We start from the raw sequence: 144,179 nt of genomic DNA, 5'->3' as shown, positions 1-144,179 counted from the left end.
ATACATACAGCCACCTAAATACACCTAAAGATCCATGCATTATTCCCAAAGAAATTAATGAAAATGTAAAAAAAAAAAACAACAAAAAAAAACTTCCTATCTAGCAATTTTGAAGTGAGGGAAAAATTCTGGAGCCATCCCTTAAAGCTATGGTCTACGATTTGAAAGATTTGTTATTATTATTAACATCATTTAGATGGTGGTTATGACCCAATAGTACCACCCACACAATGTGAAGAGTAAAAGGAACCAAAAAAACCCATTCTCTCTAGTGTCTGTAAAACTGAAAAGAAATTGACCAATAGGAACCATCCGGCCCGGATGGCTCCTATTGGATCAATTTTCCGATCCAATCCTCGCTCACTCTCCTGCTCCTGCTCACGTCTGGTCCCGACCCACTTCCGCATTTGAAACTACAAGCGGACAAGAGGTTTGTTTTGCCCTGAGCAGTTCAGCTGCCTCTGCTTGCCCCACTGACAAAGAGTCAAAGAAAGAAAGTCTGTCACTGAAAAGACACAAAGCGAGATGTGATGACTGTGAAAGCTGCCGTTAGTTTGTTTCTGTGATATTAGACGGTGTCTGTCTCCGCAGATCAATATGATGGATTATCATATAGGCGTTACGATGTGTGTATTTGTGTGTCTTATCTGTCATAAACAAGAGATTACGGTTTACGGGCACGTTTTTGTCGCGGTCTGTGTGAGTCTCGGAGCAGCTGTGTGTGTCCTAGCTGCTGTCTGGTGCTACACAGACAGCAGCTGGGACACACACAGCTGCTCCGAGACTCACACAGGTTTGTTTTTCAGCCACAATGTGGAAGCGATCGTTGTGATGAAAGCTGACGGCAGCATCTGTTAGTCTCTTGGCCCTCAATAACTTTTAGAAGTGGCTAACTTAGCTGTTGTAACTTATTACGTAGCTGTAAGGTAACGTAGCTGTAGCATGCTAATGACGTTACGCTAGCTTGGCTGTGGAGGTTAGCTTTATCTGTGAATCCGACATCGTTACTCCGCATTCAAAGCTGGGCTGTATTTGGTTTCTGCCGTCCAGCTTGTTGCTCTTGGTGCTTGTTGCGGGAGGTATAAAGTTCGTTGAAGAGAAAAAAAAAAGCTTGTAGCCGGAGGGGGTGTGTCGCGGGACTTCGAGGGGAGAGCGATACAAGCTCGGAGGGGAGGGGTTAAGGAGCACAGAGGGGAGGGGTGTGTGTGGGGGGGGGATGCTTTTTTCAAACCTTTCTCAGATCGTAGACCAGAGCTTTAATCTGGATCTGCACCAATAGTTAAAGGGGTCTATTCTGGACTGAGACACATCCTTCATCCAAGTTTGGTGGAAATCTGTCAGTAGTTTTTGTGTTTGTTGCTTGCTGTAAGCAAACCATGTCAAAAATGTCCACTTCTCTTTCCAATAAGCCGTCATTTCAATGCTCCCTTTTAATGTCCTCACCTGCAAATTTTCTCTCTTTTTGTTAAATCAATTCCCCTAAAATTGTCCTCACTCTCCTTGATCTCTTCACTGTCAAGAAATGTCCCCACTTACAACATGTGATCCTTGCTCAAACTGTCATCATATTCAAAAATCAGGTTCCAGTTTCCAAAAAAATGTCCTCATGCAAACACAGACGAACACATATGTCTGCAAACAGTGTTGTGCAAGTTGCTTCCAAAATGTAATGTATTAGATAATAATGGAGATATGACATGGGGAACTCCAATCATCAGACAATAAATGTCTTCAGCTCTGGAATAGACTTGTGAAGATGTCTGATCACAGACTCACTAAAAAGATATTTAATTGGGACATCACACAGTTAAAATCCTGATTCTATTTGAACCACTTGTCATTAATTTTTCAGAACAGCTTACTTTGCGATATTCAGGAAATGAGGAGCAAGATGTTCTCATGTATAAAGATCAACAGAACTGTTGATATATGGTCTAAGCAAAACTTACGAGCCTACTGTCTCATAAAGGGCTGTTATACTGTAGGACCTTGTGTGAAGTATAACTTAAACAGAAGGTCCCTATGTGTACAGTTACGTTCAGGAACATTACCAGATTTGATTGTTGTGTGAGCGAGGCGAAATTGACAATGAGGTTAATTTCTTGTTTCTGTTATCCTGTCTATGACGATTGTAAGGGCCATACTTTTTACTAAAATGTCCTCCATCAATGCCGATTCTTTTGGTCGGATGACTATGAAAAACTTGAACTGTGCTTCGAGAAGGGAACCAGCAGATTTTCTTTCTCAAGCATTTTGTAATAAAATGAAATGTAATGAACTGTTTGACCGCTGTGACTTGTTCTCTTGTGTCTTGTAAAACCATGAGGGTTGGGCGCTCTACAAGCACCACACGAAAAAATAAAATCATCATCATCAGCAGCAGCACTAGTTACTTTCATTTGAAAATAATTACTTTTATGACAGACAGATTCAACTCGCAGCCCGTTTAACAACCTCATTTCAGCCCTTTGATCCTTGTTAGTAGGCCAATTAGACCATTCATCAGTTATTTCTGTTGCTAGTCACAAAAATACTTCATTTAAAAGTTTTAACCCAGGCTGTTCAAGCAGAGGGAATCTACTTTTAAGACTGCAAAAGGTGCATTGTTTTTTCCTGTTCTATTATATGTTTAATGTTTCTTTTTTACTTGTGAAAACTAATAAAGTAGAGACATTTTTTTAAAAACTAAATTCTGAGCTTTACAGGTCAGACAGGGAATGTAAAAGTCTGGCCCCTTGGCACTTTGTTTGCTGACATTTGCGTTACTTACCAAAATAACCGCAGAAATACAACTAGGCATTATAGATGGAAGTGGATGTTATTGTTTCATCGAGGCTCATCAAAGTACAGTCACTCAAGTTTATTCCAGTGGGGGGCGATGTTGTGCAGCCTCAAATTGCAACTTGAGGCTCTAAAAGTGAGTCAATGCCCATAACAGTCCATGTTCAAATGCAACTTTACAGTAGAAATACTAGCTACAAGGTGATTTATTCGTCATTTACCAACACAGGGTTGTATAACGAAATAAAAGTTTGTAAACTCCTTCATGCTACACAAATTAGAAAAATTTAAATAAAGTTATTAATATACAAATATACATAAACATGTAGTGCAACTTTTGAATCTGCGTCAGGATGAATGTAAGCAGCAACAAGATGGTGATGATAATGTGGTCGCCATCTTCCTATCAACAGTTCGACATCTGGGAAACACTGTCCATCAACTTTGACTGTGTGTGAGCACCAAGCATCAATGTTATAAACACCTCTCCTCAACAGCTGTAGTCCTGCGCTCTGTCGGCTCAGAACACAGTCCGATCCGAGATGTTGTGGTGGAGTCTCCGTGGGCACAACAGTCTGATTTCACGCTGTTTTCAGGTCCCATTTTGTCCATTTCCTTTTCCTGTGACCAGACCAGGAGCAGCCTTAAACCAAGCTGGATTAGTATGGCTCTTTTTCCGACTGTCTTCCTCCCTGGGGCGGTCCAAGCAGTCAGGTTGGATGGTCAAAGGACGCCATGGGCCGTGATGGTCTCAAAGTCCAGTACTCTTAATCCAAAATACCCACTTTCTTCTCCAATAATGATGTCAGTAATTCTGTATGTGTTTCAACAATAAAGCTGTAAAAAATCACGGTTCATAAAACAGAAATGTTGCATAATTTGGAGGAGCTACCAGCCGCTAATACAAAAATAAACATGTTTGCAGCCTGAATTACTTTTTAAAGTAATATATTACTATAACGCATTACTTTTATAGTCTGTTACGCCCAACACCACTTGCAAACATTCATACAATTAATTACTTTACACACAGTAACACACACACACACACACAATTCCCATGAGGCACCTGACACATGCAGCTGCCTGTGGCCCTGACATGTTCATACATGTCATTCCAGTATGCTGCCGAGTGGCATCTCGGACAAAACATACACATACGCACACACACACACACACACGTGGAAACATCTCAGCTCAACGATATTTAACTAAAGATGAAACAAGAAATTCTCCGATATGATCTCATGTCTTTACACATTTAGTATCGTCATATCTGAGAGATGGTGACCTCTCCAACAGCAGCGCAGTGTTTGATGATGTGTCGCTGACCTTGAAGTGAATGGATTGTTTCTTTTAATTAGATCATTTAGATTTAATCCACATCATGATAAAAAGTTAACGACTGAGGACAAACTGTGCCAGTACGAGTCGAATTAACAAGAAGCAGCAGGGGGACAAATTCTGGCCGAAAACACTAATGAGCTTGTTGAACGCACTCCAGCCTAATTAAGGACTGTGTGTGTGATTGTGTGTGTGTGTGTGTGTGTGTGATCGGTATGTATTTGGTTTAATCTTTCATTCTTCATTTTAGAGGAGAAACAATGACCTTTGAGGGTCACACATGTCCAGATTCTTTATTTTAGATAATTTCTACATAAAGAAATGATATCATATGAGCAACACAGTAGCCAGGTAGCATTCACCAGAATAAAATGTTGACATTTTACATTTCGGCAAACCGCAGATACATTAATTTGTATGTGTCATACATACCTTATTAATATATTTACAGTTTCTACATCTGTCAGATCATGTCAAGAGGAGGAAGGTGGTGGCGTAACAGCAAGATGGCTGCCAAGTCAGAGACCACTGTTAAGCGTGTAACCACTTATATATATGGATATTCTTATATATTATTATTATATTCAGCCGTGTTTCTGGCAACAAAACCAGGTATTTTAAGACAAACCATAAAGTTTTCCTAAACCTAACCTAACGACGTAAAGTTGCAATATAAAAAAAATGTCAACATATCTGTGGTTTGCAGAAACATACATTGCCAAAATGTATTCTGGCAACTGTTTTATTTTGGTAGATTTATCCTCATGTGTTTGTTCTGACTTTCCACTTCCTGTCTTTGTCCTTTCCCGTCCTTTTTCTGTGTATACCTTATTTGTTAATTAGCCCTTGTGTATTTAAGTCTTCATTAAAGCTCACCTTTTATTTTCTAACTGGCCGGCCTCCACTGTGTCAGCAATTGGGTCCCCACCTTTGTTTGCCATTCAACATATTGTTGTTTTTCTGGAGACACTACTGTGTGTAAAGATGGAGGTGTGATGATGTGATGAGTAACGTCATTGTCGTTATTTATGTATGTTAATGTACTTGTGTAACATAACTTCAGAACAAAGTTTTGCACACTGGGCTATGCATACAAGTCGACTTCTAAATATACAACATCCGGTGTGACTTTCAAAATAAGACTAGATAAATGAAAGTAAAACTGACAAACATTTTACATATCATAGTTTGGTTGGATTTAGGCACAAAAACTTCTTGCTTAGGTTTGGGAAAGGATCATGGTCTAAGTAGCCTACGTAACTTAAGTTAAAAACAACTTGACTTTTGGTCCACAAACCCTGCTCTCCTGAATGAGAGTCTTGTTTTTGACCCATCCAGTCACCCTGACCTCCTCCTGACACACACTTTACTCATTCTTTACACTACTGCAGAGGGTTGGATTATGTCTACTGAATTGGCATACAATGATGTTGTCTGCCATTGTCACCCTTAGGGCAACCTCTAGCTAGTTCACCCAGGTGAAAATACATCCCTATGCTGGGTTTAAAAGGGTGTTCGTCTATGCATCACATGTCCGTAACTTAGTTATGTTCAGCAACAGAGTCTTGAAATAAAGTTAGCTGGCTAGCTATACTGAGGAAGCTAAGCTAAGTCCAGTGTCTTGGGTTCACCTAACTGAGCTGCTTTACTAAAATAAATAATTAACTGGACACAGAGATGCAACATTAGTGCATTGAGCAGCAACAGACTTCTCACGACATATTCCTGTTTTTGTGCTCTCTGGTTGGGTGCCTTTTAAATCACAATGTTTCGATACAGTCAAGGATCGGCAGCCATTAGCGATGGATGATGGTGTCGTCTATCAGCCTAACCCTACTACTGCACTCGCGGGGCGTCTCTAGACATGATGCTACATGGGTACCTACTGTGTCACAGTTTGAAGGCCACTGACCAAGCTGCTGCACTGAGAAGGAGTGAGAACAGGCCGACCATATGGGTGACTGTTGCAGTGTTACAGTGGTGGGATGTTATTGAAAGGTGCAGCAGATCACCGTCTCATTATGCAGATAATGTTATAATGAACTAAGTCGTCCCTCCATTAGCAGGTTGGACTGAAGGCGCTGCAGCAGGGGCTGCTGGGAGTTTGACAGCTCTGCGGTGGTGGTTATGGCTGAGGCAGCAGGGGCTGCTGGGAGCTGCTGGTGCCGTGGAACGATGCCTGAGCCGCCAGCAGCGCTCCTCCACTTCTTCAGCATCGGACACAAGCTGACCCCCCCCAACACACACACCCTCTGCACACACACGCTCGGCCAGCCGTGCCTTTGTCTGGCGTGTCCACATACATCTGTCATGCATGGCAGCGTTGGCACTGACAGGCTGCTATTGTTGCCTGTTCAGCCGGCCCTTCAGTAGAGACGCAGACACAGTTTGGGGTAATTGCTGGTCCTAATTAGTTCACACACACGTCCACACACACACTCATGTAAACACACACATATATGCCAAAAATACTGATTAAATGTCCAAATCCTATTAAAGGGAAGCTTCACTAAAACAATGTGTATTCTCTACAGCGTCATTGTTCATTTCTAAATCGATACAGAAGGAAGGTTTATCTCTTTATTGTGTATTTAGCAGTTGTGTTGATGAGTCACTTTACCTCATGGTATTAAGTTTGTTTACTCCGCACAGGTCAGTGGATTATAGAGGAAAACAGAGCAGCGGTTTAAAGGAATTTTACGTCCACTTTTTCTCACAGGAGGTGGAGGGAAAACATATTTATTTTAATCATAAGAGTCACAACTGTAGTGAAATTACAGCAGTTTGATTTTGGAAGTGTTAATTAGCGATATAGTTAAATAAAAATAGCAATTTAGTATTTATATTAACTATTAATTATCTTGTAAGACAACTGTTGAACCTATAAAGCTCCCTTCCTGTGAAAAACCATGTTTGGGTATTTCTGTTAAATCCTGTCTGTGAGATCTCTGTTAAAATTCAAACCAATCATACCATCACAGATTTCTGACCCCACCCCTCCCCGGTTGTCCCTGCATCACATCCTCCCCCACCATCCAGTTCAAAAACATCGAGTTCAGGAGGGAAGATTCTCTCGCATGATCATTAGACTTCAGGGATCCATAATGATATCAGCGCAGCATCTGTCGATGATAGCTTTAAATTGAAATGTCGACGTCTGCCCAGAATGAACATTTCTGCTGATATGACTTTAGCTTCAATTATGTTTAAAAGAATTGTATGGCTGCATCTGCCACTGTGCCGTCATGATAAGAGAAAGAATAATAATGCGTTAATTCTCCTGCAGGAGAGACTTGATGTTCTCTGCAACTAGGTGGATACAAAATATGGGAATTGGTCATCGGCAAGCTGCCAAAGTGAGATGGAAAATATTGGCAAAAATCCAATTACTTTGCTGATGGAGAGTGAATACATAATTTGTGATCTAAAGTCAGTTGCACTTGATCACAGCCAGCATCACTGTCAGGTCAGAGATGTGCTCAGCTGAAAGTAAATTAGTAATAAAAAAAGAAAGAAAGAAAGAAAGAAAGAAAGAAAAGCAAGCAAGTTAACAAGTGCAATGAACAATGTATTTAAAAAAGATCTGCTTTTCAAATGTTTTATGAGGAAGGAAATGCATTCAGCACGTCATGACCTTTAAGTTACTCTTGGGTCGTCCTCTTAAGTCTGTTGGAGTCAGAATAGAGTCATTGCCACCCCTTCTTATCTCTCACAACCAAGTATAAACCCATCTTAATGTCACCTATTGATCCAACGGACGTGTAATTTTATCTCATCGATATGGCAATTTAAAAAAACATTGTTCTCCCATGATCAGGACATTGTTATATAATAATAATAATAATAACACAATTTATTTATATAGCACTTTTCTTCACAAAGTTACAAAGTCCTTCCCAAAAGAAAAGAAAACATAACAAACAAATATATGACATACAGCCTGTGTATAATCAAACTGCCGAACGTGACAGGCCGCACAACTGGCAACAGCTGTGAGAGAGGTAACGTAAACTTTTCCCAGGAAAAACTGCTAGTGTGCTAAGCTAGCAGTTAAGCTCCTGCATGCCAATGGGGGCACGCATGCCAAAGGTTGCCTACCCCTGCTCTTAATCATTCCTTGCTTTATCGTCTATTTAACTATAAATGTGACCATAATTTACTAAATGAACATCATGTTGTCTAGAGGTAGACTTGAAACTACAGACTGAGACTATAAACTCTTTACTGAGGTGATAAATAAGTGAGAAGTAGGGTCATTTTCTCATAAGCTTACATAGAATCAGACTTCTTTTTGAAACCAGCGGAGTTACAGGTTGTTGTTTTTTTTTTTTTATCTTATTACAATATATAATACAAAATGCAGTTGTTTGATCAGAAAATGAACAAAATAATAAAAGTGTCTCCGCTCTCACTGCAGTTTGTCCTGATCAGTCTCCTGTCTCTGCTCGGTGAAATCCTGTTGCTTTAAGCTGCGGGCTGTCTTCCTGGACGCTGTAACCTGATAGTAATCAGGCCTTCGCAGGGGGAATACATGCGAGCGCCTCTACTCGAAATAATCGCCAGAGCGTGGCCCCGTTGGCTCCCAGGAGCCCCGACACCGCCACAACCCTGATTTAATCTGCTCATTATTACACGGAAAAATACTGACTAAATACATTAGCAGTACTGGGATTCATCTGCGTGGCTGCATGATCTGCATTCTGCCTCGTAAACCCCCCTTTGGATAATCCACGGTTCAGCTGTCAGCACATCGAACATCACAACAACTCTGGTGTTTGAATGAAATCAAGAGGCAAATAATTCAGAAGCTAAACTCTTAATAATGAAATAATTGACACTTAAAATAAAATCCTGGTAAAGATAGTTGGTTTGTACACGTTTGGATCAAACTCAGTGTTTTTTTGTTTTGTGGCATTTTTCTAATATATCCTCTCCAGAGACATATTATTACAAGCCTGCTGTGACCTCTGACCTCCTCCTCATCTGCAGTGTATTGTGGTCTGTTTTGATGAAAACTTCACCAAGGTCACAAAGTGCGAGAAACAGCCATTTAGGGCACCGACTGACTCAAACAGAGACACTATTCACCCTATTGCAAATTGATGGACCCTTAAAATGATCTTGAAACTGTTATTTTAAGGTAAAATAACAGCTAATAGCTAATATACTGTAGAAACATGGCCGACTCTGTTAAAGAGGAACTGATCCTTCTGTAGATATTAAAAAAAACACTGTAACAAGTGTAACAGAAACACAATGATTCTTAGTTTCAAGTGATTTTATGAATGAACATGAAAACATAATTATGAATATTTTATTATATTGATCCTCCTAAATCCTACACACTGGACCTTTAACAATCAAAATATCCAGACTTTAATAACTGTAATAACTGTTGTGACAGACTGTAGGATTTCAAGACTGCTGTGACCTCTGACCTCCTCATCCCCGCTGGTAGTAAGTTGCACTATTTTACTAAAATTCAACTTCTTCACCTGTTTTGTTATTGTGATGGTACTTTTTGTCTGCAGCTGGTTTTCCAACGAACAGAACTCTGAATGCTACAACATACTTACATAATATTTTAGACAGCAGTGCTGGTGGAAAAGCAGCACATGAGCCAGACCCGGCATCAGTGATGGACCTCACTCATGCTCTTGTGTCTGAATGGGAGTAAATCCCTGCAGCAGGTTCAACATGTGGTGGAAAGACTTATACCAGAAGAATGGAGGCTGATACAGTTACACCAATGGTTGTTTTTTGCTAAAAAAAAATCCATTAGATTTTAGATGAATATTTAAATAAATATTAATATGAATCTAAATTAGTAACTTGTAAGTTGTAACTCGCTGTAAGTATCTGACAAATCCAGTCTGACACACATAGAAACTTATGATTCAACATGAAGATGTTGATGATAATGAAATTTCAGGTTAAAGGCTCAATATGAAAAACTGATTTCATAAATATATTTAAAAAATATATAAATTACAGAGCAGCTCAGCTTCCAACTGAAATATCACACAGAATAACTGTAAGAAAACTAAGCCCAGTCCACTGATCAACGACTCTGATAATCCGCCCTACATGTCCTTCACTTTAACATTCATCCTAATACCACTTTAATGAAAGTACACAGGATGTACTGCTGGGTGGTTGACTCTTTTAATAAAATAACTGTGATGACATTTCAGATCTGTCAGTCAGTAACAAACAACATGTGGAGAACTTTAAAGGTGTTCAGATAACCCCGCTGTCAGTCCATTCTACAAACCACAGCGCCATCTAGGGTTAGAAACAAAGCAGCTCCTCTGAGTTTTTGGAACCATTAAAGTTAATTGCATGAAGTGTTAAAGCGACAGAGGCATGGTCGAGTCCTCTGCATCGTTTGGGGGAATGTGGAGAGTTAATTACTAGAAATTCAGCAATTACACACAAATTAAAAACAGATTTTTTTTTTGTTTTTTTTATTTGCCAATTAAAAATAATAGTTATTTGTTTTTTATATTTCTCAACCAGAATTATTTTCCTGTTTTGAAACAGATCATCGTGCACTGAAAAAACAGAAGTGAAAATAACAGTTTTATACATTTTGAGAATATCTTTATTCTCCACTCAAAATGTTTATAAATGTACGATTGTGCAGGAAGAATTTTGAGACATGTCTTGAGACATTTTTCTTTCATTGCTGTTTATTTGTTTGTTTGATGGGGTTATAAAAATCAAAGGGTTGATAAAACTATAAAACAAATACTAGTTTTCATGCCATTTCTCATGGTGGCCCTGAAGGCTCGATGCAATTCACTTACTCAATAAAGTTGGGGGACAGAAGAAGTGTGCACAAACCCCAGATCAAACAATAATATAAGGCTGCGCTGATCAAATATAAATCAATATTCTGTTACCACATAGGCTATTTCTTAAAAATGTTTTTTTCAGAAACATATTTTAATATCCAGTCACCTCTTTTGCATGTCTTTGGGTTAAAAATCACTTCATCGTTGTTTGTTTTTTTACAGTTAATATGAATAAACTTTGTTGTCTGATCCAACTGTTAGAATTAAAAGCACATCAACTTCATCAGAATCTTCTGACTACATAGGATAGTAAAAGTATCTGTAATATACTATATCCAATGAATTGCCAATAAATAACTCAATTAAATAATTGAATAAGTCACATAACTCAGTGGCCAAACTTCAATTTGAGTTCTTTCACTCTAAAAGCACCAGCAGGTGGCAGTAATAGACCAGGAATACAAGATACTGAACCCTCTGCAGGAAGCTGATAGTTTGAGCCTGTACTGTTCACTGAGCATGCTCAGTTCAACCCAAACTGTCACAGTTCAACATGTGTGACAGTAAATGTTTGACTGAAGTGTTTGTGGTCAGAGTTTAGTCCTTCAGGAGCCTCACACTCGGTCACAATGGTGAGTTCCCACTTTTTTTTTCGATCTTTAAAAAACTTTAATAACTTTTTCACTCCAGTGAATCCGAAGCAGATTAACAGAAAACACGTTAGAGTTCAGCTTGTTTAAATGCACTCTGCAGGTTTGTTTCACTGTGACTTGTGACTAAGGCTGCAAAAAGTATTCACTCCACAACTTTTCTTGTTTTTTACAACACCTTTATTTTCACAAAGAGCTCTCTCTGGTGTATGGATTGAAGCGAACCACATCAGAGGGAATAAGAAAAGATCCACTAAATATATTTTTTACTGGATGTTTTTCCTTGTTAAAGATCTTTTCAGACTCACTGAGCTGCAGATCCTCAACACTGAAAACATGAGAAAATTGTCAAAAGTAATCTGACAAAACAAAGTCAGAGTGACTCATGAGACATTTGATCCACAGAGCCTCGGTCACCTGCACTGCTCCATTAAAGAGCCATAAGAAATGAATTAAAGATTAAATCAAACGTTTTAATTGTATTTATTGTTTTCATATTTAGCCTTTATTTAACCAGGTTAGTCCCATTCAGATCACAGATGTATTTTACAGAGGATACCAGGCCAAGAATGGCAGCAACACAAGAGTAAATTAACTAAATCCACTAAAATAATCAGATAAATCATTTGCACACAGTCAAGCTGGACTCAGTGGATTTCACCAGAGTTTTGAAATTGTTTAGCAGTACAGTATTCTGACCTTTAAGTGCAGTCTGAAGATTGTTTCGTGCAGCGGGTGCCGAAAACCTTAACAATTCCTTTACCCAGTTCAGTTCTGATGTTGGGAACAACAAATCACAAAATGTCGAGAACAAAGATGTGATTTCAATATTTCAAGTTTAAAAGAGAAAAGAAGTAAAGAGATAGTGGCTTTGTAAGTAAAAAGCAGGTCATCATTAAAATACAATGATATTATACAGACTCCCTTTAGATGTTAACCACCTCTTTAAAATTGAGTTTCCTCACTCTATGTGGCTGCTCTTGTTCTTCACCTGAGAAGAATCACTCTGAATCATACTGTACATATTTTGAGTGAAGTTTTGGGAAATGTGATGTAAATTTAAATCAAGTTGATTTATGTAGAAAACGTTTTAAATGGTCAAATATGTTGATTATTAAAGTGGACTGTTAGTTCACAACCTGTTGAGTAAACACTGATGGCATGTAACTGAGTATATCTACTCAAGCACACTGTAAACTTTAAAAGTTGACTCTACTTTTAAAAAGGTCAGGAGAGCAATTACCGCAGAATTACCAAGTAAAGTAGACTATTACATTTAAGTTGATGAGCTAAAAACGTTTGAACAGCATAAAATTATTAGTCTGCTTTACTTGGAAATTCTGAGTAAAGTAACTGTCAGATTTTACAGTGTAGTGTACTTGAGTAAAATGTTAAGTTAAATGTACTTTACTTGAGTATTTCCATTTTACTTTTTACTCCACTAACTTTTATTTGATAACTGTAGTTACTAGTTACTTTGCAGATTACATGTTGCATCAGAGCCAGAGTAACTCACTTTTAAATGATAAAAAACATATATGTAAATATATAAACAGTGTTGTATAAAATACCTAAAGGCATACTTGAGTAAAACTAAAGATATTGTGTTAAAATATTAATTTGGTGAAAGTGAAAGTCATCCATATAGTACTTGAGTCAAAGTCTTGTTGTATCTGATATAAAATGTAAGTTATGTATGTTAAATATCAAAAGTAATTTTCTGATTTTTTTTTTTTAATTTAAGTATCAAAAGTACGAGTAAATGTAAAAAATACCTACAATATATTAACATGTATGGAGATACTGTATACTATGGATGATTATTGAATCCAATATTCAGCATTTTTCTGATTAACAGTTCTTTTGTTTGTTTTTCTTAATCTGATAAACAATAAAATAAATAATATTAAATGTAGCATGTAATCTGAAAAGTAACTAGTAACTAAGTTAAGGTGTCAAATAAATGTAGTGAGTAAAAAGAACAATATTTGCCTCCCAAATGTAGTGGAGAGGAAGTGTAAAGTAGTAGAAAATGGAAATATTCAAGTAAAGTACAAGTACCTCATAATTGTTCTTATATGCAGTATTGGAGTAAATTCATTATTTTGCCAAATAATAATTTAAACATTTGAATACTATTTTAACACCATATCTTTACTTTTACTCAAGTGTTACTTTTGGGTACTTTTTACAACACTGTCAGTGAATAAACATAAAGTAATGTGATGTTTTCTATCAGCTCTGTTTAACTGTGGATCAGTGTCAGCTCCTCCTCCTGCAGGGTCAGAGGTCACGCTGCTGTTTGGTTTGGCACAGTGATCCTGTTAAAGATCTGAATGGACCACACACACACACACACACACACACACACACACTGAACAAAAGATTTTTGTCTGATTTGGTACATTTGTGATTCTTTTCAGCACATTTTGAGCCTTTTTACACAGAGAAACTCTGGTTCTCCAGCTGATCACAAAGCGTCTGTTTGACATGTAAACAGAAACAAGTGTAAATCCAACTTGTGAGATGTTTTGAGACAAAAGTTAAAATAAAATAAAAATATAAAACAACAAATAAAATACAGTAAATGGTTACAGAAAATACATCTAATATAAATAAAGTGAAAGAAATTAAAATAAGTTGCACAAATCAAAGTGAAACCATCTTTTTCTCAGACTTCAGCAGGAGGAGGATCGTCGCTGCAGGTCCATGCCGTCCGGTTCAGTCCGGGTCAGGAGCTGTTTGGGTCTCTGCAGGCCTTTGTGGAGGAGAGGCGACTCAGCGCGCCGTTCATCATCACCTGTGTGGGCAGCGTCACCAAGGCCACGCTGCGGCTGGCCAACGCCACGGCGGCAAACACAAACGAGGTAATTTACAGCAGCGAGAGGCCTGAGAGCTTCCTGTGGAGGCCACGTTCATTTTGGTCCATTTTTACAGACTTTTATATTTATTTTTTTCTCTTTTGAATGTCCTACCAGCATGAGATGCTGATACTAACCCTGATTTATATTTTTTTTCAAGAATCCAAGTAACAGAGATAAAGTTGTTTAGGTACTCAGTGAAATTAAGTCAAATGGACAAAAAGATTCGTACAATGATTCAGGCTAGTCTTCATGGTTTTAAGAAGGTTGTGTGAATGTGATCAGCGTGTTCCTGGAGAAGAGAGCATTGATTTCAATGAGCCAACCCTGAATAAATAATAGGCAAGACAAGAAGAAGAAGAAGAAGAAGAAGAAGAAGAAGAAGAAGAAATTGCTCGACATCTGTAGTTTCTAAATTCAGTGATATTTTCACATCTGTCCTGTGGTTTAACTACCTGATCCCAGGCCAATAAGTCTGTGAATAAATCTGTGGAGTGTCTTTACAGTCGAGGCTTGAAAAGCAGAAATAAGGTTCCATCATTATCACATTTAAAGTAAATTGTAAACTACCAATTTTGCAAATCTTCCTTTGCACAGACACCCTTTTCTCTGAAATCAGCAAAGTCCTTGAACTGCCTGCTATCTTCACCAGAGAGAGCTCCCAAGCCCTGGTTAGTCCAGCAGCAAACCCGTACCCAATGTAAAGATGTAAATATGTGCTTTATTGCATCATGCTGTAATCAATTTAATGCCTTTTGTTTATCTCATTGTCTCATTGTTTGAATATATATCTTATTTTCAGAAAAGCCCTTCTAGTGACGGGTGTTGCTCCCTCAGATATCGTGTGAACAAATATGGAATTCTAAAAGACATCTTTAATATTTTTTTAAAGAACACTGTCATCACATTTAAATCATGAAGTCTAGTTTTTCTTTGTACATGTTTATATATATTTTCTCTTTTTCCTCGCACTAATTCTTTCTGTATTTCTATGTTTTATTGGATCATTGTCTATTGATTGTTTAGTTTTTCTGTTTATTGTGTGTTATTTGTTGTTATTTAGATTTTGTTGTATTTTCCCAAATGATGTTATATTAATTTGTATTGTGTTTCTCTGTAAGGGAGGGGAGGGCTGTCATATAAGCATGATGGCTTCTTGACCTCTCCTGGCTGTTATTCTTTAATTATCTCATTTTGTGCCCAGATGAAAATAAATAAATTTAATTAAATAATAAATTAAAGAAACATTATGATACTGCATTATACTCGGACAAAAGAAAACAGCTGTCCAATGCATCTGTCCCTATGAAGTAAACAATAAGTAAGTATAAAGAAAAATGATACATGCACCATTAAAAGATACAAATCTTTGGTGATAATCACTCAAAATATTATACTTTACTATACTTAGTGACTATAAAATGTCAGAAAATTGTGAAAAATGTTCATCACAATTTCCCAAAACCCAAAGTGATGTCTTTAAATCTCTCCTTTTGTCCAACCAACAGTCCAAAACCCCAGAACTCTTCATTTACTGTAAAGAATGACAAAGAAAAGCAGCAAATCCTCACACTTAAGAAGCTGGTTTCAATCGACTAATCAAATAATCAATTAATCGACTAATTGTTGCAGCTCTATTGACGTATCAATAAAGTTATTACTATAATTAAAAGGTGGGCAGCAGGTGTGGACCCTCGTGGTTTTACAGCGTAGTCATCATGATGTCCCCTCAGGTGATCCACCTCAGCGGCCGGTACGAGATCGTCTCCCTGGTCGGTACACTGAACCGGGACGCCCACCTCCACATCTGCCTGTCGGACGCAGAGGGCCGGACGGTTGGAGGTCACGTGTTGGGGGACCTGGAGCTGTTCACCACGGCCGAGGTGGTCGTCGGCGAGGCGGTCGACCTGCTGTTCACCAGAGAGATGGACGACAGGACGGGCTTCCCTGAGCTGGTCGTTAAACCGTGTTCACAGAGCGAGGACAAGGATCCAAAGGGTCCTTGAAATCCTGGAAAGTTTGTCTGTGATCTTTAGTAAAACCTGCTGTTCTCATGATTAAAGTTGTAACAGTAAACAACCCTGATCTGTTTCTTAAACTATGCTGTTTTGGGTCTTTGAATTTGAGGGAACTGGGCCTGGAAGAGTCCATGAATTTGATGTTTAAGAAATTGTGGTAACCCTGCAAAAATAACTGAAAAATATGGGCGTTAAATAAATTTTTAAAAAGTCTTTTGAAGGACATGATGCAATTTGAATCATCTTAAGGTATCCACTGTAACTTCAGGATACCTGTGTTATAGACTTAAAGGAAAAGTTCACCCATAAATGAAAACTCAGTCATTATCTCCTCCCCCCACTGACCGTGGCAGCTGATGTGGCTACTGGTGATATATCTGCTAGATAAACCCATCTCAGCTGCCTTTTCCTGTAATGTGTTTTTGATTTTGGTCGTCTGTTCGCAGATTGAGCAGCTCTTTGATGTGATTTACCACATGCCGACTGTAAAAACATGTATAATCAAGTGTTTTGACGTGTTTTAATATTATAAGAGTAGTAATTTATATGTTTCGCCTGAACTGAGATTGCACTGTGGCAGAAAAACTGTAAAGCTGCGTCTCTCTTTTTGTCAATTTGTCAATTACAAATGGATAAAATTGATTAGGTGTGATATGTTAATGTTCAGTGTGATCATTTTGGCTGATAAAAACATGTAGCGTGACTTTACACAACATCCTTGATTAATAACATTGTCTCTCCATCTTCAGGACATGCAGCTTCCAAACACACACACATACACACTCACACACACACACCCAGTTGTCCTGAGCATCCAATAGGATCGTCTCTGCGGGGGTCGCAGCTTTCTGCTAATAGATGTTAAACTGAGCTGCGGCCTTTCAGAGCCTCTGACCCCCCTGGTTGTGACAAGACAAAGCCAGAGCCCCCCCTGCTGAGGATTAGCAATGACCTCGGCTCGGTCATGGCCGCCGCCGCGAAGAAAGGAAGGCCTCTGTTGCCGTGTGGCGGGCGGGTCGGAGGGAGGGGAGAGGGGAGTGGTAACAGCCTTTTGATGGAATCCAGTCCATGGAGTTTAATTGGAGCTCAGACTGACTGATGCCGGCCTGCTGACATGTTCCTTCATGAACACACATACCAGAGTTTGTTTTGACTCAGTCCCACACACACCGTCCTGCTGCCGCAAATACTCCCCAGCGCAACAAATGTGGATTTATCCGCTGCTGAAAATAGTCCCAAAGAAATGCACTATTTCCTCCTGTTTTAGAAAAGTTTTCTTTTAGTTTTGTGGTTCTATTGAGATTCATGTGTGTAAGAAGTCCCTTTTTTTTCTAGGTTTGACAGAAAGAGAGCAGAAGTGTCCAGGTGAAAACTGGACTGAACTCCGCTGGAGTTTCTGCAAAAATATCAGGATGTGACTCAACATCTGTGCCCAAATATTCTCAAAAACAAAGAACAAAACAACAAATATCTTGTTCGTATGCTGATCTAACAGTCCTGTTGACTTGCTGCTTGAGAACAGTTCATCTTCTGCTCTGATCAAAATCATATTTACCACGTCAGGCAGCACTTTTGTAGTTCGATACACAAAGTTATACAAAATGAATATTTCTTCTTTTTCATGTGCCGTCTTCAAGTTCACGTTAACAAATTGTTCATTCCAGCTACAGAAAGCTGTGCATTTGGATTTAAATTAAAGGTCCTATTTGTAAGAAAAGTTTTTTTTTGAGTCTCACTCCCAACTCGCTTTGGGATTGTAGGACGGGTCGGCCGCCATAAAACAAGACAATGGAAAACAATAAAATCTAATAAGATAAGTCGATGTGAAAATAAAAAAAAGATTAAAGATTAAAATCCAAACCGACAATCATCACATTTTCATGAAAATGTTATGCACAATTTGGGCGATTTTTTATTGCAACAAAGTGATATAGTTAAAAGAACTCCAGGCAAACCTAAAATGATACAAAAACTATGGAGACGACTTTATGGAAATGTGACATTTCACAGTTTGTTTCATGTGTAACTGGGGGATAAATCTATTCAAATGTAATTTACACTCAGGTTTGGGTTTCGCTCTCACAGTTGTTTAAATGTTTACATTGATCCTTTGTTGTTTTCTTTGAGTGTAACGTTATTTGAAGTGTAAAGCAGATTTTAAGCAGGCTGTGACAATTTTGTATTCTACTGCAGACTTTGGTCGCAAGGTGAGAGTGCTGAGTCGTGTTATTGTCACCCCACCAGGTGCATTATGGTCCTTTTTTCCTGTTCAGGTGCGAGCAGCCTGGAGATTTGCCAAGTAAATGTTGCTGAGATGGTGTGTAGGTAAATACAAACATATCTTGTGAAATATTGCGGTACAGACACTTAAAAAGATGTTAGCTGTCAATATTTTTAACTTGATGGCTTGATTTAGGCACTGCAGGAACTGATGTCTTGTGCTTTTAGGCACCAGTCGTCAGCCACAGCGTTCTCAACCGCATGGTAATGTTAGCATGCACAAAGCCAGACTGTGCTAATGTCTTTTGTTACTAGAGAACAGTTTTTACATTAATTTAAACTCATGTGAAATTGTGATTTTACATGTGAAAAAAGCCAATTATATACAAACGTACAGTAAATAATTCACATGTAAAAATGGAAATGGAGCCTATCACTTCTGAAAATGTGCAGTTCACATGTGAACATAGCAGTTAATGTTTAAATATTTAATTGACATTTTGATTTCACATGTCACATTTTCTAATAAAGATAGATGCTGTGATGGATTATCCCTCTACAGGAAGTATAAAGTCTCTGCAGGTTGAATTTTATAGAAATAACTTAAAGGAGCACTATGTAGTTTTCATATCTGAAAACTGAATTAACAAACTGACCTTAAAGGACAACACAATTTCATACTGTTGGTTTATATGTGGCGGACCCTGCCAGTTATTATTATTATTCAGTTATGGAAGAAATACACATTCCTGAGTTTGTGTTATTACCTCATTAATATTGTAAATATTGAAATTCAGAATTTGAATATCTTATCCAAAACTACATAGTGCCTCTTTGAAGGACAGTTTGTAAATTATTGTAAAATACATGTGATTTGTTGTTAATTTATATAAAAAAAAACACCAGTGAGTCCTGGTCCCAGTCAGGATGTAGAGCTGAACATTTCTCACAGGTCGCAGGTCTTCAGTGTCTGTGCTGCTACAGGAGGACGAGGCTGCACGTCAGCGGGGCAGCCGGCCGGCCGCCACATTAAAGCAGAGCAACAAAGCGTCCCCGCTGCAGCTTTGTGCTTTTGTTTTGCTGTGTTGACGCAGCATGGTGGCAGAAAAGCGTTGGTGGTCTGCCCCAGTGCCCCCCAGGGGGGCAGTTTTACGCAGCCAACTAAAGCAGCTCAGTTCTTGTGGCTGATAAATTGAAAGGCGTCGCAGCAGCCTAAAGCGGATGTTCTGGATTTGAAATACAGCTTTTGATGTCGAGACCATTCTCAATCTTGTCTTTTTGTCTTTCTGCAAATGTCTTCATCATGAGGCAGAGATGATTAAATCTAAATGCTGTTTTTCCTTCGCTCACGTACACTTGTTATATTTCCACACAAAGAAATGTGAGTTATCCTCGTTTGAAATGTATGTGAATAACAAGTTAGTCATCTTGGTTGTTGTTTATTAATGTTCACAGCCATGTTTGCAGCTGGTGTCCTGCTGCGAGGCACCAATTACATTTTACTGGGAGACTCTTGCTCAACAAAGAGTCGACTTTAATCTCTGCACAGCTGTAGTTCAAGACGGCTGAGGCTGTTTTCACACTACAGAGTAATGCATCTCAGTTGGCACGTTTTTGTCACAGACAAAAATCAAAAGTTGTTGATTTTTGTTCTGTTCTGAATCATCCAAAATCTGACCTGCTATAGAAACAGGAGATGACTCGTCTGATGCAGACAATCTCCTGGTGTGTGTTTCATGTTTGAAGGGAAACTCCAGACCTGATTCTGCAGACATTGTCCAGAGTTAATATCACAGAATATGACATCACATATATTCCTGATTTTACTTTATGGACAGACACATTCGCCCACACTCATCCCCAACGGGATTAAAAGTTGAATATAAGTAAATACTGGCATGTGAGTCCAGCAGAGTCGGCCAGAGATCGCACAGAAACTGGAAATTTATGCTTGAATATTTCTGTCTAACAGGCTCCGTTTGAAGTTAATTGGGGAGGCAAAGTAGGACAAAAGTGTGATGCGACCGTACCTTAGTCCAACAGATGTTAAACAATATGGTGCCAGATGTCGCTGCATTGCTTCGCAGCAAAAGCTGAGCTAAATTTAACTTCTTTTATAGATGACACAGCCTTTTATTCATGTGTCTCTTTGTTTCTACAGTCACCCAGTTTGTCAGCGCAGTAGTATAATTAGTTGTGTTTCCATCAACGTATTTGCAGGCACAGTTTGCGGGATCATATTAGCAAGCGTTGATGCAAAAATTGAAACAACTTTCTCAATTTTGCAAAAAAGACTCTCGCTTTAGGTAGTTTTTACCCTTTCATGAAAAAACAGTTAATGCGCCTAAAGAGAGATGACATAGCGACATTTAACCAGCCCAGTCTCCAGGATATAATGTCAGCAGTTAACACTTCTGCAAACCACAGACACATCCAAGGTTGACAGTTGTACCAAACTCCTCATATCACGTTTACATTATATGATTATTAGCCACCTTTCACATCAGGAGGTGGAGGGGACAGTGGTGGTGTTATTACAGCCAACAAGGCAGCCAAATGACTGACTGCAGTTCGAGTCACACCACTGGATATTTTTAACGACACCTGGAGAGATTTCCAGCTGATTTTGGGGCAACAGAACCGGCTGTTTTTCACAGGAAGTTGGACTATCTCCATCCCTGATCATGGCGTCCAAGACAGGTAATTTAATCCAAACCATGATGTAATTAATCATAAACCTAACCACAGCACAACCATCCATCTATCCATCATCTGAAACCGCTTATCCTTTTCAGGGTCACGGGGGACATTAGTGGTTTGACACTGGATGATAAGTTGCCAGTTTATCACAGGGCTGACATATAGGGACAAACAACCATTCACGATCCTAAAGCCAATTAAGAGTAACCAATTAACTTAGCCAGAGAGAACCCATGCAGGCACAGGGAGAACATGCAAACTCTGCACAGAAAGGCCCTGGCCGATCTCGAACCCAGGGTCTTGAGCATTGACATTTTTGGGGGCATCACAACCCCCGCGAAGTGAGTCGTTTCACTGTCCAATCAAATCACGATTAAATCATTTTATCCCAATTCCAGTGAGCTGGGCGCTAAATCAGAAGTTAGCTAGCTCAGTCAGCAGAAGTCTCTAGTGTACTCTGTTGGCCCCAAAACGCCAAATATCTTTATATCGTTGCCTTGTGGCGGGCGGTTATTGTGTATTCGGGAAGTCGAGCTTTTTTCAGCCTCATGTGCTGCTGAGCAGCTTTCAAAGGTATGAACAGGACGCCTACGAAGCTGTATCCAGATTATAATTGTTAAATCCTCCACTTCTTTGACTCATTTGCAGCCATGTGTACGTGCCACAAACTTCTGATGACACTTTGCTTTGAATAGTCTAGTTTAATCACTCCAAACCAGTTGATCGATATACAACATTTCAAAAGCTCAGTTCAAATTCTCTTGATGATAAGATGGAAACACAGCTAATGAAATTAGCGTTTTTTCATGCAGTTCTGTTATTTGTCTGAAAAGTCTTACAGCACCAGTATACTCCATCAGAACTGCTTGTAGGATGGTAGAATTTCTTTGTAAACCCCTCAAACAGTTTTCCAATGATGGATTTGAAGGGGAGGGGTTGTCACCACCAACTTCTGATATTCACACTTCACTTCGCAGCTGATTGCTCAGCTGTGTGAAAATAAGAAAGGTGTCAACTTTTCTCTCGGTTTTAATGTGAAGAACCAAGTCCAACACTATCAATGTCTTTCAGGAGAGACAGACTGAAAATATGGGCTGTCATCCCCCAATTATCGACCCCCAACCACCTCTTTCTTTCAGTTTGGTGGTTCTAAAGCTTTAAACTAGTTGGTTTTGACCTCACAGGTGCAGCAGGTGTCTTCCTGCTCTGCTCAGGTGAATCTGCAGCAGCAGTAGACCGAGAGTCTCTGAGTGACAGACAAGGAGCAGAGACGCTGGTGAGGAGCCTCATAATTCCTCCATTTAGTATCTTCTCTTTTGCTCATTAGTGACTTCTCCTCCCTGTCGCCTTTTGTGCGATTGTCTGTATTATCTGTCTGAGTAATGAGCCATGTGAGCGGCGTGGGGACTCTGGCGTTGTTAAGCCGCCCCCTCTCCGCCTCACTTCAAACGAGACCAGCCCAGGTCATTTGTAAGTCGGCCGCTAAACAGCCTCCTGTTTGGGAAACAAGAGAAGCCGTGGCTGCGGTTGCAGGCCTATGCACGTCCTCCGCCGCTGGGATGCAAGCAACGGCCCCCCCGGAGAGCCGCCGCCGCTGATCTGGCAGCTTTCATGTTGCAGCCAAAGATCTCCCAGGCTAATGACACGCAGCTCTGTTTGAATGTCGCAGCATGAGGCGGAGGGCCGGGCGGATGACACACAGATCAAAACATCGAGCCGCTGCTGTCACGGCTGAGGGAAGTTGTCACAAGTTGGTTCAGCTTTTGCTCCAGCATTGTGTTCGTAACAGAAACACAAAGACACACAAACAGTTTCACAGTTCTGACAATGCCTCCAATTGAGAAAGTTTCTCTTTAGGGTTGGAAGAACGAGTTCTTTATCAAATTAGAAGTCAAGCCAGCCAATTTTATTTATATAACACAACATCGCAAGGCACAAATTTGCCTCGAGGGGCTTTACGATCTGTCGAGCACACATCACCCTCTATCCTTGAAACCTGGGACATGGAAATATATGATAGAAACTGCATTTATATCGCTGTTTCTCATCTACCAACTTCCCAACACATGTGACATTAACCCATTCACATGTTCATTCACGCACACTTGGGACGCTTCAACATGCAGACTGGAGGAGCCAGGGATCCCACCACCAACCACATTCACATTACATGTTTATTTCCAGACTTGTGTCATGGTTGTGGTTTTTGGTTAGTTATTTCCTGTTTTATTTTGTAGTTATGTCCTCTTGTGTCTTGTTTCCAGTGTTCTGTTTCCCTCCTGTGCTCCTCCTCAGCCTGATTTTCCCCACACATCTGCCTCACATCAGCCTCGTTAGCACTGCCCTGTTCCCAGTGTCTCTCCACCTGCATCTTGTCCCCTCGTTAGTTTAGTTTGTTTTATAGCCTGTGTTGTTCCCTCACTCTTTGTTGGCCTGTCTTTTTTTTTTCCTCGTGTCCTCCTGTGCCCCTGTGCCTGTTCCCCAACCCTCTTGTGTTCCCATTTGTACCTTGTGGTCTTCTGGTTTGTCCTCAGTTTTTTTATTACTTTATTTTTTATTCCTTTGCCTGTCTTTCTGTTGCCATTTTATTGTTCACATTTTTTTATCTTGGGCATCAACTCAGGAAAGCTCACTTCTTGTTTCCAGCCTGCCTCTCTGTGTCTGCATTTGGGTCCTCACTATTATGTTATTGTGACATGGAGGTGGATGTGATGGTGGTGGAGTGACAGGTGAGAAGGCTGGCAAGCCAGTTACCACCGTTCAAGTCTGAGTTTCAACATCTGTAAGCATCACACGACTGGATATTTTTGAGGAGACCTCATTTCCAGCTGTGTTTGTTGCAACCAAAACAGGTATTTTAGCCAAACATAGTGTTCTCCTAACTCTCACCAGGTGTGTTTTGTGCCTAAACCTAGGCAATAGGTACAATAACCAGTGTTGTCAAAAGATAACACTGAAAATTGAACATAAACATGTGTAAAGTTTCAACATCTAGTGATTGATTTGGTGTGATGACAGTGAACACGTAACAGTACGGACGACTGAGGTCCACGAGTGCTCAGTCCGCGAGTCCGGAGGGTTTACATTTGGATTCAGCCTGCTTCAACAGGGAAGGAAATGGAAGAAACAGGGGAGGACAGACAGACAGGGTGTACTGTGTACAGAGCTAACCATCACACAGTCTGGATAATCAGGATGAAACAGTTATTGACTCCAAACATATATGAAGAATATGTTTAAAGTCTAAGAGGAACTGAAACTGAAAGAACAAAAGAGAGAAGAAAAGAAAAAAGAAAAAAAATGCATGTTGAGACACGTTCTCAACCTCCAACAGCGATATATTATAACCAATAGATTGTGATATCAACCACCTGTGCAGTTAAACACCCTGGAGGAGCTCAGTGTGATGAGAGATTAAAGTATAGACCCTGTTTCTATCACAGCGTCACATCACTGCTGCTGAGGATCGTTGGAGAAGGCTGAGAGATCTCCTCTCAAAGGAAGAAACCACAGGAAGAGGACGTTTTCAGAAGCCCTTTCATGTGGTGTCAGTGTCGATCATTAGTGCCCGGCCCTTTGACTTTAGTCCACTCAAATGTGTCACAAATTTCACATTTCTTGTATTTGGGATCTGCAGGTCAACTTGAGATGGAAGCATTTTACTGCAGCACTATTCTTACACAAAATATTTTTCTAAAAATGGTCACAAAGTATAAAAAGTCTTCTGCGCAAACAGGTTCATTGTCCAGTCCACTGATTTCTAGTCACACTGATGAGAAAACATCAAATCCCTCTCATACAGCTCTGGGTTTGGGACTTGGGACCCATCCAGAGGGGCCTCAGAGCATGGGGGGCCCAGGTTCTGTTACAGCTGTTCACCACCAGGGGGTAGCATGAGGCAAGAAGTCCCTGACAGGAATATAACAGCAGGGGATCTCTGTGTCATAACATGTGTGTCTTTATCATTATTGGCTTAAAAATGTGAAGCTTGTCCTGATGGTGGTGCCAGACGAAAGGTCATGAAGTCACCCAAAACAAAATGGTTTCTTTCTCTGACAAATTCTTAATTATTTGGACACATGTTATGCACATATTCTTTCTTTCTTTGTGTAGAAAACATTGTGTCAGTTTGTTCCAGTGATGTACATGTTAATTTTAAAAGTGGGAAGTAACGAAGTACTTCTTAATTGTACTTAAGTATCTGTACTTTAATTGAGTATTTCAACCACTAAGATGATATCTGCCTGTGAGAAATGTTTATGTAACTGAGACTCAGTGTACAGATCTGCAGCAGATGAGTTCCCATTTGAAAAAATGTGTGCTGAACTTCCATTAGCAATAATTGAGTCCCACTCCAGTGAGATGCTAACGGAGGAGGGGGGAGAAAGGGGGAGACCGTGTTGTTATTAAAATGTCTCCTCCTCTAATGTGCAGGTAAGGACCCCTTCACTGCAGGCCCGCTGCCAGGACCGTCTCTCGCTTTTAAGTGAGTGCCTTCATTGAGACAAATTTAGCTCAATTAAACCGCTTTACCTCTGCCAAGAGTGTTTCAGAGCATCAGTGCTGCGGAGCGGTCTTTTCAATTAGCCACCGTGAGCAGATTCACCACTGATCCTATTACTGTTTGGGTTTGTGACTAAGGCATTGAAAAACCTCCTGCTGCTGTGGCTGCTGCTCTGTCAACATAACCCCCCATTTTCATAATGGAGATCAAGGATGTTTTTAACAGTTAATAACAAGAGTAAACAAACAGCCAGAGGAATAAATAAATGAGGAACAAGCCTGAATATTCAAAACAGGGAAATTAGCATTTGATTGACAGATGCTCAGGAGATGTAACTAACATGAGTTTTTAGCCATGCGCACGCCCTATGGGCTGAATATAATGAAAGGGTCATTTTACACCCAGGAAGTCGAACCTTCATTGCTGTATCCAGATTTTCCCTCATTAGATTACTGCTCCAGAGCCACAACACTGACACACTGACTGCCCTGGGGCTCTTGCTGGCCAACTGGGAGATGCGTTAGCATCTATTTCGCAACATTCAACGAGCTCATTAGCTTTTTTTAGTCTAATAAATACGGTTACACCCCGGCTTTCCGAAACCCCGCTGTTCCGAAGATAGACTTCCATTCTTCGTAATGGCTTGGTTTCCCATTTTTTCTAAAGACCCTGCTATTCCGAAAAGGCTATTGGGGAACCCCTGACCCTAACCCTAACCCTAACCCTATTGGGAAGTAATTGGAAGTTGAAAGTCGGATTCGGATCAGCGGTGTGTCGGAGTGGAGGGGTTTCGCAATGGAGGTTTTTCGGAACGTCAGGCTGTCCCCAATAAATACATACACAAACAACTCTGTTTAATGACACAATCATGTAAACACAAGCAAAATAGCTGTCACAAACTTACCTCAGTCCAAAAGTTGTGTGTTTTGTGCTAACGTTAGCCACGAACAGGCCTGTTGCTGCTGCAGTGGCTTTTTTTCTCTGGCTCAGGGGCTGCATGCTTTGTGCTAGCTTGGTTAGCGACAGGCTCAGGGGCTGTTTACTGTGAGCGCAGCAAATCATTGTCATCGCTATCCATATCTACCAAAAGAAAACACTGAACATTATCATTATCAAAGAATATAAACAACTAACATGGCTATTATTAGTACACATCGCTATAAAGCTAGCATGTTAGCACTGGGGGATTTCAGCTGCACTTTCTCTTCCATTCTTGTGCAACTAGCTCGCTAATAGCTTTAGCAACACATCCGCCACACAGCTTTGTGGAAGACTCCGGTCATGCACAGTGAGTGCACGGGCAGGCAGGCACAGAGGAGTAGGCAAGGTGGGCTTATAGGAGGCCTGTGGCAGCCACAGACACTGGTCTTCTTCTTTTCTGTTTTATTTCTTTTTTTTTTTTGTCATTGTATTTGACCTATGGATTCATTTGCAACTCTAGCTTAAATACAAACGTATTGATTGTAGCAGTTTTAAGAATTTTTATTGAACAGCATTTCTTCTTGTATTTTTCCCTTTGGTGGTTAGTTTTTCTACCTCTGATGATCCAAAAAATAACAAAAAAATAAAATGGCACCAATTACATGGCACACTAAAATTCAGCTGAAAAAGGGCCGACATGAGAAGTTTCAGTCTATTTCATTGGAGGGATGAAAAACGGAGACCCGGCGGGTCTTTATTCCTGCGACACAATGGGTAGAAACCAACTCAAAGAGGCCGCCGAGGACACATCCCAACCTTGGCGACACAGATTGCTGTACTAAACCATGTGACTTCATGCTGAGCTTTTCATGTGCAGGCTAAAGGGAGCAGCTAATCAAAGGCCCTAATGCGTTTAGTCACAGTGTTGCTGTTAGCATGAAACTACAGTACAATCTGAATTGGACTAACAAGACGGAAAAAGAGATCCTTTTTTCTGGACGAGCGCTTTCATTAAACCTCTGTTAATTCATATCTCATGTATAAAATGTTCCCTGCACAAAGCTCCGGCTGTGTGAGCATTAAAGTGAGAATTTAACTCGTAGAAACACAGATCAACTCCTGGATGAAGCCAGAGATTAAAGATTAAATGAGATTAATTGTTGTTTGAATACTTAAGCGAGAGCTGCAGCGTCCTGGTGAGAAAATTAATCCTCAGAGACTGGAGGGAAGCCATTGAGATGTGAGTGTGTGTGTGTGTGTGTGTGTGTGTGTGTGTGTGTGTGTGTAGACAGGATTATTTCCATTTCATTGTTTTAAGATCAGAGCAACTTCATATCACAAGAAGATCTTAAGCTTGTATGAACTGTTCAAGCCATGAACATGCATTTATATTTTTTAAATGATCGTATAAATTAAAGGGTAACGTGAAGCCATACTTTCACATAGTTGTTAGTCATTTTCTCCATCAATCGATTGATTGTTTGGTCAGAAATGTCAACACAATTTCCTTCACAATGTTTGTTTAGTCCAAACCTAAACATAATTACAAATACATTAAAGTTATTCAGGTTTTTCAAAGGAAAAGCAACAAATCTAATTGTTTTTAAAAAAGACTTGATCGTAGCATCAAATAGTTGACAGTTGTTTTCCTGTCAATCAATTAATCAACTAATTGTTTCAGCTGTAATTAATTTTTATTTGGCAAAACATATTTCAGCTCTTCACATGTTTTGTGTGCAAGAACATTAATTTGTCAGGTGACTAGTTAAAGCTGTCAGAGAAATGTAGTGAAGTAAAAGGTTCAATGTTTCCCTCTGAAATGTAGAAGAAAAGAAAAGAACTTGAGTAAATATACTTAGTTACACTCCTTGCAGACCTGACCCGTACATGCAGCGATGACATGCTGTAATTGATTTTCTGTTAATCGATTAATAAATTAATTGTTTCAGCTGTACTTTGTTGGATAGTTTAATTTATAGCAAAATATATTTTTTATTTATTTATTTATTTATTTATTTATTTATATCTTATTAAGTCTGTGGATCAGATGTGTGCAAAACTAAAGAACAGATTCAGGAGTCCTGGTTTATAAACCATTATATTATAACCATTTATTGCTTATTAACAGTCGAATAAGTATAAACTAAGTGTTATCCTTTTACCTAATTATTTAAATTATTTATCCATTATTTTTTTCATTCTTATTCCTTTCTTTTTTATCCATAACAACTTCACCTGCTCTGCTCTCTTGTTTACTAGTTTTCACCCACTTTCAGTTGTAATAACATCTAAGTTAAATGTACTGTATGTTATTGTCACTAGGGCAGACTTATTCAACTGGTGGCCCGTTGGCCAAACGTGAGTCAAACAGACAACCTGCTTCTTTAAAAAAAAAAGGTGTGTTGTTTTCTTTCTGCACTGTTGTATACATAACTAAGTGCATCGTTATATAGATATATAGAACGTAGATGTTCGGCCCCTTGGTACTTTCCTTTTTTTTCAAATCTGGCCCTTTTATAAAAGTGGTTGACTAGGCCTGCACATGGGGTTACTCAATCAAAATAATGAAAACAGAAGACGTAGTTTTTTGACATTGTGAAGAAGTGTGAATTGTATCTGAAAAGTAAAGCATCTGATAAAAAATGTACTTCAGCATATAACAAAAGTACTTGAGTAAATGTACATAGTCACATTCCACCACAGGCACACGTAAGGAAGGATGACAGTTGTTGCTTGTAATGCTGATGATCCACCAGGTGAGGGCGCTCTCCCTCTTTAAGTCATCTGCATGTTGGAGGAAATCAAGTCAGAGAAGTCAGAAAAATCAGCTCACATGTAAATGACTCAATCTGCATGTTTTGATTTGGTGTTTTATTCTGTTTAAAGAAAGAAAACCTTTTTCTGCCTTCAGCTGTTTGAATAAAACTCAAGTACTGACTGGCTTAAGGGTAAAAATAGTGTCCTTAGTTTGTTTAAGTAAAGTTAATTTTCCAATTTTTATTAACAAGGTCTCTGGTAATTAGCCTACATCAAACCAAAGCCCGTAATCAGCATGAATCTTTACATGAATCAGTGAATGCATCATCTGCAGCTGTCAGAGTGTATGTTCAAGTCACATTCCTGAGCTGTCTCCTCTGTCTGAGTGGGAGGTTTGTGTTGCAGCTCTCACATCTGGGATTTACATCAGATTTTTCTTCGTTTCCTCCACAAACACCAAAATGATGGCTTCATCCTATTACCTGCGACTCTAGCGTAAATGTTTATGGAAATGGCCTGTCGGAGCAGGCCAAGTGTTTTCCATCAGCAGCTCTTTGCAGTAATAATACTGCAGTGTTGATGTCAGACCCGCCCTGCCTGAAGAGGGGAGGCTAATGGCCCCTTTCCCCCTCCCTGCATCAACCAGAGAGATGAGGAGGGAAAAAAATCTAATTCACCTTAAACGTGGTGCTGCAGAGTTGTGAAGCGAGAGGGCATCTGTGCAGAGAGTCCCCATTAAAGGAGCATTATGTAACATCGGACTGTGGATGATGGAGATTCAAACACGATACCATTACAGGGAATGTGGACGGAGCTCACACATTTCACACATTTGGAAGTTGTGCAATAAAATGTTCAAAGTGCAATCTTTAATGAAATCTGCAACGATAGTTATCATTATCATTACTAAAGGTCCAGTGTGTAGGATTTAAGGGGATTTATTGGCAAATGCAATGGAAATGAAATATAATATAGGTGTATAATCACCTGAAACTAATAACTGTAGTGTTTTTGTTACCTTAAAATGAGCATTTTATGTCTACAGAGTGTTTCCACAGTCGCCCAGAACAGACAAACCAAACACTGACGATACAAAGGGACAAGGGGTATTCAGTTGGTTGCAATCTGAAACCCCAAGATGCCACTAAATCCTACACACTGGACCTTTAAGACGTTGCTATCAAGTAAAGTTAAACTGGTAATAGACAACTTTTTTTGTTTTAACTTCTGAAGTAAGTACCAATTGCACAGTGTAATGACTGTAAGTGATAAGATTGGTTCCCAATAAGTCTCACTTTTATCATGCTATTCGGTCTGTCAACAGGCTTCCCACAAAAGTGAAGCCTGCCATTGTGCAACCCAAACAAGAAGAGGCATTGTTTTCCTCGGTCACAATCCTCAGGTAACAGTGGAACAACTGGAATAACTGTGGAAACTCTACACTGCAAAAGAGAAAGAACCCCGCTGATGGAGGGGGCAAAGAAGATGAAGAGGGAGAGTGATAGAGACCGAGGTAAAACAAGAGAACACGGACAGGCATTCACTTGATGGAGCGTGCTGGTGGTGCTGGCATTTGTTCCACGAGATCAGTATGTAACAAAACCTGCCCACTTATTAATACAAGTGGCTGTCAGACAGTAGCCAGGCTGCTGGCAGGAGCCATGTTGCCAAGACAGTGGCGTCAAAAGCAATACCACATGGAAACACTGGGAGTTGTCTGTTTCCACTTTAAGTTAAGTTGCTAGTTAAACCTTATATCATCGACAGTAAACAGTTCTCAGAATGTTAGCAACATATTGGCCTCAGACAGCTAACAAGCTGTACTAGCTAGTTTTGATAGAAATAAAATGATCACAGGGAAATTTATAAATCAATGATCACAAAACAGCTGCAATAAAAGATCATTTAGATGATGAATAAAAGGTTCCTGTCAATATAAAGTAAACGTGATCTAACAATAACAGTTCAACTTGAGCTGTGTCAGTAACACATGGTTGCTACCAGCAACGTTAACGGACACCAACTGGTAGTGACAGAACAATAATATCCTTGTGGTGTGCTTGAGTTTTGCCTTTTGTTTTTTGTAGTCTTTTCTCCACTAGGTCTCTATGGAGAGGAGGTCATGTGACTCAGGTCTGTTTGAACACATCTGAACTTACTCAACATCCTCTCTGACCCATGTTCTTCACATAGGCTACATTTACAGTCTATGTAGGCTAGATTTGTCAACCCAATTGTCCACACTGTAAATTTACTACAGCCCTATTTCTTCCATTTTCTCCCGTTGAAGAAGTTTTTGGAGGATTTTTTTCCATACTTAATTGAGGTTCTGAGGGTTATGTATGCTGTACAGATTGTGGCCCTTAAGACAAATTTGAGATAATGGGTTTCATGACTTCATAAAACTGCACTTAGCCCTAGCAGAAGGGGAAAAAAATCAAATGCATGACATTTTAATCAAAACAAAAAAAACCAAAATGAGCAAAATAAGCTTAATTCTTCTCAGGAAATAATAACACCGCTCCCTGCAGTGCCGATTAAGGCCACTGATGTCGCTGTGAGCCCACATGACTCTCCGGAATGATCCGGAAATACATGATATGAACCGGAAAAAGTACACAATGTTCATGGTCAACAGCATGTAGCAGAGCTGTTGGACTCATTCTGGACAAGTTGCGTGTTTTAAATAAGCTATTTTAACTGTTTGATACGAGCTCGTATTTTTTATAAGCTGACAGAGAAGCGATTCTTCACCGGAGATGGGAGTCCCGGCGTTTTTCCGATGGCTGAGCCGAAAATATCCGTCAATCATTGTGCATTGTCTTGAGGAGAAGGTAAGTGGATAGCATGTTAGCTAGCAACCGAGTCAGTTTGCATGTCGCATTTACGGGAAGATTTAACGGTCGATAACCTCCTTTAAACTAAACATTTACCGACTGCAAGCAATTGTGAAGCTTCGCGACCATCAATGTGTCCTCGCTGTATTGTTTTGTGTTTTGAAGGTTTCGGTTCGTCAGACAGCAGTTGACAAAACACGACACACGGGGGAAGTTTGTGCGGGGATGTAAACAAAACTGCGTAGTTGTTTGTCCTTAACTTCAGACTGCCATAAAGACTATTTCAACATACAGCCTAGCACTATTTGACACCCTAATCGACCTTTATTGGTTAGTTAAGATGTAAAACCTCTATGCTGTCTGAAAATATTGACCGCCTATCTGTGATAACTTGTATTACTTCTGCACTGAGTTTGGTGGATGAAATTGTAGATTTTGAGGCTTTCCCGCCTCAGCTAACACTTTAAAAACACACTATTGAAACATTAACATACTATCATTTATGGGAAATACAGATGATTCGCCGTGTTTTTTTAACAGTTATGTGTTTAATGAGTGGGTCAGAAATAGTTGTTAGGGTTAAGTCCGGGATGTCTTCAGTCAAAGTGATTTGTTTGTTCTTGTTTTATCTTCACAGGGTAAAGAGTGTAATGGTGTCCGTGTTCCTGTTGATACAACCAAACCAAATCCCAACGAGGTAGAATTTGACAATTTGTACTTGGACATGAACGGGATCATTCACCCTTGTACACATCCAGAAGACAAGTAAGAACTAGCTTTTGTGCATTTTAAGACTTTGTTTTTGTTCTAACATGACTACATTTTATGTTTGGAAGTTATGTCACTGATGACCTCTTTTTTCTGTTGATGTCAAGGTTTGGTTTTAATTTTTTACTCCACAACCCAAGCTATTCCGTTTACTCTCACAGAGAAGGAAATAACTCAGAAAATATTAATTTTAAAAAGTAGTTTTCGAGAAGAAATTGAAACTCAGAATTTTGATATTTACAATATCAATGAGGTAATAAAAAAATTGTTTTTTTCCGTAACTGAATAAACAAGCTGTTCTCAGTGGGAAAGAGTTTGAAACTAGAAAAGTGGCAGGGTCAGCCAAATATAAACAAAATAATACAAGAGTAGTAACCTCACACTCTGATCTCTGCTGTCCACAGACCTGCTCCCAAAAATGAAGATGAGATGATGGTCGCCATTTTTGAGTACATCGACCGTCTCTTCAATATTGTGCGACCCAGGAGAGTTCTCTACATGGCTATCGATGGAGTGGTGAGTAACTCTCAGTGACGGGAACCTGCAGCCAGAGAAGCCAAGTTGCATTTCTGCCAGAGAATCAAATATTTACTGGTAGTGTAGTTACCTGTTTGGCTGGTTTGACTGGTTTGACTGCACATTAAAAATAACATTGTGTTTAACTATGACCAGGCTCCACGGGCCAAAATGAACCAGCAGCGCTCTCGGCGGTTTCGTGCCTCAAAAGAAGGAGTGGAGTTGACGGAGGAGAAGCATCGCATCAGGGAGGAGATCATCGAGAGAGGTGTTTGATACTTTTAAATCCCTACACTCCTGGATGATAAATAAATAAAGGGAATATATGATGAATGTGACATCCTGCACATTGCACGGAACATCACTAAACATTTTCCACCTGATCGTGTTTTCTCTGAACTCTGGGAAGGAAAATACTGATGACTTAAAAGAGCTGAAGTTAAGTAAGTTTGGTGCTCTTTGAGAGCTTTTATGCAAAGTTGTAGAGACAAATCCAGACAAAATACACCTGGCAAGCTACTTTTTTATACAGTAAATTACAGTTATTAAGAGGAGCATCACCACTGTCCCATTGAGTGTCTTTGTGCAGTGGTATTAACTCCTCCACAGTTGTACCTGTACCAGTTTCATGTACCTGAAGCATTGTATCCACTTATCTGAGAGAGGAAACACTCTCTCCACCCCTCAACCCTCCTAACCCAGGACAGCGACATACTAATTTTACTGCAAAATTTGCTTAAATTGGCTGAAGATATTCAGTTAACTGTCAAAGAGGAGGAAAGAAACCAGAAAATACTCAGATTTAAGAAGCTGGAATCAGATCACTTTGACTTTTTTTCTTAAAATGTACTCAAGGTTATTAACCATCCAAATAGTTTGTGAATAATTTAATAGGGGACAATTAATTGATGCACTGTTGTTGACAACTCACTCTGGATTTGTAAAAGAATTATTCATGTTTAACAGCAGTCGTGTTGTTTATTGGTAGATGTTTCACCGTCTTTTTTTTTTAAATACCCTTCATGCTCAGTGTAAACTTACATGTTATGTTATCCTCTACAGGAGGTTATCTTCCACCTGATGAGATTAAAGAGAGGTTCGACAGCAACTGTATCACACCGGTGAGTGGGATAAGTACTACATTCAGTTTTTTTTTTAAAGTGAAATCCATCAGTCTGTTTTTGCTAGATCATATTGACTTATTTGATGGCTACTTGTCACTTAATGTTAATGTTATATTGAGTTAATTTAAAGTTTTTGTTTTATGATGTAAACTCACTTGCAATAAAGGGCACCTGTTCGTCAATGTGTTTTGTTTACCGGAGTGTAAATAAAAGTTGTTTAAATATTCACTTATAACAGCAGAATTACAAATTTGATTTCTTATGTCTCCAGGGAACCGAGTTTATGGACAACTTGGCAAAGTGTCTTCGGTACTACGTCGCAGACAGACTCAGCAATGATCCAGGATGGAGCAATGTCACTGTAAGTGTAACTTTACTACTCAGGCTTTCAAATACTGCCAGAAATGTTAGCAGCTGTTTCGACAAAACAAATGATGAATAAATATAAAACATGAAGATCAAACATGAAATACGAATGTTTTCTCCTCTTGGCTGTTGATGTTGTACCCTGGTGGTGTGTTTTATGTGAACCGTGTTCACAAACCTTTAACCTTTACTGACTGTTATCCAGGTCTTCCTGTCTGATGCCAGTGTTCCCGGGGAAGGCGAACACAAGATTATGGACTTCATCAGGAGACAGAGAGGTACAGCTGCCCAACACCTGTTGCAATACAAAGGATTACATTAAAGCATATATACAGTATAGGATACATCATGAACAACAGAAGTGATAATATTCAAAAGATCATAAAACACAGCCTTACAAGCCAATAGAAATGTATCCATGTGCACAAAAACATTTGAAGTAGGCTCATATAAAGCACATAAAACAAATCAATATCGTACATAATTTCCAGGCTGAATTCAGTCACACTTGACTGATAATCATAGAAAGGTGAAAGTGTTGTTGAGTAGCATCATCAAAAATATACTGACGTGAACACAAGTCAAGTCTGAATCTCTTGCGCAGACATGTTGTTGACTCACCTTTGTTATTCGCTTTGGCAGCTCAACCCAACCACGACCCCAACACACACCACTGCCTGTGTGGAGCTGATGGTAAGCCTTAAAATCCACCTTCTGAAGAATAAGTTTCATTAAAATACACATTAAGTAACTGATAGTTATCAGCCATCTTGTTTATCTTTTTAAAATAACATTTTTTCTTTCTGCGTGGTCAGCTGACCTGATCATGCTGGGCCTGGCCACCCATGAGCCAAACTTCACCATCATCAGAGAGGAGTTCAAACCCAACAAGCCCCGCCCCTGCGCACTCTGCGGACAAGTCGGTCACGAAATCAAAGATTGTCAGGGGACGGCCAGAGAGAAACAGGGAGAGGTGAGTTCTGTTCGTGCTAGTTTTAAGTCAAAATCTTTAATTATATAATATATAAAAATATGTGACATGGATGGTGTTTTTTTTGATAGCAGAATCTTTGTCCAGATACGGAACTCAGGTTAAAAATAGCATATTTTAAACTGTAGTTGATCAATGAGAGTGTTTCGATGAGCAAAATTTAGCAGAGGAGAATTTCTGTAATCAGAGCTTGGTACCTCCTTCTCTTTCTTTTGTCTTAATCTGATGTGAATTTTATAATATTTGTTTTTATACATTTGTCTTCTCTTTCAGCATGATCAGTTTGCAGACTCGATGCCAGTGTCTGAACAGGAGTTCATATTCATCAGGCTCTGTGTGCTGCGGGAGGTATGTTTGTCATATTTTTTAGCCTATACAGCTCAAAAAATTTAGAGGTAGCCCTATTGCATCCACTTAATGACCATAGTACGGAGTATTTCAGACATGACTCATCTGATTGAATGATGCCTGTCATTACTCTATGAAGACATTTTTTATTTCTCGCAGGTTGTGTCTTTGAATGTGTTTGAACTAACAATGAAAAGAGCAAACTTTGGCCTCAAAAATAAAAGCATCTACTGTCCCTCCATTTATTTATTTATTTTTTCTTCAGTACCTCGCCAGAGAGCTGACCATGGCCAGTCTGCCGTTTCCCTTTGATTTTGAGAGAAGCATTGACGACTGGGTCTTCATGTGTTTCTTTGTTGGAAATGATTTCCTGCCACACCTGCCGTCCTTAGAAATTAGGTGAGCTCCGGGACCCCTTTTTCATTCTTAAATCTTCTTTGAATATAAGTGGAAATTGTACATGTTGGACCAAGAAACAACACTCAGTTATTTAAATGAAAGACCTTAATCAGCACTTTGGTCTTAAAAATAAATAATAGAATAGATATACAGGATTTTTTAATGTTTCCTTTCTGTCAACTAAATTATTCTGGTGTTACTCCAGAAGCTGACCCAGACGTGGGCGAGACTTCTTCTTTCTTTAAGCTTCACAAAACCAGGGTTAATTGCAGGACAGTTGCATTGTGTTGCTTTAAATTGCGCAGGTGTTGAAGACAGCCTGATTATTCACTTTCACATTGATCGTAATCCTGCATGCGCTTCACTATAACCTCCAACACTGGCGGAGAAGCTCAGACTTCTATTGTTGTGTTGTACTGTTCTTCTGTAGTGTTTCTTATTTGTATGAGGGTAAAATAGAGCTCAAAATGTTACTTGGTTACCTGCCAGCATGGCTAAAAGGCCAGCCAAGTTTCCTGATAAATCAGTGTTTGGTGTCAGCTTAATGTCCTGTCCTGATTCTCATTTAAATTTACACTGATTAACTCGTCTTTAATTATTCACTGGTGTTGTTTTGTACAGAGAGGGAGCAATAGATCGACTGGTCAACATCTACAAAGATGTTGTGCACAAAACTGGGGTGAGTATAATCACAAATTTGTACCATATAGTGTTTTCAGTTGTGGATTATTTTTTCTTTAGAGAATCTTGGACTGTGCTGTGAATAAACCGACCTGTGTTTGTCTGTAGGGCTACCTGACAGAGAATGGCTTTGTTGAGTTGGAGCGAGTCGAGATGATAATGCAGGCAGTTGGTGTGGCTGAGGACAATATCTTCAAGAAACGCAAAGAGGATGATGTGAGAATTTCACACAGCAATCATAAAAGTTTTAGTTTATAGAAAGGCCTTCAGGAGTGTTGGAAACCAAAATACCAACATTTGTCTTAAATTTCTTGTTAATTATTCTCAGATACTTCCTGTTTAGTGAAGGTCTTGTAGGGACTCTGGTGTGAACACAACAGTTAACATTTAAGTTTAACTTTCAGTTTATATTTCTCAAAATAAGGTAGTGGGGAAAAGCATCGTACTGGTTTTGGTACTCAAGGTCAAATGATACCCAGCTATCAGAGACAGAAACTGAAACACTTAGCTACAGCCAGACAACTTTACAACAGTGCCATTATTTCTGCTCTAACCTTGCTTCAATTCTTTCAGTGACTGATGAGGCTTCACATTTTCTTTCTTTTAGGAAGGTTTTAAGAGAAGAATGAAGGAGAAAAAAAAGAGGATGAAGGTGAGTAAAGAAGGTGGATGATGATGATTTTGTTGATGAGTTTTTTTTAAACACAGGCTTCTTAAGAACTGGGATGAAAAAAATGTGTGTATATAAGGGATGTTATTGTTTATACAGTATGAATAATTCTCAAAGGGGTGACAGTTGTTTTTTTCCCCTGTGTTATCGCAGATGGATCAGCAGCGGGGCCCCGCCTACATGACTACGGGCCAGTTTGCCCCTCATGCCCTTGGGAGAAGAGACCGACCTGACGCAGTCCAGAACGCTCGGCACCAGGCCTACGACATGAGGATGCAGTCCAGGGAGCAACACAACAAGGTACGACAGGTCGTTCATGTTTATTACGGTGTTTCTTTGTAGCTCTGGAACTCAAGCTCCAGGTCTGAACAACATTGGGTTTGCTCAAGAAGTCAGAGTAAAAATTTGTATTCTTTGTTGTCATAGTCACAGTTTTCTAAGAGCTACCACACAGATTGTGGCCTGTTCTTCAGTGTGTGTGTCAATAAATCACAATCTAGATGTCACAGCTAGGGATGGGACAAAAGTTTTTATGGCGGGCCGCAATAAGGAACACTCAGAATAAGATGATTGCCCTGAATTTTCATTATTGAACAATAATGAATCCAGATTGTCTTGAAAAAGCTGTCTAGCTGTCTCGCTGACAGTCTGTTGGTTTCCTGATTTATTTTGAACCGCCTAAGCCCATCACCATGGCTAAAGGCTCAGTTTACACATTGTAATCCCCACAAAAACAAGTTAAATTGGATGTGTGTAAATACTACTGATTCTAAACTAAAGAACAACAGGGAGTTGAGGCTGCCTCCATTTATTTTGTGCAGGAAGACGTTATTATTTATGATTACTTATTTAAGATTCTTTGATTAATTTCCACTACAGAAAGTGTAGTGTCTCTGTGATGCAATAAGATTGTTTATTTCCTAACAAAATGCTAGATTCCAGAGATTCCAGTTTGTTTTAGTGAAAATAAGTTTTATGTTTAGATTTTAAGAACATTTTGATGATTATTGGGATCAGTATTGTAAATAGCAATTATGTTAGAGGATAAATATGACATGAAATTTTCATATCGTGCTCAGTTACAACAGCCTTCTTGCCAGTCACATATTGTGATATTTTGAGTGATATGATTTTATTGTTACTCCTCTTCAGATCCAGTCAGGAAGTGGAGGAAATGTTTGAGTGTACCGTGGTGATGAATTATCGTTGTAGCAGTGCGGTCACAAAGTGCTGTTTTTCTCTTTATTCTGCAGGATGCTGCTCAGTCCCTGAAAGCCATGATAAGGAACGGTGGCAATGTAAGTTCATGGTGAACTGGAAAGTGTACACACGCACAAAAACATTGTTTTTTAAAACTTTTTTGAAGATTATCATTCCTGAAAACAGAATGCAGGCACCTGCAAACGAACTGTTTACAGACAACAGTTTTACGAAGTGTTACTGAACTCCTGTAGCAATATCCTTTAATACAATCATGTGTTTGACAAAATGGTGAAACTCGCCCCTATTTCCCAATGTTTTGTTGCCCCTATCCCAACTGGTTTGAAGCGTGTTGCTACCATCAAATTAACAACAATCATTTATTTACAAAAATCAACGAAGTTAATGAGGTAGACATTAAGTTGCATTGTGGGTAATGAAGGCCACCGGTTTTAAAAAGGAAGAAGAACGTGTGGAATAAAAAGGGGATACCTCTGGTTCCCCTGTATTGATTTTGATCATTTGTTTTTTGACTGTCCATAATGAGTCCAAGAGAGTTATAGAAGTTTAATGCTGTTGTGGGCTGCTTTTTAAAACCTGGCGCATATAATATCCACAATGCAAATGACCACTGAGTGACATCCTTGAAGGTAATTTAAACTACTTCTTTTCACATGTGCAGTAGTACTCCTCAAGACCTGTTTTCAATTGATCACAAATGATCACTTTTTGTTTTATTATTGTTTCACACCATGTCCCGACTTATTTGGAATTGGTTATATTTTGTTCTGCATCTAAAGTTGTGAGTTGGAGTTGGACTTAACTATGAACAAATGGTTGACTAGAGATCCACTTTTAACATTTGAAGTGCCAATTGGCTGGTGCATGGAGAATGCAGTGTAAAAAAAATGTTCTTTATGATCACCCGGTAGTAATCTAAAAATCCTTGATCAGTACAGCATGTTCAAAATCAGAAGTATTTAATTCTTCAGCAGCTAAAAGTTTATCAGCATCCTTGAAAATGTCCTTTTACTTGTTAAAATTTCATGCCGCCAGTCGTTTCAAAACGGTGGTACCTTTTCTTCTGGGAGAGTTGGATTGTCGCTGAACAGCAGTCTGTTTGAATGTGGGCGCTGTATTTTGGTTCAGCTCATGGTCGTGCTTCTATTTAACATGTCTGTTAAGCTGTTAAATTTCCTGCCCGTGTAAAGCGTTAAATGTATCGGCCAACAATAGTCAGCCATACATTTGCACATGAATGAAAAGAGCACAAAGGCTTCAGGAAGATGGGAAGGCTAAGTAGCTAAGGTAGTGTTTTTTTTTGGAGGGGGGGGTTCTTTCCAAAACCACCTTCTTTCAATTGTAAAAAAAACCCCACAAACTTACAGCTGCTGTAGCAGCCAGCAAATGACTCCTTATCAGTAAAAATATATTTCAACTGCCCTTTCTGAATGAGATTGCAACAAACACCACTGTTGAATACAATACTTTTAATTGATGCTACAATGAACATAACATCATACGTTGTCTTTATCTGTATGGCATAAATATGTATAAATACATGATATCTGAAATTAAGAATATTTTATACATATTTATACACATGTATAAAATATTCTTAATTTCAGATATCATTATTGATTATGTCTCTAGAGAATATAATGCGATCTTTATTAGTTAGGTAAAAGACAACAAATAAAAAATTATTAGGTTTGAAAATAAAACGGTCAACAACTAATATTTTAAGTCACTTTTTGAGCAAAAATGCGTAACACCTTAATTCCATCTTCTCAAATGTGATCATTTAATGCTTTTCTTTGCCTTACGTGTTGCTGATCGATCACTTGGTAATGTCAAGTCATCTTTAGCTTCCATTGAATACACTGATAGAAAATTAAAATGTACAAGTTTATGGTTCATTTTCTATGTTGAATGTCTTCTGATAGTGCTTTCTGTCTTTTATTTTTTCCCACTGGTTTTTTGTCGCCCTGGCCAGTCGTCTGCAGGGACCAGTGACAGCGCAGACAGCAGGGGGGTGAAGAGGAAAGCTGAGGACAGTGACAGCGAGCCAGAGCCTGAAGACAACGTCAGGTAAACCTGCATAAGCTGGGTGGGCTGGGTCTAAGCGGAGGGTGGGCTTAGGGCAGCAGTGTGAACACATTTTGTGTTTAGACTTACAGTGAATAATGTTGACTGTATAAAATAGTCGACAGAGCCACTGTGACGTCACCTAGGGCTAGGCAATACATGATACTCTGTTGTTTTTGTAATATGAGACATCTGACATTTCTGAAACTGTCATATCATGATAAGAGGTGTTGTCTTTACCTGGTTTTAAAGTCTGCATTACTGTAAAATGATGGAATTTTCTGAACCTACCAGAGTACTACCTGTTTTGATACTTGCATTCACCCACTTGGTGATTATATCCACATTACTCAAAATAATTGATCATAAATCTCATTGTGCTAATGTTTTGTGAAAGTACCAATATAGTCACAATATTAATATCAAGACATTTGGTCAAAAATATTGTAATTTGACGCTCAATCCTGGCATTTATTAAGTGCTTTTGAGGACATTTCAAATACAGAGATACATGTTGTTTGTCACGATACAGCCTGAAAATGCAGTAATATTATTTGAAGGTCATACTGCCTAGTCCTAATGCCACCAAAATGGTTCTGAAGAGCCCAAATAAAGCCCAATTTGGATCATACAGGTGGTCGCCATCTTGGCACTTACTGACTTCGGCAAACTCTCGGCTATTCAAAAATGGGGAAAGAGGTTGAGTTTGGGTGGAGCTGAGCAAGCTTTTGTACAAGACTTACAGTATATTGCAGTTGATTTCAGCACTTCCTTGGCATTTTATAGCATGTGAGAGCGAGGATAAATTCATTTTTCAATCCCAACAGTTTAAACTCTGTGCTGTCCTCGACTCCTGGTGTTGGTCCCTCCAGAAGCTTACGGCTCTGCCCTTAAAACTGGCCACGCCCCTAATTATGCATAACTTTATGCCTTGAAGGTGCGCTATGTATTTTTGGGGGGAAAAATTTAATCGTAAGAGAAAAATCTTGACTGACTGTTTTTTTTGGGTGGGGTTTATGCGTGAACAAACTATTTATTTACATGACTGAATAAACAGACTGACCGTAAAGGACAACACAATTTCAGTCTGTTTTACATTGTTTATATGTGGCGGACCCTGCCACCTTTCTAGCTTCAAACAGTGTTCTGGGGACTTTATTTTCCTCTGAGAACAGCTTGTTTATTCAGTTATGGAAAAGTATTATTGCCTCATTAATATTGTAAATATTAAAATTCTGAGTTTGAATTTCTGCCCCAAAACTTCATAGTGCCCCTTTTAATATAATTTAAACAATAGTTATGTGAAAATTCAAGCGTCGTACAGTTGTGATGAAGGGATAAATTGGGTATAGAGACCAAAATCGTTTCTTGTACCAGTCTGTAAACACGCTTTCTTTCCGTTGTAAAGTTGAAGTTTCAGGTGAATCATAGCGATTGCGGTATTACATGTCCTCTGACTTCTTTTTCCAAATATCACATAATCTCATTGACTAGAGGATCTGCGCTAAGTGAACAAACCTAATAGAGTGATGTAGCCAACAAGATGGCTGTGCTGATTGGATGATTGGATCGAGGCTCTTCCTTGGATGATAATGTCTTTTGTGCCAGCCTACCGGACAGTCTGCATGTAGTTAATAAAATGGCTTTCAAATACTTCTTTACAGAGCAGCTCCAGTCAGTGAAGATGGTGTTAACAAACACAACTGGAGAGATGGACTCATTAATGCCACAGAGCTGCAGCACAAGCTGTTTAACCCTCTGCCGCCTCCCTAACACATACATACACACACACAGACTCATACACACACTCATCCCTCTGCTGAACAGCTCCTACCTCCTTCTGCATGTCATTAATATGGAAAGCAGGAATATTCGAGTAAATTCCTCTGTGACGCACTCGTCAAAGCTGCTAAATCCATCGGGCTAAATTGGTATTCATGGAGGCTTTCCTCTTAGGACTCGGCGCTCCCTGTGGGCCGCTCCGAGAATCCACGGCACAGATGCTGGACAGACTTGATTATGTGTGCAGAATGGCATCGCCGCCCCAAATCTACCAAGAAGTCAAAGCCATTAAACTATTCCAGCAGCAGTGAGGAAGTTAATGCAGTTTTTCAGCCTATAGATGAGCAGAGCAGCATCCTCAAAACAGCGATTTTAATAAGCAAATGTATCGTTAAGGAACATTTACACTACAAACATCTGACCCCATTACATACACTCATGTTCAACAGCAGAATCAATTTACATTTCAAGGTCACAAACAGTGTTGGTAATGAAAAAATATTTATTTTAAAGCCACAGCGTCCAGACAGTTGATCCCCAAAAGAGTTGAACAATATGACCGTAAATACTGTATGTGCTTGGACAATTACAGAGCATTTCGGTATCAGAGAATGTTTGTGAACTTACAACTGAGGAAGCATTGGTTGAGGTTGTCACCAGCGGTGTTTTCTGTCCGGTAGGGATCCCACGGTGAGGAACTTTTCCCCCAGTTAATAAACTTGGTGTTATGATTACAGCAGACATTTTACATGAAAAGATATCTGTTAATGCTGAATGAGTGCTTATTTTGATCATTAATGTACACCTTTAGATCTTCCTCTGTCTTTAAATAAAACTAATGCTGAGAAAGTTGGTTCATTCAGTTTTTAGTCATCAGGTCTCTCAACCATTCCTCTTCAGCTGTAGCTGTACAAGCCAGTTGTAATGTCACCTGTTGTTTCCCTGCTTCGACTGTTGCATTCCAACCTGGTCGGCGGGCTGCTCATGCTTCTCCAGGCAGAGTGCCTGTCCGCTCTCTCTAGCCCAGAGACACAGCTGTGAACCAAAGGCATCGGTGTGTAAAAGGGCAAAGTACAGGTGGCAATTTGCTCACCACCGCCAGTGCACATGTATAAATGCGTAGGTTACGGCGAAGGCTCTGCGTAGAGCCTATGTGTGACCCTAAATCACCATTACCACGTACCATATAACACCAACTACTGTTGCAAGACAACTGTGTTTTTCTAAGTATAAAATAATTGTTGCTGGGTCTTGAAGCTGTAGGCATTAAAGGTCATATTTGTAAGAAATTATGATTTTGAGTCTTATTCCCAAACCGTCAAATACTGATACTTTGTGATTGTAGGTCAGGTCAGCCACCATCCTAAAGTATCAGTATTTGACACAGACAGTGTGCGCTCTAATGAGCTTTAATGACTTGCCAAGTTTTTTTATTATTCCAGTATTGTGTATTTTTGAGGGAAAGTGCTTCCATGTTAGGAATAGTTTTGATCACTTAAGGTTAACCGTGTGTGTGTGTGTGTGTTGCAGGTTGTGGGAGGAGGGCTGGAAGCAGAGATACTACAAGACCAAGTTTGACGTGGATGTGTCAGATGAGGATTTCAGGCAGAAGGTGGTTAAGTCGTACGTGGAGGGTCTCTGCTGGGTGCTGCGCTACTATTACCAGGTAACACTGAAATCACTGTCATGTCTATTACATTTACTGTAAAAAAAGTGTTGTGACATGAGCTGGACAGAGTTTAATCCCAAGTTTGCCTATTCTGCTGAGACATGTTTTCAGCCAAGTGGGGCCTAAAAGATGGTTTGACACCATTGAATATGAATGTTACGTTGGCATTGGCTTCCAATGATTTTTATAAAATGGTCTGCATTTCTATAGCGCTTTTCCAGTCCTCTCGGACAGCTCAAAGCGCTTTACAATACATGCCACATTCACCCATTCACCCACACATTCATACACTGATGCCGGAGGCTGCCATGCAAGGCGACAACTGCTCATCAGGAGCTCATCAGGATCATCAGGAGCAATTAGGGGTACAGTATCTTGCTCAAGGATACATGGACATGTAACTGGGGGGAGCAGGGATTTGAACCAGTGACCTTCCGATCACTAGACGACCCGCTCTACCTCCTGAGCTACAGCCGCCCGTCACCTTTCATGTAGCTTCACAATCAGACCATGTCTGCACAATAATAGTTCAGCTGTATTTAGCCTTCCCTAACAGAGCAAGCACCACACATTTCATGAAGTTTCTCACTCCTTTTCCTGAGTTACAGATCCAAATGCTGTGAAGGTCCCAAAATAATTCTGGGAAGATTAAGAGTCTTGATAAACTTAAAAGCTAGGGGGTTCTCCCCTCCAGCATTAGTGTCTCAAAATATCAACAGATTCTTTTTTTCTGGAAGCTAACTCTATAATTATATTTTTACAAGGGCAAGACCTAATGATTTCGATATTCATTTGATGGCTAGGTATTTTTCAATGTATGGATTCAGGTATTCACATTTTTACTTTGTTTTCATTTTTTTGCAAAATTTAGGCAATCAATAAAGGCGAACTACAGCAAAAGCTGTTATTTAACCTTGTTTAACCAAACCGCTCAGGATTACAAACATGCGAAAACCTCACCAAACCTTTCAGAAAATGTATTTTTATTCAATGAAAGGTAACAATAGAAACATCAATACAGCAGAATCCTTAAAAAATGAATGCCTTTAGTTAAACAAAGACATGCGTTGCAAAGCTATGCAGTCCATTTTGATTGAGAACAGAGGAATGTCTGGCTAAGGCCTTTTGGATTCATCCTCCTCATTCTGTCCTCTCCTTCTTCATCCGAAACTTCCAATATTCACTGTCGATTATTACTGAAGCTCAAAAAAGGGTATTCGGGACGGCCCTACTTTTTACACAGAGACTGCCCAGTATTGCCCAGCGAAGACCCTTCTTTATGCCTACTGTTTTCTTACACTGTAGAAAACAATGGCAGTATAATGCCACCCGAGTATCGGATTTTGTAAAGCATGCCAGCATTGCAAGATGCGTGACGTAACATCACAAATCGCCTCAGTATAACGAACTGATGTAAGAAGAAAAAGACTAAAAGCTGTAATGAAAAGATGACACATTTATGTACATGTATTCCAGTTGGTAGTGTAATTAGAAAAATAGAACTAACCCAGCTGCAGTGAAAAAAATACATCTTTGTCTCTTATTTTTAACCAAATACAGTTTTGACCTCAGATCAGACTTGATTCAGTCTGAATAAAAGACATCTCTGGCGACCAGAGATTTTAACAGAGCGACAGGTTTTCTGTTGAAAGTCAAGAACTCCTTACTGTGGAGTGTCTCAACAAACAAACCTCCAAGCAGCCGTCTCTGATTTCTGCACTTATTGTTTGCAGTGTGATTATGCACTAAATCATTTTATTGTTGTAAAATATTGATCTTTATCTTGAAATGAAATAATCAGCTGTGGGCCCTCTTCAGAAGAGCCGGGGCGTCTCGGGCTGAGCCGGGGGGATTTGTCCGGGCTGATTGTGACGAGTGTATATTCACACTCTGTGGTGACTCCACATGCTCGCCAATCCAAAGCCCGTCTCAGGGGGCTGTTCTGGATGAATTCATTAACGGGCCCTCGGCGGACGGGGACGTGTCTTCGCTCTGCTGCCACACATTCACGGTTCTGTCCGCTGTCGCAGAGTTATGATCAAGCACACCTCGCCAAATGATCAGGGAAGGAAGCTCTCAGTTTATACAAAACACAAAAGATTCACACTTTGTTCGGTATCACAGTTTTTCAGTTGTTGGTTTGTCACCCCCCGATGGAGACATTTTCCATGCTGACAGTCTATTTGGGATTGTTCACCCCAAAGTTTTTTTGTTTCATTTATTTTTTTCTTCCAAAAATCGAGAGTAGATGGCCCACCTTTGTCTTGAATTCATTCATGTTCACCCATGTTGGACCCAAATTAGAACAGTTTTCAACAAATACATTTATTTTCTGATTAATCTCAATTTTAATTGAAATGATCCAATATATCCAATATTGAATCCTAAATCCAAAAATCAACCTTTGTGTCTCTGAATATATGTATGTGTGGGCTGTGGTTCTTTGTTACAGTTTGGTTTGATTTGATTTTCTTGGTTCAATACTTTATTACAGTGAAATGTGTTTGAAAGTTGATTATTACAGTAGGTCAACCTATTTAAAACCATTACTGTCTAATACAAAACCCATGAAATAAACCTTTCATTGTAAAGTTTGTTTTTTTGTTGATGTTTAGGGCTGCAATTAACAATTATCATTATTGACTCAGCCGATTGACCATCACAGAAGACGAGGAAAAGCAGCAAATCTTACTTAAACGATCTTAATTATCAAAATAGTAGACAAGTGTCCCTTTAACTTAATTTTTTTCAGCTCTGTGTTTATGATATTGGAATAGATTTACTTTATGCTCATTGATTTAAATGTGGTGTACAAAACATTAGAAACACCTCGGCTGGATTTCTTTCATGACTTTTGTATCAGACTGAATCGTTTTCAGCTCCTTGTACCTAATACTAAGGTTGTAACTAACTCTTTCATTTGCGGTCAAAGCAATTTCATGAACAAAAGAAACAACAGTGTGAATATTAAAGAATTGAAACTATTTGAAACAAGTTGAATCAGAACTTCTTGGATCAAAGCTGAATAGAATCAAGAGATCAGTGCCAAACCAGAGCAGTCTTCTCTCTTCTTCTTAAATGACAACGTAGATGCTATTTAATTATAATAAATTATGTAGCTAAGGGCATTTTGTTTTTTCATTTATCAAGATTAAAGTCTGTAAGACTTTTTTTTTTTTATTTAACAAATGTCCACAAAATTGTACTGACGTACAGACAGATGTAATGAGTTTTATTTAAATTTAACTTTGGTTAGTTTTTACTGCTAAATTAATCAGTCAGAACGCTTTTTAAATCAAATTTAATGCTTTTATATCATTGATAGTGACTGATGCTGAAATTATTTGTTAATTTCACGAAGGACTTAAAATCACCAGCTATGTATGTAATAGTCCATTGTATATCAAACAATTGCTTTTTCTAGTTTCTCACAAGAATTTTCTGGGTTTTTTTGCCTTCTTTTATATTGTTGTAATTGGCATAAAGAGTTGAATATCTTTGGAGTTCTGACATTTGTTTAGCCATTACCCTCCTATTCTATGACAGTCAGATTAATTGATTATAAAATCCTAGTTAGTTGCAGGCATACATTTGGCAACAGAAGTGTATTAAAACACAATATGATTGAATCATAAAGGTAAGATTACACTGAAAGACGGGAGATTACATGAGCTGGCAGCTTTTTTCCCTCCTGTTATGAAACCGTAAATGTATTTTCTGTAGTCGTGGTCTTTGACCCGCCGGCTGCAGTCACAAATGAATTTCTCCTCGAGACAAAACATTCGGTCATATTAACATAAATGATTTGTGCGATTATTTGAATGTGGAGATTGGTGCCTCTTCTACCTTTTATTATGGTAAAGTCCCATATTATCATTTGAATGACCATCTTTAATAATAGAGTGGTGAGGTTCGCTGAGATGTGAGGATTGGTGGATTTATCAGAGGGCCTTGTTTTCTCAGAGGTGGATTGTGGGAAGTGAAGGTCGTTCTTTGGACTGAGGCGTGTTTGTTCAGGAAGGATAAGTCGTCCAAATACTGGATCCTGCAGGATTAGACAGGTTTTTTTGTATTTCTCTTCTTCTATGCTCCTGCATAAACATTCAAAAACACAGAGCTGAGGAAGGGAATTATTTGTGAGATGTAAGAGCCTCTCAGCAGGTGTTGGGGAATATTTTGTCCCCAGATGCTCCAGGGTTCACGGTACAGTCTGTCTTTACAAGGACTGGATTGGTTTTTGCTTCATTGTAGTTAAAGCAACAAAAATCCGCCCTCAGTCACCATCGACACAGAAGTTTAAAGCAACAACAGACGGAAATGTAATTTTGGAGTTGGAACCGTCAAGCAGGCAGTTTAGACTGTTTCACATATACAGAATTCAGGCTTGTGAAGGTTTTTAAATGTCAGCTCAGCCACATTAGTCTGATCAGATTGGATCTTAATCTTTATGCTGCAGTGGAACTTCAGTGGAAAAAGGGCAAAGAAAAGCTTCTCTCTTTCCATTTCCTCATCGTCTTTAAGTGTTGTTTTTTTTCTGATCCTGTTCGCATGTTAGTCAGGAGATAAATGAAAATGTAATGAGCAGATGCATTAAATCGAACAGAAAATGATGGTGTATGCCTCAATGAAAACTGAGTTGAAACACACAGGCGCTAAGCCCTTTTATTAAAGGCGTTTTATTTTTTGCAAAATGGGAGTTCTTAGTGTTTCTTCTGTTTGTCTGACCACTCTATTTTTTTGGTTTCAGAAAATGAATCAGCACATTGATAATTGATCAGTAATCACTTATAAGGTCTACAACTGCCAAACATTCGCTGCTTCTGGCTTCGTAAAATGTGTGGATTTGATATTTTTCTGTTTCATATCATTATTGATTAAATATTCTTGTATTTTTGATAAAACAAATGATTTGGAGGCGTCTTTTCAGGCGCTAGAGAATTTTAATTGACTTTTAACGTCAGTGATTGTTTCTGTGTTGATTTGCAGGGCTGTGCCTCCTGGAAGTGGTACTTCCCGTTCCACTACGCCCCGTTCGCCTCCGACTTCAAAGACATCAAAGAGATGTTCACAGAGTTCGAGATGGGGACCAAACCGGTAAGAATAACCTTCTCCTCTTCTTTTGTCATTTCCGGTCTACTGTCTCATCTCATCACCGCGATCACACTCAAACAAGCGCAAGCATGTTCAATGTGTTGCTCCATTCAAATGCCCGTAAACTTGAGGTTGTTTTGCCAGCCACACATCCGTTTCAGAATTTTTACAATAATGAGATAAACAGGTGAAGATGTAGAGCATTTTTCATGTTGATACGGACTATTCAAGATGAAGTTTTTGATAACAAACTAATTATGTGCTGGACCTCATGATCTCGTAAGCCTTTAATTTTAAGTTGTATGTAATGAAGATGAAATGAGCACTAAAGTTAAACAAGAATGAAAACATTGTCACATCACAACAAAGGTTAGCTGTTGTCTAAAATGGAATATGAATTAATAAATGTTGGTGAATTGAAGCCCCACTACCTACCCTAAATTTGAGGAATCCGCATTACAATGGAATTAATTAAAAACTGACAAGATCACTCAATTTTGGATTGAATTTCTTTCAAAGACAATGGGAAAGGAACCAATCGCCTTTATGTAGCCAGATTATTCTTTTAAAAACGTGCATATACTTGCTTTTTTGCTGTAAAAAAAAAAAAAAAAAAAAGGTATAAGGTATAATGTCCTGCTGAGTAAGTTAACTACCAGTCAATAGTATGTAATCTTACTTGTGTGTGGTTGTTGTGTGTAGTTCAAGCCACTGGAGCAGCTGATGGGCGTTTTTCCTGCTGCCAGCGGCAACTTTCTGCCCGAGACGTGGCGAAGCCTCATGAGCAGTCCGGTAAGAGTTGAGAATGAGGGACAAAGAGATCAGGAGATTGACTCATCTTTTTAGGGATCTCCTCATCTTATTTTAAATACTTCCTTCACAGGATTCTTCCATCATTGACTTCTACCCCGATGACTTTGCCATTGATCTCAACGGCAAGAAATACGCCTGGCAGGGTGAGTCACTTTCCCAAGTCAATTACCCAACAGAGGATGGAGATGTTTTTGACAGTGTTGTTCCAGCAGTTTTATATCATATCATGAATACACCCTTTGAGTTTTCAGTAAGTAATTCTCTCACAGGCTTGTTTTTCAGTGCTGGACTAGTCTTACCAAGTATTCCTGTCTGGACCGAACTTTGCTTTCCAAAGTTAGGGAATACAGTAAAGTCTTTTGGAGTCGAGGGGAAACCTTATTTACGGCTGTATTATTGCCATCTTTACAGACGAACAAAAGTAAAAAAGTACTTTTTTGTTTCGAATCCAATGAACAACATTTTTTGCATCAACTTTCCTCATGACCTTATGTACATTTATGTACTTGTGTTGTGCAGGGAACAAACATTACCTGAGGTTAAATTTCAAATCAAACTCTCAATGTTTTTTTTTTTTTTTTTTTTAAGTGAACGTAAACTACATGACGTATAAAGTCTTTTTGACTTCAGTTAATCTGTATATGTGTTTTTTTTGTTTTGAAGGAGTGGCCTTGCTGCCTTTTGTGGATGAACGTCGGCTTAGGGCGGCGCTTGCTGATGTCTACCCCGACCTCACATCTGAGGAAGGTGAGAAAATCCCCACAATATAAAACTCGAGGTTTCTTTTGTAATTATATATTATATTATGTATTTATATAGTAGACAAGTCTTTAAAGAATCAGAACATATCTGTACACTTGTGACTCATAACTAGAAGTAGAAAAGCTACATCTCAAATTCTTCTATCGTTATTATTATTATTATGGTCAAATACTGTAACAACACTTTTTTTTTACAGATCATAAAGGAAAAGATCTTTCTGTGGGTGTTTTTTTGTAAAGTTTGTACATTTTTAATGGGGCAAACTCAAGACTGCTAATGACGGCCATTAAAAAGACTTTGATTATACCAGCTGCTGTGTTCAAGAAAACAATTCTCTTATCTGGAAACTACAATTTGTTTAACATTAGACATTTTTTTTCTTTCTGTTTTTCTGATGTAATCATCATCCAAATGTCACACAGCTTAATGTTGGTACCTCATTCTTTCTTCTCTCCTCCTGACGTTAATAGTCTGTTGTGTGGCTGTTTGTTTTTCAGTCTTTTCCTTTTCATCAGCCCTCTCATCTCCTCACCTCTCTTCTCTTCCCCACTACCATCCAGTCCATAAAGTCAGAGCTCCAGTCTCTCACTCACTTGCTGGTTTTCCCCCTCTGACCACAGCTGCTGTCTGTTCTCTGTTGCAGAGAAAAGAAACAGCCTGGGGAGCGACGTGGTGTTTATTGGGAAGTCTCACCCACTCTTCGACTTCGTCCACGAACTCTACCGTGCAGAATCTCTCGAGGTAACAAGACCCAGCACTCCAGTCACATGAGATCCAGTTCAAAACAAACTGGTAGCTAAATAGCAGTAAATGTGTGTTTTTAAAATAAAACAAAAATTCTCACTGCTTAGAGTTGTTTAGCTGTCTGTGTTTGGCAAACAACCAGTGCACTTTTAGACTAGAAGCAACAAAGGGATTGATGGGAAATGCAACAATAAAGCAGTTAGTTTCTCAGTTGCGCTGTTTCATCGCTTTAAAAGTTATGTTAAATATGTCTGCTGAGGTCTAATGCATCATTCAGCTGACACCCTTCAATCTGCACACAGTCAGCTGCTCTGTCAGTTTAACACGTGCCTGTAATAATAGTCATTTTCTGTGGATCAAACTTTCACATCCAGTAAAAGATCTTGCTGCATCATTCTACTGCAGATGTGTGTGTAGCTGTGCAGGTGTCGTCTGAGTTGGATTTAGTCCTGTTGATTATGCATTTGTTTACCAAAGCAATTGTGGGTAAATACTGGGTAAATACTTTTGAATGAGCAAGTCTGAACAGCGTGAAGCAATGCATGTAAAACTGCCGACATTAAGAAGGACTGATCAGGTTTGGACACACTTGCACTCAAGTACTAGTGATGTGTCTCTTTTAGAGTCTTACTAGTAGAGCTGAACATTTAAATTTCGTCCTGATGGTGGTTACTAGAAATTGGCTCATGACAGGATGAGTTCAGGAGTCTCACAACCTCCGGAAAGAAACTGCTATGTATACAGGTGGTATGGCAGCAGATAGTTCTGTATCACTTGCCAGAAAGCAGCAGGGTGAAGAGACTGCACACAGTCCTGAGGATACTAAAAGACAACACCTACTCCATCCAGACACCTCACCAATAAAACTGATGCCCTGTAGATTGGAACCAATGGAGTTTGGACTTAACGCAAGATTATAGATATCTTCTTTGCAAAGACATGTTGTACAAGTTCATCCTTTTGGGAATCTTAATTTGAATTTCATGGCAACATACAGTATTTTTCCTTGATGCTACCAGGACATAAATGCCTTCAAGTAATTCTCTGATACAGATTATTTTTTAAGATTAAATGAATTGTCATCATACAACACAAGATTTTACAACAAAACTCCAGAAAACACAAAATACAGAACATAACTATATAGAAATAACTGATAATAATAACATACTAATGTATCTCTTGCCAGATGGAAGCAGTCTTTTAGTATGCTTTTGGGCTCCGTGCAGACATCTCACTTCACTGATGTCACTGATGCTCTGTAGATGGTACCAGTGATATTCTGGGCGGTTTTAATCACCTGCTGTAGAGCCTTCCTGTCTTGGGCTGTGCATGAACCATGCCAGTTTGTGATGTTTCCAGTCAGGATGCTTTCTATTGCTCCTCTGTAAAAGTTGACCAGAATTTGAGGAGTAGACTTTACAGCTTACTCTTTCTTGAGGAGATCAAACGGAGCAGAAAATGTGTTTAGCTCATCTGGCAACCTGAGCTCACACATGATGGGGGCGCTCCTGCCTCTTTCGCCTGTGACGTTTTGGATCTCCTGCCACATAATGTTAGTGTTGAGGTCTCTGCCGAGGTCTCTGTTTTGCTTCCTTGATACCGACTTTAGTGTGAAGCTCATCAGGAAATCTGAACTCGCAGATGATGTTAGCGCTCCTGCTTTTTTAGCCTGTGATATTTAGGATCTCCTGCCACATATCTTTAGTGTTACTGGTTTTGAGGTCTCTCCAGTCTCTGCTTTGCCACCTTGATACCAGCTTTCAGTCTTGTTCTTGCGGTCTACCTTCATCTGATCCAAAAAGTGCCTCTTATTTTATTTTTATTTTTTTATTTTTTTATTCAATCATCTAATATGGAGAGAGGATAAATAATGTAGAGCATTTTTACAAATAGGACTGGATAGTCCTCTGCTGAGCAAATGCTGTTGCTCTGTGGCAGCTGCTTGATACAGACTCTACTTTTATCTCCTTCAGGGCACTGAGATCCCTGCAGAGCTCTGCCATGGAATCCAAGGTACATTAAATCTTGATGACGACCCTATTCTACCAGATAAGTAAGGAACGCCTGCTTTATTCAAACTTTTGTGCACTTTGTCTCATGCTATGTTTTTAACAAACACTTCATCCTACTGAAGGGAGAGCCGGTCCAGTGTGACGAGTCTGACCTGCTTATTTTCTAACTGTTTTTCTTTTTTACATTTATCCTTCAGGCCAGTGATGTCACCAATCCCAATGCTGCGTGACATTTCACAGAATAATTCGATCGGGTAAGAACCATCCATCATCAACATTAACTGTCTGAAAACAGAGAATAAATACTAAGAGTAGAACATTTTGGCACATAAACATAAATTGATAACATTTTTCAAAGGTTTGGTGGTCATGTTGGTTTGTTGTAGTGATACTGAAGCAGCTCAACAGTATGGCTCCTCTTTATTTATCCATACCGTTTACTAAAAGTCCTGCTGCTTTTCTTTCAAACGCTTGTACTTGAACTCTGGCTCTGCATATCCTTGTCTGACTGGAATAAAGAGACTGATGTCAGTTATGAGAGGAGGTGGACACAATAAAAGAAACAACTGTAAATTTAACACATTCGAGCAAAGAAGTCATGTTGCAAATCCTTTCTTTGTGAAGCTTTTAATTAGGGTTGCAACAAGTCATGATCGCTTCATCTATTCATCCTTTACTTATTTATATAAGTGTTTAATCGTTGAATGTCTGCAAAGAGCTTCTTTGACACCTCTTCTTTGTTTTTCTGACCAGCCGTTTGAAACCCGCTATTCAGATTACAAATGTATATAAAAATTAGAGAAAAGCAGCAAATCCTCTAAATTGAGTAGCCTGAACCAGACGATATTTGCCATTTTTGTTTGAGAAATAACTGAAATTATGAGCAAAATTGTTGGCAATAAGTTTCCCACTATCAGCTGATCTTAATATTAATTCATTATTTGACTATGTAAAGGGACAATTCACGCTGACATCTAAAATGCATATTTTTCGCCTTACCTGTAGTGCTATTTATCAATCTACATTGATTCCTCCTTGCTCAAAACGCCCAAAAAACATTTTAAAAGAAAACTCAAAAGCAATTTTTCTTTACAGAAATCATGACCCAGTTACTCAAGTTAATCCACAGCCCTTGTTGTGAGCAGTTTCATGTAGGAACTATTTTCTTTCCACCGAACTACACCCGCCAGTTGTATCGCCGTTCTGAAGGAAGCGTGCATCTACTCACGGACGAGAGGATTGCTAACTAAGCTTGCTCACATTACAACACAGTCAAGGAGGCTGACATCCTTCACCATCACCACAACTTTGCACAGTGATACATTTGGCAGGTGTAGTTTGGTAAAAATAAAATGGTTCCTCCATGAAACTACCCACAATAAGGTCTGTGGGTTATCTTGAATAACTGGGTCATGACTTCTGGAAAGAGAGGTTGAGTTTTCAAAATGTTTTTTTTTTCTATTGGCGCTTTGAGCACTAGAAGCCATGTGCCATCTAGTTCCATTAAAAGACATCTCTATGGCTGATATCTCTTAAACAGCCAAGATAGAAAGACTTGGCACTAAAGGTTAGAGGAAAAATATTTATTTTTTGATTTCGGGGTGAACTGTCCCTTTTTAAAATGACCTGTTCTGCTGTCGTTTTTTATCCATCTCCGTTGCCCTTTCTCTGCTGTTATATTGAATTTTATTATATGGTCATATGTTCCTGTTATTTTGTCCACCTGCAGTTTCACACTTTTATCAAAACAGATTTTGATTAATGTTGTGCTTCAAAGCCTTAACACAAAGAGAAGAAAGAAAATAAATTAAATAAACATAACAAACCTTCACATGGAGTTTAAAATGATAGTGACAGACTCACATCTGACGGGTAACAATACATAGTATTCTGTGTACATGAACACATACATATACACAAACAATCTTAGACATTTCTTTTCTGTATATTTTATCTATCAGTGGATTCACACATCAATACATGTGCACCACAGCTTATTTACAGACACGTTGCAGCATTGAGTCGTTTGTATCTCTACACCCACCTGTCATTAGAATAATATGAGTGTGCAGCCATTCTCCGAGGCTGAAAAGACATTTAGCAACATGTGGCAAATGACAGGGTGAAGTAGACGAGGCAGGTTGAGAAGGAAAATGATAACACTTCATCACAGATATCCTGAGTTTGTCATGTTTCATGTCGAGGATTATTCTGAGTCGAAGGGGACATTTTCCTTTTAAAAATGTGAGCTAATGGAACCATTTGTGTCCTATTGAAATGATTTTCTTCTGCTTTCCAGAGTAAAGTTCAAGGATCCGTACTATGCAGAGGGCTTTGTGTTCAAGGCGGTCCTCCTATCTGGAGCCAAGTGAGGGTTTTTCTTTGTTAAACTGTATTTATCTTAGAAATGTTTGGCCAAACATTCTAGCCTCATTCTTTTCAGGTGTGGATAACAGTGTTTTTCATTTTGCACTTCTCATTAAAGGCTGCTGATGTTCTATATTTATGTTATTTCCAACTATCCTACTCCGTTTGTGGCTCACAGCTCAAAGCCCATATATTCTTATTGAAGACAGAAATCTTAAGTAACTCTTGTAACTCTTTAATAACTTTAAAAACTCACTGTAGTTTCTATCAAACAACAGGAGGAAATAGTGCTTTTGTCTGGGACTATTTTCAGCAGCAGATTAAATCACATCTGGTGCTCTAGTGAGTATTTGTGGCAGCAGGACAGCATGTGTCAAAATAAGACGATGTATCTTATTTTTACACACAGTACTTGTCAATAGATAGATTCATTGTTGGTTCGGGTCTTTGCAACAAGAAAAATAAAGACTATCACCAGACTTACCCTTTCAAACAAAGTCACAACAATCACAAAACTTTACTGGCAGCTCCTAACGCTCAGGAGACAAAACAGCAGACTGACATTTGAAGGGCCAAAATCAAACCCCTATTGTATTGTCAAGCTGTAAAATGGTCCAAAGTTCCCAAATTCCCTGTGTAAAGTGACCACCATTCTCCGATTATGAAACCAAGATTATGCCACACATTTGAAGGCATTTTACCTCCCAAAGTTACATTTTATCTTTTTTTAGATTTAATTTACATTTGTTTCCTCTAGCACCATCTGCCGGGCCAAATTGAAACCTATTGCGGTCCAACTGTGGCCCGTAACCCCCACTTTGGGTCAGCCCTGGTCATAAGACTTATGACCAAAAGATAAAATGGCATTAATGATCCATGTCCAGGCTCTCAAGGTGGTTTGAAAAAATGTAAAAAGCCCTTATTTTTAAGGGCTGGACACATTAAAAGTAAACTAACACGTGTCTGCTTTAGAGCCCATATTGGTAAGCCGAGTTTATTGACCAATATTGGCCTGACAGTAAAATTCATTGTTTAGCTGTAAATTATCCAGCCTCCATTACCGACATATCTTTTGTTTGTTTGACGAGGGATCATTGCAAAAAAAATGTATTTCTTGTTTATATTCTTTGTTTGTCAGTATATTAGTATTTTAACCATATCAGTATCTGCCCCAAAATTCAAGTATCAGTCTGGCTATAGTCGGTTCACACCCTCTTCAGGTTGTGATAACAAAATGTTGTCTATCAAAAGGGATGAGCCCACAGGGATGTCTTCAAAATGCTCATTTTGTTTGATCTTTCCCCAACGTACAGTCTTTAGTTTAAAATGATAGGATACACAAAAGTACAGCAACACCTGATATGTATGGGGCAGTGATTTATTAAACTAACCAAACTGCAACCCAGAATAATAAGCTACTAAGCGTAAAATGAGAAGTCAGGTTATGAATTCGCATGGACTCTGATCTCAGGGAGGAAAGTCCTGTGTTTGACCCATTTAAGGCTAATTTATGCTCAACGTTAGACGTGCAGTCTTCTGTCCGTACTCGGCACATCTTCTGAAAGCTTACAGATAGAGAATATGGGAATTAAATGGTAGTTGGATGGTGGCGAATGAAAAGTGGAAGTCCATGCAAGACTGATTTGGCTCAGAGCAGCGCCCTCTAGTGGTTGTATTTCTTATCAGCGCCGACGTGAAGGACGCGTAGACATATGTGGGCAGTGATGCCGATTATATTGTTTGAAACGGACATATCTACTTTCGTAGACAATGGGAGCGTAAATGAGCCTTCATTTAACATCTTCCTTAGTGCATCTTTGACTGTTGGGTGTTTTTTCAGGCTTCCCGATAAGGTTCTGAAACCAGAGGATTACGAGAGGGGGAACAGGGGTCCATGGAGACCCCAGCTGGGCTTCAACCCAAACAGGCAGCAGGCTCACCTGGACCAGTCGGGCTTCCGGGCTCTGGGGTAAGTTTCTCTGCTACCTTTCAAATCTGTACAGCTACAGGGTGTGATGAAGCTCTTCTGCTATGAAATTATACATTTTATAAACATTACTAACTTTTTCTCTGTGAGAAGGATAAATGAAATTAAAGAAGGAAGTGAGACAAAATGAAAATTACGCAAAATGGTATTTTTCTAACAGTCAGGTACTGAAAACACAATAGATTTGCTCAATTCAAATGCAGACAGATGGATATTTGAATTGATATTTTTGTGTCACAGAAAACATATTCACAAAAGGTTACTCCTTTGTCATCCACATTTGAAATGAGACCCATGTTATAAGTCTAATGAAATCCACCCTAATAAACACAGTGGTTTGAAGAATCCTGTCACACAGTTCATGTTTGTATGCAGCTTGATAACCAGAAAGAAACATCTAAATCTGATCACACAGCTGCTTCTAAACCATCATTCATGGTATGATGATATAATTTATAGTGAGGAGTGTTAAACAATGACTGCTGATTCTGCAGTGACTCAGTATTCAGATTTGGGAGAGGAGTACAGTATTTTAAAATAGAAAATGTGTTTAAATGTTTATGTCCCCCCTAACGGTCCCCATTAACCAGCCATCCTTGATTATGATCTAAGCTCTCTCCTCCACACATTGATATTATCATTAAGGAAATGTGAATAATTGAACATCTGGCTCGGTCTGACTGTCGCGTGTTTGAGAATTAATTATGCACGGATTTGAAGAAACACAATGTATTCCAATTTTTTTTTCTTTTTCCTCCTAAACCGAGTCGTTAATTCAGTAATTCAGGCGGTAATGTGCCTCGATGGGGCCAAACAGGCAGGTGCTCAGAGGATCGTGAGCACGAAAAAGATCTTTTTTGTTGCTTTGATTTCAAATCGTTTGCTGTTCAGTGGAGACAAAGATTTGTGCTAAGTCCAGTCAGTGTTGTTCACCCCTGATGTGATGGAGGTGATATGATTCCTTTCTGAAAAGAATAAAAACGTTTTATACTTCATTATTTATTAATTTGTCCTTAAGAGCTGCCATCAGTGGACGACTTGCTCGACCTGCTTAGTCACAACCCTTCTCATGTCAAGCTGTATTATCAACAGAAATGTGTTCATGATTCAATCATCAATACCTTTGAAACCCTTTTAGTGAAAGTAGCTGAAGAAAAGTTACATCACTTGTAAGATCTGAACCAGTGTATTAATTCCAGGCTCTCAGAATCTTTTAAAGGTCTAAAAATGTCCTAAATACAATGCCATCACTATAACGAATATCTGGGTTTAAATGTCAATCCACTGGCTCATATCACTTTCTCAGGACTTTCTCACCATTTGGGCTGGAAACCCAGAAGTTGATAGGCTGTTGCTCTAGTTTTTTAGGTGTGTGCCGTACCCTTGGCATTAGTCGGCCCTTGTTGGACGCTTTTCAGCTGACAGCTTTTTGTCAGACGTACTTTTGATTGGAAGTGGTTATATTACTAAAAGCGGTGTAAAATTAAGTTTCCATATCTGTTGTCCTGAGTCCTCCAGTTTTCCTAGAATAGATGCGTTTTTTCCATATACAACATCCAGCCTGGCTCTACTCGGTTTGACTCGGCATGGCAGGGATTTGCATTTCCAACCCAACTGGGCTACCTGCTTGAAGTGTGTGCAGCCAATGACACGCGTGTCTCGATCGCATAAACGGCTCTGCTAATTCAGTTATAAACATGTTTGATTTCCTATGATTTCTTTACAATAAAAGTACGAGCTAGGTGTCAGCTATAGTTTTTTGGTTGTGTTCAAGTGCAGCCTTTTGACTTAGATGTCGCTATTTCTAGATGGTTTGGTGCGTATGGGCTCTTCCAAAAAATGTCTCTTGAAATGCTCAAAATGACTCTGTTGGTGAACCAAGATCAACTTTTACTACACGTTATCTGGCCGTGGGTTGCGGTGACAAGTTGACATTCCTGGTAGATTTGTCTATCATGAACATATGTATATTGTTTACCTCAAAATTGTCGCTACAAAAGTTAAAATAGTTGCCACCGTGATAACTTTCCTTTTTTGTTCTTCAATGTGGCCGTGTTGCTGCTAAGCCTAAAAGAAGTCTCAGAGGGTGAATGAAGACAGATTTATAGTCTTTTCTGTCACAGTGTGTTGTTCTGATTTACATTCTAACAGTTAAACTTGTTCTCTTCTTTCAGTCACAGTCAGAACAGAAACCGTGGCCGAGGACAGTACAGCAACGCCCCACCACCAGGCAACTACCAACAAGGAAACTACCGTCCTCAACACAGCGGGGGCCAACAGTCTTATCAACGTAAGACACACACACACAAACACATCCTGAAAGGTGTTAGTTAATCTACAATAGACGGAACATTTTATCATATATGGATATAATGAATTAAATTAGCCATGTTGGTAAAGAAAGACTTATCAGTTTACAACATTTGAACAATAGCCTTTGTTCAAAGTTTTGTAAAAAGTAAATAGACCTTGTCAAACTACTGCATGAATGAACATCATGAAGTGGGTGAGGATGGATTCACAGCCGTAGCCTTGTGTTGGACAATGCAGTTTGTTCTCTATTATTACACCCCGACTTATTGTACCACTCCGCTTAAAGATCAGCTAATATTTTCTTTTGGAGCAAATTTTCTTCTCCTTCAAAACGTCATTCTACTCTTCATGAAAAGACGGGTCACTGTGAAGCAAGTGTTCATGAGTTATTCTGAGTGTTTTTGCTTGTGAAGAATGGTAAATTTTTATAAAAGGTGGTTTCTGATTTGTTGCTTTTACACTCCCTGTGGTCCTGGTCATCAAGTTCACAGGCTTTTGTTGCATAAACGGCTGATGCACATACAACAGAAAATAAAATGATTGGTGGAGATTGGTGGATAAATGGTTGCTAAAATACAATAATACAAACTGTAATATTTAGGAAAGTTTTAGACTGTTTTTTGAACGAGGCTTTTGGACATAGTTTTTTACAAGAAACAAAAAGAAATGACGTGGTTAGTGATACTTAACAAGCTAATTTAATATAAGAGTGTGAAGTAAATGAGCAAAAATAACAATTGGCAAACACTGGGGAAATATGTGTCTGTTACTGAAATATAGCCATTATTCCTTGATCAAAATAAATTACTCTTTTATACTGTTGCATAAGTTACATAATTTTTTAGATTAAACGGTGCTTCAATTAATCCTGTAGCAGAATTGAACCAATCGGTGTTAAATCTTGAATTAATATTTAGTGATAGTATTCACCATGTTCTCTTTTCTACAGAATACGTCATGTTTAGAGACAGGCCGAGACGATCCTAAGAGCTGCATCAGGGCAGATTTAAAGGATCGTTTAAAATGAAGCCAATCAAAGTCTGATCTTTCGTGAACTCTACTCGTCCTTTTGGTGTTGTAGCACAAAATAATGTACGCGTATTCACTGAAGCCCAACTCTAATGAACATTAGCAAAGATTAGTGTGGAATCATTTGGTTTTAGTCGGAGCTGAGCATCTCTTTTGACTGTTAAAATGACAAACGTCACTGGCAGCAGGTCATAGCAAGTGACACATCTTCGGTAAGCTTCTCGGCAGCCCTAGTTTTTGCTGTGTGTCACGCACCATTGGCACTAGTCGGCCCTTGTTGGTGCCTTTTGGTGGGTCGAATATGTAGAATAGGCGGCGGAGGCTGTCGGTGAGAGAGATCAATCTGGTTGGCTGTCCAGCTAAGCGTATCAGTGCGCAAGAATCCCATGATTTCACCGAATTTCAGAGTTTTCAAGGATTCTCCTCATTTTTCGCCTGTGCCTCTTCACTAATTTGCAACTTTCTTTTCGACATATTCTCGATTAGAAGTGGCTTTACTAGCGACAATTGTGTGAACATTTTGCAAGCGCTGCTTTTTCCCAAAAATGGTGTGTATATCTGCAGCCAGCCAGTTATTAGAGCAGTAACTGGCTGGTTCTCAGAGTAGCTGTAGCTGTTATTTCAATGTGTCATATTTAATCAACACTTCATCAAACCTTGATGGGGACATCCCTCCTCATGTTCATATCTCTTCTTTGAAACAAAGATCATGTGCAGATTCATGTCTCTATAACTTCCTCTAAACAAGTTTTATAAACTCTGAAGCAGGAAAACTACTGAAACAACCCGACATCAGCTCCTACAAACTACGTACCTACTTTACGAGCACCGCAGCATCTCCACTCTCAGTATAGAGCCTTTTAAACAAACTGCATCATCTAAATGCCTAAAATGAAAATCCATTCGACAGGTACACCAACAGATACCATTATTCCACCGTTATTCCCCTCAGAGAAAGTTGGACACGTTGTATGCACAGCTGTTTAATACATAAATATTATTGGTCTATATTTATACGGCTCTTTGTTCACCACGTGAGGGATGGTTGAGCAGCTCGTCACACATGGAGGCAGAATCTCTCTCCCAGCTCCTAATCATGCTCTGCGCTCGTCCCGGCCTCGGCCCCGCGCTCCTTTGCCAGCTCTTCTCCAGTTTGACTTTGATGTGCCAATTTGCAAGTAGATGAATAATCTCATCTGCCCACTGATAGCGTGCGGGGGAGTTGCAGCTATTTTGGTGGCACTTGATGCAAATGGGGGGTTTCGGCTCCTCCGGATTGCGGCGGCACTTCTGCTGGCCTCTGCCGCTCGTTCTTAATGTTAAACTTGCCAATTAGCGGACCAGGACGTCCTTATTTTTAAATCTGACTCACTCTGTATTTTTTCCATCATCGTTAAAGAAATTACTTTAATGTAAATCTTTGTAAATGTTAATTGTGCCTTTTCTCCATCTGATTTTTATCATATCAGGTTTATTATCTATTAGGTACATGGTGCCTAAATGCCATTATTGAAGGAAGCAATGATATTATTTTAGAATTCTGCTCATTTTTGTCTAAACCTTTGACTTTTCTTTGAGCTGTGATGGTCACATGTTCAATTTTGGTCTAGAACAGGATTTCAGGAAGAATTCGTCTTTTTCAATAACACAATTTACTCAGGGATTTTTCTACTTTCTGTCAAACATTGAAGGTAAAAAGTGAACTTAACCTGGGCCAACAATAATATTGGCATCCCTAGGAATGTGATTATCCAGACAAGTATCCTTATCCTTCAGCAGGAGGCCAGAAGCTTGCTTTTGTCCGGCTAACACTTTCTCAGGGCCAATCCTCTGCTCGGCCAATAATCACTAGAGGCTTTGCTCCTCTGGGCTTTTGTGGTTTTGGGGGGGTTGGTGGCTGATTAGCGTTGTGGGAGACCTGGGCCGGTAATGAGACTGTCGAGTGGCTGCGCTGGACACAGTGGCCCCCTCTGATAAAAGCATCCGGGAGGATCCCGTTTGATTGGGTGTGTGATGCGCTGTGAAGAGGGTTGAAACCAAAGTTAACTTCCCCCTTTGACGGCGCTGCTACCTCCTGCAGTGATGTGTCAACACGCTGCCTCTGAAACATGCTGCTGTGCTTTGTGCACTGCAGCCGGGCCAGCTGGAGTTTAATAACCAGCGGGGGAGTCTCTGCTGGTGGCCATTATTGTCTTGACACACAGTGACACCAAATTTTAACCAGGGCAGCAAAGTAACGGTTTCATCCAGCGGCCACAGTGGCTGATAAGCCTCCAGCCTCCCTAACCACTTGAGAATAACAACTGCACATAATAGCTGCTCAGGCAGGCTGGTAGACCAACTTCAATGACAAGGAGTCACAGAAAACATGTTGCTGTGATAACAAATGTCCTCTCAAACCTCATATGTCTCATAAAACATCATATTTACTGTGGGGCTGCTTAAAGCAGAGTGTTCGGAGCAGTCCCGCAGATTTTTGTCATTTCTTCTCAAAAGAATTTCATTCACGGAAGCTTCAATGTTGTTTGTGTTTGAGTTCTATTCCCCCTTATTGGTTTCTTTCTGCTAAGCTGCTGAGCTTAAAAGTGATGTATCAGACTTTGAAAGAAACCTCTTCAAATCTAATTTCTAACTGAAATATTGGCCAAGTGCAATATCCAAATCACAGAAGTTGTCACACATTTTACTAAAAAAAGAAAACCACAAACGGCATAATGATGAAGTACTGTAGTGCTGCAGAGACGTCCTGAACTACAAATCTTGTTCTCTGGATGTCAGAAAACTTTTTGATTTGGTACAGACCCCAACAAATGTCACATTGTGATGTTGATAATTTTATGTTTTGAGAAAATGAATATTGTGATGCAAAAATTATCATTCCCACTGATCATGAAGCTATCGTGATATCTAATTTTTTTTATTTATTTTTTTATTATCCTGCAGCCCAATAGACTAGAAGGTATTTGAGACTTGACAATAGTTCAGTTTTCTTGTTTAGCAGTGGACTCTAGCAGTGCTCATATCATATTGTTTAATAACAAATTTATTGTATGAACGGTTTTCTTTGGATATAAAATGTATGAGTGGAACCCAGTTGAATACATAGCACACCAAATTTTCAACTGTTTGTGACTTGAAGGGCTTCGTACCTCAATATTTTTTGAGTACCAAACAAAATGTAGTAAAAAATATTTCTTACCTTCTTAGTTGGTCAGTTCCTGATTTTAAATCAACATTTGGCAATTTTTTAGACATTGTTTTTATTACGAAAAAGCAAGTACACCATTATCTGTATTTGTACTCGGAATAGGCGGGACTTAAATGTAAGGTGGGCGGGACTAATTGGAAGTGTACTTTTAATCCTGAAATTGATGCTAGTTAATCAGAAGTTGCTATATTTACTTTCACGAAAGCTATTTACAGAAAAGCCTCAGAATTGGCTTTCAGATCAATGTTATTGATCACAAGAGTAAGAGAACTATTGGCAGAACTTAAATGAAGCCAACCAATGAGAATGTTCTTTAATCAGAAACGCAGTTCAACACACCTTTTACTTGGCTGAAACATGTATCCTGTGCAGATAATGTACATTTTACAAGTATCATCCGAGCACTTGCTCAAATTAAACACTGATGCCTTTCAGAAGTGAGACCTGCCAAAATACATCGAATAGTTGCCAACTATTTCTAATAATCGATTTGATTTATTTATTTTTTTTAAAGGGGAAAAAAAGCAAAATTCTGAAATATGACTACCTACTGGTGTCTTTCATCCTCTGACAGTAAACTGAATATCTTTGGGTTGTGAACAACAAGACATTTGAGGACGTCATCGTGGGCGTTTGGAAACTGATCAGCATTTTTGGACATTTTATAGACCAAACAAATACTCAATTAATCATTAGTTGCAACCCTAAATTGACATTGGATATCATTTAGTCAGTAACATGTGCAGTAACAATGCAGAGTCCTTCTTTTGGGATATGTTGACATCAATGAAAATATTCTGATTTGAACTGTAGCGTCCTCAGCTGTCGTTCATCTGAGTTGTGTGTTCTTGTTGAAGCAGCAGATGCCGTTTTGGGAGTGTCTTTGTCCAGCGGACAGAAAAGTTACTGTCCTGCTTCTGCCGTCAGACCTGAGCCGGCTGGAAGGGAGCTGAGTCAAATAGTCGCTGAACTAATTGAAAAGAGTTGGAGAGAGACGTTTAGTTGTTTAGCGCAGTTGTAATCCCTGCATTAATACAGTGGACACAGCGTGTTTTAAGGATTTAAAGCGTAATCCTTTGTTGGCTTTTGTCCGGCGCAGACTGGAGGTCTATACACTTTCAGATCATTGTTAATTAAGGAGATTGACAGGTGTCCACTTGTAATTCTCTCTTTTGAGTCATCGCTGGCAACGAGGAAAAGAAGACCAGAGTGTTGTAGAGTTATAATTGGAGCCCAACTGGGTGGTCCACTTAAAGTTTGTTGGTGGAGGAGATAATCAAACATGAAAACTGAATGACAAAAACAAAATGATAATGTGCTGACAGCAGTCTGCCTGCTGGCTTGTAATTGTGTCTTTTTATTACTTTTTGCAGCAGCCAGCAGAGAGCTGGTGGAAGATTTCCTGCTTGACTTTCCTTTTTAAGATATCGGCTCATGAACACATTATTGCAGTTTTTCCTTCCATTTAAATGACTTTCATGAGGTCTAAAACGCCTAAACGTCTCCTTAGTGCCCCAGAGTTTTATAATCAGTGGATTTGATACTGGGCCTTTTATAAACATCTGTTGTTCCTGTTGGCATAGGGTCAACGCGATTCTCCAAATGTACTATTCGATTTGACTTCTGATTTTGAGGTCAAAATTCGATCTGATTTTCAATTTAAAATTAATATTTGGCACTGACAGCTCAGACGTTACACATCTGGATTTGTCGAGATCAACATATCATTGAAAATATAAATGACAGTTGTCAGGGCATAAAAACAAGCTCTTTAAAAAAGACAACACTTTGACTTTATCCTGGGGGTTTTTTGCAGGTTAGAGTTAGACAAGTTTAAATAATTAGAGTTCAAAGATCAACTAAAATACCAGCCTTCAGTGATTCAACAATAAACAACAAAAGATAGAAATTCAGTTTGTTCCAAAGTTCAGTTATGCAAACCTGCCCTGGGTGATCGCCTGCCTTTTTAAATTCAATCATCGAAATTCAAAGACTTTCATTGACTTTCAATTTAAAATCAAAATCGTGACACCTGCGACATGATTGAGGTTCCTTTCTAGCCAAGTACTTGTAAACCTGCTGTGACATTTTAAATGTCATTTTTTTGTTTTGTTATATTCAATTTCTAATTAATTTCTAATGTAAACTTACAGTAGGACACTAATATAGTCTTTTAGGAAATGGGATCAAAAAGTTTTCGATATGGAAATCCCAAAACAAGTGGTGATGCTCCAGATGCTCAAGCTTTTATGTCGTAAGAAGCAAAATATGTTTGAAACATGTGTTCTAGGAGCGTCTATTAGGACTGAGCCTTAAGAGAAAAACAAGACTAGTTTACAGTCGTGCTAACAGCTCTGTCAGAATGCTAGCAAGCTGATGTTTACGAAGTGTAATGTTCATCATGTTAGATTAGCATGCTAACATTAGCTTTTTAGCAATAAACAAGAAGTACAGCTTAGGCTGATGGGAATGTCAGCAGGTATTTGGTCGTAAACTGAACTATTGGACAATTTAAAAGAAAATGACCTTGTGATGGGGCGAGATGAAAAGTTGAGGGATCATCAGAGTTATTATAATCCATTCTGAAGGGAACAGGATAGTCTGGCTAAAAAAAAACCACAATAACCAGAACACTTCTGATTATATCATGAGCGTGTCTGGGGATTGTAAGAGTCCCATGTTACTGTCGGGTCACTCACATCACAAAGAAACATTTAGCGGATTCAATTTTTGGTTCCCAAATTGACAGAAAACCTGTAAATCTATTGAAGCTGCAAGTCAGGACACATTTAATTTTCTCATGTCAACACGTTCAGTAAAAGTTTTCCCAAGACCTGTCTCCATTTCACATCACCTTCAGATCTTTGTTTTAAAACAAAATTTCAAGCAACATTATTGGTGATAAATCTTTCGGATCATGTAAATACATATTTGTTCTCTGGAAGCTTGGACGGTAGTTATGCTAAACTCCCTGGTGCAAGTGAGATTATACCAGAAAAGTAGTGATTCGTGTGACGTGTTCAAAAGTTTACCTGACTTTGACACAGTGCAGTGGAATAAATCCTTAAGCTGCCTTAAGATGGAATCCTCAAACATTTGTGAAGCAATGAGGAGACTGAAACAAACACTTTTTTTAATTACATCATCTTGTTGTGTCCTCTTCTTCTGCTCAGATTTAATGGCACCTACCTGGAAAATTAGCTTTACCAATTTTTAATCATAATGCACTAAACTCCTGATATTCTATTAAGCAAATGGAAAGAAAATGCTGATTAGTATTAGTACTACCTTTTGTACATTTTTTTGGAAACGAGCGTATAGAAGATGAAGAAAACCAGCTGTAACTAGATCATTTTTTACAACATTTCCTTGACAGTTCCCTTATTGATTCATCGAAAAGTTTCAGTTCTAAACAGAGTAATCGATAAAAAGAAAATTGAATGTGACTAGTGCGGGTGTTTTGATGTCTTATCTTGTAGCATCAATAGTTGTAAAGTTATTGTGTTATAATTTTTCAATCACAGCCTGATGATCAATAAATATCCAACTGTTATGTCTCCACCTGTATCAGCCTCGGTGAAGTTGTATCGGTCGAATCAGAATTTTTACACCGACAGGTTTGTAAATGTGAGTCTCCAGGTCCTTTTCATGGCACCCTTCACCCACCCTGAGCTGAACCACTCAGCAGGCCTGCCCCTATAAACAAACAAGTCCGCAGCTCGCAGCTGGTCATCGCCTTGGCAACAGTGAATCTGGAAGAAGCCGTTAGCTCCTCTTTTTTTTTCTCCTTTTTTTTTTTTAAGTGTGTCTTTGTGAAGGGCTTGCAGCGATGGAACCAGGGTACTTGAGGTGTCCACAATGCTGCCGGCTGAATGCTTATTTCATTTTCTGAACAAAAAATGCAAATGCAGCGCTCCGGCTCTCCCTCGACTGCCTCCCCCCTCCTCCTCCTCACCCCCTCCACCCCCAGAGCCCAGCACGACTCGACGTTTGAAAGAGATTAATTTTATCATGACAACTGATTCGTTCTGTATCCATGACAGAAATAAATAGTTGGTATTTTTCTTTTTTTTCCTTTTTTTTTGGTTAAAGCTGACTTGAATTGGGCTAATTAGCATTGATGTTTCATGTCAAATCCTTCCAGTTTCGCCTAGAGGATTTTCTCAGGTTTCATCGCAGTTTAACTCAGAAATTTTGATTCAGATGAAGTAATGTGAAATATTTCTCCTTCCTGTCGAGTATTTAAACTGAATCACGTTAAACTTTGAGGTAAAGCAGCTGAGAACATTCTGCACTGTACTGTTGGTTTCATATCGAGTTAAAAAAAAAAAAAGATTCAGATTCTGGTGAAATTCAGGAGAAATCTTCAAGGACTGAGTTCCCTGCTTCTTCAAAAACTTCAGACTTAACCCGGTAGAACCACTTCTGAACATGTCGTCTTTTGTTCTCCGCAGATTCCAGGCAGAACAGTTTGCTGGGAGCGCCTCCCCCCTTCCAGCAGCCCCACTATCCAAGGTGAGTTAGCCGGTTTGTGTGCTTGGTTATAAAAATGTGTATACGTATACATATGTGTGCGTGTCTGTGTATCTATATGCGTTTTGTGGTTGTCAGAGGAAGTAAGGTTCACGGTCGGTGTGCTGGCATGTGCCTCCTGTCTATTCCTGTGGTTAGGCTGGATATAAACAGTGATCCCAAAAAGAAAATTACTTTAGCTTTTGACTTTTCTTTGTTACATTTTCAGTGAAGGCATTTATTGAAAGAACACTAAGTCAGAAATATTGTTTTGCAAGAAAACTTCTCGTCCTTTCCCCTCCGTTTCCTTTTTAGACTCACAGGTAGAACTCGTGCATTGAACATGTCAAGGCCCCGGTCTGTGGTTATTGTAGTTCGTCTCTGGCTAAATCCCCTCGTTGATTTCTCCACCAGCGCTCTGTCTTCCTGCGTCGGGGGGCTTTGCCGGTGGTGCCGCTGCTGAATTAAGATTTTTCCCCATCGCTCTAAAACAAATTTCTCTCGAGGAGGTTTGTGCAACTTAATGAGGCATCACTAATGCTGTTGGAGGCCGCGTCATTCCCTCCGCCGCGGCCGCACAGTCCGGCTATTGATTCTGGCTCCAGACCTCTCCAAAGTCCTAATCAGGTTCTCTGGTTCAACTTTTTCAGGCCCATTGTGGCTTGCTGTCACCTCAGGTCAGTAGTTATTAGCGGCGACTGAAAACAGTTTCTTTAACTACTCGGGACCAGACCAAATGAAATGCAGGAGGAACTTGGAGAGAGGGGATTATGGATTCCAGTGCTCGGTTAAGTCCGGTGCTGGTCAGAGTGTGACATGGTTCAGTAATGAGGGATGGGGCTGCTGCTCTCACTCTCTTCTTTCCTCATTGTTACAAAGAAGAGACTTTTAATATCACTGTTGCTTTGACACATTGTCCGGCTGAGGTTTGGAGGGCCGTGGCGTGCCGACTCTTCACTCGGTCCCACGGACGCCTCATTTCAGGGCTGAGGGCGATCTGAACCATATGTGAATATGGTTCATTTCATTCTCTGTTCTTTCATGTGCATCGACACAAAGTCATCCGAGAGGAGAGGCTGTTTTATCTCCTTTAAAAGCTCAATCCCTCAGTAAACGCATGTCGATGGGGGTTTAGAGAGGTCAGAGTTGAAGGCTGCCACCAGAGAGTTCAGCGTTTTATCTGCTGGCTGGAATGAAACAACGTGAATCGATCAAAACTTCTGAAGTGGCACAGTCAGATTTTAATGTAAAATCAAGAAACGAAACTTGCCACCAAATCTAAAAAATAATTTTGCTCAGTTCTTTGTCTAGAGCTGCAACTAATGACCATTTCTTAATAAATTAATCTGGAGATGGTTTTTCAGTTAATAGTCTGTGAAACTGTGATAGACATTTTTGTCCATTTTCTGACGTTTCATAGAGCACAAGCTGACACATTTAAATGTGATTTTGTTTGACCAACAGTCCTAAAGCCCAAATGTTCAGTGGAAAAAGCAGCAGATTCTTACATGAGATGCCGCAACCAGAGATTAATTAGAGCTTTTTCACTCTGTACTTAAATCAATTATCCAAATAGTTGCAGATTGTTCTTCGTGTTCTGTCAACCAAGCAAATGTTTCATCTTCTGTTTTTTGTGTGTCTTTTAAACATCATTAAATACTTAAATTCAGCATTTTTTTATTACATGATATGTTTATATTACTCAGAAGAAGATATTTAAAATAGGAGCATTTTGGCCCTATGAGGAGAGCTGCAACAATAAATCAGTTAATCGATTAGTTGTCAACTATTGTCCCCAAAGTTGATAACGGATTAATCAGTTCAGAGTTCTTTTTGAAGAAAAGGCTAAAGTCAAAAATCTCTGGTTCTAGTTTCTTAAATGTGAATATATATATATATATATATATTCTGCTTTCTGTCCTACTTAAAAAAAAAATGAATATCTTTGGGTTGTGGACAAAACAAGACATTGGAGGACGTCTTCTTGGGCTTTGGGAAACACTGATTGATATTATTCCCAATTTTCTGAAATGTATAGACCAAAAAACAAATTGATTAATTGCGAAAATAATCGACAATTAATATCAAAGCTGATACCGATAAGACACAGATGGTTTCACATTTTTGTGTTTTAAAAAGAAATTTCTAAACTGTAGTTGATCACACTGGAGGGTAGAAAAGGCTGAGATGTTGTGAGCAAAGATGGATTTCTTAGTGTGTGTGTGTGTATATATATATATATATATATATATATATATATATATATATATATATATATATATATATATATATATATATATATATCTCTCTCTTCTTTGTTTATTGGTGGAGTGCTAACCAACTTTTATGATGCAAACTAGAGCCCAACCGATCCATCAGTTGGTCGATATTATCGGCCGATATTGACCTATCACAGATATATCAGTATCAGTGTATATGTGTGGATATTTGCTGATGTGACATGTTTTTGGTTTTAAAAAACACAGCTCAGAAAGCGATGTTTATGTGATCTGTCAACATCTACAACAGTTCATTGACGTCATTTTAGACAACTAAAATTTTTGTGAAACTTTTTTTTTCTCTTTGTCCTTTAATCCACACCGGTTAACACCGTCCAGCCGATAACGAGTGTAAAAGCTCGTCAGAAATTAATTAAAGGTGACTGTGTCTCCATCATGGCCTTGCCCACATGAATTAACCTGTTTTAACCTGTGTTAATGTATTTCTAACTTCACTCTGAGATGACTGGAAAATCTGAGTTTTATTTTGTGCTGTAGAGTTTTAACTGCTTTAGCAGGCTCAGGGATATTTGAGTTTTCAGAGCAGGTGACTCTTCTTCCAAGGTCTTTATGTCCACTTTAGACAGAAACACAACCTGGGCTCCGACAGGGTGGAAATATTAATTTAAGACCTTGTTGGAGAGCACTCGATGGGGCTTTTTCAGAGGCTGACAGATGTGATGTGTTCGTATCTCCAGGCAGCAGCAGCAGCAGCAGCAGTACGGAGGTGGGGGTCACGGGTGGGACCGGGCCATGCAGTCGCAGCAGTCATCGTACCAGCAGAACGCGAGCCGCGGGCGGGGAGGGGCCGGGCCGGGCGGCTACCAGCAGCGCTACGATCAGCGGAGAGAAGACTGGAACGATCGCAGGGACAACCGGGGACAACAGCATCAGGTAAATGAGCCTTAAAACTATTGTGATGAGCCGGGGGCGGAGTTTAAGTTTCTTCTTCAACTTGAAATATCTGGACGTGTTGTCTTACTGATCATTATATTTGAAAAACTAGAAAAGTTCTTTAAAATGACTTTAGAGTTGCAGACGTTAAACTTTTATTTCCTGACTGAAAAAGGATTCGCACAAAAACACAAATCTGTGCAAGAATCTAGATTTTTTCACAAGTGTGTGGATGTTTTTTCATTAATTTTGATAGTTTAAAGCTCCAGCACCTCCGCTCAATCTGACACCGGCCGAGCGATGTTTTTTATCTCAATTTTCAGTGTGGCTGGTACGGATTTTTTTTTCAAGTCATAGTTGAAATTTCTTCCCACTCGTTTTGATAGAATTGAAATTCCTTTCAGGTGATTGTGTCGTTGGTGGCATAAAAAACAATTTTCTGGAAGCATTTTTCATCACAATGTCAAATTTGTATCCTGTCTTTACATTTTGTTTTCTCAAAGAGCATCAGCTGATGAATGTGTTAATGCAAACATGGTTTTTAACTGTATTTTAGAAGATTCGGTGTGTGTTATTTTTTATCGATTTATCTGTCAATTCTTTCTTCAGATGATGATAATTATTTATTTCTATAAAATGTCGGGTTGTAAAAATGTCTGACAACTTTTCATGGACTAAAACCCAAATAATCCTCAGTTGACAGAACAATCATGTAAAACAGAAGGGATCAGATCCTCACATATGAGAAGCTGCAACTGTTAAAATGTTTGATAATCATTTAATAGTATAAGTAATTTATCCAGCAAAAATGTCAAACATTTTGGGGGATTTTCTTTTTGTCAATCGACTGATTGTTTCATCTCCATTGTCTTGATGATGTTAAGTTTCTGTAAATCTGGACGAATTTGAACATTTCTGGATGTTTGGAACCACATTTGACCTTCATGAGACACAAACATCCCTGAGCTGAACGTTTGAATCAGCACACAGCAGACAACAGACCGTCCTCTGATTGATCAACAATCAAAATGGGAGTTGACTCTTGTTGGGCTCGTTTGTGTCTGATGCACAGTGCAGTGGTGTCTCTTCAGCTTTGATTTACTTTACTGAGGAAACTGAATTTTACATTTTAAACACTGAACTTCCTCTCAAACATTTCAGGTTTGTTTTTGTTTATTCGATTCAAACTGTTTAAATCACCAACAGACTGTTCAGTCATCCAGCAGCATTAAAGGGTCGGTTCACACAAAAATAACTTACTTTTTCCACTTATCTCCACTGATATATGTCCAACATCGTTTTAATAATCTCAAGTTTTCTCAGATTTAATTTTTTGAGGTATCAGCCTTCATCCCAAACCAGTGAAGTGAATAAGATTTAGATTGTGAAGATACTTAAATAAAATTAAACTGTAACAATGTTATAATTTTGGGCTGTTTCAGCTGCTGCCTTTATATATTTTAGTTGACAAAAAGACTTTAAACTAATTTTTCAACCAAACTTAAGTTAAGCCTTCTTTATTGTGAAACCAAAATTAAAGTTAACTAAACTTGAGAAAACATGTTCAGTAAACTTCAGATGTTCAGTTGAAATCAACAACCGTTCACTCCCACAAACATTGCAAAAGAATTTCCTCCACATTTTCTCAGTTTCTCGGTCAATTCTTCGTTTCACACAAAGAAAAGCCGAAGCTCCAGAATGATCCACACAATAAGGACTGCTTCTTCAGTAGAAAGTAGCTCCAGTGATTTCTTTGTGATATAGTTTGTATAAACTGACCTGTTTTTTAAATGACGATGCTCCAATAGACAAAATAAAAGATCTTCTAAAAATGCTCAGTTTGACAAAGGTGTTAATTCCTGTCAGTTTGAAGGTTCTTGAAACTCTCCAACACATTACATGAAACATTTCAATTGAAATAAGAATTTTTTTCTTTTTAAGTTTTTTATGCGTTTTGTTTTTTGTTTTTTTTAAATAAAAACTGCTGATTTGATTAGCTCTTAAAATTTGATCCAGTAAAGGGGAAGGTGAAAAACAAATAATTTAAAAAATGAACTGTTAGAAATAAATTGAATTATTATTATATACATGTTAACTGTTTTTGTAGATGCATCTAATCTTCCTAATGTTTTTGTGTTTCAGGGCTACAGCTCCAGCAGAAGTTACCCTCCTCCTCCTCCATCCAGCCGGTATAACTGGAATTAAAGTCAAAGTGATGTTGGACTTTGGGACAGGGGTTTAGGGTTAGTGGGGGCGACTATTTGTAGGGGAGACATGTCATGTTTTTTCATTTTTATTGTCTTCTTGTACAATGAATTTTTTTCTTTTTATTCTACTTCAAAAAAAAAATGTGTAACTTGTGATTTTTAAGATGAAAGGCCTGTAAAACTTGTAAAATACAAGTGAGTCAAGGACGAAGTGTCCCCTGTGTTTATTTTTTGAGAGAAATCTCCGAAGTCTTCACTGTTTCAGAACAAAAAAAGTGAAATAAAACATTGATGTTGGATTGTATTTGTCTTATGGGAGAAATCTCCTCTGTGAGGAAACGATGTGGGGTTTTTCACACTAAAATTTAAAAGCAAAACACTTTAAAAGTCACCTATTTTTTAGATAAATGTCCAATGGAATCAAGATTTCCTCACAAAATGAAAAATGATGATTTTTTGATGTTACTTCAGATTTGAGATTTAGATTCTGGAGAAGGTTCTGGTACATTGCGCGTCACTGCTGCGCCGCAAACCACCGTTTATATCCACATTCCTACTCGTTTTGCGGCTTGTTGCCTGCTGCAAATTATAATTGTCTTTGCACCAAACTCCATTTAAAAAAAAAAACCCCACTGAAAATAACCACGATTTCGCTTCAGCCTGCACAATAAAAAAACATCGAAATATCCAAAATGGAAATATCATTTATTCAATACTGAAAACAAATAAAAACCAGTGGTGACAAAGAATATTTGATGACTTCACATCCACTGAAAATATTTCTCAATTCGTTTTATTCCAACCGAGAAAGTAGCTGTAGATTTCAGCCCATATATAAACCTGCAATAATTTAATTAGTCGTAGAAATGACCGGGAAGCATCGCCGCGTGCCTCATCCTGAATCCCCTCAGATCAGATTTAGTGGTTTTGTTTCCAGCAGCTGTCGATAACAAAAAAAGACTTCACAGATATTTTTGCAGAGGGAGAAAATAACATTATTCTCAACAGGTTCAGGCTCTAAAATAGTTTATTTTTGCGCCTTGTTGCTCAAAACCACCGAGTGTCTTTTGAGTCCCTGTGTGCGTAAAGGAACCAGAACTTTACGCACGGAGAGAAAAAGAAAAGTCTGTTGGTTGTTTGTGTCCTGCAGCGGGTTCTCTCAAAAATCCAACACGGCAACGAGGCCCCACAGGCCCGATGCGGTCTGTCCTCCCTCTCGGTGTCCCTACCAAGTTCTCCCGTACAGTAAATTGGAGCCGATCATGCTGTTTGTGTACTCGATTAGCGCCGCGTCCGTCTGCGTCATGTTGATCTGAGCGTGCAGTCCCAGCGGCGGACTCGGGGACAAATCCTCCAGCTCCTCCGTGGAGGACAGCTGGTTCACCTGCTGCTGCTGCTGCTGTTGTTGCTGCGGGGTCCCGGTCAAGGCCTCTCCCGAGCCGCCCTGTCGGTTTCCGATCTGGTTGGAGCCGCTGGAGTCGTTCCGGCAGCTCTTCTTGGAGAGGACCGGGGACACGGAGGAGGAGCGGTGGGTCGTCGCGCACAGACCTCCACCGCTTCCTCCACCTCCACCGTCCTGCTGCAGCTGCTGCGTGCTCTTGTCCTTGGCCTGCCGCTTCAGCTTGTAGCGGTGGTTCTGGAACCAGATCTTCACCTGGTTCGGGGTGAGGTGGATCAGTCCGGCCAGGTGCTCCCTCTCCGGGGCGGACAGGTACTTCTGCTGCTTGAAGCGCCGCTCCAGCTCGTACACCTGCGCCTGAGAGAAGAGCACCCGCCGCTTCCTGCGCGGCGCGGCGTGCAGCGACACCATAGACTTTGTGGAGTCCATCCCGGCCAGACTGCCCACCATCCCGGACATGTTCATCCCGCCGGAGGGGCCCATAAATCTGGAAACTTGGCGAGAAAAATTACCAATGTTTAAATGAAAAATAACGAGCTCACTGCTAAATTTAACATTCTCCTCAAAATCTAATCATTAGCCTACATTTATCAGCAAACACCTGTATCTTTTAGTAGAATTCTGAATTTAATGGTATGTTCAAATACATCTTAAAACATTAGAAGAAAATATTGTATTTAAAAATTAGGCTTTAGAAGACGAAAAGAGTAGAAAGCAAGCGAACATTACTTTTATTAAATAACTTTCTAATTAATTTTAGGCCTCTACCCCGTTATCAAATGTTAAACTGTGAGCTGTTCATTAATAAAACAAACGTAGGCTACAATAATGTGACGCACAGATTTTAACTTTAAATCACAGGGAAATGTCGAAAGTCAAAGTGAATCAGTTAGAAGCTGAATTCAGAAAAGGCCCGTTTTAAGTCCTCATAGAGGAACATAATAATGATGCATGTGCCTTTTTTAATATTTAGTAAAAAGTCCAGTCAAGTACCGAACACACACACTGAAGTTCATAAAGATTTTTAGCAACATTGCATTTTTATCCATCGCGCTGAAAATCACTTTTTGTGCGTAAAACTGTTAAAAACAAACTTTTTCAGCAGAACCTCCTCTTACTTGTCGGGTATCTGGGCTCGGGGTTGCTGTACCACGCCGCGGCCGCCGCTGCCGCCGCCGCCCCTCCGCTGCGCACCGTCTCCTGGTAGGACGGCAGGTCTCCCACGTTCCCGATGCCGCTGTTGCAGAACCCGCCGACGGCCCCGGAGAACTGCGGCACCCCGTGGGGCACGTGGTAGGGCCCGCCGGGTCCCAGAGCTGCGGCGGCTGCTGCTGCTGTGGCTGAAGAAGAGGAGGAGGATGAGGATGAAGTGGAGGAGGACAGGTGGTGATGGTGATGGTGGTGGTGATGATGGTGCAGATGAGGCGGCTGCTGATGCTGCTGCGCCTGCTGCTGATGCGTCATACCGGGCTGAGGGACCTGCTGCTGCCGGTAGGCGCCCAGCTGGGACCCGAGGCTCCCCGCGGCGTGATCCATCCCTCCAAACCTTCGGTAGCTGTCCTCCATCGGGCTCAAAATATCGGTGACTGAGAAGGGAGTGGAGTGCTTTGGGCTGAAGGACATGGTGCGGACACCCCGTGCTCTGGCTGGATGTGGTCGGGTCGGTCCGGGCGGCTCTCTGCCTGCGTCCCCCTCCCTCCCTCCGGCTTCTTGCTTCCTGTGCCTCCCTGGGAAGAAGTCCAGCTGATCGGCTGCAGGAGGAGACGAGTTGCCCTTATCCCGCCGGACTCAGACTCCAACACATGGAGGGGCGGAGCGACGCGGACACGGCAGGCGGCCAACAATGCCAATTGACATTACAGACGTAAGAGGAGAAAATGGTTTGGACCTACTTTCTTCCTCCGCTGGTGATGTTTGCTTTACGAGCTGTGATCCAAAACAAGAACGAGAATCAGGAAACTCCTCTAAACTCACGGATGAGCTCCAGACTGTTTAAAGTTATTGATTTTTATCACATTAAATCTTCTTAATAACTGATAATGATCTCTGAACTGGTGTTAAACGAGCAGCAGTCTCCTTTATTGATCATCTGTCAGATATTCCAACTGTTAGCTGATCAATATTATCTATATTAGAGTCATGTGCAGCAGTACAGTGTGAATATTTTGCTTCAGGTGTTTATTTACATTCTGGGAAGCTTCATTCTTTGAGGACAATGGCTCAACTCCAGTCTCCGTGTTTCAGTTCAAACTGGCCACAACTTTATTGACATTTGGATCCGTTTTCAGCTGTTTGACTTCAGGTCTCGGTTACATTTCCAATTACGCACGAATCGATGTGAGCCGATGGCCTGTTTTCTGACTCAGGACGGAAACTGACCTTTAGGTTGAAGCACCATTTTTTATTTGTTCCATTAAACAACAGCTGAGTCACATTTCTGGTGTTGGTGGAAACTTGACGAGTTTATTTACAGTTCGATCCGTTTTTATTAAATGATAGTAGATCTGTGTGTTCAGTATCAACTCTGAACTGTGCTGTGACTTCAGGAGTTGATAACCGATCAGCCGCTTCCTCTTTGTTCCAGATTGTAAAAATTCAGTCCGGCGCGTAAAAACCTGAAAAGAACTTTAAAGTAGATTTTTCTTGAGTCATTATCAGGATACATGTCCATTATCTTTATTCAGCTTTGTTTTTGATCTGATTTTTCTTCTTTCAGGTTGTAATTTCACGAAAATTAGTATTCAGTTATTTCTGGAGGCCATAAAAAACACCAGAATATGTTTGGGGATATTAATTCAGTCTGTATTTATTCATTTTTGTGTTCAGTTTTAAAAACAAATCACTATAGTTATCGCCTGTATTCATTTATTTCTGTCTTATTAACTGAACCAAACTAATTAATAATTAATGATAATTTATAAGAAATGTATGAGCTACTTTTTCATATTCGATAAATAAGGAAGGATTTACTTTATTCCATATTTCCAGAGCAGAGGGCGTCAGTCAGTGTAGACACTCTTCTCTCCTCTCTGCTCCCTAATAAAAAAATATATGAATAAAACAGCGTTAAGAATTCTGTGACTTTTTAACTCTTTAAATGATTTCTTAGATTGATTTATTGACTAATTTAGAAATAACTGATGAGACTGAGTTACATGTTTGCTGAGCAACAAAGAAAGCAAATAATTTATCTTTTTAAAACTCACGTTGACCAAAGTGAAATCTATATTGCTCACAAAATCACTCCTGGAGTTTTATCTGTGATTGATTCATTGATTCATGACGTTTCAACTCCATGCTTTTGATTTTAATCGCTCATTAATTGTATTTCTATATAAATGAAACCACATGTGTCTGATGTTAAACCCTCTAACTCGCTGTGTTTGTCCTCAGTAAACAGCAGCAGGTGTTTCCTCTGATGAACAGTAACTCACCTTTAAACCTGCAGCTTCACTGCAAACAGTCCGAGCAGCCAATCACCTGCTGACCTGCGGCTCCACGTCACTCCACGTGCTCTGTGTAGTTTTCCGGCGGCGGATTAAAAACGAGTCACCAGGCTGCAGCCGCAGGAGGGACCGGGGCGGAGAGGAGCCGCTGCCCGGGGCGGAGAGGAGCCGCTGCCCGGGGCGGAGAGGAGCTGCTGCCCGGAGCAGAGCCCCTGCTGCCGGCGGGCCGACACAGAGGTGAACGCAGAAGGACCAGACAGATTTATTTAAAGGACTTCACGTGGAGCTGATTACAGATGTTTACAGCTGGATTCATCTTGCAGGAAGTGTATGATGATATTCTGGTGAATGGTCACTGATGACAGGCCTTTTATTGTTATCTCAGGCTCTCAGGTGTCTCAGTCGGACAGAGTTGTGATGTTTTCATCCAGACACTCATGTTGAGGCCTCTCAGTGCTGCTGGTTCATGTCTTAATATTCCCACAGGCTCTTTGTGATGAGTTTAAGGTAAGTGTGTTACATATGATTACAGTCAAAGGTGATTTTTTATTTTTTAATGTAGGCAGTGATGGAGTTTTTAGTCTTTAGTCTACTTTAAGCGCAATTTTGAGGTAAAGTATTTCCTTTTTCTGCTACTTTAAACTCCACCACATTTTGGAGGCAACTATTGTACTTCTACTCCAATACATTTATTTGAGAACTTGATGAGGTACTAGTTACTTTTCAGATTACATGAATTCATTTATTTTATTGGCAATCAGAGTTTTAAAAAAGAAAAGAAAAGAAATCACATTGATAATCAGAAAAAACGCTAAATATCAGATTCAATAATCATCCAGGCGGATAATCAGTCGACCCATAATATACAGTATATACATTTAATGTAAAAAAAATGCATATGCATTACTTACTTTAACTTGTGGTACTTAAGTACATTTAATATCAGATACTTTAAGACTTTTACTCAAGTATTATCTGTATGAGCGACTTTCACCTTTACCACAGTAATATTTTAACATGATACTTTTACTCAAGTTTGACTTTTGTTGACTTTTATTGCAGTTTCAGCACTTAAACAATAATATTTACAATTTTGCCTGCTGTTTTTTTTTTTCATTTTTCAGTAAAACAAAATGAAAATAAAAATAAAAGGTTAAAACAAGACAAAACAAATGAAACAATTTAAACGAGAAGTATTAATTGAAGTGGTTAGAATACAGCACAGGTGGATAATAAGGAAAATATAAATGATAAAAATAAAAGAAGCAAATAAATAGGAAAGTGATTATACACAGACAGGAAGGAGGGAAAGGGCAGACGGAGATACATATTTAATTTAGAAGGTCTGTAAGATCTAATCCCCACTTTATAGTCCGGGTAGGACTTCATCTTTTAATGAATATATCTTTTTGGAGACGTTATTTGTTCCATCTGGTATTTTCTCTCTATCCAAATACTGTATGTTGGTGGGTCAGGTTTTAACTGTAATTCATTTGTAATTCAACAGATATGATTTAGCTGTCCCATCAGCGCCTTTCAGTATCAGACCCAGCAGCACCACGGCCCGATCGATTGTCATATTGTGGTGAAATACTCATAATCTTCTCATCTGAACTCCTTTGTTGTGATGTCATCTACTTATTGTCCTTTATTGTCTTCATTCTTTTGTTCCTTTCCTTTTTTCCATTTATTTTTTTAATGATTTATTAATTTTTTTCTTTTCTCTCTTTCTTTTTCTGTGATTTTGCCTGTTTTATCGCTTTTATTCCTTTGACTTGTAATGACTCATTGTGTTTTTACGTTTTTACATTTTCTGCTCTGCCTTCTTGTTTTAACTCACGTTAGACGAGGGCTCCTTGTGTTTGGCTCAACTGTTGAGTGTTTGTTCTGTAATATTGTCTTCCTCAGTTTCCTGTGAAATCACTTTGTAATCTTTCACAGGTGCTACGGTATATAAATAAAGTTTATTATTATCATAATTGTTACTTTTTTAAGTGCTTCAAACACTTCAAGTATATTTTTATATTTTCAGTTTAGGTCATGACCAAAACTTCTGTGTACTTTGACAGCACTGTGTACAGGCAACAGGCAGTGCCTGGTGCCTCTGTAGCTCTGAAGTTACTTTATCAGGTTTTTCATGTTATCATTTGTAATGTCTCTTACATGATGTTTACAAGGTCTGAGGTTATTTATATGACTTTAAATGCTGAGGTGCGTTTGAGTTCATATAAGTTTCCAAGGTGTTCCAGAGGGACTACATGTTGGCTCCTGTTCTCTTAAGTTTCACTGTGGTTTTATATAAATCGAAGAAGGTGAGAATGTTTTTAACTGTCTGCATATGTTACAATCTCACTGTAATATTAAAGGAACTACATGTACTCTGTTTTATACAGATTTATAACAAATCTCTACTGTTTAATAACTTCATGGAAACTTAAAGGGGCACTATGTCGTTTTGCAGAAGAAATTAAAACTCAGACTTTTAATATTTACAATATTAATGAGGTAATAATAGAAACTCAGAAATCATTTTTTCCATAAGTGAATAAACAAGCTGTCCCAGAACACTGTTTGAAGCCAGAAAGGTGGCAGGGTCCGACACATATAAACAAAGTAAAACAGTTTGAAGCTGTGTTGTCCTTTAAGGTCAGCTTGTTTATTCAGTCATGAAAACAAAGAGTTTGATTATTTAGTTTGTTTAGGCAGAAATCAGTCAATGAACATCTTTCTCTTCTGATTAAAAAAATCTTTTCCAAAACTACAGAGTGCTCCTTTAAAAGTATTCTATTTAAAATCTTATGTCATTATTTCCCAGAGTGACTTGCAGTGATTTATATCAAGTCTAAGATTAATTATTTACACTGATGGGCGTTTTAAACTCGTACAATTTATCTTCTGTTGTCACTATTATTTATCTTGTAGTTAATTATACAGAAAACCATTTCATTGATTACAGTTAATATCAGTAAAGATTAGTGTTTCTTCATCTTTACTATTCTCAGAGTACAGATGTGGAGGTTTGCTGTTCTCTGTAGAACATCATCACACGGACTGTCCTCAGGTATCCAGGTGTTGATAAACTTTGTAATGACGTTATCTTTTAATTTCGATGTGAGAACTTACCGGACGGCTCTTACAGCTGTTTGGATCATTAAATTATAAGGACAGACTTTGTGTGTTTGGTGAGGTGAAGCTTTGTCAGCATATTTAGCTACTTTAAAGTCTGTTTTAATTCAAAATGGAGATGTTTGTAGATGACATTAAATGTGGCTATGGTGATTTCATTGAACTTGATGGTGTGTTAAGCTTTTAACCATATAAAAACTAAATAATGAGCTGTTTAAAGCTGTTATTTTAATATTCTCATATATGATTCTATATTATTCCTGTAGACTTGAAAGTATGTATTAGACGACCTGAGATGAGACTCGACAAACAATCTTTCACCAGAATTGTCTGGTTTATGGCGACTTTAAAGGTCCTGGTTGTAAGAAAAATTGATGCTTCGATCATGATGACGTCAACGATAAATTAGGTATCAGAAAAGTAATTGCTGAATCAACGAATCGATTCATTGAGAAATGATTCAGGCTCAAATTTGACATGAACATATGACACTGACTTTTTACAGTGCGTCATGTATCAAATCTTAAAGTATCTTCTAACAGTTAAAATACATGATTTTCAGTGCAGATAGCTCAGATTTGCACTTGACTAAATATACTTGGTCACATCTCACCATTTAGTTAGAATCTGTGATGTTTTTTTTGTTTATTTATTGTGAATTTGAGGGTTTTATCAACTTTGGAGGAGTTTGCATTGTTCAGTTTAAAAAGCATTTTAATTTTATATTATGTCATGAGCTGAATCCACCACGCAACAAATGTTCAAATTTGACCACTCTAAGTTCGATAACACAATAAATAAATAGAATTTTAGCCTTTGTCTTCCCCTGAGTTTTGTATATAACTACATGAAGGTAAATATGAAAATCCAAATAGTTAAAAGAAACTGGAGAGCTTCTTTTTTTTAGGTGTGTGTGGTAGGGGTGGGGGTGGGGTTGGGGTTGCTCATGATTCCTTGTCTACAGTCCTTGTTACAGTTTTTTCCATGTTTTCCTCAGACACAGTTGTTTCTTACATGTTATTCCAAAAGTCTAAATATTTCTCTATTTAAACTTTTTTTCATCACCCTTAAAGCCACAGATCGCTGCAGACCAAACAGAACCTTGACCTCCATCAATCTCTTTAGAGCCGGTTCAATCTCCTCTCCTGTCTGGAGACTGATAGAAAGTATGAAACATCAAGAAACCAGGGCAGTAAATGAGAATCAAAAAAGAAGAAAACAAGATCCTTCTCATCGAAAAACATTCATGTCTTTCTTCCCTTGAAAAAGCAGCTCAGTCCCTTGGTTTACATCCATCTGAAGCTGCTGAACTCCTCTCTGTAAAGACGGATGTCATCAGTCTCTGAAGGGGAGTGAACTCTCTTCTTCCTCATTTGTAATCAATAAAGAAAAATCTTCATGTAAATCAGAGAACAAAAGCGTTTTCAAGTCTGAGGCAGCGGCGTCCTCGACCTCAGACTGCTTCCTGAATCAGACGCTTTAATGCCGACAAAGAGCCTTCATCAAATCCCTCACAGTGTTCAAACGAGTTAATGTGATGATATTGTAAACCTTCTACTTTCAATCTACTTTGTTCATGTAAAGCACAGTAACAGGTGTACAAGTATGAGTTTAAGCTACAGACAGGTAGAGAACCCCAGCTTCACTCATTAGCTTACATACAACTTAAAGGGGCACTACGTAGTTTTGGAGAAGAAATCCAAACACAGAATTTTTATATTTACAATATCAATGAGGTAATAATACAAACTTTTTTCCATAAGTGAATAAACAAGCTGTTCTCAGAGGAAAATAAGGTCCCAGAACGCTGTTTGAAACTAGAAAGGTGGCAGGGTCCGCCACATATAGTAAAATATTATAGTAAAACAGTATGAAACTGTGTTGTCCTTTAAGGTCAGTTTGTTTATTCAGTCATGAAAACAAAGAGTTTGTGTATTTAGTTTGTTTAGGCATAAAAAAAAATCAGTCAATGAAGATCTAAAATATCTTTCCCAAAACTATAAACTGCACCTTTAATTGTCTTTTTTCATATGTTATTTCAAAGTGTATACATCCAATTCATCTAAAATGTCTGTTTGATGCCCTCATAACTCATTAATGACAACACTTTGAATGCCTAGTTTACCCGTTGGGCCACAGACTAAAGAAAATGAGAGCCCGAGTTTACCCAAAGCTAGCAGTTAGCCTGAGATGTCACTGTTTGGTAGATATAAAAGACATTAACAAAGCAGCACCGTACATAACATAAACACAGACGACACACTGGACTGTTGGTTGGACCACCATGTTTTACTATATGTCTTTAAATGTTACAGTTACAGCTGACAATGACAGCTGTCCATTTCACATTTCTTCACAATACAAATCAATGGCCAGTTTTCTACCCTGAAGTGACGGTGATTCAGTCTATTACTATATCCGGATACTTGTAAATAGTCAATATGGTGTGATTAAATGCCCATATATCACAAATAGTGTACAAGCAATCCTGATCCAATATTCAGCAAACACAAGTATGATGTGGAGCCTGAAGCCTCCAGTGATCTAACGCTGAGAATGGACTTTACAGTGAAGGAGGAGCCTTCTTGTGTCCAGAAGTTAAACTTGTGAAATGAAAAATATTTGCATTTTCAGATATTCTGAGGTAGAAGGAGAAGTTTCAGAAGGATTTGCATATCAAAATTATACTTGACATGTATTATTGTGTTAATGCATGTCTGGAGGGGATCTTTAAGGATATTTACAGATTTCTTTACATTTGTCAGCATCAACAGGAAACACTCACTGATCTTCCGGCTGCAGGAGGAAATGATGTTTGAAAATGTCAAAATAAAAGCTCTTTCTCTACGTTCACAACTTGTGCTCATCTCCTTCAGTGATGACAGTAAAATCAGCTGCGACTTTTTGGGTTCCCTGTCCTCATGCAACATTAAGGCTGCTGTTAAATTCTGGATTTTTACTTGTAATAGAGTATTTTTAAGAATCGGTATTTCTACTTTTACTTAAGTAACATTCTACATTCTCTATTTTCACTTGTAATGGATTATTGTTAAATGCTTGTAGACCTGGTCACCTGTGGCCTCAACTGCTGTCTCTGACCGAGCTGAATGTGGAGGAGGAGGAGGAGGGACACTGCTTCACCTCCACCCTTCCTCTTTGCTTCCTGTCTCATGGCCTCCTTTCTTTCCTCCTCTGCAGACTCTGCTCCTCTCCGTCTCCCCTCAGTTTAATCCTCGGCTCTCTGGAGGAGCATTAGGCCAAGCAGCTGGGCCTCTGAACGCCTCTTGAACAGGCAGCCCACTCCAACCTGGAGGGAGAAGGGGGAGGAGGAGGGAGGCGTCCAGACCACCTGGCTCCTGAAATGTAGAAAAATCCATCAAACTATTACTCCAAACTGAGAGGAGGAGGAGGACTCACTGAGGCGATGAGACAACCCTCTAGCAGAAAAAATGTCTTTCTTTTTTCCTCTTTCTTTTTTCTTTCTTTCTTTCTTTCTTTCTTTCTTTCTTCCTTCCAACTCACAGCTGTTATTAAGATAGGATAATCTTTTATTGGTCCCACAATGGGGAAATGTGCAAAGGATAAAAGTATAAGTTTGGAGTTATTCTGTCTTATTGTCAAAAAACAAAATAAAAACAAAAACCTAGATGTGATGAGTGAATGTTGAGCCCTCAGGGCCACCGTAGATTTGTTTCCACAGAATGTACTAACAGCTGAGCACCAAGTAGACCTCATGTTTACATATATATGTTTATACAATGTTCAGCTTTTTAAAATGTTAAATAAAATGTGATTCTGTAAGTACATCTCTTGTTAAAATTGTCTGTAAGGTGTATTTAAAACAGCGTGTTCTCTGATTCAACCACTAGGGGGCACCCGAGTTATAAAGTTGCTTTAAAGGAGCAACTTGTAAGTTATTGCCAGAATTTTAATTTAAAATATTCATTCATGAACATTATGTCTCTGACGTCTATGTACTGTGTTGCACATATAGCTACTGAAGTTAGCATGCTAACAAGCTATCCTCGGCCCGTCTTGTCTCCGAATTCCACTTTGTACCTCGAAAGGTGATAGTCCCCCATAGTTTCTGCCAGCTGTTAGCGTAATAAAGGAACAAATTAACTCACAAAATGTCTAGAAAGGAAATATTTTGATACATATTTCATTACTAAACAGAAAAATACAACCCTTCACCATCTGAATTCAAGTTTCTCTTGAGCTTATTTAACTCGTTAACTCATCATATAACACACTTCATTCAAACTTGACATAAACTAGATGCAACTGACCAAAACAGTCTTGGTTTGTCTTTCCACAGTCACCTCTGGTTTGGTCCAAATAAATGCTCAGTTCACAGAGTAAGATGTGAAAATATTCTGGCTGTATGCCATTTTTACCTGCTGCTGATGTCCAACTCTCTCCTCCCCGGAGTCACAGTCCTGTTGGGAGACGCTGTAAATCACCTCCATACTGTATCCCCTGACTTCAGAATGACCTCTGTCGCTCTCAGAGGCTGTGTCCAGTCCCAGTCTGCTGTCCAGATGTGTTCATTGGGAGGCCAGTCCAGGCAGACTCCAGTCAGTCAGCTAATAGGGCCACTAACTGCATGGCTAACTGAGCTAACTTGCTAACGGCAGCTGGTAGCTACAGACAAAGATCTGCTGATATGCTGCCTTCTATTTTTTTGGAGTAACCTTTGAATTCTCACCATTTCTTACATGTTGCACCTTTAAAAAACAATCACTGTCCATTTTATTAGGCACACCTAGCTAAAGCTAATGCAGTCTGATCCAGCAGCCATGCAATAAATCATGAAGGTTCTGACATTTAGCCCTTGTTGAAACTGTTTTAGAGAAGTGTCATTTCAACTTCATCATCATTTTACAGATTGAGTTTGTGCTGCTGTTTAATTGTGCTGTGTTTCCGTGCACAGAATGTGTTTTGATACTAACTTGAACTGGAGCCCTCGTATCTCACAGGAGATTGATAATAATATTAAAGTAGAGCGTTTCATTTCATCTTCTTGCTTCCTGCGAAGTTCTTCTTCCTGTGAGAGGCTGTTTGATGTATTTTTTTTAAACCAAGGTCGCATTGCGCTCACACATCAGTTCACACCGGGGGGACAATAAAGCCTCCGTCCTCACCTGTGTGTAGCGAGAGGTCAGAGGTCACGGGCCCAGAAGTGTTCTTCAGAAATTATTCAGTGTGTCTGTGTGCAGGTCAAGGGAGGTCAAGGCACCGACTCGGCACCACTTGGCAGCTGAAGACGCATTAAGAAACATGAGAAACATGGAAAACGCTCACATGTCTTCAGCAGCGTGTGTGTGTGTTTTTGTATGTGTGTGTGTGTGTGTGTGTGTGTGTTGAAGAGTGCTCTGCTGTCTGTGTAAACCATACAAAGACACTGGAGCTCCAGAGCGCCATCGTGAGGTTAATGATTTCTTCTTTCTTCAACACTGACAGAACAAACTGACTTTTTCGCTATATGTACTGCATCTTAATATTTTTTGTGATTTTCTTCTACTCTCCCTCCTCTTCCTCCTCTGTAGTAATTCCATCCCCCCTTCAGTCTGAAATACATTTTGAGTTTCGCTGTGCAGACTTTGTTTTCACATTCATCTGCTGAGGGGGGGACGTTTCTGTGCTTTCCTTAAAGGTATACTTTCCAGGATTTTCCTATAAAAAGCAATCTATAAACACTTTTATAATAAATAATCTCTCTCTTATTTTGGTGTCTTCCAGATGTTTCTGGATAACTTTCTTTATGTCAATTTTCAGTTTTGTGTCATGACAACATTGTGCTCATGCTCTGGTTAGGTTTAGGCACAAACCCACTTGGTTAGGGTTAGAGTTAGGAAAACATCAGGGTTTGGCTTAAAAAATGCTTACAAATGTTGAAACGCTGTCTCGAACAGTGGTCTCTTGCCAGCCGTCTCATTGACTGTAGCGGCCCCTCTTCTAGAAAATTACTTATATATATTACTAAATTGTTTTCCTTATTCCTGACTATGTGCACTGAGATGGTGTGTTTTTGATGGAGGGAGGTCCTGAAGTGATCATCCATGAACTGCAAGAAGTCTTCTGTATCATACACTGTGAAATTGTTGATCCAATGAGGTCATCAAGTACTACCGTGTCAGTAGAGCTGCCGTGCGTCTGTCAAACCGGAACATAATGTCATATTAGCATACTCAGTGGTGCAGCTGCTTGACGTTGCAGAGTATCCTGAAGTCCGTGAACCCTGAGGAAGCTGAACCAGATCAATCTCGAGAAAACTTGATGATGTTGTTGGAGCTGATGGAGGCCACACAGTCTTGTGTCAGGCGAGAGCTGAGCAGGCAGCCCTGAGAGTCAGGGTGGAGGATGTGGGGGTCTGTCCACACAGCCTGAGGTCTTCACATCAGGGTGTTCAGAATACAGTCACAGAGGGCGATGTGGAGACCCAGAGCTCTGAGCCTGAAGATGAGTTTGGAGGGCACAACGCTAGTGAACGATCAACTCAGTGTCAGATCAAGTCAGTGAACAGCTTTCTCATGTGCTCCTCTGGTTCAGGTGAGAGTTTGGTCTGTTTGCAAACCGAACTGCGTGAACAGATCAAAACCACGGTGAACGGGTTTTTGGTATTTTGGAGGAGAGAGACAGTTGTGGACTTCTTAAAACATTAACACAAAGAATAATCAGAATGTGACTGCAGACATGAGCAGTGAGAGATAGAGAAAAAGTCTGTTAGGACACCTGAGTTGATCTGCACACACCTTCAGAGCGAGGATGCCATCAGGTCCGTGTTCCTCGGGTGGATTAATCCTTGTGAAGGATCTGCACATATCAGAGTCCTGGGATCAGCAGGATGTTGTTCTTAAAGCCTGAAGATATTGTGTTTAGTTTAACTGGGAAGAGAACTTCTTCTTATGGAAGAAGTTAGGATAAGGTTGAGATTCAGTTAAGTGTAAAGGTTGGAGTTGCACAATGTATTGTGATGGTGAAGGGTTAGGGGATGAATGAGGGTGCTGCAAGTACAATTGTGTGTTCATATGTGTCACCTGTCAAAAGCATGTTTTGATTAAGCTTCTGCTGCCACCTGCTGACTGCATGATGAACAGCAAGTATGACATTGCTGCATTTAACATTTTAAAAATAACATTATTTTTAAAAAAACAATCCTGTCTATATAAACTCCACCAACCTTGAATGAATCAGTTATAAAATGGAGACAGACCTGAAGGGACAACAAAATATAAGAAATAATGAAAAGAAACATTAGATTGCATACAAAAAGATGGGGAGAATGACTTGAAGTCAATTAAATGTTGTTGTTTAATTAGAAAATATAAATAAATATAAAATACAATTCTAATGTACCAGCAATTTATTATGACAGGAAATCAAAGTGATTTAAAGAGGAAAGGTAATGTAAAATTAGATAAGAGGAAAGAAATTAATAGAGAAATTGCAAGAAAATTGAAAGAAAAAACATTTGTTTCAATGTTTTATCAAATGAAGAAGCTCTTTAAAGGAACATACCGGTGCTTTCGCAGGTGTTGTTAGTTTCAGATTTTTTTCTGTTAGAGGTGGAAACACAAATTTTGCTGCAGAAACTTCCAGCATTGAAATCACAATCGGTTGTGGCTGCTTGTCTGTTTTGTTGTTGGTTTTTACGTCCAGTTTAGAGTGCTGTACCATGTGCTTTATTCCTCAAAAGCCTATGACTACAAATTAACAACCACGTCTCTATGTACATTGCATCATTTGCATTTAATTAGGTGCAACAATGCTTACATTTATTGTCCTTGTAAAGTAAACTGATAAATAAATAAATAAATAAATAAATAAATAAAGCAGTTTTGTCTATCAACTACAGCATGATAAGTTATTTTAAATTCTGATTTTTTTTGTGGGCATGTGACAAAATCTGAATTTTAAATTTAACATATTTATCATCAGTTGATTTCCTTTTAAAAACACACACACCAAAAAAATCACACAGAGGTGGTTTAACGTTAATTTGAATTCGGGAAAACTTGCCCTGCCTCAAACTTTGACAGATCTGAAACATTTTGATGGGTTGGTGCTCAACTGTAGATAAAATTATAAACTTCCCCTGTGGACATTAATGGCTTAAGTACATATAGCTGTTTTGCATTGGAGCTAATTGTTGGAATATCTATTTACATCAAAGTGCATTCTGTTTGCATTCCCTCATATAAATATAAAACTTATACTTATTTAATATAACATTTAAAATATGATGTATAAAAATGTTAATCATCTAAATGTTCACAGGGAACATCATTGTTTATTTTCATTAGAAATTAAAAGTTATCGTCACTTGGCTTGCAGCTGTGAGTGCAGATTATCAGATACATCTATATTTTTCTTTTTGTCAACAATTAAGAAAAATACGCTCTATCGCACAGAGGATATATCAGGCTGACTTTTACTGTTTTGGTCAGTTTGGTCCTTTAAATAAGAAAAAATATCATATATATCACCAGATTTGAGAAGGTCCGCAGTAAAGTAACATGTAAGTGTTGAGCTGAAACAAGCTGAAAACATTGTACTCGTCCTTTAAACTCCACAGCTCAGATCTGTCTGTCTTGTATCTCCCGGCTTTTCTTCTTCTTCTGCTCTTTTAAAGCAGCAGGTGACACATTATAACTGTCTCAAAGGTCTGACCCCGCCCCTCCTCCTGTGACATCATCCCTTCTAAGATGAGCCGACCTCTGACACCTCTGAACACAGAGACCCCCAACACACACACACACACAAACACACACACACACACACACACACACACACACACACACACACACACACACACACACACACACAGGGGGTCTTTCTCTCCTTTGTCACCTCTCAGTAAATAGCTGGTTGTCTTGTTCTGAATGAAGTCGTCTGCTGCAGTAAAGATGTTTTAATCCTCTGAGAAAACACAAACATTCAGTCTGAAGACAATAAAACCACAAAATCTTCAGAGTTAAATTAACTCTGCCTGCATCTGATGCTGCAGACGTTCAGCCAACTCTTATCAGAAATTACCTTTTACACTTTAAGGTGTTTTGTTTGCTATAAATCTGACAAACTATGTTAATTTTACTGATTCAAACAATGTCCGAGTTGGTTAAACCACAGTGATACAACAGCACCATGAGAGATTAAATGTTGACCATGATCTCATTACAAAAACCTGATAAAGTGAAAAACATCAAGTCTAAAAAGTCTCTTAAATGAGTGTGTATATAAATACTTATAGATTAAACTCAGAATCCCTTCAAACCTTCTTACACTTTTCATAATTTGATAAAGATTGAAGTGGAATAATCCTGTGAGAAGCAACTTTAAAGGAACAGTTCAACATTTTAGGAAATACACTTAATCGCCTTCTTCCTGGGTGTAGACTAATCAGTTTAATGTCAGTACGATAAATGTGAAGCTGGATTCAGTTAGCTCAGCGCAAAGACTGGAAACGGAGGGAAACTGTTAGCCACTGCTAGCTCTTGTAATAAAATCCATCTAAAAACACCTCCAAAAGCACAGGTGTGATTCCACTGCAGGAACTTTTCCAGAGAGCCAAGAAGCTTTAAAGAAACTAAGAAAACTAAAAACTGTTTTTAAATCCATAGTTAGGCTTTGTTTGATCGTGTTGTTTCCTCATGTCTAAAGAAAAATAGTTTCAGATGCCACCATTCTTAGAGGAGTTGATAGATGATTTTGTTTCCCTTGACCAGAGTCAGACTTGCTGTTTCCAGTCTCTAAGCTAAGCGAAGCTAGTCGTGTCCTGGCTGTATCTGCTGTATGTCATACCAGGCATGACAGTGGCATCACTCTTCTCATCCAACTCTCTGCAAGAAAGTTATTAATGTCCCAAAATGTTGAACTATTCCTTTATGATTTAATAGTTTAAACCCCATCTGACCTGATCCTGACCCCAGGTCCTCCTCTTCTCTGTGCATCATTTCTCAAAAACATGATGACACTGTAGTCTGAGAGGTATTAAACACAAATTCATTTAGGATATAGCAACAATAAGCTCAATATCTGAATGAATGAATGAATGAATGAATGAATGAATGAATGAATGAATGAATGTCCATCTGAGAGAGATGATGAGACACAGCGTCAGGATCAGGTGTACACACTCACCTGAGGTCCCTCAGAAAGTCAGTTGATATTATGCTTCAGCCTTTACTGTCACAGTCCCAAGCAAAGTCATATTTAACCAAATCTTCACAAATAAGTTTGGGCTGTTGTTGTCCGACTGATCAACTAGTTTGATCCTTAACAAACCAAACATAAGAAACCTCAGTGCTTCCAAACCTTTGTGGCTTGTGGTCCTTTTAAATGTCTATTTATAGCCTCTGACTGTCTCTATGTGGACATGAGACGTGGACATTTTTAGACACCATACAAATGTGAAGATATTTAGGATTTTAAACTAAAATGACAACTGTTACAAAGTTACAGGGAAAAATGTATATATATTTTTTTATTCTTTTAATCATGTTGCAACCTCCTCAGATGTACCTTGGTCCTCCTTTGGAGGCTTAAATTGTGATGATGATCTGCTGATGATCTTCAGTTTTCTCTCATTTTTATGATGCAGAGGAGGAACAACAGCTGGTAAATAATAAACACACATGGTCACCTTATATACCAGACTCCATTCAAAAAATATGGAATTTTATTACCTTTTGAATAGTAGCATTTATACTTTGAATGAGCCTAATCTGGGAAGAAAAACAATCATTTTAAAGCAGAACTCGAGTTTATAAAGTGAACCCCTCAGTAAGAGTTTTGTTCATGCTTCACCATCTCCAGTTTGGCCCCTTTAATTTAGTTCATGTCTATGACAGGTTCTGACCCTATGTGAACGTGAGACATGGTCTTTTTAAAGACCTAAAGGTGAAAATATCCAGTTATTTAAACTCAAATTACAACAAATTGCATTTTACTATTTTTATTATTTTAATCATGTTGCGTCCCCCTTAGGTATATCTTAGGATTCCATGGAGGCGCCCTGATCCCCAGGTCGAGAACCGTTGCCTTAAATTCTTATTATTATCTTCAGTTTTATCTAATTTCTATGATTCAGAGGAGGAACAACAGCTGGTAAATAATAAACAGAGATAGTTACTACAGCCCCTGATGTTAAAATACACAAACTGTACGTACACATAACAAATTGGCAAATGCACCAAACTTCATTAACTTTTTGAGCAATTCAAGGAATCTTCTAAAGTCATTCTAGGAACATTTTAAAGGAGCTATGATTTAATTTTACACATCTTAAAGTTATTCCTAAAATATTACTCTTAATCACTTTATATTTCTTTAATACACTTGTAGTTTTGACCCATTTTTTCTTTCTCGCATGGTTAAATATTACATCATTTATTGAGCCCTCCAAATTCACCAGAAACAATCAACTGAGCTTTTACCTTATATACTAACCTTTAAGTTTATATTCTACATCATAACTATTAAAGTCCATCTGAACAATCCAGTCCAGGTCCTGTTATAACGGTTGGATAATGAATAATTGGGAATAAGTGATAAAATTCATGTTGTGCAACATTATAGACTACATCTTAATTAAACCAATACAGTGTGAAATGAAACCACTCACACCTGCTCCAACTTTTATTCACCATCATAAATATCCAGCTTATTACAAAACATCACAGTCAACATTATAAATAGATTTATAAAACACACAGGAAACATCTTCTCGCGATAAAAGTGACACTTCTGCAGAAAAACACAACAAAAACAACAACAGCAACAACGAAAGTCCCCGAAAACAAGGTGACGTTTGGTTTGATCCGTCTTATGAGCAGTTTCAGTCTTTTTCATTCACATATTTTACAGTGTAGTTTTAGACGATTTGCGCGTCTGGACGTTTGACAGAAGGTCTGTTGTTATCTGAACCGAGCTGTGTGCCACTGACGGTGGTCATATTGTGAGGGAAGTTCGCCATTACACGAGATAAATGCTCAAATAACTAAACAGGAAGCGCGTCTTATTTTACATTTTCTGCTGTGACATTATTGATTCCGCTTATTGAAACTCATCCTTTCTGGAAAATAGCTTTTTTTTTTTTTCAAGGAAACACAATTTTGACATATTTGCACCAAACTCCATTCAAAAAAGATGGAATTTTCTTACTTTTCAAATATAAGCATTTATATTTCAAGAGAGTGAGATCTGTGGAGAAGAACAATCATTTTAAAGCCGAACTCGAGTTTATAAGGTGGATTTGTGTTTTCGGGAGTGAACCCCTCAGTAAAAGTTTTGCTCGCGCTTCACCAGCTCCAGTGGTACATGTGCGCCAGCTGCTGCACCCCTGGGTGCTGCTGCGGCAGGCCGGGGTGGTCCGGGCCGTATGCGGGGTGCAGCAGCGGAGAGTATGCACACAGAGGCAGACTCAGGCTGGACCTGAGCGTCGCCTCCAGGTCCTGCGCTGTGATCCGGTCGCACGGCTTCCCGTCCCGCACCAGGACCGGGATGGCGACCCTGCGGGCGGGCAGCAGCTGCAGCGCCTCCAGGCTGTGCTCCACCCGGGCCCGCTTCATCTTGTAGCGGTGGTTCTGGAACCAGATCTTCACCTGGTTCGGGGTGAGGCGGATGAGCCCGGCCAGGTGCTCCCTCTCCGGGGCGGACAGGTAGCGCTGCTGCCGGAAGCGGCGCTCCAGCTCGAAGGTCTGCGCCTTGGAGAAGAGCACCCGCCGCTTCCTGCCGCGGCTCTTCTGCACCGCGCCGCCCGCCAGATCCCGCTCCGCGTCCGGGGACTCGTCCGTGGAGAGCTCAGGAGATTTGGGCTCGATGCGGGGCTCTATAGAAAGACGGTGTACTGCAGGGAGACATGACAAGTAATCGGATTACTCGCAGAAACAGACTGGAGCCACAAGTTCTTTAAAACAACCAAAAGACAGAAATAATCCCACCGCCAGAAATCATTAACGTTTTTACATTGTTGAAGCTTTTGGACAAATAACTCAGCTCAGTGTGTTTTATGTCCTCTCATTCAGGCTCTTTATGTTCAGAGGAATTATATTTCCCCAGAAGCTGCTCTGCAAAAAAAAATCCCCGTGCAGAACTCCATTCACAAAAACACGATTTTTAGGTTCAACACGAGTCTGACTGACTGGACAGCACCAAACTGCTTTCCTCCCTGGAAACAGCGAAAACTAAACATCAGCAACCGTTTCTAGTTGTATGGCTGCATTCAACTGTTTAATTCAATACCGAGGCAATGATTTGATTAGTGATAAAATGACAATATCATGTAAAACCTGAAAGATGAAGAAGAGGGAGATGGAGAGGTGCGCTGCAGTTACGCACGGATGTGGCGGCTCTCCGGACAGAAATAAGATTCAATTACGATCAGATTATAACTTTATAGTTTTATTAGTAAAATAGAAGATGGATTCACTGAGCAGGTTCATAAAAACAGCCTGATTATTGACTTTTTTTAGCAGATCAATACAGTTTAGTATTGATTTGGTAATTACGCACGGGCATAAGATCTATAAACATAGATTTAAATTGTTAAAAACAAGTCTCCTCACGTGAGAAGTGCAGGTTGCCAGATCCGCGGCTCCACCTGCCGTAACTTCCGCCGCCGCGCTCGCAGAAACTCCGGCCGCTAAATCCCAATTTCTGCGCGTTGTCCGCCGCTGAAGCCTCCGCGGAGGCCTCCTCGGTGTCGTCCTCCTCGGTCTCCTCGGTCCCGGAGCCGCATCTCCCGCTCGGGTTCGGGAGGTCCAGGATGTCCCTCACGGAGAAGCCCGTTTTTGCGTTGGTGCCAAAAGACATTACACCGGGGTGAGAGAAGAGCCGGAGGGATGGAGAGTGAAGGGACAAGTTCCAGGCTTGTGTCCGCGCTGGTTGAGCCGCTGCTGCCCGTTAGAGAGGAGCGCACAGCGGAGGGTTCGGGTCCATGAATGCCGTTAAAGGGATCGGGAGCCCGGAGCTGCTCGGGCCGACCGGAGAGGATTTAACAGCATGAAAAATACATGAGGGGGAAGACATGAAGAGAGTGTGTGTCCTCCGTCCCCTTTTAACGGCCTGTGTGTGTGTGTGTGTGTGTGTGTGTGTGTGTGTGTGTGAGCCGGTAAAAAGGACGGAGGCGGGTCCCGAGGGTCAAGTGGTTGAGGGTGTGAAAAAACCGGGAGCAGCGCATTAAGAGAGACGCTGGTGGAGCTTCAGGGAGGAGGTGAATGTTTAATGATGGAGGATTAGAGAGAAAGAAGAAGCGACTCATTTACATTTAGGCCTGTTAGAGTCACTGATCCGCTTCCTGTTTACAAAAGAGCCAAAGAATCTGCAGCGTGTCGAAAAACCGAGGAAAATACGTTAGAGAGAGAATAAAGAGGGAAATATCTCCGCTGGTTCTGCTCTGTTGTCTTATTGCTTATGTGACATGATATTAACGCGGGGTTGTTGCAGCTACTGGCCAAATCATAGCATTTTTATTGATTTACAAAACTATTATTTATTCTTTCTTTTTAATTAAAGCACAATAAAAAGTTAGATAGATAGATAGATAGATAGATAGATAGATAGATAGATAGATAGATAGATAGATAGATAGATATTTTATTGGAAAAAAAGGAATTAAATGAAAAAATATAAATGCCCTTGCCTACAACCAATTACTTCAATTACACCTAACTTTTATGTTTTTATTTTTTTTATTTAAAGTCCTAATGTCTTTTCAAATAGTTCCCCATACAGCATTAATTACCTGCTGAGGAAATGCTGAAGGCTCCATATATTCAATAATAAAATAAAAAAATATATAAAGTAGCAAACTGAGTCAAAGGATACTGGAATAAGCTAACAAATTACCCACCACAGGCCTGGGTTTTCACTGTAAGTACAGCTTTCCTTAAAATGAATAAATTCACATTAAAATAAATAAATAAATAAATAAAAGTGTCTTCTACAGTCCTTTAAAAATGCATACAAATAAAATATCATAAGAGAAATCAAAGATGAAGCAATAAACCAAAATGTTCTGCTCTTAATTCTGATTTGATAAACTCTGCATACAAAACCTCATTGAGAAAACACTGAATTTAAGATGATGCTCAAATATGAAACACCAAAGACTCAGAGGAGTGTTGAGTGTGTTTCAGTGTTTGTTGTGAGGATTAACTCAAGCAGCAGATGAAGGGTCAGAGTGTTTACACACACACACACACACACACACACACACACACACACACACACACACACAGAGTTCAGTTAATCAACATTGATCTTTATACTTTTGGATCGCTTCACTGGATTGGAGTAGTTTATATGGTTACTTTTGTACTTTTACTTCTTCCACCTCTGTATCCTTGTAATTAACCTATTTATGTTTCCACTGTGATCCTTCATGTACATATTTTAACATTACAATCTCAGATTTGTTCAGTTTGTTCAGTAATCTCTTTTGTTGTAACAGTAATCCAAACACATTTTCCTCCCTGAGTCCGATGAGAAGAAGTTGCTTTGCATTTGCTGCAGATTTGTTTGGCCTAGCTTAACACAAAGAGCAGCAGCAGGGGGGAGCTGTTAGCCTACCTTCATCAAAAGAGAACAACCTTAAAGCTGTCGGATTCACATGTTATATCTTTTTCCTTACTGATTATCGGCCTGGAGAATTATCCCGGCAGCTAGTCAGCAATTTTTTCGATTATCGGAATCAGTATTTTTTTGTGTCAGACTGCCGATAAAATTATTTTATTTTAATTGCAATACTTTGGCTCTGATGCAGCATTCTTTCTCTGTGGTTTCAATCAGTGTCCCACCTACAACACTGTAGTGGTTACACATCACAAGTAAAAGCCGATTAAAACTGAATCATCTGAGTCTGAGTAAAACTACAGTTTTCAAATAAATGCAGTGGAGGAGACAGAAAATGGAAATATTCCAGTAAAGTACCTCAAAAGTTATTCCATCACTGCTCATTCTAAATTTTGACACTAAGATTGTCCAAATATCACCTATTGATATCGTTGATTACTAATAATCGCTGTTAGTATCGGCCCTGAACCAAAACATATCAGTCAATCCCCAGTTCAAATGTTTTTTATTAGGTTTTCAAAGATTTACATCTTACATTCCAGCTCACCCCTCTTACAGACTGACCGACACACAGATTAGAAAAATAGACTTTTAATAATAGTAAGAAATATTATAGGAATATGAATAAGCAATAAATAAATACATGAAGTAAAGATTCTACCATGAGTGAGGATGAATCCTGACTTTAATAATCTGACGTGAGGTTTAGATTTGTGTTTCTAGTGAAATATCCTCACGGCTCTTGAATGGATTGCCGTGAAATGTGATGCAAACTTTCACGTCTCCGTCAGGATGAACTGTAATAACTCCAGTGATCCTCTGGCTTCTCGTCTATGGTGCCGTTAGCAAGTCAGAATTTCAGTTTGGATAGTTTGGAAACATCAGATGTGCTGCAGTCAGCTTTTTAAAAAAAACACATTTCTTTAAATAATATATTTAGTCTATTATCAGGCAATTACTTTTTGAAAGCACACCAGAGCCCTCTGTTTTCAGTGTCTTGATTCTGGTGCACCGGTTCACCTTCCTCTGCTCTTCTGTCTATTTGTGGTTCTGACCCAAAACAACTCACACTGTTCTGTAAAGGAGAGGGATGATGTCACCACATCAACACAGTTGTCTGATATTTTTAAGAAAAAATAAGGCTTGAATGTTGATTATGAGACTAAATGACCTGATAAGTGTTGGAAATGTATCAAAGAACATTTTCAAACCAAACTTCTTTAAGATTTTTCTTGCTTTTAAACATTTTTTACAGCAGAATCAGTTTCTGGTTTCCACTTTGCTGTGTGTGTGTGATGTGTTTGACAATGATTGAGCTTTCAGTGTGTATGTGTATGCACGTGCGTGTGTGTGTGTGTGTGTGTGTGTGTGTGTGTGTGTGTTGGTCCCTACTGGGTGGTCGAACTCTGCAAACAAACACACGATGAGTCGACGGCCACAAAGACCGCACAGCCTCCACATTTATCCCATTTATTCCCCCTGAACACTTTATAATGGCCCGACACACACAATTTCACACATACACACACACTCACACACACTCACACACACACACACACTGCTGGGCATATATGTGAAGCTGCTCGGAGTTGTCATGGTACTCAGACTGCTGCCTTCAATAGACTGTCTTCTATATTCATGACCACACACACACAAACACACGCGCAAAGCTGTTCCCATTTCCAGTAGTTAGCGGCTTCACCGGAGTTTATTTAGCCTAAAATTTATATAATAAACATTAAAAACAGATTTTTTGATCGAACTGTAAAAGACAAAATAAATCTGAGCTTCACATTAAAATAAATAAATATAACAATGTACATTTAAATGAATATAAGACGACATAAAATGAAAATTATATAAAATAAAAAATACAATAAAATAAAACGTGATAAGAAAATAAATCAAAAAGAAAAGAAAAGAAAAGCAAACTGAGGTTCACATGAAAAAAAATCTACATAAAAGTACATTAAATAAATAAATATGAAATAAAATAAAATGAAAATGAGAGAAAATAAAACGTACAATAAAATGACAATGAAATACCATTTTAACATGCTGAATACATTTTAACATTAAAATAAGAAAACAAATAAAATACATATAAAATTTAAAAAAAATTAAACCAAATAAAATCAAGATTATAAAACATAACAACACATTAAATACATTTTATTCAAAGGACTGCAAACAAACGTAATGAGTATACGTAGAAAATAAAAATAAACGCTAATAACATTATTCTAATCAAGTTAAAACAACAAAAGATATTAAAAATCTTAATCAAAAAAGAAAATGAAGCTTAATTTCTCGAACAAAGACTGTAACCTCAGATCTCAAAGTGCATTTTTAACTGTCATTATTGACATAATTAGCTCCAAAACCATTTAAACCATTTAAAACCTTCCACCTTTTCTGGTGTCATTTTCCCTTTAAGGCTTTTTAGGACGTAATAATCCTTACATTCCTCTCTGATGACAAGTTTCACAAATAAAAACAACATCTACAAACTCCAGGTTGAGGAGCAGAGCAGGAACTAACATCTGCTGAGCTCAGTGGATTTAAGAGTTATGTGGAGAAACAAACCTGTTGTGTCAGATAAAAAGACATTAAACGTCTTTAATCCTGAGAATATGAAAAGTTAAACTCACATCTGAACCCTTTAAAGTTACATTTAAGATTAGACAAGTGAACTAACCCCTGCCTGCAGCTTTAAATGGACAATAATGTGTCGGACTGTCAATCCAGCTGACCCTCAGTTCAACCCTGAGCTCAGACTGCCCCCTGCTGTCACACTGAGGAACTGCAGCTCAGATGTAAAGTTCAGTGCTACAACATGTAGATCAATCAATAGGCAATCAATAGTTCACCTTTTTATAACATCTGTCTTATTTTGAAAACCTATGAATCAAACACATAAAGTGATGATGAGAAAACATTTTTAAAATAAAATATTCCAACAGAAGAAAATATAACCAGACATACTAATTATAGGGTTTATTTAGATCAGTTAGTTAATTAAGTTAGTTGAGTTTTCAGTAGGAATAATGAGGAATTACATTGAAAGAACTGCTCCATTGATTCCCACCAAAGTATGTATCCATAGTGGCTGATTTAGTCCTCATCACATTTTAAAAGCATCATTTGTTTTTAAAATAGCTTGCACAGAAATGTTAACACATACTGAGATTAATTTTGATGCGCCATTATTTAATAATTTTTATCATTTGTAAATATCTATTCTGACCTTATATTGGCCCCATTATTGCCTAAAATCACACGTTGAAGAGCTTTTAAGATTTTATCTTCATCTGAGCCTTCATGTCCCACCACTTTTCAACACAAAGTAACACTCTTGTATTTATCCATCATTGAGTTTTTATTGGAAACTTTGTTCTTCATGAATGTGTAACTGTTTGCTTCTCCACAGACAACTTAGACTGTTTAGTCAACAACTGAAAGTGATTTACTGGACGTGAACGTGACCTTTGTTCTGATGAATGCAAGTTACATTGTTCCCTCTTAAAACTTACAGACCGGTAAGAGAAAGTTTTACCTCATTAAGTAAAAGTATTTGTCATTACATTTAAATGTTAACGTTTGTTAATGACAGCTGAGTTCTGATCAACCCTCCACTGAAGGGGAAAAAAACTGTAATGGAGGAAGTTGTCCTAAAGGAGGAGCCATTGCATTAAAATAAAGACAAGATGCTTTTAAAGTCAGTGTGGGAGTGTTAAAGCTGAGAATGTTTTCAGATTAATTGCGTGAATGTTCTGGAAATAGAGGACCATCCCTCCACACAGTGTCTCTGTGGAACAGGAACATTATTGTGGCAACTGGGTCTGAACCCTCTCAACCCTCTCAACCATCTCAATTATTAATTTGAGAATACAACATTATCTTGACATAACTGATGGAAATGTTGGCAAAAACTATGAAAGTAAGTCCCAAGTTTTAATCAATTATAATGATCTATTTAACCAGTGGTCCCAATCTTTCGTTGTCTGAGACAACTCGGCTATTGAACAGTTTATTGATTACTTTTAGCTAACTAGACTGTTTATCCATTACTGTGAGCCAAATAGCTGATTTCAACTGTTTATTGATTAATTTAAGCTCATTACTCCAACTGTTTAGGATACTGATAACTTAAAGCTAACTATGTGAACTGTTTATTGATTAGCTATCTTTAGCTAACTATTCAAACTGTTAATCCATTACTATTAGCTAACTATGTCAAGCATTTATTGATCAATTAAGCTGCACTTGTGGGTCTAAACTCAGAGCTCACACTGGCTGTGTCTCAATTCAGGGGCTGCAGCCCTCGAAGGGCGCATTTGAAGGCCAATTACGTCACAACGCCGCGCGAAGGCTGTCCCAATTCAGAGGCTCCTTCAAATGCAGCCCACAAATGCAGCCTGCCCTTCCCTCTTTTCGGAGGACGCACCGCAACTATCCTTTGCGGCCTCCCATATCCCAAGATCCTTTGCGCAGCGCTGCTCAGTCCCAAAACAGAAGAGGACGCAATAGAAAATGGCGACATCAAGTGGCGCAGACATGACATTCAAATTTAAGTAATGGGTTTATACTGGTTTTTAGTCTTTTGAACATCCAACGCCAGATATGTTAAACTTCAAGGGACTATAAAACCTCCAAATTTTAACTTTCAGTTAAAATACATGACGCTGGTGATGCTATGGTAAATATAGTTGTTATTCACCAATGGGTTAATGTTTATTTTGTAATGTTGATAATTCAATTTAGATTTTTAATTAATTTTTGTACACACACAAATAAATGTACACGTTTGATAGATTTGAACCAAAATATACTTTAATGCATCTCTTCATTCATAATCGTGACGTAAGGGTAAGGGCAGGAACATCTGGTGGCCAACCAGGAAATGCTCCGACGGCTAGACCGTCCCATTTAACAACAGTGGACGAGGCCTTCAAGGTCTCTCCGAAGGACCTGGCCTTTTGGCTGCAGCCCCTGAATTGAGACACAGCCACAGTTTAAAAGCCTGCCAACTCCCCTCCAGTTAGTTAGACCTGAAGAAGCCTCTTGGATGAGAGGTGAAACATCTTCAAGAAGCTGAAACATGTCCAGTTGCCTACAATACAGCACCTAGATTTACCATGACCTGGATGACTGAGAACCTTCATCAACACTACTGATAACTTTAAGCTCACTGTTTCAACTGTTTATTGATTAGTTAGATTTAGCTAGCAAACTGTATAGACTGTTTATTCATTACTTTTAGATAGCTATTTCAACTGTTGCTTTAACCTCACAATTCAAACAGTTTATACATTACTTTAAGCTAACTATTTCAAGCATGTATTGATTTATTAAGCTAATGTTTTCAGCTGTGTAGACAATCTATTAGCCTAGCCTACCATTAGCTAAGAATTAAAAAATGTTATCCATTACTTTTAAGCAAACTAGGCTATTTCAACTGTTTATCTATTACTTTAGTCGGCATTTTCAACTGTTTAGCCTATGTTTTACTTTTAGCTCACTCTTTAGACTGTTGATCTATTAGGCTACTTTCAGCTCACTATTTCAACTGTTTATTGATTATTTCAAGTGAACTATTTCCACTTTTTATCCTTTGGTCACTTTTTACTAACTATCTCACTTGTTTATTGATTGCTTTTAGCTAACTATTTCAACTGTTTATCTATTAACGTTAGCTATTTCCACTGTTTATCTATTAGGCTACTTTTAGCTATTTCAAGTGTGAAGCTATTACTTTGAGCTAACTATTTAGACTGTTTATCCATCACTGTCAGCCAGATAGTTCAACTATTTATCAATGGCTAGGCTAACTAATGTTTATTGATTATTTTCAGCTAACTAATTCAACTGTATATCCATTATGCTACTTTAACTATTTCACAAATGCACAGTCTTTGGATAATTCTTCAAACCATTTATCAATGTATACCTGATTCAACTTTTATGTTCACTTAACTAGCTGACACCACTGTCAACTACTGGTTACAGCTGACTCAATGTGGAGGGACCCTAACTCTACTTTATCAAATTACTTGTGCTACTCCAGTCTTCAGTAGAAGTACCCCTTGGGGTACAAGTACCCCTGTGTGGAAATCAGTGCTTTAAACAGTAGACTGGGCTAATAGAGTTCTCCAAATGTAGAGAAAGGAATCGGGTATTACTGAGTCAGATGGGGTTTGAGGGTTTCATCAGCCTGTTATGACGTGTTCAGTGTCAACATGTGGACTTCAGAGGAATGAGGATGCAGCTTTAAACTCTCCAAAGAGCCCTTCAGGAGCCCTCGTTTTTCTGGGTGCTGACGCCAAAATGATCCTCCTGCTCTGCAAACAGGAAACGATGACATGACTTCCACCCAGAGGAGGAGGAGGAGGAGGAGGAGATGGTTCAGATCACTGCAGGCTGCAGTCGGAGTGGTGGATGGTGGAGTGGTGAGACGCTGTGGACGGCAGCTGATGGGTGAGAGGACAAACACTGAACTTTAACACACAGAGAAAGTTGATTCATGTCATGATAGAAGGAAATTGAATTTCCATTTTAGATGTTTGTTTTAAGAAAAGTTCTTCTGATGGTGCTTCTTTTTCTGACGTCTGTAAAGACATCAGCAGCAGGAATTAAAATTACAGCTACTTGTAACTTCTTTAATCTTATTTCATTAGATTGTTATGTAAAATATCAGCTTCATTACAGTCTGGAGTTGTTTCTTTTATTTCAAACTCAGATATGGTGAAATGTAATTCATTGGAAGATTGTGTCCTTTTAGACTCAAGCTTTTCACTTGTGTGGTTGCTTTTAAATATAGATTTATAATACTTAATTAGAAGACAGGAATCGGGTAAATGCGTGAAATAAGTTAGAACAAAGTGAAAGTTTTGCATGCAGTTGCATTTGACTCTGATAATGTTTTCTGCAGATTAATCCGCTGTCAATATTTAAATTGAGACCTACAGATTAATGAAACAAAAAGAGGAAATGTCTTGCATGTCTGGAAATACAGAAACCACCAGAGGATTAACACTATCAGATGACATTAATCATGGGAACGCTCGCTTGTGCTGCATTCATGACACAGGAAGCAGTTTGTGTGATTGTCCACAAATGTACATTTTTCACCAAACACAGCATGTAATCTGCTGTTACACTGCAAATCTCTGAGAAGCCTAATTTCTTTTGAAGGAGAGAACATTTCTGTGGATCTGCTGCTGGAAGGATTATTTATTGTAATCATAAGGTTTCAGTTAAAGTCGTCTCTCCACCAGCGAGTGTAACCTGCAGTCCCCTTTAAATGTTTAATGTTTGAAAACACAGCTGGCCAATGTTTTGTGCTATGATCATGTGAGAAACACAAAAATACAAATGTTCTGCTATAATATTCTTTAAACACTTCATTGGTAAATATGAATTAACCTGAAAATGAATTTGTCAAGAATTATTTGCCCTTTATTGACGATTATCTGCCCTGTTGCTGCCACATACAGCGACATGATGAACAAGAAATAAGAAATAAAATGTTTTATTGGCATTATTGTGACTAAATGAATTTGTAGACACAGGTTGTATTTATTGACATGTTGTAGTTAATAAGCGTATGCAGATGCACCAAGAAAATAGAGAAATAATCATCAAATAATAGCAAGATTCTCTTTATAAAGCTGTTCAGTGACACAAATCATTGATCTCATCTAATTACTTCATTGATTCTTGGATTCCTGCAGCTGGATTATTAATTGCATTGACAGTAAAGAAGTCACGATCGCTCTCATCTGGCAGCTAATTTTTCTTCTTCGCCCTCTAAATTTACAAAATGTTGTAAAGGCCTTTTTATATAGAAATCTGGGAAAACATGTATTTTTTCATCAATATCATCATCAAATTCAAGATATGAAACAACAGATTTATAATATGTTTCCATACATTATACTAAAACTAGGGCTGCACAAAATGGGGTCCAAATTGGCCTCGCAAGATGTTTCTAGTAAATAACATGTGAATATAATAAATGTAAAAAGCATTCAAATGTTTATGCTTCAGTTAGGGTTAGTGCGTTTTATTAGAAAGTGACAACAGAAATCATTAGTTGTTTATTAAAAGTGCTCTTAAAATATGTAGCATCAATTATTATTAATTATTTTTCATCATCTGAGAGCAGCAGACACACTGTGCAGGGAATCTGGGATCCAAGAAACATTTTGCACCATTCAGTTTCAGTTTGGACCTGTTGTCTGCAGCATGATTTCATTTCCCTATGCACCTACCAGGTGTGTGTTAAATACTTGTGGAAAAATATTCTGTACAATCTCCCTAAAAATAGAAAAAGAAGACATTTGGGGAAAGATCATGATCATCTTGTGCCACAGAGTGTTTAAAACTACAGCAACATGTGAAGAAAAAACTCAAACACAATAGACAATAAAAAAAAACTGTAAAAGGAATAACTAGAATGAAAAGTAAAATAGAAAAGGTTCAGCCACACTGAGGAGTAATAACAGGTCACTGCTCCTCATATTCTGAGTGTTGTGACTACATGATGCTGAAGAGGTAAAAAGTAAAATCACACATGTTATTTAACATTAAGGAGAACAGATCATGTCACTGTGTTGTCTTCACACTAAATCAGACTTTGATGTGTCCCGTGCCTGCAGAGCAGAGCTACGGGGAGGTGAACCAGCTCGGCGGGCTCTTCGTCAACGGCCGGCCGCTCCCTCACGCGGTGCGGCTGCGGATCGTGGAGCTCGCGCAGCTCGGGATGCGGCCCTGCGACATCAGCCGCCAGCTGCGCGTGTCTCACGGCTGCGTGTCGAAGATCCTGGCCCGCTACAACGACACCGGCTCCGTCCTGCCCGGAGCCATCGGCGGCAGCAAGCCCCGGGTCACCACCCCCGCCGTGGTGAAGAGCATCCGGGACTACAAGCAGGGAGACCCGGGCATCTTCGCCTGGGAGATCCGGGACCGGCTGCTGTCGGACGGCGTGTGTGACAAGTACAACGTGCCGTCCGTGAGCTCCATCAGCCGCATCCTCAGGAACAAGATCGGGACTGTGGAGAGCAACAAACCGGGCCCGGCCCAGCTCCAGTACGGACACGTTTACCCGTACTCCTCCTCCTACAGCACCGGGGCCGCAGTCAGCCACACCGGGGCCAGGACCAGCGGCGGGCCGGGACACGTCGGCCTGCCGCGGAGCTGGCACAACATCCTGGGCCTCCGAGCCTTCATGGACCCGACAGGTTAGTGTCATAAAATACTGATTTAGCCTATATTTACTGAAAACACCTTCTGTAATTATCACGGTTCAGAATGATTTATGTTATTCAAACAGAAGATTACACGGAACATAAATTCAATAATACAAGAATAATAATAGAAAAGAATGAAAATGGATACTTTGCAGCGTCAGACGTCTTGTGGGTCACATTTCCTCTGATTTTGGTATTTTTTGAACTTGTGTGATCCAGTATAATGTTTGAATCAGTTATATTTGTTTTATTAATGTTTTTCCAAACAGACTGAGTTCAGTTAGATGGAGCTCACCGTTCAAATAAAACTGGAAATAAATGAAAAAGCAAAAAAACTTTATTTATGTTACAATGAGTTTGAGATGAAAGCTACAGTAAATAAATGCACAAAAAAGGTTTTAAATGGATTTTAGAAACATATACAGGTCTTCAGTCTAAGTTCCCCAAAGTTGGATCTCCAAGGGGTTCAATTAGGCTATTTAAATAGCCTATTAAAAATAAATGTTACAAAAATATAATAATGTTTATTCTGCTTTCTTATTTTGTGAGATAAAAATGCTCTTTAATTATGCAGGATCCCTTATTATTATTGTTTTATACATATGCATTGCAGGCAGAGTGACTTTACAAAGGAAGTCGATCAATTTGACCATTTTTGCATCTTAATTATACAATGTTTTCTTTTTTGATCCGTGCCCTTCCACTTAGTTTCAGGTTTGGCCCCCCAAGGACAACGTTTTGAACATCCAGTTATTGTTGAGGTCATTGTCTTTTAATTCATTTGTTGTTGGTTTAAAAGAAGCCAAACTTATCAAACGATAAGATAAGAACGTCAAAAATATCCAAGACGTTCCCAGAAAAAAATAATACCAAGGTCATGACCACAGCGACTAAAAAACACACACAAAACATAATCCCATAATTATTTATAAAACAAAAAACTAATTATTTATGAGCTTTTTTAATTGATTTTCATCTAATGCTTCATTTCTTGGTGTACAGTCTGTAGCTTCATCTTTATAATGTTTTACAGAAAGACTGTTCAAACTAGCTTCAATTCTTCACTTCCTTTTTTTAACATTATTGATCAAATAATCTACAATAAAAAATAGAAAAATATGAGCATCTGATCTGTATTAAAACAAGCTGATATTAAAGAAAGAGAGTAAAAACTGACACATACACAGTTTTTACGACCTTTTTATCGTCCGGACAGATTATATATATATATATTTTACTATTTTGAATATTTTTAAATCAGTTTTATTTGTTTTATTACTACATGTTATCGTCTCAAACCGTTTTACTGTTTACATTTACTGTTAAACGATCAGCTTCTCTGTCCTCTGTAAATCAGAACCGCACTAGTCAGTACGAACGGTTAAATCGATGGATGACCTGTGATGTACAGCTTGACTGACTGATTATTAAAAATAAAATCCATTAATAAAAGCTCAAAGTTGAGCCACAGAGGGAAACGCTTTTAAGGTGGAGAAGATGCAGAGGAAATAACATCTGTTTATAATTTAACAAGAAAATACGTCTGATGCAAATCTGTAATAAAGTGAGATATTTTTATTATTTTCTGTTTCTTTCATGAGAAGTTACTCAAGTAAAACATTTTGTTCTAATTTTAAACAAAACATTTTTTAACTGTATATGTATGAAAACAGAATCTGGCTTCTCTTAGCTCGCTTATACTGGACTGAATACAAAGAAGTGATCTTTTAAGGTGGACTTTTTAAAAAAACAGCTGCAGATATGATCCAAAAATGTTGAATTATGAACTGTTAAATTTGTGTTCATCTGATATAAATGTCTCTCTTTACAGCACTGTCTGGACCTGATGGGCACACTGCCAAAATGGAGGACTGGACCAGTATGAGAGCGTTTCCCTCTGGACTCAATGGAGTGCAGAAAACCAACAACGAGACAGACCTCAAATATCCACAGCAGGTAAACGACTTAACCTCTAATAATAACACTCGTTTGGGTTTTTCTAGTTTTAGATAACGAAGTAATGCTGCTGAAACTTGTAAATGATAAGCTTTATTTATATACTGTAGCAGCTGCACACAAACAGAGTTTACATAGTGCTGTGACAAACAAGTAAAGCGGGAAGCTCGGGAAGATAATATTACAGAACAAACACTCAAACACAAGAAAGTCCCATCTGAGGCGAGTCAAAGCAAGAAGGCAGAGCGGAAAATGTAAAAACACAAAAAAGTCCGAAACAATATGAGTCATTACAAGTAAAAGGTCAAGTCAGGTGAGGTAAGAGCACACAAAGAGAGAGAGGGAGAAAAAGTAGTGCAAAAATAGAGCTAAATAAAAGACGACATCACTTCAGAGGTATTAACAACAGATACAAAGATTAAGAGCAGTAAAAAGAATAGAGGATAATAAATAGATTAAAAATAAACAAACAAAGCAGTAAAGGAGGGAATAAAAGAGAAAAGACATCACATGAGAGGAATTGAAAACAGACATAGACTCAGAGCAGTTAAAGGAATAAAAAGATGAAAAAACAGTTTAAAGGGCGACTTCACGTAAAAGCAAGTCTATAAAAGTGGGTTTTAAGAGGTGATTTAAAAGATAATATTAAAATAATATGACAATATTATTGATTATTAGATCATTAAAACAGGGACTCATAATTTACTGACAAATTAAAGTGGGGTCTATAAAACAAATCGATTATTAAACTGGTAAAATTGGTACAGTTATTGAAAAAGACAACAATAGTTGAATCAGCAAATGTTTTCTTTAAAGTAAATTAAATGTAGGGTTTTAATTCTACTTTTTTATTTACTGCCTGGTATTTTTAGGTTTACCAGCTGTGTTTTTATTTTGCGGCACACTGCGGCATCCATGTGTGATGGAAGCAGAGCTGTGATTGGCTGTGACCGAGCCTCTCTTCCTGTTTTCAAGCTGTTTTAATTGTAAACTTCAAACAGCTGCAGACTGTTAATAAGAAGCCAGCAGTGCTGCTACAGGATGACACAAGAAGTGTTGGACATTCTCAGAAGAGCTTCAATTTATTAATCTGTAAAATAAAATGTGTCTGTAGTGAGTTTAATTTGTGGTTGCTATGGTTACCTGCAGTTTAATATACAGTAGTTCTGGTATTTGGTCTTTGGCAAATGGAGCACCCATGGACACCGGAGGCCATCAGACCTGTCTTATTGCTCTGCCACTTCGTCATGGCAACCTCTGATGGTTTTCTGACAACCGTTTCGGATGTACCTCTTCCTTCCCAGCTTCTGGTCAGTGAACGTATTCTGGCCCTTTTAGACTTCAGAATCCAGCACCAGACCACTGGGACTGGCAAGCACAAATGCTTTCAGTTCTGTGGGATTTGGTTTCCCTGGCACAAACTGCCTGTGAAGGGAATCATCTGCTCATCTACACAAGCCTTCCCTGGTCTCGGCCGATTGAGGCAGCCTTGTTGCACTCTGTTTAAGATAAGCCTCACCTTCCAGAGGGCATCGTTCTTTGCCTCCTCATCAGAGACATTAAGATGGGACTTTGATGGACTGCCTAATCTTGAAGAATCTGTCTCGACTCATTAAATTGGCTATAACTGGGACCCTCGCCGGCCAGTACATCAGGATCCTAGGGTATCCAAGACATGCCATGTACACAGATATGCCAAAGAAGGTTCAGCTCTTCTGGAGTGGTTTTAAGGCTGTCTCCAGAGGTCAGCACCTCCCGCTGGTTTGTGTTCTCATGTCAAGTTAAGATTAAAATTAGTGTCTGTAAATCGTAGATATTGTGTTGATGAAGGTCCTCGTAAGTGGTTTGCAAATGAGTGTGTGTGTGGTGCATGTGCGTTTAAATATTGAAAAATGCGGATGTTTTTGAATTTGATTTTTTAAAAACTGCAATCATGGAGGTTCAAAGTTGGTTTCAGGTTTCATGTTAGAATAAAGTTCAAGCTGAACGTTGGTGTTATTGTTGTTGCCGCTGTTGCACAAACAACCAGATCGTTAAATTTTTCTTCAGAGTAACAGCTACCAACAACAGAAACAAAACACAAGTTTATTCATTCATTTAGTCCTTAATGAGAGTGACAGTGGATAGAAATGGTGCCAGCCTGACTGGATTTGACTGATCATCAGTCAACCTTCGTTTTCCAGGGGGATTTGGTGCCCAGTGGCAAACAGAATGACATAGTGAAAGAGACTTTATAAGGAACCAATCTAAACACAGAGGGTCTCATTATTCTTTGACCATTACACTGTGCAATCAACATTTTCTTCTTATTGATACATTAAAGCAAAAGACTTTTCTTTCCACCTTGGTCAGTCTGTCCAACGCTTCGTTTCAGCATGATGTGTCTCAAACACCTGCTGGTCAGACATTTATGGTCCTCAGAGGATGAATCCTGAAGATTTTGGTGACCTCCCTGACCTTTTATCTGCGGCTACCAGTAGATCAAACTCAGGCTTTTTAAATAGTCTACCTGCTGTTTCTGAAAAACCTTCTTTAATGAATGTAATCCTGTTTGTTTTAGTGACTGAACAACCTTCTCTTTCTTTCTCGTCCTCAGTCTCCGTCCAGTCTGCCTGGTTACGTCTCAGCTTGTGCGTATTCTCCACCGAACCAGTACGGTGTGTACGGAGGTCCAGCAGCCAACTACATGAGCACTGGACACCACTGGCAGCCCCAGTCCTCCACCCTCACCCCCACTCTCACTCCCAGTCTGACTCAGAGTCCGGCTCGTCCCGGTACTGCTGCTCAGCTGGAGGCTGCAGACTTTCACACAGCAGCATGTTTTAAACTTCAACAAAGAGAAGGTGAGTTAGACACTGTAAAAACTGATCCAGATGTTTTGTTTCCGTTACGATGACCTGATTATTTAGATGGCAATCAATGCATCTTTTCTGACACTGTATATCCAGAGGACTCAAACGCTGCGTTTCTTCACCCACAAATTCCCAATTTTCCCTCCAGCCCACTGTTGATATTCACAGTTGTATTTCAGTCTTTTTAAGGATGGATGCTGGAGGGAGAGTTGACTTTGTGGCCTGACTGAAAATTACGAATCTAAGAAACTGTCATTCAAAAAGCCGCAGTACCTCCATCCTGTGTTTTAAGCTATAAAAACACATCTGGCTTTATTTGTGTTGCTTTATTTTCTGCTAAATGCTGCGTTTCTCGACTCAACGACCGCCAATGTTTGTGTTTTTAGGAAACACTGCTGGTCGTGTTGAGATTTAAATGGTCCCAAATTATACAGAAGAAACAGCTCCTGGTTTTTATTTTAAAAAGTCACATTTTATCTTCAGTTTGTTCATTGTATAAGCTTAAAATACAGGTGGTTTAATGGACCATATCTGCGGTGTTTTTAGTGATGGATTGCAGACTGACACAAGGCTGAATTCTGGTGTCATTAAAGTCGTCTAAATGATCACGTTTCAGTTTTTACAGACTCAAGTTGGTCTCTGAACAGCCGCAATCTTACCTGGGAACGTTGAAATAGAGATCACAAATCTGATTTCCAACCAGCAGCTGCCTATAAACACACAGCAGCAGGCAGAACCAGTTCTCCATGAACAAACAAACAGATAACGATCAGCTGAGTTCAACGTGTCCACAACACAGAGGAGGCTATGAAATAAATAGAGGCAAACATTCTCACTGATAGATGTCACTATGAAACTTATGCAGTCTGACATTAACACGTTTACTTTGAATGAGATGTTTTCTAAAATTTAATGTTTAAAGGACCAATATGCAATTTTAGTTGAAAACGTTAAAAAATGTACAAAAATGATCAACAGATTGCAAATAAACAGCAGTATCCACATTATGAAGTTTATGTGTCGTGCTTCCGAGATATCTACTGAAGTTAGCATGCTAACCAGCTAGCCCCAGCCCGTCCCAGTCTCACGCTCATGTGCTAGCAGTGTAAACACTAACACTCCCCTGGTCCCTGAGCTCCCAGTCTATACCGCTAGCTGCACAGCTAACTGTGTGGTCGTTCTGATGATATGTTGCCACCTATTTGTTTTGGGTATGAATTTGAAAGATGACCAATTCTTACATATTGTACCTTTAAATATACAAATAATACATTATATTATTATAAACGCACTCATTTTTCTACATTTCCAGAAACATAAATTTGAACATTGGATAAAGCCAGCTCCAAAATGCTGGTTTCATGTTGTTGAGTAAAAGGTTTTTACACAGGAAATATTGGATATCTCTTTTCTCTTATAAATCACCAGTCAACAGGCATTTATTTTGCCATGTTTTTTAGGAATAACTGTGAATGATATATGAACAATAACCCCTGTAAAACCTTCAGAATATAGATAGGCATAAAACTGGAAAGTTTGGTGTATGAAGAAAAATCTGAACTGAAATTTAAACGAGAACACAAAGGTAAAATGGCAACATTTAATTCTGTCCACTGGGCTGTAAGAGAAAAAGATTCATTTCTGATTTGTGCACTAAAAATGAAGAGTCACCCTGTTTCCACGTTGATGGTTTTACATCAGATATTGTATGTTTATGAGAATATTTTGATACGTTCGTTGTAATGTTGTATTACCTGTTTTTACTGGTATTCATTTTTGTTGTGCGTATGTTGAGAATATTTGATGTTTGTAGTGAAAGTTACATGAATAATTGATCAGCTGTAGGGAACACTGATGGAGACAGCTGAAAAAGGTTCAGACACAAGTGAAAGATTAAATAATTCAGATGTTGACACGAGAGTGATGATCCTGATGCTGATAAATCATTTTCTTTCTGTTGTTTTCTCTGCAGAGGACAGGAAACCTCAGACTCCTCTGTACAAACATCACCACGCTGCTCACAGACTGTCTTCAGCCTCATGACGACAACGAGGAAGCACAGCAAGGAGAAGCAGCTCTGATGCTGAGGGACCGAATGTCAGCTTTTGTTTCTGAGGAGACTCGTGATGAAGTGACTTTAACCTGCTGCAGACCTGAAGGAGAAATCTCCTCAGAGTGTTACAGCTCATCCATCATGAACTTCTTTTCAGGACATTATTTCACGATTTATTGCTGTTTCTCGGGACGAGCAGCACGCAGACATGTGGTGAAGGAAAAACACACCAAAGGCAGCCAGAAATGTAAAGTAAACAACGAAATGAAGTCTGTTTTTAAATTGTTTTTTTTACCCTGAACAGAAATCATTTGCGTTCCAACAAACACAGTTTAAAAAGAATAATTCTACATTTTAGGAAATATGCTTCTTCGCCTTCTTGCCAAGAATGATATCGATATTTATCTTGTGTGTGTTCCGGGCAATTTTTTAGGCCGGTGAGATTTTTTTTAGCCCAGACATCAGAATAAAATGTTGGCATTGTACATTTCTGCAGTCCACGTATACGTTCATCATTATACATGTCAGAGGAATCATATCGACATTTCTTACATGTCATTATCACGTTCGGATCACATGTATGAGTTGACTCTCATGTCAGGGGTTGGTGGTGACGTCAACTGGATGATATTTTTAGATATTACCAGTCGTGGTTTATTTGTGGTGACAGAACCAGTTTTTTTAAGGCAAAACAATCGTTTTCTAACCCTAACCAAGTGTTTTTTGTGCCTAACCCTAACCAGATCATAAACAAAGCGTTGTGACAAGAGAGAAATTGAAAACTAAACCTAAAGAAACCCAAGTTGAACAGAAAGAAGTGTTAAGTTTCAACATACCTGTGGTTTGCAGAAGTGTATATTGCCAACATTTTTTCTGGTGATCGAGTTGAGATTGTCTGTTGTTCCCAGTCTTTGTGCTAAGCTAAGCTAACCAGCTGCTGGCTGTAGTTTCAGCATTAATCTTCTCATCTAACTCGCCCCCAAAAAGCAAATAAGTGTATTTCCCAATCTGTTCAAACTGTTGCATGAAGCTCCATCTTCTTCCATAATTTTGTCTTGAATTGGAATATCTTTAAATCTTGTAAACTATATATTGGTAAAGCTGTAAGTATATTTTTCTATGAATGTGCTTTAATAAAGACTTAATGCAATAGAAGCTGTATGTCAGTGGTTTAAGGAGCATTAACAAGGGCAGTTTTCCAGATGTTGGAGCGGAGCGGAAAAGAATAACAGATGGCTGAATATGATATAAAAACATATTTCTAACCTAAACTTCAGCTATTAACTATCCACAGTTTTTACAGGAACACAAATTCAACCAGTTTAAGTAAAGGATCTGAATACTTCCTGCACCATAGTCGTCTAAAGAAATGTTTATGTTAGGCTGAAAAAAACCCTCCAGTTTTGGGCTCATTATCTGTTGAAGCTTCCTGCAGGTGAGGAGAAAAGGTGTAAGATGATCCATCAGCAAACAGCTCAGAGTAAACAGAGACCGTCCCTTTAAACCTGAACAATCTGATTCATGCTGAGACTGACAGAACAAACATCAGCTCTTTGTTTAAAACTCTCTCTTTAGGAAGTCTGTGAGACTTTTAGGAAGCTGGTTAAGTCCTCAGCTTTCTGTCCATCAACACCTGGACTCTCAGGGATGGACGTTAAACGATGAGTCCGGTTCTTTGGTCTTATTTTGTTCATTTTTTCCATCGTTCCTGAGAAACTGAGATCATGGAACACAGTGATGAAACAGGATCAGACAAATCGTGACACTAACAGCTGTGTTAGAGCTTGTGTTTGTACTTGTGCAGCACCTCACTTGTGATTACAGATGTTGGCAGCTGTGGTGATGTTTTGTAATATGACATGATTCCATCTTTCTGCTTGGTTGTTCTTCACACTCCCCCGTTTATCTCTGTCAGGTCGAACATGTTGTACTTTGCACTACCTCATCGCCCCCGCACACACAGAAAGAAAGAAAGAAAGAAAGAAAGAAAGAAAGAAAGAAAGAAACCACAGCGAGCTGTTGAATTCACAAATTGTGCTCTGCATAATTACACCAGACATAGTTCATATACCCATGGTTACAATAACCACGTAACACACTGCACCGCTTTCATTTGACTGCGGAGCGTAGATCCCGAGGGTTCCCTAAAATCAGAATGTCAGTAACATCCTGCTGACAGAGTAAACATGGAAGAGTCAGTCAGTTATCAAACGACGTGTCTCCCTCCTCATCGTCACTGATATCATCTCTTCGGCTATTAATCACACCTCTCAGATTCGTGACTAAACACTTGGCTGCCGTCGTGTCAGTGTACCGTGGCGTTACACAAAGCACGTCTCTGGCTAATTACTGCAACGCCACCTCTGCGTTGTGTTGTAACACAGTGAACATCAGGTATAAATCATGACGGATTAACTTGTCAGACACAGAATCTCTTTTTTTCCCCTCCCGATTGACTTTGACTGAATTGTGAGATGTTCTATTATCCAGTTGTCAGCACTTTGCAAAACTCCTGTCTGGTCTTTAATCTGATTTGTCTACAAAATATTCTGTGTTTATGAACTCAGAGGCCAGTTTATTAGGTACACCTAGCTAAAACATACAGTCTAATCCAGGGGTGGGTAACACTTTTTCCCAGAGGGCCATACTGACTTACAAAATGTAAGTGAAGGGCCACAAATTGAGCAATTGAGACCAATTGACGTTGCCAAGTACGTATCTGCAAAACCACAGATAAGTTCAAACTGAATGTTTCCTTATGTTGCAACTTTATGTTTGTTTAGGTTGAATTTTTTTCATTTTTCATTTTGTCTTTGTCACAACACTGTGCTTATGCTCTGGTTAGGTTAACGAACAAAAACCACTTGGTCAGGGTAAGAAAACATCATGGTTTGCCTTAAAATATGTGTTTCTGTCACCATGATCACGTATTTAGATGGTCTGACTTCCGGTGAAAAGTAGTTGGTTTTGGTCGCCAATAAAATGGTTGGAAATGTCTCCAGGTGTCCTTGAAAATATCCAGTGGTGTGACTCAAACTGTGGTCGGCTGTTTGGCTGCCATGTTGGCTGTTCAAAATCACAATTTCCTTGCAAATCCTCACATTTGGGAAGCTGGAACCAGCAAGTGTTCGACATTTTTGCTGAAATTACCAAAATGGCTGTTGGAAATAACATTTTCCTTCAGTCTACTAATCGATTAATTGACTAACTGTTGCAGCTTCACTTCTCTCTTATGGCTGTTGTATAAGAAACATGTTAAATTGTTCTGTGAAACCTGTTCAAAAACCATTAGACATCATTTTGTATTTCTGTTGTGAACAGCTACAGGAAATTCAAAGACACAGAAATATTTCCTTCTCGAGGTGCCGCAGAGGACACAAGATGTCCGTCTGATAACAGCAGTGAACTCACACACCCTAAGATTCTAAACATAACTGGCTCATGGTCCAGATCAGAGATGGTTCCCACAGATCTCAACTCGATGTCCTCCTGCTGCCGTCTGATAACATCTCTGCTGAAAGGCTGCTTGTGTTCAGGCTGCTGACAGACAGACGGAACAGGTTCACGCTGAATGGACAATCACAAATACCATCTGAACTGTTTGACTGTCGTCCATGTTGCCACACACCCTGCTGACTGCCAGCTTTAACTCCACACGCTCTGATAGGAGAGTTCACTGCTGCCACCCAGGCTCTGCTGGCAGGCTGACACGTCAGCTCGGCTTTGTATCGCTGAGAAGGTTTTGTGTTGCGGCCGATGGCTGCTGCTGATTGTGCCACCTGAGTGAGTAGTTTGGTGCAGATCTTCGTCGGAGGTCCGACTTGGTGTCAAGAAATTTTGTCGGGAATGTTGAGCATCCATCCTGTGTGAGAAACACTGAGGTTGAACCAGGATATAAGTCTGTAAAATAAAGTATATGTTCACGATGGACCGATGATTTTAAAGATGCAATGAAATGCACACTTTGACCTCTCTTTAAATCTGTTTAATAATACCGACCGCCCAACTGATATTCTACTAGGTTACAGCTCTCTTGTGGTGATATTTAATCAAAAATCACATCCAATTAAGGGATTAAAGTAACAGTGTCAATGTGTCTTTGTACTCTTTTCAAAATTCAGTCACATCTTGTCCGAATGTTCAGCTCAAATGACGACTTCCTGTTTTAAACCAGAGACCCTGCATGGATCCATCTCTTCCGATCTCCAGATCTTCTACCCGTGCTGTTCTGATCCATTAATGCTGCCTTCAGATGTAAAGGAAGGCTCTGAGCTTACACACATCAACAGAAACACTCACAATATTTGACCTGAAGATTAACACCGAAAGGCTTTTAAAATAGTTGAGCAGAGAGGGAGTAGGAGGTCAAAATCTCAGGTTTCACAGTGAAAGGGACGTTTCCCCTGGTACCTGAAGGCATCACGCTGCTGACACGTTAGCCTATATCCTGTTATCCCTCAAGCCTTCAGTTTAGAATATAGTTTGTTTTTATAGTTTTATCCCTAGAGGACATTATTTTAAAATATCAACAGAGACTCATCAGTGCACTCGTCTTTTATCTCAAACTTTCATTTTTCCAACAAAAACAACTTTTCACCTGCACAGGTTTGCTCTTTAAAGGAGCAGTGAAGCGTCTCGAGCTGCCACGGTGCTCTGCTTCTCACCAGGCCTGTTGAAACTGGTCAGGACTCCACGAAAAAGAGTAGAATTAACTATTTATGTTAAGTCCTGGTATTTTTGCAGCTTTGAGAGGACAATCAGGACTTACTGGAAGGCATCAGTGATGCTTAGAAAAGTAATCTGACTTTACTTTCTTCGATCACTGCAGAATATGTTCTTCACTCTTTGTAGTCTTGGAAATGTCCTCCTTTCTATAAACTAAATAGAATAGTTTTGCTTAGTTGAACTACTTTCTACCAAAGAAATAGTCTCTTAAGAAAATTACAGAATCACTCGTTTCAGAAAAAGCTCAAAACATGTTTAGTTACAGTGTAAAGCCCTCTACAGACCAAAGTAACTATGCACCGTGTTCACTGTTGAATAAAGTTGTGAGAACTTGAGTCCCCCAACTTCAACCAATTTTAAAGTTACATTTCTACTTTCCCTCACAATATACAGCCACACTGGCATGTCACCAAAACTGTTACCAGATCTGGAGAGGGGAGTCAGACCCTGCTTCCATTCACACATGACCCATTCCTGAAGATTTCAGGGCTAGACTGCACGTTTTCCAAAGTACTCACTGCAGTATTTGAATAACACAAGTGTCAAAAGTGTCCTGCTTTAAAAGGTGCAGCAAAGTGGAAAATAGTCTGTCCAATCAGTCCAATCAGAGCTCAAATCAAACAGGAAGTGAAAACACCTGTGCAGTACTACAGTTGAACTCGGGGCATGTGGGGTAAAGGACAGTATTAACGTTTGTGAACAAAAAAACCTGACTTAGCAGAAGAATATGATAAAGACATAAGACCCATCCTGATCTGCACTCCAGTTCAGAAGGTGGCAGTAATGCACCTTAAAGCTGTTTGAACCGTCATGACACAGAAGAAGAAGAAGAAGAAGAAGAAGAAGAAGGAGAAGAAGAAGAAGAAGTACCACCACCACCACCACCTGTGCAGGTGCACATCAAAATGATGTGTTAGTCAGCTAATTAATGCTCGATGAGAGCGACATCAGCACTGTTTCTTAATGTCACTACGGTTTAAAAATGGAATCATGCAAGTCAAGTACAAGTACCTCAAAATTGTGTTTACTGGAGTAGATGTACTTAGTTACTTTCCAACACTGATTACTGACCACAGAATTATAGTTTTACAAAACATTCCTCGCACAAGATCAACTTCCAGATCTGTCAGCCCCGTCTTTTGGCTTTCATCAGTGAGTTCACTCAGTAAATTCAGTTCTTCATGATATACAGTATTCCATCTTTATGTCATGAGATGACAGCTGAACAAATTCCATCCAATGAAAGCCAGGAGATGAGGCTGTAAGGTCCAGAAGAACAAGTGCTTGTTCAAGATTTATTTTTTGTCATACGGCAAACAGTAGAAATTTAAGTTTTCATGTTACAAAGTGAAAAAAATCAATGTCCGGCTCACTCTGGATGATTGACAGGTGACTTCTGAAAGTAGAGCAGAAACTACTCGGCTACAAAGACTGAAAAAGAAGAAAAAATGTCCTGATCGCGACTCCCACAAATGAAATTAAGTCAGCTAAAAAACATTTAAAACCTGAATGAAAAGATGAGTTTCTGGTGATTATCCTGTGTTAGGTTGGTAGGTGGTCTGCCGTTGACTACTGTTAACAGTTTCCCCTCCATGTGACCTTTAATGGTGCCCGTGACCCCGCCGTGACGTCCCAGGGGTCACCAGGGGAAGGAAACAGATGTCACAGGCCTTCTTTATGAGGATCTTCATGTACCAATCCCTCAGCTCCCGTTTAACATCGACTGTTTGTTTTCAGAAGATTTTATGTTTCCGAGCCGTAAAGACATCAGCCAAGGGAATCTGGTGTGGTCGGCAGAGAAGCAGAATGGACAAAAACATCGTCTCTATTTCCTACTTTTTTTATTAATATGCAGTAAAAATGTTCGAGTCCAATCTATCAGTTTATTTAAATATTGAAAGGTGAATTTTGGCCTTTTCAAGATCCTACAGGGATCTAAACACCCTTTTTATCTGCAGATTTTTCTCTCCAACCATGTTTTAATTGACATATAATGCAAAAACATAGCAGTAATACGTTGAAGTTGAAGACAGTTTGAGATGAAATAGTCTATATTATACTGAAAACCAGACTTTTTGAAGCCTACAGCAGAAGCCATGTTTATCTGCCCTCATATCATTAACTCAGAGGTTACGTCAAAGTCACTGTCTCATTCCTCTCCTTAGCTTTGAAGGTGAACACAAGCCGACAAGGATTCACTGTGAACACGAGCAAAAGAGGAAGGAGTTAAAGACGGGTAAACCATGCATACCTAAGAACCACAGTACAACACACAGAGCTAGTCTAGCTAATAAGCTCATATTTGTTCATGTTGCGATTTTACATTTATGTTCAACTTGTTTTATGCTGTTATCACCTGTATAGGTTTAGCAACATAAAACACTTTGTAAGTGTTAGGGGGGAAAAATCAGGTTTCTTCTTACCTGGTTCTGTTGCCACAAACATGACTGGAAGATGTCCAGACGTATTGTTAATGATATCAAGTGGTTTCATGCTTACAAATGTTGAAACACTGTCTTGAACAGTGGTCTCTGGCTTGGCAGCTTTCACACATAGCGTTAATGCAATCACCACCCCCTCCACCTCCTGACAGGAAAGACACCCCATAAAAAAATAATGTACACATGAAAAAGGAACATATTGTTAAAATTTGTACAGATGTTAACATATCCGTGGTTTGCAGAAATGTAAAATGCCAACATTTTCTTCTGCCAACTGGGATAAATGTTTAGCAATATTTATCTAATTTCATCACTTTCACGTAAAAGCAAAGAAAATAATTCTCAGAAAGTTTTCTGACAGTCATGTTGGTACACTGAATACGGCAGCAGTGTGAGACATCCTGTCACGTTCTATAAATAAATACCTCGCCGAAGGCTGAATAGAATTAATTACGTGATGTCACTTTTCTTACTTTCATGACAGCAGTGAGATTTGATCTTCCTCTCCATCATCCTCTTGTCGAATAACGAGCCCACACAGTCCGTCCTGAGACATTAATACATGCAAATAGTTCTTCATTTCACTCTGCTTTGAAAAGCTGCGCTCTCCTGATGCCCACAGTCGTCCGGACAGTTATGAGAGTACAATCTGACAGTTGGGAAATGTTTGTCCAGTTCTTCTGAGGTAATGAAGGATGCTGTAGTTGTTTGCTTTGGAGCTCGTCCTGTTCGAAGCACCGACTGCACGATGGTACAGTAAATCTCAGGTGATCAGTATTGTATTTTAACCACACTTAAAACCTCGTCTGCTCTCCTTGGCCATTAATTATTGTCACCTTGATCTTAAGTCTGGAAAAACAATAAAAATTCCCCATCTGCACCAAAGCGGCACAGTGGCACTCATTAGCAGAAATAAAGCAGATTAATGTGAGAGCGAATGTACAGTATTCTCCACTACATTAACATCTTGTCTGCTGATAGAAAACTGCCTTTAGTCAACCATAAATGGAAAATCCTCATGTTCATGTGCCTTTCTGGCTTTACATGGTTAAATAAACGACTTATGGACAAAATAACTCATGTAGTTTTATTAAAATACAGTACTAAGATTAATAAGTGACTCCTCAGAAGCATGATGGATTTGTCAGCTGCTACTTGTAACCATAATCTAAAATATAATCAAGAAAATGCACTGATTTGATTCAAAGACCTACAATGAACGACAGGATTCTACTGTAAAAGCAAACAGCACTAACATTTCTTATGTTTCAAACGCCAGCGATGGAAAAATAACCCTAAATTCTATTAAATAACACGCATACAACAACATTTTCAAATCATCTCATTTGTCTTTGTAACCTGTCTGTAATTGATCATTTCGCCCTTGTTATATCTTCGTTTATACGTTTTGAACCTGTTTACGACCAGCGTCCAGGTGAACCTGACTCCTGGAGACTCCGCAGGGTGGAGAGCAGCAGTAAAACCTTCGGACCGACGTTTAAAGAGCCGACTGATCAACAGCAGATGAGGACGAGGGCGCTCTGATCCAACGTAGCATGTCGCTGGTTTTAAAAAGGCGAGTGAAGCCCAGAGACACGGCGCCGTTGATCTCATAAATCAGCAGGTCAGTAACTAAACTCTGGACCTGGGGGGTGAATGTCTAATGCATGTACATTACATTGTGATGATGTGAGCTCGAAGAGTCACGAAGCAAAAACAGCTTTAAAACAAGAAAATAACTTGTGCTGCTTTCCATCCATCAGCATTAACAGAGGCGCCGACCATCTCTCCAACTCAAACGTCTGTAACACTGGTTTGTAGACGACCGTTATGAAGCCTCGAGTTTGGCATTATAGCCGTCGCCATCTTGCCTTTATGTAGGCAGAAAGGATCATATTTGGACAAGAGGGTGTAGCTGGGGAGGATAAGCTGATTGGATCTGACTGAGAACCAGAGGACACACCAGGGTAGAAGCTTGTCAATCACAAGGTAGCCACGCCCCAAATCATACCCTGCTTATCGTCTATTTTACACTACACGGGACCAAAATTTAGAAAATGAACATCGTGCCGTGTTGAAAAAGACTTGAAACTGGAGATTGAGACCATAAACTTATCAGGAAACTGTTCACTGAGGTCATTAATTCAGTGAGGAGTAGGGACATTTTCTCATAAGCTTACATACAATCTGACTTCTTTTTGAAGCAAGTGGAGTCGCCCCCTGCTGGACATTAGAAAGAATGCATGTTTACGGCACTTCTTCCTTGGTTTCATCAAACCTCTGTTCATATTTTATACAGTCAGTGATTTAAAGTTTGTTTTTATTTCTTTTACAGAACCATATTCATAAAAAGTGAATAAAAAATTGCTGCAGTTTTACTGTTTATTTACATTCAAGAAATAAGTTATTGTTGGAGAAGACGCTACAGATTGTTAAAGCGTTTGTACGTCTCCTAACATGATGCACCTCTGGCCTGTGATGGTTTTTACCGCAGACTGAGTCAGTAATTAGTCAGATTTGCAGTGATTTATTGCAGTGAAAACAGTGATTCTTCAGGAATGTTAAATATCCTCTGTTAAAGTAGTTAATACGACATCTTGCTGAGCTCTGACTTAACCTTTACGTTTTATCAGAGCTCAGCCAGGACATAAAACAACCGTCACCTTTAACTCAACCATCAGCTCTCAGGACGGATTCATCCACAGATATGTTTCTTCATTTGTTAAACACATTGCAATCATTGTAAAGAGACGTGTAATGGAGAAACGTGGCCGGACCACCCACCCTGCCGCTGCTGAAACAGGGTCCACAGAGGGCAGTTACTCTGTTTCCACAGGTCACTCGTGTCCGACTTGTTAAATTTGTGAACCGGGAGGAGGACGATGGTGTATTTATGTGTTTGTGCACTCAAACTAGCAGCTTGACGACAAGATATTTGCTGTACGGGAGAGAAAAAAGAGCTTCTTCATGTTCTCATCAACTATTTAAGTTTGAGCACGTTGGTTTAACTCCAGAGCTGCGTCTTGTGGACCGACAGCAGAGGCTCATAAATTTCCTCCGAGATGAGTTACTGCAGCTCAGGGACGCTCGGGTGTTTTGGACGGGGGGCTGGCATGTGAGAAAAGGCCAAGATAATCACGCCATTGCTCATGGAAAATATCCAACCACGCAAAGAAATAGTCCCGCCGAGGGTTTTCTGACATTCTCAGCCACGTGACGTGAGCCTGAATTCAAGGAGAAGAGAACAGTTTCCGTGCTGCAACTTGCAGCTAAATACACCCGGATTCTGATTTTATTACATCCGAATGATTCACATCTAATTAGTGTGAATTTAAAATCTGCACACAATCATTTTTTCTACCATTCCTGTTCAGCCGAGGGATTTGAGTCAAAATATGACAGAAAACAGCTTGTACTTAAACGCTGAATGGGTTTTTGTTGACGTGACAATCAGTTTTTCTAAAACATAGGTTTGGTTTCAGAAGTTGGGGGTTAGAACAGTCAGCGATGTTGACAGGTGTGAGGGTGTGTGCTCTTTACCTCCTCCTGTTTTCTTAAAATATATATATAATAACCCATTTCCTCAAAGTGTATTTTTTGCATCTGGGTTTGTAGCTATGAAAATACACACAGTGATAGACGATCGCTGTTTACTTGTGCCTGATTATCTTGCCACGCTCTCAAATTTCTGTTAATTTCAAGTCTAATTTTAAACTCTTTGGGCAAACTTGATGAGTGTAAAATATAAAATATCATCAACAATTAATTCTAATCAGTTAATCATTTGAGTTTCTCATTTTCCAGTCCCAGCATCTTAAATACTTGCTGCTTTTCTTTGTGTTATATTACTGTAAAGTAAATGTCCTTGGGTTTCGAACTGTTGATCCCTCAAAACAAGTCATTTGAAAACGCCACTTTGGGTTCTTGGACATTGAGACGAGCCGTACCCTAAACTAAAACTTGTTGCCTGACAGAGCTTCTGTTCCATTAATACTAAAAAGCCGTTTCCAGATACTCTGATACTGATTGCAAATTCTGTTGTTTGTGTGTTTTTCATTACTTCTCTGCTTCCTGGTGTTTGTCTTCGTGTTGTAAACCTGCTCCGGTCCACATTTTGATCTGCATCGCGCTCTAGAGGAACTCATTTGTTGGCAGGCTAAATCTGACAGCGAGTCGAGCAACTACACCAGACTGAGATGAAGAAGCTGTGAAAACAAGATGGCTGCCAAACCCGCCTTGCGCTCGTTGCATCAGCGGTTGTGGTCCTCCGGGGACTCTGGGTCCATGTCCAGAAGTGAGGGGGGGTCAGACACAGACAGTGACAGATCTAAAGGAGTGAGACTCCTCATCCCTGTGTTTTGTCTGCGGTCGAATCCTGTACAGTCACAACGGACCAGCGGGTCTTAGCTTGACGTCGGAGGGCGGGGGTGTCGTTTCAGGCCTCGGAGACCGGCGGCGCGTCGTGAGGCTGAGATCAAAGACGGCCAATCGCTGGCTGGTCTGCTTCACTGTACACAACAGGCAGAAGTAATAACACACATGGGTGGAGCTGACTGCATGACATCATGGTGGAATCATGGAGATCTTTTTCTTCTTCTCTGCCGCAAAAACAACACAGAGGCCTATAACGCAGATTTAAGGACGTCGCCAGATGAGTTTTAACAGAGAGCTGAGATCTGATGCAAGAAACCATAAAGAGACCATAAGAGATTTTTAGTTCAGCCTGATTTTAATAATCCAGTATTACTTTTTTTAAATTAAGACAAGTGTAACAATGATAAGAGGTTAAAGAAACCACTCAAAACCACAGCTGCTCTTCAAAAGAAGAGAGGAATGGGTAAAAGTACACACTGATACACAGTGTTTAAAGTGCCTGATGTAAAAAATATTTAAGGTTTTATAAACAGACAGCAGGAAGTGCTGTGAGACTGCAGTCTGAGTAAACATCACACAGTGTCAGAATCATCAGCAGAGTGCTGCCACCTAGTGCCAAAACACATACACTACTCAGCATTAGTAAGGGTTATATGTGTGCATATATGCAAGTCAAATTAAATGCGTCGCATTATTTTTGTGGACCAAAAGTATTCACAGAACACAAAATAAAAATTCATATATGTCACCGAAGAAACAATCAAGTGAAACACTAAAATATCCCACTATCTCTCAACTTATTTTGAGTAGTGAATTTACATCTAAACGTGTGAAATCTGCGACTCTTAAAACTTTTTAAAAAACTTTTTTTTTTAAAAAGGGAGATGGAAAAAAGGCTCCTGATAACCTGTGTCTTCTTACCGTGTACCTACATACAGTATATGTCCTAGTATAAGTACCCTGTACTGTCAGTACAAGTATTTTATTGATCTTATGTATACTAAATAATTACACTGTAATTTGTGGGCTATAGTCTTGAATATTAATACATTTCTTTTCAAATCACATTTAAAATAAATGTAAAAAGGAGGAGCATTTTACTGTACTTACCTTTAATCAATGGTCGTGCTTGAAATTTTTTAATAATCTCAAGATCACCAGTCTAATATCTTCATAGGTGTACACTTGGGACATTGGAAACATGTCCCCCACAATTTTTGAAAAAGAAAATGTGGTCCTCATCACTTTATAAAGATAAGAGGTACCTTTTATTGATCCCCTGTAGGAGAAATAAAGGCATCATTTGTTAAAAATCTTTGCACTCAGGAAATATTAACAAACAAATTAGAGAAGAGAGATTTTCTTGCTTCAGTTGAAACTGGCTGTAGCTGATTCTGGTGCAAAATTATCCCAAAATCTTAACCCAGGACTTCGACTATAAATTGAACTAACTAACGTGCAGGAAAACTGTTATTGTTGATTAGATATTAGATGTAATCAGCATATATTGTATAATCAGAATGTAATACATTCGGCGGACTGATTAGCTAGTGAGAATGGCCTATGGTTTGCAGACATAGATGATTGCATCTTATTTGCCAGACTTTAAGGTGCATATAATGATAGTGACTTAAAATGTGTTGCTTGTGAAAGAATGTATCCTCCCTTTTTCATATGATCCCTCATGAATGCCTGAAAATGCACACGTTGAATACCATTTGCAAGTGTTTTTCAACATGAGCCTTTATGTCCCCACCACTTTTCAACACAAACTGATGCCCTTGATTATCTTGTTGTCTCAAAAAAACGACATGAAATGAAATAATCCAAGGCACGGCCATCCTCTGCTCCCATACAGTGTCCATTCCTCTCTCAGACACATAACGTATACTGTAATAAAAAAAGACATAGATATGAAACATTTAACTCTGATTTATGACCTTCACATTCGTTCCAAATCCGTCAGAAGCACCTGCAGGAGAAGCGAGCAAACATCTTGTGAGGGCTGAGCACTATCTCGCTTCACATTCAGCCCAAACGATCCAGCTGGGAGTTAAACGGACGAAGTAAAAATAGTTGAAAAGAAAAAATGTTCTGCTCTCCTCCCGGACGGATCGTCCACAGCTGAAAACACTGACTGTGTTTATGTTTGACATCCATCATCAGTTTGAGACACTTTAAGCCCATCTGTGGGCCGATTGGCCAATGATAGACAGACAGGAAGAGTCACTTTGGAAGCTTCTAATATTACAGTTCATGCATGTTCTGCACACAGAGCAGTAATCCTTTACACAGAAGCTGTAATGGACTCAGAACATGGAGTAAAGAAAGCAGCCTGTGAGTCACATTTTGGTAGTAAAAGTCTTTTATTTTGAGTAAAGTTTGGTCACAGCAGAATTTAAAACTAAATATTTTATGGTAAAATCAACTTTTTCCAATTAAAACAGACACTGTGTGTTGATTTGCTCAGAGAGGTGAAATTACTTCATGCAAATCATTCAGATTTGAGTTCAACTATGACATGCAAATTAACAGTGTGGACCTGTAATCTTATGACATGGCTGACTGTTGATGCAACGGGGAGCCAGAGAGTCCAAAATGAAGAAAACCAACGTAGTTAGTAATTGTGTTGCATCATCATCGTTTTAGTGATCCGGCTCTTTTTTGATACGACCACTGGGGGCGCCAAAGTTGGATTTTTTAGTTTTTAGCCATTTTTTAAGATTTTGCAAAAAGTCACTTGAATCTGAAACCTTGCAGTTTAAATTCTGTGCATGTTTCCTTTATGACTCTTAATAGAAAGTATGCATGATAATTAAAATATTCCACATTTCTTGTGTAACATTTAAAGGTGCACTATGTTTTTTTTCCCCATTTTCTCTGTATACTGTTGTGGGAACAGAAAGATAAATGTCAGAAGGCGGATAAATACATTTAACATTTGTTTTTTATTAATGACAAATCAATCAAGATTAGATGATCAATGAAGATTGAAAAATAAAATACCTTATCCTCGACAATATTAATCGGTCTACAGTCCTTTGCAATCCATTTAGCAATTGTGTTAGTCAACTTGTCAGAGATAGACTTACTTAAAGTGAAACTCTCGCCAAAATGGCAAAAAAAAGCTGCTGCTAGCGTGAGTTGTTCAAAAACCTTCTTTTTAGTAAACTCTGTGTACACAAACAATGTTCTCAATGAGACCATAGTGATACTACCATCAAAGTTTCATGTTGTGTCGAGTCTTCTTAGTGTTTTAAAAATAGCGATTTTGATGTTACTGTAATGTTGCCCCTAGCACGCCATTGAAAATGATTTTGACCTGAAAACAAAAATACGGTAAATCTTAAAAGTGGCTTTTTCGTCATAATTATGCTTTTACACGAAGGTTTGACTCGGGTTCCTTCACAAAAAAAGCCTAGGTTGCATTTTGGCAAGAGTAACACTTTAATGCCCTGCGGTCAGTGACGGTAGTCTGACGTAAGCCGGGCATTGCACCAGAACTTGAAGCCCCGACAAATACATGCTTAGCGTTGGGATGGTACTTTAAGCTTGAAGTGCTTCGGTGAAACGAAAACTCCTTCCTGCAGTGTGTGCAAATTATGGCATGCTCTATGATTTGTTTACACTCGAGGTTCCCATCCAGAGGGTCAACTGGTTCTTTAGGTTCTGTTACCGTCTCGTTTGGCTCTCCTTTAGCCGTAACGTTAGAGCGACAACTAGCGCAGAGAGGGTGGAATTGTGGGATATATGGGGCGGGTCATTCTGCGCATGCGTCATAAAAAATATGCATTTATTCCACAAATGAATCATCCCCTGTTCATCTGATGCTTCAGCCTCACGGTCAGCTGTAGATACGTGACGGCGGCCTGTAAGGAAAATTCTGAGTTCGTACTCGGCCAGAACCAGACGGCACAGTCCAGTCATCTACACAAATATCCTGGCCTTGACCACATGGCGATACCTCCCACTGTATGTTTTCCTTGGCCGTCGAGCACACCGCGGGTGCAATACATTGCACGTTCCCTCTGGAACTATTTAACATATTGACTCCAAAGCTCACAAATGCAGTAACCAAGTGGAATTTTCCGGACCCGAAAGCTGGACCCTCAAACAGACTCTGACCTCAAGAGACCTGAGGAGTTCTTTATTCCAGCTCACATCATTGTTTCTGTCCAGTTTGTGGTGAGTTGGGCCGAGAATAATGTAAACTGGAGACGTCTTTAACCGTGATTTAGTGATGATTACAATGAAAACGTGCATATAATAATAAGTAATAAAAAAACAATGGACGGAACACTGTTGGGGAAGTGAAGATAAACCCTGGGGGGAACCAGCTCAGTAAATATGTGGCATCTTGTTTTTAATCGTTTGGAGGATTCACTGCATCATCGCTGAGTGCTTTAAAAAAAAAAGTATTTTTTTTATTTCAAATTTTGACATTTTTGTTTGTTATTTCAAAGTTATTTTATTTTTGTTATATGGTCCATATTTGAGTCAAAAGAATTGTTCTCATTGGTGCAGTAAGAGAGCTGGGTATGTGGTCTAAGATGGTGGCCAATTCATTGAGAAGTGAAAGTTGCTAACCTTATGCCAAAAAAAGATTGTTTCGCGTCAAGTAGTCCTTGTGTCTCCTCTGTACGGTGGCCATTTTAGGACATCTCAGACTCTGCTTGTCAGGCTGAGCTCTACATTGTCAAACTCTGGATGGGACTGTCACCTGTCTAAGATGGACTTTGTCAATGTCTGTCTGAGTGAAATTCTTAAGATTTAGGGGAATGCAAACATTAGTAAGCAGCTGTTTATACGTGGTAGCATTCAGCTAGCCATGGTTTGATCTCTTCCTGTTTGAATGGCATTTTTCACCAGTAAAGATCCAGTCACACTGAAAACACAAAAAATCTATTTAGTTTAATGGAATCATCTTATTTGAAGTAAATACGGGCAAATTTGTTTTGTTAAATTCAACTTTGGTGAACTGAGCAGGCCGAGGCATCACCAAGTGGTGCCCAAGTCACTCCTAGTGACCTGGAAGAGGAGAGGCCACGCATATAAAGTTATAAAAACACTCTGACAGTGAAGAGCTGCTCCAGAGGATGAGTGACACCAAGAGGGAGCAGCAGAGGACCAGGAGAGAGGCTGAGGAGGTCGGTGTGTTTACCCGCAAAACTACAGCTCAAAAATAACCAAAATGATTCCACCATAGCTACTGTGTGACTTAATAAAGTTGTAACTAATAACTGGTCACACAAATCGGGCAAACTAAAATTAACAAAATCAAGTTTGTCCCAGTACCCATTTTTTTTCCTTTTCCTGTTTTTAATTTACGTATAATATCATAAAATGTTCCAATTCTTGGAAATTGAATATGGAAAGAACAAATGATACATGGGTTATGGTAAGTTAATATCTTGTAATTTTAGTTTAATTTTATATGTGTGGGAAAAGTTGACATTTCAGCAGCTTAATCTTTTTTACACCTTTTGCGCTGCCTACATTACTTTACTTACGAGCCTGCTAAATTGATAGCATCAGCAGCTTCTAGATGCAATTACCTAACATTGTTATTCTTACGATTTAGCCACTTGAACGCAAACCATATGACGTACACAACTCCCCACCTCGTGACCACGAGCTCAGAGGTTCCATTTGAAGGCAGCATACACCATGTAATTATGTACATTTCCCATATTACTTGTCATAAGACTCTACTGTACATTCATTTAAATGATTCTTAATTGTTTCTGTTTGAACTTGTTGTGTTCTTTCTGTCGACTCAGACTCCTGAACATTTTTATTTGGACCCAGAGAGTCGAACGATTCCTCACATGTGACTCAGGTGAAAACTGGTGCGAGCTATGTCAACCTCCATTATATTTAGATTTTCTGTACTGCACATATGGTCATGGTGGCTTAGCATGGCGAGACTGACGGCTTTACAGAAGCTTTACTCTCTCTGGCAGAAAATGACTTGCAGGCTTTTGGAACGTTAAGACTCGATTTGGAAGTCTGACACAGCAGCTGGTCGTCGTAACGAGCCGTCTCACCCGCGATCACTTCTCAGGGTTTCAGACTTAAAGGGATTTCTCTCCCAGATTCCCATTTGGACGGCAGACAGAAGCGTCATGCTGCTGAATGCAGAATGAGAGATGAAATCTAAGACTGAGAGTGTGATCTCTTTAAATGTATTCCTCACTGGCTTTCCTACCTCCTCTTTTACTCGTTCCCTTTTTTAAAACAGTAGGAGAATAATAAAATAGCTTTAGGATCTAATTTAAAGAGGGTTTGTTAAAGGTAACATGCAGGTATCACATCAAGAATTTTCTTGGCACCCTGTGGAGTTTCAGTAAACACAGTTATGTTTACATTCAGTGTTTCTTGCCAAAAGATATTGTGTGTCTCCTTCACACTAAGAAAAATTTGTTGAATCAGTTTCTTTCGTCATTAAAAAAGTAACTTAACGCCCCCTGAAAATGCTTTATGTTGACCTCAAGTAAAGTTTGACTTTTCACCTTGCTGCAGTGATGTACAGGTGTGCTCCAGGACACAGTGACACCGCTGTTGGGCCATCCTCATCAGAAAACTGTTATACCCATAATTAACTTAACTGTTTAGAGGCGTCCTCCGGTGGCTGAAGTAATCATTGCAGAAGCAAAGGAGGAAGTCAGGTGACCCTCCAAATAGGGAGGAGGACGGACTGGATGCCTCTATTTGTCCAGTGTGAAACCAAAAGTCAGCAGTGAGTTATTTGAACACCGTGATGTCACGTAACTGTGATGTAGGCTTAAATACATACATAACTTAAGTTACATAAGTAATTTAAGCCAAAGCACGATATTTTCCTAAACCTACCCAAGCTCTGAGTGTATGCCGACAGTCCAGTTTCTGTCGCTGGTTTGCTGCAATAGTCATGTTGTTTTAGGAACGGTGTAGTATTGGGAGTCACTGTCAATCAACCTTTTAAGCTGTTTGGTTATGAGTTATGTATTGTTGAAGATGCAACATAGGGCTGGGCAATATATACAATATATATCATTATCATTATATTGTCTTTTCCTGGTTTTAAAGGCTGCATTACAGTAAAATGATTTCTGATGATTATCAGTAATGTGGACAAAAATCTTGTTGTGTTAATATTTTGTGAAAGTACCAATAGTCATCCCTAAATTATTGTCAAAGTATTAATATCGAGGTATTTGGTCAAAAATATTGTGATTTGACGCCTAATCCGAGCATTTATGAAGTTGTTTTGAGGACATTTCAAAATATTGAAATACATATCGTGTATCATGATACAGTGTAAAAATACAGCAATATCACATGAAGTGAAACAGTATGGAAGGGCCACGCATTCATACATTTTATTTCCTCCGTTTTCCTGTGATAACGAGTTAGTTTCATTTGTTTTCTCGAGATCTCGAGTTATTATCTCGAAATAACGACTGCAGTTTTCCCGAGATAACAGGATAATTTTCTCGAGATCTCGAGATAACGAAACTTTGTTTTCCCGAGATAACGATATAATTAAGATCTTAAGAAAACAAAACGATAGTGGAATATATTAAATCATTGCAGGAAACATCATTCAGTGTAGCAATGTCAGAGGAGCAGGAGCATATCGATCACCGAGTCGCATATCTTTTCAATCAAGGCCTGACACAGGCTGAAATCGCATTATGCCTTGCTGTTACAGATAATATACACATTAGCGTGCGTATTCTAAAAGGACGGTTAGCAAGGCTTCAGCTATATCAGCGGCGCAATCTAAGTGAGCCTGATGTCGTCGTTAACTACATAGCTGACCAGCTACGAGGTCCCGGGCGTCTCCATAATCTCAGGCCTATCATATCACAGTCGTTATCTCAAGATCTCAAAATTTATAATATCGTTATCTCGGGAAAACAAAGTTTTGTTATCTCGAGATCTCAAGAAAATTATCCCGTTATCTCGGGAAAACGGCAGTTGTTATTTCGAGATAATAACTCAAGATCTCGAGTAAACAAATGAAATTATAATTGAATACATTGTGATCTCGTTGATCTGCTCTGTACATGCGACATCTATTGCACGTCTGTCCATCCTGGGAGAGGGATCCCTCCTCTGTGGCTCTTCCTGAGGTTTCTTCCGCATTTTTTTTTTCCCTGTAAAAGGGCTTTTTTTGGGGGCAAGTTTTTCCTCACTCGAATCGAGGGTCGAAGGACAGAGGGTGTCGTCTCTGTACAGATTGTAAAGCCCTCTGAGGCAAACTGTGATTTGTGAATTTGGGCTATACAAATAACATTTGATTTGATTTGATTTGATTTGAAATTAACTCGTTATCACGGGAAAACAGAGGAAATAAAATGTATGAATGCATGGCCCTTTGGGGCTTCTGTAAAACAGGCTTGAAATGAGAAACACTGTTCTCCTGTATCTGCTGTATATGGCACAGTGCTGTGTTTGTTGGCACACTGATCAATGGAATAGCATGAAACAGAGTGTTATACAGTCGAGCCTCCCTTCCATTTAATAGATTGTTACTTCACTGTTTCCAGTTCACAGTGCCACACTAGAGCACTTCTGCCCCTGTGGTTGGCTTCATGTCTGTCCTGCTACTACAGCATGAGATATAAAAAAAGGTTGGGGGTCCAACATCAAAACATTGCTTCGTAGCACCACAAGTGGTCAAAACTCTACTTTTAATTCCCAAGTAGCGTACTTTAAACCTGCAGTAACTGATTTTTTTGGCCACTTGGAGCAGTGGAAACAAGTTGTAAACACAGATATCGCAGCATTAACAGATGCTTATTTGGAAATATAGCAGACTTTTCATCAATAGGCGTATATACATTTATGATGACAAAATCAAACATCTGTCCAATGTCCGTCCACCACTTTGTCTTTGTTTATCCCGCTGAATACCTTTTTACCACTGAAGGTTTTTAAAGAAAAAAAGGTCCTTAAACTTCCTTTTAATTACGACTGATTTGGAGAAATCCACAAGAGAATTGAAACGTCTTCAGTTTCTTGTTATACTGAAGTGAAATAACAGGACTTGCACTGGAGATGTATTCTGTGATCTTCAGTCTTCTGAATTGTGTTATTGTATTTTGGGCTGTAGATGGCGCCACTTGTCTATACCTCAACCTGTTGGTTGCTTCATGAGGAAGAGCCTGTATGCCCTCTACTTCTGTTCAAAAAGATAATGTCACTCTGCTGTTAAATTTCTTTCAGCACATACATCATTATTATCTTAGCTCGTTAACGTTTAAAGCTCAAGAGACCATGACAAACAAAAATACATCTGATGGCACAGAAGAAGCAGAATACATACAAGAATTTGAATAAAGTTGCCCTTAATGTCACACACAGAACAATTTACAGAAAGACATGTAGACATACAGATTAATATAAGGACAACAAAGATAGCTAAAACTCAACATTGAACTATTATGTACATACTATAAGTAGGTTGAGAAATGGGTGTATTTACAAATATATAAAAAGCACCAGTGAATGACAATACACAATGTCTTTAAATGAGTCAAGTGTTTCTGTAAACTGTAAATAAATGTGTAAAGGATTAAATATTTAACGGGCACTGTAATAGATTATGTAAGCCTACATGAAAGAAAAATGGATAATACAGCTTTAATCCTCCTATTTAGCATTTATTAGCACTAAATATGTTTTTTTTTAAACCCACTGAAAAGTCATGGGTGATTCATACGAAGAGATATTTTTGACAAATGTAAAAATATATTACTCAACATTTAGAATGTCCTTAAATGTGCTTTTAACTACTGTATATGATGTGTTTTAACCCTTCTGTTCATATTCATAGCCTTTTATATGATGCTAATAAATCCTAAATAGGGGGTTAAAATAAAGTGTGACTTATTTTTTGTTCGGTCTGGTATATATATATTATTATTGTTATTATTATTCACGTATAAACAAATGTTTCCCATCTGTAATCAAAATTCTAACTAAACTGTGACCAGACATCCCTGACAGCTTGTAACAGGCAGATTAATAGTCAATTAACTAAATCAAAATATTAGTATTTTATGATGGAAAAGGTTTGTTTACATCCGTTTATAAACACAGCAGGAAAACAGATCAATATTTTCAGTTGTAATCCAAAGATAAACACAAAATTATTACATTTACTTTTTGTCAATACGTCAAACTCTTCAATCTGTGAATACACCACCGGGTCAGAGTGTTGTTGACTGGGACTTTAAAGTTCAGTGTGTGTGTGTGTGTGTGTGTGTGTGTGTGTGTCTGTGTGTGTGTGTGCTGAATGATTTCCAGCAGCAGCAGATAAACAGACTGTTTGTTGTGGCTCAGTTAGTCGGGGCTCATCTGGAAATCCACTTTTCTTCTTCTTCAGCAAACAGCAGGACGCTTCGGCCCAAACCGCTGATGCTAGCACGCTAATGCTAACTAGACCACTTCTTCAATGATGGAGGGAAGTTTCAGCTGTAAAAAAATCTGTCACTGCAGGAATTGATAACTAATTTGTGTGCTCAATGTGTTTATTTGGTAAACTAGTAGGACTAAATCGTGACCTGAGCATGCTACGGTTGGTGTTGATCTCAAAGCCAAGCACCTGAGCACCTCCTCCAGCAGCATCATCTGGAGTCTTACTGACATGTCGGGTTTATAAAAACTCTTCAGGGACGTTGTGCATAAAGCAGCTGGTTTCTTGTCATTGGAGATGACAGCTGCATAGATTTTTCTCTCTTTGATCCTTTGAAGATTTTGAGATTTTGAGGGTTAAACCTGAGAAGATGCTCGCTTATCGAATCGCTGGCATACATTTTCTCCGGATCTGCCAGTTTAAGCTTCACCTTTTGACATGAGCTTGAAATTACGTCAGTTTTCTCTCTCAGTTTTGAGCAGGATGGAAAAAATGACCACCAGACTCCATTCGACTTCTGCTCATTTTTATCCCTCGAATTGCGATTTAGTCCACCGTTATTTCTTTAGACCCTTTTGGCTACAAAGTTATTGAAATTGGGTGAATTATAAGATATATTCAGCAAAGTGGACACAACTTTTGTCCAACAACTAACCTCTTGTAGATTTGTTATTTTTTTCCAAACAGATTCTGTCAGCATTTACCAACTGGTTTTGACCACTGTGGAATCTCTGCCATTATTTGTTTTCTTTGTAAAGTCACCAGATTTAGCTCAAATGGTGAGATTTGGTCTTGAATAATCTTGTTTTATTGCAAGAAACAGGATCCAAAGTTTCCACCAGACTCCATTTAATAATTGGCAATTTTTTGTCTCTCTCAGTGAGAGCTCATTTATAAATCACTGGGAAACATTCAGAGTCCTGTAGTCTGTTGTAAATTTTGGGATTTGGAAGGAATAAAATTATGTTTCCTTCTTTTCAACGACACAAACTGCTGGATTTCTTTCATATTTAACCCCAGAGGATGCACGTTTATCTTCTGTGCTCTCGTTTTCTTTGTTCAGGATTTTTGATAGCTCGCTCAGTGTTTGCAGCCTCGTTAACAAAGAGCCACTAATCTGCTGATAACACACGGCACAGATGTGTTTATCAGTCCACTGTGTGCTTTACATTGAATGGATGTTAAGTGGAGGTCAGAAACATGGCAGCAGGGATTTAAGCATGAGCTATATGTTTTAAGGTCTCTGGATGCAGAATGAGTTCTTTACCATGTTGAAATTATTAGCAAAAAAATGAAAGTTGTTATAACTGTGCCACCATGAAGTCAGTTCATATACTTATTGCTTTCTGTGGGTCTTTTTACGTTTACGTATAACAACATCCTGGTTAGGGTTAGGAAATCATTATGGTTTTGGGTTAAGTTACTCTTTTGTTAGGTTTAGGGGACTTTTATCACCGTGGTTGCGATACAAAATTACAGAGTCACTGCTCCTACACCTGCGACAGAGCTTTGTCACTTGAACGTAAGAAATAAATACTGTGGGGCGTTTACTGACATGACTAATGCTGTAGTGTTTCTAAGAAGGACAGTCTGTTCAATAGGGTTGTCACCTTTTGATTATAACTTATAAAGCCTAAGTCTAACAAAAGCTGTCATTGCTGTTTTTTTTATAAAAATCAAAAGTCAAATCAAATAGTGAATTTGGATAATTGTGATACCTACTGTTTACCTCTGCATTATGGGCAGGATATAGTCTTTTTGGAGCTTGACCCATACTAGGGCAACACATCCTCATACCTTAATGACTGAAGAGGTCGATTGCCAGTGACTATCAAAACAACTTATATGACTGATGTTATGAAAATAACACGAACATTGCAGGAGGTCTTTGTACACTCGCAGTATGGTTAGGTTTCAGAAAACATTGTGGTTTGGCTTAAAGTAACTACATTAGTAATGTAACTTAAGTCACCAACATACCTACTTCAGAAACGTAACCTACGTGACATAACTTTACTACGTTAGAAATTTGAAACTTATGTAAGTGCACTACTGAGCTGCTGTTTAAGGTTACTAATAAGATAAGAAAATGTTCTTTTGAGATCTGGATGAAAAGACATTTTTGATGAGTGCCTAAATGGAAATGTAAGAGCAATGCTATGTTTTCAGTTTATGCTTTGGTGAAAGGTTTCACTCGATGGTAGTCCTTGGTAACCATACACTACAACATATCAAATTCTCCAGCTTTGCAACATTAAAGAAAAGTGATTGAAAGTGAAAGCTGGATCTACGAGTCTCTAGGGCTTGTTTTCATACTGAAATGAAAAGGAATGTGTTCTGTAAAGTGTATTATTTGCAGGAAATGGGCTCCTGTAAGTCATCAGTGTTGTCCTTTGCCACTATGTTTAGTTTCTTGTGTACCTGATTTTCTCTGAAAGAAAGACGCAACTAAAATAATCTTTAGACATAATCCTGAAAAACTGTTGACTAAGAGCAAGCAAAACATCCACAATTTTTCCCTGAAATGATTTTAAACCATAAATAAAAGGCTGAAAACAGAGTTGGACTCTTTCTGCTGCCCAATATTTGTCCACCTTGTGTAGTGGGAAAGCTTTAATAATCTCCAGTAAAACATTTCGGGGAGCGTTTGGTGATGGGTGGCCCGCCCCTCTGGCTTAAAGCAATTAATTCAGCTTTCTGACATCAAACTCTCAGCTCGACAGCTTGGAGCTGAAATAAAAAAATAAAAAAGGCAAGTTCTCCTGGGAACAGAGTAAAGATGGCAGGCTCCTTTCTCCACTGTTTGCTCAGTGGCTCTGAGAGCAATCTTCCCCCCAGCCTGAATGAAATGCGAGGGCACAAACAATGTGCCGGAGGAGAGAAAGGGCCGGCGGGGAATGAACAGTTTGGAGTATTTGCTCAGTGGAGGAGCCGCCACAAAGGCAGAGCCGAGGCGTTCCCATGAATCAAGGCGCCGTCTCAGGCGCCTTTTTGTTGTGGCGGGTCTGCGTCGCCAGTTATTAAACAACACTACATATAACTGGTTTCATGTCATTTAGAGCCTTTTCTCTGTGAAACTGTACAGTCAGGTGACCTGCTCTCACTTGTTTTATTTGGCTGGTTGACGTCGAGGCGGTTGGCTGAGTTTAGCGCCGCACGTGGCGCTGCAGTTCAACTTTAAAACAGCTAAATATTCAGCCTGATATTCAGCCTGATATTCAGCGCTCATCGAGCGTCTCCACACTTCAAACGTGGGAGAATGAAGACGACATTTAGGCCAATAACTCTGACGTTTAGCCGTAGTTGACCGTTGCCCCGCCAATTTTTATCCCCAAACCCCCAGACTCAGAGCTCTCTGGGTGGCCGGCCTGGAGGTCTGAAAGGCATCCAGATTGACGCTTAAGCTCTTTTCACCTTAAGAAAGCGTCATTGTACATCTCCATGAATGGCAAACTGCTGTTTATCTAAGATGGACCCGATTTTTTTTTAAGTATCTGCGGTTCAAAGACTTCTAGCTGCTGTGAGTCCACGAATTCACCGTTTGTTCTCATCACTCTGACGTCTGAGCACGGAACTCTTCCACTCAACAGGATTTCAATGACAAAGTCCTGTGATCTTAAAGTATGGAAGTTTAATGAATTTCTACTAAGAAATCATGTATACATATCCTTCAGTTTTCTTCTAACTTTATTCCTTAAATCTCAAATCTTGTAGGATCAAAATTAATCTTCAGATCTCAGATCAACTGATGACGGTCTGCTAACGTTCTTGGTCTCCTCGGCGTCTCAAACTGGCAATAGTGCACAGTCAGAACAGGTAACGTGGTGTGTATAACACGTCCATGTAGGGAGAATCCAGGGTAGATGGATGGGTAAAACATAAGACTTGAACTGCAGACAGCCGTTTGTGTCCTTTGTGAAACCAAAAGACAAAGTTGCCTTATTTTAACTTCTGTCTTAAACTCCCTTAACTTTCTTTATGTTATGTAATCAAACGTAACGCCATGTACTTAACATACCTTCGTAACTGTTGCCCCGTTTATGGTTATTTGTTTTAATTAATTGTACTTGTCAAGCACTTTATGACGCTCTGGAAAAGGTGCGACATTAAATAAACTTTTACTTACTATTTTAATTAAAGGTCCAATTAGTAAGAAAATTGCCTTTTTAATCTTATTTACAACTACAACGTCTAATACAGACGCTTTGGGATTGTAGGTCGGGTTGGCCACCATCACAAAACATCAGTATTTGATGAGTTCTGAATTCTTACAAATTGGACCATTTGTCGCCTAAACATAACCAAACTGCAACTGTTTCACAACGTTTCTCGTAGTCTCTTACTGACTAATTGGTACCTTGTGCGCCCATACCACATGCCGAAGGGTGTAACAAAATGTCTGGTGTTTGAGAACCTGGAACAAACAAATGAACAAATAGATTTTAACAACCTTTAAATCTGTGCTGATCCATATTTTCATATTATTAATGGACAAAATGGATATGTTTAATGCAAAGATGTCACTCATAGTAATGAACCTGCACAGCATTATCACTACACTGATTTTAGGGTCTTTCGGTTTATTGTTTTGGTTTTACAGCCCACAACTTTAACTGTAAATTCAGTCTCATTCACTTTGTTTACAGACACAGCAAACTGATCCTTATAAACCCCCAGTGCACAGCAAAGCAGCAAACAGCAGACAAAAAGTTAGCAACTAGTGGGAGAAGAAAGTGGAAAATCGAACAAATCCTGATGTCTTATTCAGGAGCGAAAATAAGAGTGAATATTGGACTTCGATTCATCAGATGGACACAAACACAAGACTCAAAGTGAATGCTAATGTTGCTCGGCGTTAGCTGTTTGCTAACGGGTTAGCCATAACAGGTGATAATATGTCTGTCAGTTAAAGCTTTCACTGCGCCCATGTGTCCAAAAAATAATTAAATCCAGGTTAATGAACGTTGAGCAATCACCGTCAACACTACACTTTAATTTTGGTTTTAATGTTTTATTCTCTATTATATTTTTTAATACATTATAGAACATGAACTCATTCACCAGAATAAACGTTAGCAATGTACGTTTCTGCACACCTCAGATATGTTTAACCTTGCGGAACAAACATAACAAACTTTTTGGAATTTTGCCTTGTCTGGTTAGGTTTAGGCAAAAAAAACCAACATGGTTAGGGTCAGGAAAAGATCGTGTTTTGGCTTAAAGTACTTGGTTCTGCCACTATAACGCGGCAGGATAATGTTCCGACATCTTGTCAGAAATATTCAGGGGTTTCACGCTTACAAATGTTGAAACACATTGACGTCACGCACCATTCCATCGTCCTCCTGACATGAAATTCAGCTCATATACACATAATCTAAAAGTAATGACACATATTGTACAAATCTCTATATGATACATATGAAATGTACAAACATAATGTATAAAAAGTACAATGCCAACAATCTGGGATCGACTGGGGAAGTACTTGTGTATGAAATGTTGAATAAACTTCAGCATATAAACTCTGCTGAACTGCTATTTAAAACAAATGAAGTTAATATTACATGTTTCATTATTATGTCATTATTTTAAGTTGCCCAGCAGTTTTTCTCAGGTTTACTAGAGTTGTATTCAAATCCTACAATGCATCAAATTACAGTCAACATGAAAGCTTCTGGTGTTTGACTCATGGCCTCGTGTCTCTCCTGAAGCCAACACAAAACATCGCAGATCCTCGTCGTCCATGTTGAGCCACTGAACAAAGCGGAGCAGAGATGATGATTAACTGTATTAAAAACCTGCTGCTGCCTCTGCAGACGGACGCAGCCTTGGGTTATCTGGCTGCTGCCACTCACTCTGCCCAGCCGAGGGAAAGCTGCTGAGCAAACACAGGTGGCTGCAAGTCAGGGAGGACACACTCTGACACACACCAACCCACAACAACAAGAACATGTCCTGGAGACTGTAGGGTTCAACTGATGTTGGGCTTTGAAGGCTGATATCAAATTTCAATTAAGACTATTTCTTCCTGTATCATTTTCACAGGAAATGTTTTTGTAAGTGAGGGAAGTGCTTCAGTTTGGGGGAGATAGCTTTTATATCAGAGACCTGGTTTTACATCCTGAATCTAAGTTTAGACTCAAACGTCTGTATGACATCAAGACGACAGTCTTTCCCTAACTGAATGTTGTCATGCTGTTGTGTAGATACATTCATTATCAACATTTAAAAACTCACTAGATATGTTGATTTATAATATTATCTCAATGTTGTAATTACTAAATGTAATACTGCCAACATTATGTTTTCTTCAAATTGTATAATATGAAACTATGATTAATTGGAGACACATCAGGAAGTGATGAGATACTATAAACCAACAAATACGAAAACTAAAGCCGCACCAGCAGCTCTGTGTGCAGTTCTTTCAGCTGAAGGCTGATGTCAGCAGGAGTCATTCCTTTGTTCCCAGCGTTCTGTATTTCACAGATTTATATGGCACATAGTGGAAACAAGACAAATAGTCGTATGTTCCTAGTGTCCTATGTTCCCAAGGTTTTTTTGTCCCCAGGGTTAGGGTTTTGACTTGAACACAATAGGAGAATATAAGATCATGGAAAATAGGACCATAAGAACTTAGGACCCTCGGAACACATGGACTCAGGACCCTAGGAATATATGACCCAGGGAACATAAGACCTTGGGAACCTAGTACCCCGGGAAAATAGGACCTTGGAACATAGGAGCATAGAACCATGGGAACTTGGGATCTTAGAAAATATGACCTTGGGAACATAGGAGTTTGGGAACTTGACCATTGGAGCTTAAGACCCTGGGAACATAGGACCTTAGGAACTAACAACCCTGCAAACTTAGGACCGGGGAACATAGATACGCTTCTGCTAATGCTGATGTATAGCAGGTATGTTGACCTTATTCATTGTTATAATTTAGCATGTTAGCATAATTTGGGAATTATTGGAGTACATGATTCATTCTGGGAGTTCTTTGTCTTTATCCTGTCTGTTGTTCTTCCTGTAAATTTACATACTTCTGTTAGTGACTTATTTAGTACTGATGACAGGCAGAGGACTGTTAATTCGAATGTTACATAAATAATCCTAATAATGCTAATCATGCTAATTCATACTACTCACTCCCACCCAGAGGTGGACAGAGTACACAACTTCACTACTTGAGTAAAAGTACAGATACTCCTTGTCAAATATTACTCCAATACAAGTAAAAGTAGCTTAGTCAAAATATTACTTAAGTAAAAGTACTAAAGTATTTGCTTAAAAAATTACTTAAGTAAAAGTATTTAAAAAATATCTCAGGAAATACAGGAAAGGAAAGTAG

At 39.1% G+C, this 144,179-nt stretch overlaps 5 protein-coding genes and 1 long non-coding RNA gene across 10 annotated transcripts; 4 read left to right on the top strand and 2 right to left on the bottom strand.

Annotated features, from left to right (window-relative positions):
- The first annotated feature begins 11,436 nt into the window (after positions 1-11,436).
- Positions 11,437-17,105, top strand: LOC311271761 (bifunctional protein GlmU-like). Its single transcript, XM_084377585.1, has 3 exons — positions 11,437-11,554; positions 14,248-14,439; positions 16,167-17,105. Exons 1-3 carry the CDS (start codon positions 11,552-11,554, stop codon positions 16,437-16,439), a joined length of 468 nt encoding a protein of 155 aa, XP_084233711.1. The 5' UTR covers positions 11,437-11,551; the 3' UTR covers positions 16,440-17,105.
- Positions 17,106-31,599: 14,494 nt separating this feature from the next.
- On the top strand, positions 31,600-75,510 carry xrn2 (5'-3' exoribonuclease 2). Of its 3 annotated transcripts, XM_084378350.1 has the most exons (32): positions 31,600-31,686; positions 32,285-32,387; positions 33,028-33,155; positions 33,563-33,674; positions 33,831-33,942; positions 34,737-34,795; positions 35,070-35,159; positions 35,370-35,442; positions 35,807-35,857; positions 35,980-36,137; positions 36,429-36,503; positions 36,769-36,902; positions 37,524-37,581; positions 37,692-37,799; positions 38,191-38,235; positions 38,407-38,553; positions 39,507-39,551; positions 41,450-41,544; positions 44,854-44,989; positions 49,979-50,086; positions 50,786-50,875; positions 50,967-51,039; positions 51,560-51,643; positions 52,302-52,399; positions 54,379-54,458; positions 54,615-54,671; positions 56,717-56,785; positions 58,625-58,753; positions 60,946-61,061; positions 69,776-69,836; positions 72,811-73,006; positions 75,149-75,510. In XM_084378350.1, exons 2-32 carry the CDS (start codon positions 32,313-32,315, stop codon positions 75,209-75,211), a joined length of 2,925 nt encoding a protein of 974 aa, XP_084234476.1. In that variant the 5' UTR covers positions 31,600-31,686; positions 32,285-32,312; the 3' UTR covers positions 75,212-75,510. The 3 variants fall into 3 exon arrangements, with proteins under 3 accessions (XP_084234476.1, XP_084234475.1, XP_084234477.1); XM_084378349.1 differs by lacking the exon at positions 31,600-31,686 and having other exon boundaries at positions 32,168-32,387; XM_084378351.1 differs by lacking the exon at positions 31,600-31,686 and having other exon boundaries at positions 32,168-32,387; positions 69,776-69,837; positions 72,815-73,006.
- Positions 75,511-76,347: 837 nt separating this feature from the next.
- nkx2.4b (NK2 homeobox 4b) lies at positions 76,348-78,400 on the bottom strand. Of its 2 annotated transcripts, XM_084378356.1 has the most exons (3): positions 78,079-78,326; positions 77,731-77,952; positions 76,348-77,106 (listed from the first exon to the last, which is right to left on the bottom strand). In XM_084378356.1, exons 1-3 carry the CDS (start codon positions 78,233-78,235, stop codon positions 76,439-76,441), a joined length of 1,047 nt encoding a protein of 348 aa, XP_084234482.1. In that variant the 5' UTR covers positions 78,236-78,326; the 3' UTR covers positions 76,348-76,438. The 2 variants fall into 2 exon arrangements, with proteins under 2 accessions (XP_084234482.1, XP_084234483.1); XM_084378357.1 differs by having other exon boundaries at positions 77,731-78,400.
- A 1,810-nt stretch (positions 78,401-80,210) lies between these two features.
- Positions 80,211-87,386, top strand: LOC311271710. Of its 2 annotated transcripts, XR_014624467.1 has the most exons (3): positions 80,211-80,565; positions 83,061-83,119; positions 86,383-87,386. It is a non-coding gene; the product is annotated as an uncharacterized lncRNA (long non-coding RNA). The 2 variants fall into 2 exon arrangements; XR_014624466.1 differs by lacking the exon at positions 83,061-83,119.
- A 7,425-nt stretch (positions 87,387-94,811) lies between these two features.
- On the bottom strand, positions 94,812-97,189 carry nkx2.2b (NK2 homeobox 2b). Its single transcript, XM_084377347.1, has 2 exons — positions 96,753-97,189; positions 94,812-96,034 (listed from the first exon to the last, which is right to left on the bottom strand). Exons 1-2 carry the CDS (start codon positions 96,997-96,999, stop codon positions 95,487-95,489), a joined length of 795 nt encoding a protein of 264 aa, XP_084233473.1. The 5' UTR covers positions 97,000-97,189; the 3' UTR covers positions 94,812-95,486.
- Positions 97,190-107,170: 9,981 nt separating this feature from the next.
- On the top strand, positions 107,171-115,961 carry pax1b (paired box 1b). The gene is made up of 4 exons (XM_084378325.1): positions 107,171-108,002; positions 109,843-109,967; positions 112,564-112,810; positions 114,792-115,961. Exons 1-4 carry the CDS (start codon positions 107,336-107,338, stop codon positions 114,860-114,862), a joined length of 1,110 nt encoding a protein of 369 aa, XP_084234451.1. The 5' UTR covers positions 107,171-107,335; the 3' UTR covers positions 114,863-115,961.
- Positions 115,962-144,179: the final 28,218 nt, after the last annotated feature.

This window comes from Pagrus pagrus (assembly GCF_965226575.1).
Source record: "Pagrus pagrus genome assembly, chromosome: 16".
NCBI lineage: Eukaryota > Metazoa > Chordata > Actinopteri > Spariformes > Sparidae > Pagrus > Pagrus pagrus.
The sequence above is the reverse complement of the archived record's forward strand: the minus strand, read 5'-3'. Positions and strand labels throughout refer to the sequence as shown.

Bases quoted from the DNA above. Each gene is read 5' to 3' on its own strand.
- LOC311271761 (XM_084377585.1), top strand. The intron at 14,440-16,166 runs GTAATTTACAGC...ATGTCCCCTCAG, and splicing joins CGGCGGCAAACACAAACGAG to GTGATCCACCTCAGCGGCCG.
- nkx2.2b (XM_084377347.1), bottom strand. From the start codon at position 96,999: ATGTCTTTTGGCACCAACGCAAAAACGGGCTTCTCCGTGAGGGACATC. The intron at 96,035-96,752 runs GTGAGGAGACTT...GTCTCCCTGCAG, and splicing joins TGGCAACCTGCACTTCTCAC to TACACCGTCTTTCTATAGAG.
- xrn2 (XM_084378350.1), top strand. From the start codon at position 32,313: ATGGGAGTCCCGGCGTTTTTCCGATGGCTGAGCCGAAAATATCCGTCA. The intron at 35,443-35,806 runs GTACAGCTGCCC...TCGCTTTGGCAG, and splicing joins CTTCATCAGGAGACAGAGAG to CTCAACCCAACCACGACCCC. The intron at 54,672-56,716 runs GTAAGAACCATC...TCTGCTTTCCAG, and splicing joins TCACAGAATAATTCGATCGG to AGTAAAGTTCAAGGATCCGT.
- nkx2.4b (XM_084378357.1), bottom strand. From the start codon at position 78,235: ATGTCCTTCAGCCCAAAGCACTCCACTCCCTTCTCAGTCACCGATATT. The intron at 77,107-77,730 runs GTAAGAGGAGGT...TTTCTCGCCAAG, and splicing joins CGAGCCCAGATACCCGACAA to TTTCCAGATTTATGGGCCCC.
- pax1b (XM_084378325.1), top strand. From the start codon at position 107,336: ATGTTATTTAACATTAAGGAGAACAGATCATGTCACTGTGTTGTCTTC. The intron at 108,003-109,842 runs GTTAGTGTCATA...CTCTCTTTACAG, and splicing joins AGCCTTCATGGACCCGACAG to CACTGTCTGGACCTGATGGG. The intron at 112,811-114,791 runs GTGAGTTAGACA...TTTTCTCTGCAG, and splicing joins TAAACTTCAACAAAGAGAAG to AGGACAGGAAACCTCAGACT.